Source organism: Paramormyrops kingsleyae, chromosome 17 (assembly GCF_048594095.1).
Source record: "Paramormyrops kingsleyae isolate MSU_618 chromosome 17, PKINGS_0.4, whole genome shotgun sequence".
NCBI lineage: Eukaryota > Metazoa > Chordata > Actinopteri > Osteoglossiformes > Mormyridae > Paramormyrops > Paramormyrops kingsleyae.
In genome coordinates, this window is record NC_132813.1 from 15,216,353 (window position 1) to 15,356,343 (window position 139,991).

A 139,991-nucleotide genomic window follows, 5' to 3' on the forward strand; every position below is an offset into this window, starting at 1 on the left:
CCTTCTGTGGGGGTCTCGCTCAGCGGATGTCTACCTGTCGTATCGATTGCTGTGCTGGGCAAATCCCTGCTGCCCCCCCGCCCCACACCACACCCAGGAGCATTGTGTCATTTGCACATCCCTTTCATGCCTGCAGCTGAGAGCCCGATTCCTGTGTGACCCTGGAGGGGCCCTCGTGGCGTTCCCTAAAGTACCCTGGACCCTGACCACCGCGTCCTCCCTTACAGAAGCCTATTTATTTATTCATGGTTGTGGTGGGGGGAGGGGGGATCTCCTCGGTCAGCCCCCACCAAGTGCCCACTGCCCCATTTGCGATTACCTCGCCAGCATTGTGCCTCATTAACTCACAATTCAATTGTGGGCTGCTGTTTTGGAGCCTCAGAAGATTATTATGACAGAAGGGAAATAACAGAGCTTGCTAGGTCGTCCCAAGTCTTCAGGTAGCGCTCTTCATTTAATTTCAGTCCTCTCCCCTTTTGATTTTCATTACAGGATAAATGTCTTCATCCTCCCCAACCAGCAGGCCCAAAGCTCCTGGAAGCCCAGTGTGGATCCATCTCATTACAAAATTAAAGTTAAAAAAAAAAGTGTATTTCTGTCCGTGACTGATTGTATTTGTTTACTAATTAGGTTTTATTTTCCATTATTAATGTTTTTAATAAGCTCAGAGTCAGGTGTAGTTGACAGTAATTAATGGGTTATTTTAGGCGATCGTTATTACAGCCATGCACTTCTCTAATAAGGCTGATAATTACTGAGCGCTTGCTCCCAGACACATAAAGAACCGCGCATTGACTTTTTGACAGGCCGTGATGCCGGCAGGAGCTAATGGGTTTTTAAATTGTACTTTTATACCCATCAGACCCAGTAGCAGCTAGTCATGTTTTCAATTAAGGGAGGGAATCCTGCGTTTTTACATGGGGGAAACTGCACCGCAAGTGCGCGCGCAAACACGCCTACGCGCACACACCCTCCCACGCACAGGGATACGGTGCGTTTCATTCATTTTAACCAAACCTTGCATTTAAATGTGCCAGCGCAAGCACAAGAAATCAATCCAAGTTCAGGCCCCCGTTCGCTAATTATTATGTATTTATTCCGCCGCTCCCCTAATTTGGGGGACGGCTCCGTTTCTTTATGTTAGAGATAAAGGGAATCTTCCGATTTTTTTTCTTTCTTTTTTTTCTAAGCCCGAGATAGCGAGGCCCTCCAAGCGAGACAGGAAATTACACAGTAAGTGCCTTTCACGGTGATAGCGAAATGAAGGCAGTCGCTGTAATTAAACGGCCGGCTTTGGCGCTGCGCTATCGGGCATCTCTCTGGGTAACAGCCTGGCACCGGCCGGCCGTGGGCGCGCACACGCCCCACGCATTCATCCTCATGTCCTTAACTGCTGACAAATTACCCTGCATTACCCAGCGACTTTATGTCGGCCAGATGTTTTGCTCGGGGAAATATCTTTAGTTAAAATAATTACAAATTTATAAAGGGTATTCCGTTTTATTAAAAGACTGTCTTTGTCTTTACTCTTTAAAACATTTGAATTACTCCACTATGTTACCATAACCATTGGATTTAAAGTGTAAGTTTAAATCGCAAAAGCGCTAATTCTGATCCGCTCCAAACTTTGACTCTTTTAGGTGATTAATGTTGCTTTCAGCAATCAATGCAACACGCCTACCCCCATTTCCTCTAAGCAAGTAAGAAAGCAAACGTGGTCGGTAAAAGTCTTTATTTTAAGAAGTAAATTAACAGTAGTAATGGCATTGCTAATTGCTGAATCGTTTTAACGGGAAGTGGAGAATAAACTGAGAAAGATGCTCATTACGCTGCTGTTTCCCATTTATTAGCGCTTTGTGACAGGCGAGCCGGGCGCCCGATTGCTGTCCCCGTCCCAAGTGACTGTAGCCATGGCGTAATCTGGTCATGTGATCAGCCGCATTAGGAAGCTCATTTTAAATGACTGACACTTTTATATATGCATGCCACTAATCTTCTGTAATTTGGTTGTTACTTAGAAAAAAAGAAACTGTAAATGTGTTGTTAGGAGTACAGAGACGGAAAGCGGACGGAGGTTGGAGGCTGACCGGAGCCGAATGGGCCACGTGGAGAGAGCGGCTCCCCTCGGGGGTGCAGCGTTAGTACGGTTTTCTTTGAAAACAGCACGGTATCTGGTGAAATCTGTAACTCGTATTTAACTTTTCATGCTGTATATTCATATAAATATTCTTGATTTTTGCTAGTCGTATTAATATTTGTATGCAGCTGGGCCTACATAATGATTTTGAACAAGTTGATTTTATGTCTAGCTTGTATTTAGGACTTTAGGATGGATAATCACATACAAGCTTTGCATATTATAACTGATAGGCCTACTGTAGAATTCATTTGGGGGCAGAGGACCAGAAGCAAAGAATGGCTGCGGTCACCATATTATTAACTGGCAATTTAGAATACGGAATGCATCTAGGGACAAACAGAACTGTAGCAAACTAATAGTCAATGTTGCTTTTATTAGTAAAACGTAATGGATAAACTTTTTGTCTGACTGCCTTCTTATCCAGGATGTAGAAGACCTCCACCACCCCCAACCTGGGCCATGACCAGGATAAGCGTGTGTTGGATTGATGGATGGATGGACTTTGTCAGAAAAGCCATTCACCAGGGCAGGTAGGATGAATCTGAAGGGTGCATGGGGGGCTGGGGTCCTGTGGGATTTATGCTTTCCCCTGTTTAATTTGGTGTATCATATCACAGATGATGTCACACCAGAGTAATCTGGAATCAGTGGGCAGCGACGTGGGCGTGTGTCTGATGTATTCATCTGCTATAAGGGGCCTGGTAATGAGAGAGGTATAATATTCTCAAGGTCTGGCTCCGGTAATTATTTTTGTGTATGAGGCTATATAAAAATTTTAATTGTGAACTGAGGCGGTCTGGAATTAATGTGGCTTTCAAGGAGTGGAGAAGCATAGAGCGTAATGAAATTACAGATTCTGCGCGGGGTAGGAAGCGCAGCGAGGGCACGGCTCCTGACAGGGGGACGGGGGGAGATGGCGGTGGCGGATCGCCCGTTTGCTGGCCACGCTGCCGCAGAACTCAAGTAATTTTAAGCCGATAACACTTTGTATCAATTGCAATATATTATCTTATTTATTTTATTCTTGGTATGTTTTATTTGAATAATTCTACTTAAGTACTTTGTTCAAAGTAAATCAGACAGGCTTCTCATGGGCTGCGTTACTGTTTTGCATTCGCATCTGCGGTCGTGTCTTTTCCCCGGTTTTCTGACCTGTTATTTCTGCCCGTCCTATAAATACACGTTTGCGTTTTAATTTTCTCCGGTGCTGCAGATTCTTCGCTTCCTAACTTTCCTACATATTTTGGTGCTATTTGGTGGGAGAAAGAAATTGCCGGTTGCACATTAGGCTCCGGGCTTGCGGCTGGCCGAGCGTTTGGGTGGGGGCCAGGGCCGGTGTCAACTGAACGTGGCAGGAAATTGCATTTCACAATTCGCGATTTTCACCTAAAGTTTTAGCGCAGCGAAATCGAGATCCCTAGATGGGTGGGTTTTAGGAACTATGAGTGCTCCGCCTGCCTTCGCGGTATCCAATCATTTTAATCACCTTCATTAAGCTTTTATTGCGGCGCTGCTATTATTTACAAAGTGTTAATTGTCGGAGCATGGCAAGCCACAAACGCGTTGCTAAAACGTATCTTTGTTGGATGTTACCTGAGTCTTTACATGGCGCAGGAGCCGGGCAAAGATTGCTTATAGACGCGCAAACTGTGCGTCAGCACTTACACGCAGCCATCGGCGATCCCCAGCTAACAGGCAACGTTCCCGGAACATCGAGCTAACGTTATATGAAGGCCTTCTCGAAGGTGAAAACGTTCTCACCCGTAACGTTGATGGAACGTTATTTCCCAGCTTTACATTTTAACAAAGGTTCATGACAGTAACATTATTACATGAACATCCTTTTAACAGTGTCTTAAAAATATTTTATAATAAAGTATTACTTTATATAAGTGCTATGTGTACTGCCAACGTGTCATCCAACCTTGAACATCAAATAAACTGCACACTTTGAACGTCTCCATACCTTAATCGCAAGGTTCGATAAACGTTCCTATAGAACAAAATAAATGAGCAGGTCCTGTTTTGCGGTTGCCTAGTGACGTTTTGAGCCATATCAGTATCATCTCCCTGAAATTATTAGCTTTAATTCGTAAAGCATCTCCCCAAAACTTGCATTACTTTTTGCATGGCTGTTATGTAAACACCCCGGGGGGGGGGAGTGGCGTTAAGCCTCACCTCTGATCAGATACGAAGGCCGGCCCTCACTGACAGAGGAGCAAGACCCAATTGGGGTCTGACCAAACAGCAGGGCATTGACCCTGTGTGGAGGTGGAAATTATTTTAATTTGCCACCCCACCCCCCCCAGGTATGGCGGGCCGTGCCGGCCTTGACCCACACCCCGGGTGCACGGATTAGTGTTCTGTAATGATTGCTGTGGCTATCACTGTGACGGGCATCATTAATTATCCTTATTGATTGTCGCTTTCAAAGATAAAACGTTCTGCTGACTAGAAAATACCCCCCATGCACAAGGTCAAGGCTAAAAAAGGGAAACTTAAGATAATCAGCACGGCTGACAATTGAAAATAAATATGGCCACCCATCCCCCCCCCCCTGCACTGTATCTCTCTGTCTCCTCCACTGTCCCTCTCTCTCCCTCCCTCTGTCTTCTCCATGTCTGTAAAAGCGTATCACTGTGATCCAGCTCTGCTGGCCCTGCCTGCTGTCGGGGCTCCGCGTCCAGCCAGACGATCCGCTTGCCTGGACATCTCTCATTGGATGGCGACATCTCTCATTGGATGGCGACATCTCTCATTGGATGGCGCATGGGCTGGTTGGCCCCGCCCACATATTTGCAGAGCCATCTGTCTCTGCTAAATAACATGATGAATGAAAGTCGAACCAGCCAGGAAGCAAAAATCCTGTGATTCCCTTCTGATCTGCTTACCATACAGTGAGAGGCAGTGGTTTGTCAGGTCAACTGTACCCCTCTGTGATTGCATTATAACTGTACAGTGAGAGCCAGTGATCTGAGAGATCCACTGTAAACTCTGTGCTGTCATTAGCTTACAGTCAGAAGCCCTCCCCCAATATGGCAGCCATCTGCTCTTCACTCCGCCATATGACAAAGTTTTAAAATTCACATGAAATATTTACCTGGACCCCCAGATTGCGGTGAGCTGTGTTTTCATCCAAGGGCGATGTTGCCATCAAAGTATTTCTGATCTGCCTCCATTTTCATATACAGATCTACAAGTGCCCCCCCCCTCCCCCCCCACGCCCCCCACGCACAACGGACCTCCAGTGCCGCCCCCCATGTCTATGTATGGATTCCACTTAGTCAGGGGAGGTGAGCACATTCAAGGCGCTGGCAGGGAATACAGAGCCAGACGAAAAGTAGGTTTGACATAAATGTATTCTCTTTTCAAATGGCCGTTTGTGGAGTTTGGCTGTGCGCGAGTCGTCGGAACCCGCGCCTCACATCCCGGGGTCAGTGATTGGCATGTTTTCATATGTGGATTGTGTTCCTGGATCTGCGCTGCTCCTTTGTACAGCCGCCGCGTGTCAAGCACACCGGATATATATAAATGTATACAGAAGGAGCCCTCACTCCCTCTGGGGGGGGAGCTGATCAGACGGCCTGGAGTGTGATGGGTGGGTGGGCAAACGGGGGAGAGGGGCACTGATTTTGGAGGAACACACACACACACTCGTTTCTTTTTTTTGCAAGCACTAACAACCTTGCCTGCCTTTCTTTATATACCTGATGGGTGTTTTGCATGAGGGAGATGAGGGAGGTGCTTTGGGGATGCCCAGGGTCGGGACCCCCCCCCGGATTGCTGTTGTATTCTACGGTTAAGGGAAGACAGACGTGGGGTACAGACAGGAAGAGGGAGCGAGGGAGAGACGGGAGAGAGATAAGAGAGCGATAAAGTATCTGCCTTTCTCTGCTGTATCTGACGCTATCAAAAAGAGCATTCCAAGGTCTGAAAATTCATTACGCTGAAGCGGCTTTGAGTCGGCCCATGTTTCCGCGAACCCCAGCTCTGCCCAGTATTCTGGGTGGGATTGTAAAGCAGTAGCCTGAGGCCAGGAGGAATTGGCTATAACCAGGTATGGGCAGCAGACTCTGCAGGCCGGCCGTCTCCTGCGGGAGATGTGAGCGGATGTGGGTGTGTGAGCCGGCCTGTGTGTGCCTGCGCGTGTGGGCGTGGCCGGGCAGTGTGCACATCCAAACACGTGTGTCCGTGTTGGAGGTACCAATTGGTCGTGGATGGAGTGTTACGTGTATATGTCTGTATTCCTGTTCAGAGGAATCGGATCTGATTGGTCGTGATGCATCGGGGTGGTCGTTTGATTGGCTGGATGATATGTTGAGGGTGTGTGTTGTTAAATTATGATGAAAGGCACCCAACAAAATGGAGAAATAGAATCAGTGCATTGAGGGAGGACGGGCAGAGCTGGAATGAGAGACGGAGGCCTCCGGAAAACATGGGGTAATCGGCCCTGAAGTTCCCTCTTAGCCCAACTTGACATACAGCCTGTTAGCTATAGAAAGTGTGAAGCCATGGTGTAATATTACAGAGTTCATTCTGTTGACCCCAGTGTAACAGTTACTTTTTTCCAAAACCATTTCACACATGGACATTTTACCTGGGACTTTTACTGCTGTTGAGGGGGGTGTAAGTTAGCTGATCCAGGGCTATTTGGATTGCTGAGGCCGTTTGAGGCCTCATTGGATGCTGGTTTTACTGCTGAGATCTGATTGGTTACCCCATTACCTTCCCTTGCCCCACTGGAACCCTAATCAGCCAATCGCAAGGCAGCATGTGGTTGTCGCTGTACTGGGGGGTAGTTAGTAGACATATAATGTCAAGTGTCAAAATAGCCGTGAAATTCCCTCTCTGTTGGCTTGTTTTCCTGCGTATTGATTTGATTGGCCGTGACCTCCTTGCTCTGACTCAGGCGTGGTTAGATCATGATCCTTTGTAGATAAAAGTCTTCATGTACATATTTACGACTCATATTTGAACCAAATGCCATCGATGGAACTCAAAATACTGCAAAATGCACCGGATGAGTCAGTTTTCTAAAAAAATATTTAAAGCCAATGTTTATTTTTGTTACTTTTCTTGTTTTAATTTGTGCTTCTGCCCCCATACTGTGGAAATTGAGACATGCTCATGTACCCATGTTTTCAGGGGGGGCCGTGGTCGGATTCCCATCTGTCTTTTTGACATCTCTTAACTCAATCCCCACTGGGATAACTGAATTCAATCATGAGCATTAGATAAGAACCCCCCCCCCCCGACCCCCCCCCCCCTCGCATGCGTGTTTTCAGTCCTGAGATGGACAGAAATTGTTTTAAGACCCAATGTGGCAGCCGGCTTATTCTTGGCGTGCAGGTCACATATGGGGGGGGGGGCGGGATGAGTGAGAGGGGCCAGGAAAAGGAAGATGTCTCATCTTGTGAGACAGGACAGCGACCCCCCCCCCCCCCCGCACGCCTCACTGTCGCCTCCTATCTGCCACTCTCCGCTAATTGTTTCGGGTTCCTCGTGCCTTTGTTCGTCGTATCGCTTTATGTTTCCATCAAATGCTGCATTAATCTTATCATTGTCCTGACAACTGCCTATTAGCCGGCGGGATGGGGGGGTAGGTTTGGGACACACGCGCTCCTGCCGTGACACTGTGACATTGCCAGGCGGCTCTGGGCTATCTGCTATGATAGCCACCACCAGTCGCCCCCCCCCGATCCCGCAGGCCATTCTAGGATGAACACAGCAGCAGTGTAGACCTGTCATCCACAGCAGGATCTGTCTGACATGCCTGATGCTGTGTGAGTGAGTATGTGGTTTAGCTATGGCACTTCCATCCAGATGGGTGTTGGTTTGAATCCCAGCAACACCAAAGCCATTGCAGTGACACACAGCCTGACTTTCTTTATTAATAGTGATTTGTAGGAGTCTGGGTTTATGCTGTAAGGCTGGCTCTGGGTCCCCAGCAGGTTCTGAGGCTGGTGCTCATTTCACTGACCCTCGTCCTGGTGGGCAGTCAGCAGCGGCCTCCTTCATGCCTTTGCTTGCTCATTCACTCCCTGGATGGAACAAAAACAGCCCTCCTTTGGGGGGGGGGAGAGACTGGGGGTTTGCTTTGCTTGTTAAATGTGTCTCTGTTGTGATGTGATGTGTAATGTTTAACATAAAACAATAAAAGTACACTGGACAGAAAACAGTCCTCTTTTAGGGCCTGTGTGTGTGTGTGTGTGTGTGTGTGCCTGCGCAGGCCAGGGCTACAAAGCCATGGAGATGCTTCAGCCCATGTTGGATTTTGAGTCGTGTGACCCCCCCCCCCCCGGACGGCTGCTGTGACACAGCCCAGGGACGCAGAGCTGCCAGCCACCCCCAGAGAAACTACCAAAGTCTCTTGATTTAGATCTTTAATAGGGAAGCAATGCAGTTCACTTCTGATTGGGAGCCTGAAAAGAGCCACTTATGTAAAAGAATGCATTGAAACCCAAACCTTCTCGCCCTGTTTTTAGCATTAATCATAGTCCTGTAATGACCTCATAATGCAGCGAGACTTGCAGTGAGTACAGTATACATTGGAAATTGGTAATATAATCAGTTATAAAAGCAAACAGAATCATCCATAATGTGTCCTAATGGTTGGGGCGCGTTGGCTCATGCATGATGGAGAGTCCGGGAAACACGGGTCTTTGGAGCAGTCCGCTCACGTACACCGAGCACAAAGCGTCAGTAACCAAGCCGCCGTGAGCTCCTGGTGGCCGGCAGCCGCTCCATCTGGCTTCCGGAAGCGTCTCTCTGTCTCCTCTCCCTGGCTTCTCCATTTCTTGCACGCGGTACGGTGGCTTTTTGGGGATGTGGGTAGCAGTGTGTATGTAGGCCGGGCTCATAATATCTAGCTGGCTGCAAAAAAACTGCTCATGCTTTATCTGAACGCGACCTGGGGGTCTCTCAGATATCACCTTTCCTGCGGAGTGACATTGCCACCAGACCCAGATTCAGGCCTGGACTCTGCAGGAGAGTCGCAGCAGGTGATTCCGTTTCCTTACATTTATTTTATTGTTTTATTATTAACTAGAATTTTAGCCATTCAGCAGATTGGACGTTCTCTGATTTTCCGTCCCCAGCTCGGATGGCATTCTGCCTCTCTCCCACTGCAGTGGAATCAGCTGGGAGGGGGGGGGGGCTGACATTCATGTCCCCCTCCATCGGACATCATTGGACCTCACAATAATTGTGGACTGCACAATTACATTTCAGCACTATTGATTTTTATTTAACGGTAAATGGCAGCGTAACAAACCGCCCACTCCAGCCATCTTGGTGTAAACATTTATCTGATAAGCACAGTTAAAGAAGTTCACCGACTTGATAGTTCCTTGGCCTGACGGCAGAAAAATCAATGCTAATTTGATGGGAGGCCACAAAAGGAATTTCGCCAGCACTGTTGCCGGGAAACTCAATTGGGCGACATATTTGTGAAAACCGCCCCGCAAACAACTTTTCTGCGAGGCCTCAGGGCTCAGGGTATCTGACCTGGTGCCAGAAGGGCCAGGTTTGACATTTCGGGTTCTGAATGTGGGACTGGGCTCCCGGTCCAACGAGGCAGTGGGTTGGGACCGTTCAGAGCCTCACAGCATAAAAGTTGCTGGTTCCAGAAGCCCCAGAAATGGCATTTCTGTTGTACCGTAGAGCCACATCCTGAACTTGAGTTTTTCTTGGGAAGATGGGTACCTGTGTAAAGGAGTCACTGAGGGTGAATTTGCCAGTTGATTTGGCAGTGGTGTCTTAATGGTTAGGGAAGCACACTTGTAATTGAAAGATTTCTGGTTCGAATCCCCGACCAGCAAGGCACCACTGAGGTACCCTGAGCAAGGTACCGCCCCCAAGCACTGCTCTCCAGGTGCTGAATTAGCTGCCCCCTGCTATGTCATGATATCACTTATGGGTTAAATGCAGAGGACACATTTCGTCGTTGTGCACCGTGTGCTGTGGTGTGTCAACGATGACCACTGATCACCAAATTCTAATTCTAGAAGTGATTGGTTATGGAGAAAATGGAAAGATGCTGGATGGACCTCATCTTCCTCTTCTAGTTCTGCTGGTGGTCCTGTGTCTGCAGTGAGTACGTCGCCAGCTTGGTTGAGGCCGGTTGTGGATTTGGGGCTGTGATTGGGCCGCCTGTCGTCATGGGGATGTTTGTTGATGAAATCGCCATGGGGCTGCAGTGAGGTTACTGAGGATGCAGCCTGAGTCCATGGGGCTGGTGTCTCTCCTGGTCTTGCTCTCATCCTCACATTCAAGGAGCAGCGTAGATCATTCAGGTGTGTGTGTGTATAATGGCCTTTGTGTGGGCGTGTGCCTCTGTTTGAAAGTGAAATCACCAGACTAACCTCATCTGGGGAGTCCCGTCCTGCCAAAAAGTGGAATTCGCCCCAGTCCGATAATCTATTATTAATTGGCCCAGAGTACGGTAGCTGTCCTACAGCCAGGATGTGGTGGGGGAGGGGGGGGGGGGGTTGGGGCTGAGGCGTTGATGGGGCTGGAGGCCGCAGGCCTGTCTGGCAGAGACCCAGCCAGGGAGAGGCAGGGGGGAGGGGGGGGATCACGGGAGGTTGGGGGGTGGTTGCTGGCAGGTATCGGAGATTCAGCAGCTGTTCCCACTCACACATCTGTGCTGTTCAGAGCCCAGGGGTGTGTCTGTGTTGGGGGGGGGGGTATATTTGTCCACAGTTCACCACATTAGGTTCACCTTTATCGTTCATGTATGAAGTGCTGAACACAGAAATCGTGTGAGTGGGAGACGTAGGTAACGGTGGGGGGGAGCAGCCGGTTGGGGGCGGGGCTACGACACCACAGCAGGCCACATGCCGCCGCTGGAGGGGCCCTTGGCGGCGGGACGCGCTCCACATGTGTGTCTGGTCCGGTCCGGCCGCTTGCTATCCGTACTGACTGCCGGCCCTCGTCCCCTCAAATTCCCGGGATTCGTGGCCAAGGGTGCAGATCCACCATCCTGCCTCGCACTGTGGGTCTGGAGCACATGGCATGCCGGCGCGGGAATACGCCATGGGAGAGCTTGCACCTGCCGGCCCCCCCGAGGGTTCCTGACCCCTGCTCTCTCGCTTCCACCTCTTTTCTCTCCTCTTCTCTGTTCCTTCTCTGCCCCTCTCATCCTCTCTCCCCCGTTCTCTATTTTCCTGCTCTTTTCTCCCTTTTTCATTCTCTCCTCTTCCCCTCTGTCCCACTCTCTGCTTCTCTTTTCTCTCTCTTTCATTCTCTCTCCTGTTCTTTTTCCTGCCCTTCTCTCTCTTTCATTCTCTCCCCACTTCCCTCCTGTTCTTTTCTCCCCCCCCCCCCCCTTCCCTTCTCTTCTCCCTCCCCCTCCCTCTACCCCCCCTGTGGAATCTGCCCCACCTCCATGGGCCCATGTAGGAAGGACACCGTATCCCGCTAAGGAATGTCCTGAATATTCAGGCTCGATTCCCTGGGGTTCTGACAGCCAGCAGCTGTTTCATTTTATTTGAAGGCGAAGTGAAATTGACAGCAGAATAACATTAAATAAATAGTAATTGTGACCCCCCCCCCCCCCCCCCCCTATCGGTCCTGGGCTTGAGATCCTGCATGGTCACCATGCTCACATTCATTTGCTGTGATGTTCAGCGTCCGAGTGAAACATAAACATGCTTAGCGCTTTGCTCACATTTGGCCCTCGTTAAGCTGCCGTTAGAACGGCGATCAGAGACTGGAAACCCGGACCGGGCTGTGATGAGTTTCGTGCCCATTAGCTGAAAACACACTTTGGCCAGATCTAGTTAGTTGGCTAGGTGTAAATGGCTGTTTATGGGAGTTTATAAAGTCAGCTGTAAAGCTGGTGTGATTTATGGTTCTTCCTCCATTCGGGGGAAAGCAGAATGGTCACTACCTGGGCTTATACCCATAGGTATGAATTGAGGGTCCCAAAAATGATATAGATACCTAATTTGTGTGTGTGGTATAAGCAGCATTCCAGTGCATCTGTCCTTGTGCAAATGGTGTGTCTCTCAGCACGGTGACAAGTGTCCTGCAGCTGTGCGAGACGTGTCCACGGGGTCTGAGAAAGACCAGTAAGACGCAAGTTCAGAGCCTTTGAGGTGCGTGGCTGTGATGGGTGTGGCTGTGGGGGGGAGGGGCTACAAGGGGTGTGGCTATAAGGGGGAGGGGTTACAAGGGGTATGGCTGCGATGGGTGCAGCTGCAAGGGGAGTGACTGTTGTACCTTAGAATGGGATATAGTTATAAATCAGATGTGTAAGTGGCTTTGCATGTGTACCCACAAGATCATTGGCAATGAGGGAGAATGGGTTTGAGCATGGCTACAGACTGGCATCCCCTGGCTGCAGACTGGCATCCTTATTCCAACGATGCCCAATGCCCCCCCCCCACCCCGCCTCCATATCCCTTGCTCTTTCACCTCTCTCTCTCCAGGCAGCAGGAGGAATGTGGATATGGTATGAATCAACTTTTTCCACATTCTTTTTTTCTTTTGCCCCAAACTTTTTCTCTCTCTCTCTCTCTCTCTCTCTCTCTCCTTTATGAGGAACAGATTTTCCGTGGAGGAAATTAAAATGTAAGGAGAAGAAAACATTTTCAGACGTTGTGGTGAAGCTGACAACAGCATTCCGCTGTCAGCCGGCAAGTGGTTTAACGATTTGGGTGTGGGGGGGGGGGCGAGGGGGGATTCAAAGGCAGGTCGGATTGCTTATGTGCTCCATGAATGTTTATAGCGGGGGTACAGTTGTAATAACGTTGGTTACAAAATGAAGACATGAAATGAGAGTGAATGTTTAATTTTTTGTGGGGGGGGTGAGGTGGGGGGTACATGATCCCTCGGAGCAAGAGAGAGGCTGCCATAAATGAAAATGTGGAGAGACAGGCTAAATTGGTCCAAGCCACAAAGGTTGTACACGAAGCAGCACGCTGGGCGGGGGGCGAATGGGCAGGGGGGGGGGGGGGTCACATAAACATTTTAACACTGATGATGTGAATGCCCTCGTTTAACCGCATTTCTCAATTTTCGCAGAAGATGTAAACACAGCCCGTTCCACCATGGGGGGGCGCTCTCTGCCCCAGTCCCTCGGCCCAGAACCCACACCCTCAGGCGATGATATTTTCATCCGAGCGATTTCTCTGGGAAGCGACGGACAGATCAGCACGATTCAAATTCATTTTACCCAGCGAAAACCTTAAAGGAATAATGTAACACAGCTATCAGAGCAGGTGAAAACAAAAAAGTCGGAAAGATGGGGATAGGAACGGAGAATTCTGAGGGCAATGTAAACTCCGAATTTGCGCTCAGCTGGGTGCAGATCTACCCTGGGCAAGCCGACCTTTCATAAGTCAGAAAAGATGTGTAAGTGTCGTTAGAGCTAAAATCAGGGGAGGTGGGTAGCAGAGTAAGATTCAGTGGATTTTTTTTTTGTCAGGCTCTGTGAAGGACGACTTCGGTGTCTCCACAGGAATGTTGGAGTTTTCCCGGAACCGCGGTCGCTCCTGTATCCGCGTGTGACAGAATCGTTTAACCGCCTCTCTCTGCCTCGGTCTCTTGCTCTGCTGCCAGCACCTGCGTGCGACACAAAGGGCCGGGAAACACGGGACGGGCGTGCCCCCCCCCCCCGCCCCCCCCCCCGCCTCCTTTCATGCTAAGTGCCTGTTGGAGACCTCCGCTTTCCTGTTTAGTCCAGAGCTCTGACAGTCGGATGATCGAATATGGAGGTAGAAACTCACTCGTTTGTTTTTAAGATGGATGAGCGCAGATCGGGAGGAGAACGCGTAGAGTGTTTAAAGGGCCCCAGCTGGGTAGAGTCCTCTGTGCTTTATCTCATATTTCTGTTTGATTTCCAAGTGGTTCCCAGTAATTAAAGCTTTGTGATGGCTTTATGATGTGGTTGCTGGTCTGTATGTATGTTCCCGATGAGGCTGGCCGCCACAGCGTTAGCTTTTAAGGGCTTCCCCGAGTTTGGGCGTCTTTTGGAAGCGGGCGGGATGCCTTCACGGATCCGGAACGCCACATGGGAGGCAAACCCCGGTGTCCTGCAGGATTGTGGGAAATGCAGACACAACAAGCAGCGGGGTCAGGATTTAGGGGAACGTCGCACAGATCACAGCGGGGGTGGGAGAGCATCCTGGCAAAGGTTGCCTTCCGCACGGCGGCACGGAAAACCGGACAAACACTGAACCACATTTCACGCCGATTCAAGGAGGAGAGGACCAGAGTCACACCGCAAAGATGAACTTTACAATATTTTTGCTCATTCAGATCCATCTAGAACCTCAGTGTCAGCAGCTGTCTGTGTCTATCTCCACACACGTCCAGAGCAGGGACATCAGACGATAAATTTGTTGAAACAGAACAGACTTTTACCAACAATAGTACTTCTATTGTGATGAAAATGCACATCTCAGGGAAACTGGACACAGTAAACAGAGCTGATTGTGCATCTGGGAGTAAAGTGCAATGCAGGCCGTTTTGGACAGAACAGGCGTGCTCAGATGTTGGAATTGCCATTAATATCCTGAGCACAGCCCCCTCAGTCAAACAGTCCATGCGACTCATGTATATTATTGTTATTATGGAAATCACATTTATACTGAGTTTTCCGCGGGACTGAGGCTCGTAACGTTGAGGCAGTGGGGGAAATGAACAGGATCAGGCTGTTCGTTTGCAGGTACCCGGGCTCACGCTGCCGCTGGCGTGCCGCTCTTTGGTCCACAGCCAACTTTTGGGGCGTGCCTCTCTCAGAAAGTCTTTGTGCTTTCGGATATTTTCAGGGCCCCGTTGCACCGCCAAATGTCAAACTAGCAGCGAGTGATTCCGGGCCGTGTTTATGCTAATTTGTGCAGGTTTAATACAGGAGTGATAGATGTGGGTTTTCTTTCGACTCGGCGGGGGGAACGAGGCGTGCGGGTGTGCCGGGGAGAGAGCGCGTAGCGTCTCAGAGTGTTGTGCCCGGGGGGGCCGCCGTGTGATGCAGAGAGTCGTTCCTGGAGAAAGAACACAGGTGAGCGCCTTTCCCCCCCCCCCACCCCTTCAGGATCACCTGATGCTCACTTAGGCTGTAATTAAGCTGTAATTACCCGCCGCCGTTAGGGTGGGGCGTCAGAGCGTGTTGTTCGCCGAAGAACGCAACTGATGTGTAGCAGGAGACGCGCCGCGTACGGCTGTGGGGGGGGGAGTCTCACCGAAGGCTGTGATTTCCACACCTCCGGGAGAAGTGTGTTATTTTTGTCTAGTTCCGATTATTTTTTGTTCACCTGCACGCCAGCCTTTGAATCGAACCTCTCGCTCCCATTAATTGTTACGGTACGAGCGGCGCACCAATAAACCATCAGGTGCAGGAAGGCAGGAAGAGCATCGCCGCCAAACTTCTTGCCTGTAAACTTTCCCTGTGCGGCACCGGCAGACGCCTTACGCTGCTATAATCACGGATAGCGATTCTCACATTTGAGAAGATCCAGTTTTTAGGTGGGCCGTCAACTTTTTTTTTTGTGTTTTTTCTGTCGCTTGGAAAATGCGTGGCTCGACCTCTGCCCTCGCGGGGGTGTCCTGTTCATGTAAACGCTGTGTGTTGATTGGATCTAGGACACAACCACAGCAAGTCCTGGGGGAATAGACCACCTGCGGTGGGGGTGGGGGGGGGGCAGTGGTTTGTGAGGTGAGGTCATCTGGGGTTAACAGGGGTCTCTGCTTGGCCATAAAGGAGTGTGCAGGGAGATGTGTGTATCATAAGTGTGTATCACCCTTCCTTCATGTCCCACAATCACCCTCATTCCCCCCCCCCCACTCACTCCTACATGCTTTTGCTGTTTGCCTCCTTAAGAAGCTCCTCTGTTAAGACCAGAGTCCCATCACGCTGATCCAGGTGCCCCCCCCCCCCCTAACCCCCACAGCCAGAATCTCCGCTTCCTCCCCTCAGCCCTTTATGCTTGCTATGGGCCAGGAGCTTCTGAATCACAGCTGGGCGACGCCATCTGCTGGCCACAACCGCAAAAAACCCACCTGTCTCCTCCGGTTTGCAGATTTCAAATTAAAATCTGCTGTCATCTAATAAAACTTTGTCGTAAGAATCCATCCAGGGATTTTTGTATTTGCTTCAAGTATGAATATATATGTTTATTTTAATCATTATGTTTCGTGTTGTATCCTCTTCTTTAATATGTCACAAATATTGACCCATTCCTTTCCCAAACTCGCTGTGTGACCGCTTATTGTTTTTTATTATTGTTATTATTATTATTTTTTAATTATTATTTAAACCACTTCAGACTGATACTTCAGCCCCTGGCGCATGGCACTAGCTGCAGGGTTTATTGACTTCGGAGCCGTTCGCTCGATCACTGCAGACAATAGCGGCCTGTTGTCTTTCAGGGTTGAATTAGAGCGAAGAAGCCGGTCGCAGCTGCTGGGGAGTCGTGAGAGTCACACGGGCCGGTGCTGGCTTGCCAAGCCTGATCAATACCCTAAATTAAAATAAATTAGAGCTACCTTCGGAGAATTGGCCACTGCTGTATTTTCGAACGAGGCAAATTCCAATTATTTATTTTTTTTTGGATGGGGTCCCATGGGGAGCGTCCGGGACGGGGCCCTGAGATGGCTTTCGCATGGATTGGGGTTTGACTGTTTTTATTGAGTTATCTCCTCCTATCTTGGGTGTCTCTGTCCGACAGAAAGCTTACATCATTATGTCACCGTTAGCGTCACCGGAGAGAGGGGCAGACCGGCGCTATTGTCACGTCTTGGAAAGCTGCGAGCAGGTTAATGAAGACGAAACAAACGAGCACGTTTCCCATGCCGGAGTCAGCGGTCACCGACAGCGAAGCGGGCTCTTCTGATTGCATAGTTTGGATCATATTTTTATTATTATTATTATTATTATTATTTTTTATTTTTTTAACCCTCCCATCTCTGTTTTTTATGAGATGGGACTTTTTTCTGGGTTTCGTAAAACCAGCAGAACCCTAAGCCATACGCCCGACCTCTCCCCTTCCTGCATTCGAGCGTTGCGGGATCCAGATTCCGAAGCGGAGCTCGGAGAGGTGAGGACAGCGGCCAGAACGTGTCTCGCTCCGATCCCGTACCGCTGGGGGACGCTCGTGGCCGCCCTCCCCCTCGCCGACTGCATCATCCCTAACTTAACAGCATCAAGGGCCTCTTCAGAGTAAACAAATCGATAGCACTCGTATGAAGGGCGAACAGAGAGATTACATTAGCATGAGTCAATTTCCCTGTTTCTCAGTAACAAAATGTTTTAGGCTTAAAAAAAGCTCCCCCCAGGGAGCCCCCATGACCTCCTTTACATAATGCACATGGTAAGTTATAAAAAGGGCCCATTTACCTCCCTCACCCTCTTTGGTGAACACGCTCCGCACGGCTGACGCAGGGTGGGGTCAGGGCGAACGGCCGCCATGTGGGATCCAAACCCACGGCCCCTCCAGTACCGGCTCTGCGGACCTAAACGCAGCATCCACACCACTGCCAGCGCTCAGTGGGTCACGGGAGTAAAGGGATCCTGTACGGACAGCCTTGGAAACGCTAACTTCCCATAATCCTCCATGCATTATTTAGCAACCAACCATTACTTTCCTCCTCGGATGGCGTTCCAGAGAGTTCCATTTTATGGGGGGGGGGGGGCATTAAAGGTTCTCGCTGGACCCACGGTATGTTCTGCCCCCCTGACTGGCCCAGTTCAAGATAGTAATAGGCCAGTGGGGGCTGTGAGTCCAGAGCATGACAGATGAAGGGTAACTTGCCTTCATTAACAATTCGTCTGGCATCTAAATAATAAATGGTTCTGTGATGTTGCCTCATTGGACTCGAGGTTCCAGCCTTTAAGTATCTAACACAGGTTCCGCCTGCTGTGAGCTGTAGGAATGTTACAGGGTACCTTTGATCTGCATTTAGGTGCAGGTTGGTAATCTTCCGGAGTGACGGTTGTTCGGTATTCCCCGGTTTGCTAAAACACCCAGCCGCTTATGTCATCGCCGCTGCCTGTGGAGAGGCTCCAGAAAGGGAAGCTTGTGATGACATCGCCACTAAATGATATTCATTATAGCCTGAATTAAAAATGAAAAGTTTTGTTTTTGCATCGGTTTTCGATTGTTTGAGTTTTGTTGTTTGTTGTTGCTGGGGTCACTAATCGACTGAGTCAGTGTCTACACATAAAAGAGTGCAAATGTGAGTGTGTGTGTGCTGGTGTGTCTTTGCTTCCGTGAGTGTGTGTGTGTGTGTGTGTGTGTGTGTGTGTGTGTGTGTGTGTGTGTGTGTGTGTGTGTGTGTGTGTGTGATGCCTGTGTGTCAAAAAATATCTCTTGGCCTCTGTTCAGTCCAGTTTAAGTTCAAAACAGTGCTCTGGGATTCTGGATCAGTGCAGATGGTTGTGGGTTCCAGGCCCAGCAGAATCGCCCTGTGGCATTCATGATATTGACTGAACGGGCTACGGTTGTGCCTGTTAGTTTGCATAGTCAGTGGAAGATTAAGTGCTGGCTGCCAGCCCTCCCACTATCGGGGGGTCAAGTTCAGCACTATTGAAAGGCCTCCATTTTAATTCCTGAATGCTCTTCATCTCCACCAACACCCACACTGCAGCCTCTAATTGCTTTATTTGTTCAGTATAAACTCCTCTATTTTCACCATTTATTTAATTTTCCACATTTTTTGACCGTGTTTCTCTCTGATTTTCAAATTCAAGTCATACTTTTCCTTTATTTAGGTTTTTATTTTAAAAACTCACAGCTCGCTCAGTTCAGCCGAGTTCAAATATCTGTTGTCTGACGTTTCCTTATTATATGAGCTGCTTGTCTTATTTTTCTACCGTCCTCACAAATAAATCTTAACAAGCATAAGGGCAGCTGCGTGAGAGAGGTGGGGGAGCGGGTGACAGGAGCAGGGATGGGCGAGTCTCTCACACGGTCCAGGAGACACACAGGAGCGCAGTGGCTGAATCTCAGAGCCCTGCCAGCCCTGACATTTACCGTCTCAGAAACGCAGCCACTCTGCGTCGAGGAGAAGATTGATCTTCCTGCTGCAGAGGTCCCAGCATGAAAGGTCATTCATTCCAGAAGAAAGTCTCCATATTAACTCCGGCTAGGACACCCCCCCCCCACAAACACACACACACTCCACTTCCTCGCTTTGTACCGCATGTCACCTGAATTTCCTGCGCCGCGGCTGTGCATGTCACACCCAGCTGTTAATTAACTCTCCCGGACTAAGCGCCCCCCCCCTCGGAATCGGTGGCTATGGCAGCAGCCAGCAGCTTTCCTGCCCCACCGCCTGGTCCCATCGTGTGCAAGAACGGAGTAGGTGGGTGTGGCGGGGCTTGTAATTAAATCAAAACAAGCATCCGTTTTCCTTCTCCAAACAGTACTATTAGTATTTAAGTCAAACTTCATGATTCATTAAGAAGAGGAAGTTGGGCAGAGTGGGCCACAGGTTTGGGGCAGCAGGAAGTGGAATGTACCAGTACCCTGGAGAGGTGGGGGAGTTGTGGGGGGTATTGATTGTGTTTAGAACAAAACATCAGCAGATATAGGGGGGGGGAACTCATGCTGGAACCCAAAACCCCAGCATGCCTGATTAATCATTTTTGGTATTATGTTGGTATGCTATTTAATTTTTTTTTAATTCTAGAATTTTTAGGATCTCCCATCGCCCCTCCCCCCCCGGTCAACACCACCTTATCTGGAATATTATTGTCTGGCCTTAAATTCACACGTGAGCCGCCTGGCCAAGGCGTCCGTTCCTCGCCTAACAGTTTGCAGGAACGCAGCGGCAGTTTGCCACTGCAAGCCACACGCGCTCGTTTGCAGAGAAGAATGCAGGTTATTTATCTCAGGAATGAAGCGGCCTTCGGGGGAATCGGCGGAAAACTTTGCCAGTGTTTTTTTTTTTTTTTTCCGGGGCTGAGCAGAGGCCTGCAGGAAAATGGGCGCGAGCAGCTTGTGTAATTGCAGCTGTGCTTCTGATCAAGGACACATTTCAGAAGCAAGTAAACATCTCCCACATCAAACCCACAGACACCCGCTTCGCTGGTACTGTTGTTGGGTTTTAATAGTCCAGCGTTACTCTTCCTAATTGTGTTTATGTTTCTGCGTGTGTTTATTTTGCTGGGGGGGCTGCCTGTCCTGGGCTCATGGAGGAGAAATCAGAAAATACAAGTTAATCATCACCCCCCCCTTGTCTTCCTGGACTTGAGGACGAGCTCCACACCAGGATTAGCATTGGTGTGTCTGCTGGAGAACTTCCTCCCGCTCCTTAGTGTCATGTTTTCTTTCGCCCTAATGAGTTCTAAGTGGCCAATACTTTCTTCTGCAGGAAGCCCGTGTCAAACTAATTAACTTTTAATGAGAGGAACCCAGCTGATTAGCGTGTTTTCCTTGGCACGCGGGCGGCTGGTTTGGCGTGAGGTCTGAGTGTGGTTACCCATGCTCAGGCACCCCGCTTTGGGCCATTCCTGAATGCCACTACCAGGCCAATCTTCTGGACTGGAACTGGCAGCTGCTGGCGTGGCGAGTGCCGCACCCAGGAGCCATGGGGTGGCGCTGTGGCTGCCCTTCATGCGGTGGTTTTGGACGTTGCGATGCGCAGGTACTTTACCATTTTTGTAGCCTGTCCCTGTATGCAGGTAGCAGGAGTGTCTATGATGCCGGGTGGATATAACAGGCACCGTGAGTCCGACTGGGCAGCCAGCAGGGGGCGCTGGACTACATTAAGACGTGTGGGCTTGGGGGCTTCCATTCGGAGAGGGGTAAGAAAGTGGGTGTAATCAAAGAGGAGGAAGCAGAGGAGGTGCTTGTCTAAGCAGGAATGTGCCGTCTGGGTCATCAAGAGCTTTCGAGACCTGGGTCAGCATCCACCTTGCATGTCCATCGCAGGACAGCCTCGTTAGTAACATTATTATTATTACTGTTGTTATGGGGGGGGGTCCCTGCCTGAAGGCACTGCTGAGGGCTGGTTCTGACTGGGTCTGGTGTGAGAAACATGTTCCCTCCTCGAGTGGGAGAGCGATAGATGAAGGGCCATGAAGCTGAGCCCCCCCTCCCCCCCCCACCACTCCCCCAGGGGTGGTGCGGGGAAAGAGATTTTACCAGGAGAGCGGCAAGTCGATTCGAGGGCCGCGGGTGCCTGCGTACCACAGCGTTACGTAATCGCCGATCGCGCTGTTATGCAACGGCCTCTCTAAAGCGGCTTCCACGTTCAGCGTGTGGCCGTTCAAAGCCTCCAGGGGGCAGAGATGAGCCGCTGTTTTCATAACTGGGAAGTTTGTTTGTTCCTCTTGTTACTATCAGGCTCTGTACACTGGTTATTGTTCTTTGAGGCTGTTTCCTAGTAACCCCTCCGGTCTGATCCCTGTAGAGGCGGCGGCGAGCCCCTTACTGATGTGGATCCTGGGCGGGTCAGAACGCAGCATCTTGCCTGGCACACACGCTCAAAATGAGCCACGCCGCGAGCCGGACGCTCGGTAAAGACCGCAGCTTCCCGGTGGAGGTGACGAGTGCCTCCTCCCTGCACCAAAGCAGTTAGGAATCATGACTTTACGGCGGGTCAGACAGTTGTGACGGCATCAAGGGCCGACACATGACAGATGAGTCGCGGTGCTCTGTCCATCCAGGAAAACGGCCAATCGGGTGTCAAAGCACAGCGGCAGAGTGTCACGTGACCCCGAAGACTGGCGGATGACCACAGGCTGTGATTTTGCGAGCAGCTCCGTGCCGCGAGTTTCCAGTTCAGCAAGCGTGTCATGGCCGCGCGCTTAGCCTCACTCACCTCGGCACCGTGCCGCGGCCTGATTAATATTCCCGTGCCAGTCAGGACACGCCGAGCCTGCAAACGTGTCCGTTTCATCCCTCAATTAGGGAATTAGTTGGAAGCAGTGCGTTCAGACTCTGTCCCTGGTAGCATGGCTCCGGTTTGTTGAAGTACCAGCGAGCAGAAAGAAGTCAAGTCGGCGGAGAACCTTTTCAAAGGAGCGCATCCCTTAAAGATGAAATCAATTTTGTTTCAAGTCTCTGCTCTCGCTTGATGTCGAAGGCTCTAGGGTTGGATTCTGCAGGAGAGACAGAGGAAAAAAATCTGTTTGATTTGTCAGAAGTTCTTTAGATTAATATACAGCTGTCACGTCGCGGAAGATCCGGACCTCATCGCTGCCTTTCATCTGCGCGGTTTCACCTGGGGGCGCCGCACACCTCTGCGGGAGTTGGCCGCTCATTAGAGTTGTGGGCGGGGTCTGGGAGGGGCAGGGCCTGTGTGCGCTGGGGGCGGAGCCTGGACGCATCCAGGAACCACTTCCGCCCTTCCATCTGTAAACACAAAGCATCGACATGGCCGGCTTTGTCTGGGGTGATGCGGGCGGCACTTAACAAGAAGGCTTCTGAAGAGATTCTGCGTTAGTCTTCTTGAGGCAGGTGTGGCAGATGGACGCTGTATGAGAGCCAGAATAGAGGCAATGGTGGTTCTAGACCATTTCAACTGGGGGGGGGGGGGCAGAGTGGGGCCAGTTGTTCTGTTAGGGGGCCAGATGCATTTGACCTTAATGTCCTCCAAGTATTACTTGACACAAGACTGCCAGCATTAAGAAGCAAAAGATTTATGCAACGCTTTGCAGTCACATTTTACAGTTTTTATAAATATGTAACTCGCTCTGATTTCGTTTGTACACTGTCCACCTTCCACAAGCTTCATTATTTCTTTCTGTCGCTAACTTCGCTTTTCACCAACTGAAGCAGCACAACCACCCGGTGTAAAGAGTCCGTCACGCTTACGTTTGCGTTTCACCTGTTCCCAGCGCACAAAATTTTACCACACATATATAAATGCAAATAATAATAATATAATAATACATTTATTTTTTTCACTTCATACAGCCCCTGTCCTCAGGACCTAAGCAAGAATGCCCTGTTGTGGCAGTGGATCAGCAGTGCAGTTAATTTAGAGCTATTGGTTAATTGGTGTGGATGCTTAATTGGAGAGGCTAATAAATGCTAACGTGCTATAAGCAGACCAACATGAATGTCTGGGGTAGGTACTATGGGCCTTGTTTTGCAGATAGGTACTTAAGCCCTCTTCCCAGTAAAGGAGCCAAATACATGTGTAGTATTAGCCTTTTACGATGCCACGGTTTGCCGTATTGAATATGGAGATTTCAGACGGCCTCTGGGTAAGGAGCATCGAGCTGGTTTGAGCTTTTCCTCTTGTTGTTGTTTGAATTTCACACTGACCTCGCTGCCCCGGCACATCAAAAGCTGCTTCTCGAAAAAGGTTTCCGCCGTGTCCGCGCGTCTTTGCTTGGACCCGCTACCCTGAGCGAGACAGAGTGGGGGTGGGGGTGTGGGGGGGGGGTGGTCGCTGCTGCTCGTAAGTGGGAAGCAAGCGAAGGCGATCTGAACGAAAGGCCGTCAGTTCGGGTCTCAAGATAGTCTCTGCTGTTGTACCACTGATCATTGTTTCATCAAATGCTTATATAAAGATTTTAAACTTGTCTGTGTCATTGCTAGTGAATGTTGCCCCTGAATAAATGTCTTTAGCTTTTATGAGGGCAGATTTTGTCTCTTTTACCCAGTTTATAAAGCCCCGTATTGGTACTGCATAACCTGTGGTTTTGTTACTTCCTGCATTCTCTCCCCAATCTTAACGGCCATGTGACCTGCTGCCCATTGGATTACTGTAGTAAAATGCCTGTCTGTACAGGGTTGGGGGGGCTTTCAGGAAGGACAGCCTGGTGCCCAAGGTTTTTTGTTTGTTTGTTTTTTTGCCCCTAATTAGCAGGATGTCCGATGCATTTTTCCTGGTCCAGCCCCCGCCCCACTGATTTTCTTGTCAAACCCCCTCCAAGAATGGCACTTTCTGTCTGTCATGTGACCCCCAGTACTGACCCCACCTCACCCCATATTTCCCATGATTCCAGACTCTGGCTCAGTGTAAATGCATGAAACATTCAACTCGGCATTAAACCTCCTGCCCCTAAATGTTACTAAGAGCTAACAGACCCTCATTCTGCATGCTGACAGCCCCCCCCCCCTCAAACATCAAGTGACGAGGAATGTTATTTTTTACTAGAAGGTTTTTTAATAGAAATGTTCCCTTTTATCTGCGTTATGCTACAAACTCCAGTTATTGCTTCTGACTACTAAAGTTTTGAATATTATTCCATAAAGACATTATTTATATAGCAGCCCATTTGCTTCCCTGCTTTCCTCATTACCTGCTCCATTTGTCATCTGATGGCTCTGCAGAGCAGCTTTTCAGATCTGTTCAACATGTGTAACAATAGACAAAATGCAATATCTGAAGTGTTTTAGGGTGTTTTTAAAAATTACTCTCCTGTGTTTGGGTGATGTATGAATATAAATTACAATTAAGGGACCCAACGTTTTAGTCAACCGAGTTAGGCTGCAAGCTGACAAAAAATCCTAATGCAGCCACACGAGGGCAGCATTGCTGACGCTTCGCCAGCGCAAGGCGTGTTCACAGAAGAAGAAGATTTAGATTTAGCTTGATTAAGAATCTTTCTTTTCTCACTCCTGTATGTTATTTCTGTCAGTACCGTAAATCGTTTTACTTTCTCAGTTGCTTTAATTTTTACGTTGTCAGGAGGGGTGCGTCGCGAGTCCCAAACTCCACTTTGTCATGCGGCTCTGTGACCCCCCCCCGACCCGTTCACCTTCGGACATGTGTTTCACGTCTCGCGTTCCTCTTCGAGATACAAAAGCAGCCATTCTTCCGCACGGCGCGGAGTGATGGGAACTCGGCGCGGGTCGACGCCCATCGGGACACACTCAGAGCGGGCTTCATCTCGGGGAGTGAAATATGGTATCAGGTGATGCCGCTGTCATGAAGCCCCCCCGGCCGCGTGTGAGCCGATCTCGCCGACGGCGTCCGCTGGTGAGGCCCTGGTGTCAGAGTCCGCATATTTCCAGAGTCATATATCCAGCATCAGCTTGTCTGGGGGGTCGGTCTGAGACACCCTCATGCACTGCCTCCCTCCCCCCCAGGACCAGACGGCCACGTTTGAGGTGAGTTATGTACCCCAGGTCGCAGTGTCACGCTGTAAATATTTTAGTTCTGTGTGTATTTTTTTCTTTTGCACGGCCCCTCAAAAGGAAATGAAACGAACAATATCTGACATGTGATGTGGAGCAGTCTTTGGGGGGGTACAGCTCAGTCCAGGGAGGTGAAGGTTGTTTGGGGGGGGGGGGGGTGGGGGGCAGGCTGTCAAGTTAGATGTGCTTTCTGTTATTCAAACAGACGTCCTTAACACAGAAAACACTTACTGGTAATAAGACCTTCTGTGGCCAGATCTAGCAGAGGCTGCGTGCATAAGCTGCTCCGTATGCGGCTGCATTAAAGGCGTGTGGAGGAAGGGTTAGGCGTCGAAAGTCAGGCACAGCAACGGGCGGCAGGGAAGGTCCCCTGCTGTGACAGGAGCAGAGGGTATTTCTCAGTACACGTACTTGTCTGTACTTGTGTTCTCGCGCACCTGTGTCACATCATCTTCCATGGCCGAAGACCAGTTCCAATAGTAAGCACAGAAGTAAGGAGGATGCTAAAAGTCCCCGGATGTCATTCTTGCTCCGCCCCAGATATCAAGGAGACATCGGATGCATCCTCACCAAACGAGACCAATCCCATGAATCATTGCACCCCAAGTTTGTTCCTGGGAGACGAGTTAGCAAGACTGGTCTTGCCAAGACCACAAGTACGTTCTTGACGTTCTTGATATTAGGAAACACCCAGTGCATGACAGAGGGGACCTGCACAACTTCTACGTGCGGCGTCGATGGAGGCCGGAGGCTCCTCTGTTAACATGCTGCTCAAAACTGGCTGACATCTGTTTTCCTCCCCGCTTGGTACGATGGCTCTTGCAGCTCACAGCGGCTGGTTTCACCAGGTCGGTCTTTGGTCGGTGGTTTGGTGCGCCGTGTGTGTGTCTCTGAGGGTCAGCTGGTGGCCTTCAGATATGATGGGGCCCTCACAACCTTCTTTACGGTCATGTTGTTTGACGTGGTTCATGTTGCAGCTCAGTCTGCGACCGTGGGTTCAGCCACTTGCGGCTGCTCGCAGGGACGGGGCGAGGGAGCATCGGAGTGTGTCGTGTTAACTGACACGTCGCATTTACTCACCACTGCCGCGGTAGCAGTGTCAGGTCATGTTGTCTAGTATCACAGCGGGCCAGTAACTTGACACTCGGTTGAGGTTAAGCGGTTCAGTGGTGAGTCGCGCTGTTGCGACGGGGGCTGGACCACATTTAGGACAAGAGAGTCTGCCCACACCTGCGTAATCCCAGCTTCTCCATCAGCACACATGTACGGATCTGCCTCCTGGGGCACGCTTAAATCTTTGTGGAAGGAGGCTTGAGGTGGGGGGGGGGAGTTTATGAAAAACACATTTCGCGGTGTCAGCGGATCTCTTGATATGAAACACCCACTTACACACGGCTGGCGTATGTTGTGAGGGTGTGACTGTGATGCTGAGCGCTGTCAGCGGTCCCCACCACAGCCGTTAAGGCGCGCACAGAGCAGGCCGCCGCATCCACAGCAGGCCGCCACATCCACAGCAGGCCGCCGCATCCACACATGGTGTGTTACGGACCATCTTCAGAGACATTCCATCCGGCAGGCAAGCAAAAGTGTCAAATTTACATTGTGCTATTTAACTTTTACACGATGTCCATTGATAAGCATTAAAAATAAACGTCTGAGCATCGACACAAACAGAATCTGTAGGTGCAAGAACAGTGACATTCGGCCATGTTTTCATACCGCTACATCATGTGCAAAAACTGAATTTTCATTAATTGCACACAGGTGTTCCAGACTGTACACAAAATACTCCTGAGCAGGGAAGCTTAACGCACCAGAGGGACCATCACACGTCCTGATGATGTGGACTGGAGTGCCCTAAATCCACTGTGGGGTTATAGAAGACGGTGCCATTCACTGAGTACAATCATATGACAGCAGGGCACTTCAGCAGGTAAATCGTCTTACGAGCTCAGTGAGTTGCTGCTTATATGCTAGATGCAAATTAATATCCCACTGTGTCAGAGTCATGGACATTTCCTTCAAAATCGTGAAGTGCATTCTGTGTGTGGTGTGTTGTCCAATGTCCCTGATATATGAAGACAGAACAACTTTTGTCCCATTGGTGGTTTCGTTGGCTAACTTTCAATACCAGTTTGTTCTTGGTACTTTGTCTCCACCTAGTGGACAAGTATCTTATATGCGCATTCGCCGTATAAGGTTCAAATGCGCGGTAATTACTTGTAACAAAATAAGTACGAATTTGCGTTGTTACTACACGAAATTGAACTCACGTAGCGTTTGACTAAAAATCATTAGTCTCGGGAGGCTTAGGCTTATGAGGCTGTGCTGTCATGGGAAATTCGGCGGTTCGAGTCCCGGATTGATGACTGATGTCACTGTTGGGCCCTTGACCATCAATTACTCCAGGGACTGGCTGGCCCTGCTTTTTCTATTGTACGTCGTTTTGGGGAAAAAAGTGCTAAATAAATTTAATTTAATGTCGTCTTTTGACTTCTTTGTCTTGAATAATACTGAATTCGTTATTCATCAATAACTATAAATTACACAACTTCAGACAAACCGAGTTCCATGCGCAAAAAAATTCCACGAAGCTTTTTTTTCCCTCAAAGCAGTTTACTGCGTCTGCCAGTATAGTAAAATGTTCATTGTATTATTATTTTTTAAGTCAAAACTTGAATAGCCTGCCTTTGTTCATTTCTGCGTGATGGGAATTGGGAATTGCGATAAAATATTAAAGATACTGAATAACATTTAATTCAGTTGTAGGTGTATAACGCTGGTGTACACTCACCTAAAGGATTATTAGGAACACCTGTTCAATTTCTCATTAATGCAATTATCTAATTAACCAATCACATGGCAGTTGCTTCAATGCATTTAGGGGTGTGGTCCTGGTCAAGACAATCTCCTGAACTCCAAACTGAATGTCAGAATGGGAAAGAAAGGTGATTTAAGCAATTTTGAGCGTGGCATGGTTGTTGGTGCCAGACGGGCCGGTCTGAGTATTTCACAATCTGCTCATTTACTGGGATTTTCACACACAACCATTTCTAGGGTTTACAAAGAATGGTGTGCAAAGGGAAAAACATCCAGTATGCGGCAGTCCTGTGGGCGAAAATGCCTTGTTGATGCTAGAGGTCAGAGGAGAATGGGCCGACTGATTCAAGCTGATAGAAGAGCAACTTTGACTGAAATAACCACTCGTTACAACCGAGGTAAGCAGCAAAGCATTTGTGAAGCCACAACACGCACAACCTTGAGGCGGATGGGCTACAACAGCAGAAGACCCCACCGGGTACCACTCATCTCCACAATAAATAGGAAAAAGAGGCTACAATTTGCACGAGCTCACCAAAATTGGACAGTTGAAGACTGGAAAAATGTTGCCTGGTCTGATGAGTCTCGATTTCTGTTGAGAAATTCAAATGGTAGTCAGAATTTGGCGTAAACAGAATGAGAACATGGATCCATCATGCCTTGTTACCACTGTGCAGGCTGGTGGTGGTGGTGTAATGGTGTGGGGGATGTTTTCTTGGCACACTTTAGGCCCCTTAGTGCCAATTGGGCATCGTTTAAATGCCACGGTCTACCTGAGCATTGTTTCTGACCATGTCCATCCCTTTATGACCACCATGTACCCATCCTCTGATGGCTACTTCCAGCAGGATAATGCACCATGTCACAAAGCTCGAATCATTTCAAATTGGTTTCTTGAACATGACAATGAGTTCACTGTACTAAAATGGCCCCCACAGTCACCAGATCTCAACCCAATTGAGCATCTTTGGGATGTGGTGGAACGGGAGCTTCGTGCCCTGGATGGGCATCGCACAAATCTCCATCAACTGCAAGATGCTATCCTATCAATATGGGCCAACATTTCTAAAGAATGCTTTCAGCACCTTGTTGAATCAATGCCACGTAGAATTAAGGCAGTTCTGAAAGTGAAAGGGGGTCAAACACCGTATTAGTATGGTGTTCCTAATAATCCTTTAGGTGAGTGTATTTTTCAAGCCAAAAATAAATATTTGGTTGCAATTCTGTAAAAGAGACACTGGAGGGAGCCAGAATATACGAAAAACCGTGTGCTTGGTTAAATGCAAGATTTGATCCACTTTTCTTTTACATAAGTTATATTTGTATTGATTCACTTTTATGATGTCCTTTAGTGGAATTACTGAATAAGAAAATCCATCCAGGTGATAATTATATTATGTGCGCGTCGTGTGTGTCTCATTAGAATGGCTACGGCGCTGACGCGGAAAGCCGGAGCGAGCATCATTATCCCCGGTGCGGGGCTCTGACGGTGGGGATCTGGAGTGAGGGAGTCGGCGCTCGGCTTGCATCTCCCTGGGCGATCCGACGCAATCAATCTGCCCAAAAACATCTGGACATGTTCACATGGCCCGGGCTGCTCCGGCGACGTGCTTTAAACAGAGAGCAATGGCGCAAAGCGTGAAACGTGCGATGGCTTTAGCGGGACGAAGCGCCGGCGCCGCAGTCCGACCCTGACGGGAAAATGTGGCATGTAATGCTTGAATTTAGTGAAATCCCCAGTGTGACAGTCACTGGCAGCCATTATATAATTTAAACCTAACACACAATCTTTTGTAATGCTTCTATCGTCACAATCATAGGCCTATCTATAAAGAAAAATTGAAAGTATCATTAACCGTTTCATCTTAATGCCCTTTCCGTTATCAGAAACGATTGGACCAAGTATCGTTATAAGGTACGTATTAAAAACTCACCGTCCTTCTAACAAAAAATCCATAGGTTAAACCTTTTCATCAGTCTGTAATGTAAGGATCGACAAACACAGAGATGCTTAATCTATGTACATCGCTTCTACAAAAGCAGAAATAATGCTATACGAGTAAAACTGAGTATAAAATTTGAAATGAAGTATATCAGATTTTAATGATCCTGTACTTTATTACATTTTTTTTTCAGATGGATGCCCGGGTTCATTCCATTAAATTCCGATACTTTTTTTTTTTTTGCCGCGGGGAGGCGCTATACGTAAAATAACCCGTATTTCTGTTTAATCGGATTTTGTGTATTTTATTCTGTCGTTAATTTTGCCCTTGTAATTATGCATGTTCCTTACTCATGTAAAATGCAACACGGGTTGTAAATATATGAATAAATGCTATATTTTAACAATTTCTACTTGCCACATACTTATTGAAATGTTTAAAAGTGAAAGTGCAACGTGTACGACAAAACGATTTCTGGTAAGAAGGGAAATTTATCAGGCGTGTGGCTTTTCTGGCCGGTTGATGAGCACCGATAGAGGGGCGTGCGGGCCGGAGCACTAGTTCCGCTTCCTCGGACTGCGCCGCTGTTAGGGGGTCAGCGACGGACACAGGAGCCGTTTGTGAGCGTCTGGGGACTGGGGAGGTGCAGATCAGGGGGGTCCGCGCACTTCCAGCGTTTTAATGCAGAGGGGAGAAAAAGGCAAGCGGGCTGAAAATCACAGGAAGGACAAAATCATTTTAAAAGCATTTTCCGAGACACTGAGTCGAGCGTACTGATGAAGAAATGGCAGCGGAATCCACGCGGAGATTCACGAAGAACCTGTTTAAGCCCGGGACGGCGGCTGAGATCCGGCAAACGGCGTCCAGCGCGATGAGGCACCCGGCGGTGGCGGTGAGTTGGCGATGGCGGACGCGGCTGACGGAAGCCCGGCGCCCCGGCGTTGCCATCACGGGCGTTTTGCTTGCTCGGCTCCGCTCGCCTCCAGCACTCAGCGCCTTTATCACAATCCCCCATTGATTGGAAATGGGATAGTAGCGGCATCACCGAGCCTCCCCCAGCCCCGCCGCACGAACTTAACGCCCATTCTTGTATTTTCTAAATAAATGACTCGCAAATGCACTGTGCAGTTTTGCGCCAATATACGCGTCAGTTTGTATCAACTTGCGCCACATGTAATTGCGTTTTCGGTAGGTTATACGGTGTGACAAACGGTAGCCCGTGTAGATCTTTTATGAGCATTTCTCTGTGGATTTATTTATGCGTATGAATTGACAATGATTATTTGGTAAAACGCATTTAAAGGAGCTGTGAGCCGGGAGATGGCCGATGGCCACGATAGGCGACATGCAGATGTGAAAACCCAGGGTCTTTCTGCGGGAAATGCCGCAAAGCTCGTAAAGGGGATGCTGTGTGATCTAAGCCTGAGTGTACCGTTGTGATCTGACAAGGCGTGAAGTTTGGGGAGGCCCGTTTTACTGGAAGCCCAACTGTTATCTGCACTCGCTTTTTTTTTAGTTAGTTGGAATAACATTCTCAGTTCCCTTTCACCACCAGTTATTCCTTCCTGTACTAAATGTTCTTCAACGGTAAATTCTGTTGTACCTTTAGACTTTTGACAAGCAGTGCGGTGTTTTGTTTGTCTTCAGTTGCTTATAACGCCAACATTGAAGGGCGGGGGGATGATTGAAAGGTTGTTTTTAATAATTCATAATGATAGTATTTGTCCAGTCGAACCACCTGCTAGTGCTGCTGAAATGGATTGTAAAGATGCACCTTACAGTGTAATGAGGTGTGGAGGTGCCGTGGGAGGTGCATGGTGCCGTGGGAGGTGCATGGTGCCGTGGGAGGTGCATGGTGCCGTGGGAGGTGCATGGTGTTGAGTCTAATCACGAACAGAACAGTTAAGAGCTTCTCTTGCCATTTTTCTTGGCTTTCTTACTCTTTTTAATGTGTTTATCATGTGGGATTTGCACCCACAATGTCGTGGCACAGATATGGTTTTGGGTCTCTGCTCAACCCCCTGTCCTTCCACAGAAAACTGGTCACACTGGTGGGTTCTGAAATGCTGATCTTTTTTCGCTGGAGGCAGCTGTGAAACAGTCTCGCCTAGATTGTGGTGCTGCACCTAGTCTATCGCGAGTCTCTTCCTGAAGCACCGGCTGTTTGTAGGTCACAGCCCCAAAGGTGCTCACAGAAAGGCCTGTTTTTTTTACTTTTTTGTTTATTTTTTTTAACTTGACTAACTTCCCACAGTGATTATCACAAGAGGGAAATCGATGTACACATACACACACACACACACACACACACACACACACACACACACACACACTTACCAAAAGGACATTATTGCATATCCCCCACCCCCCCACTTAAGAACTCAAACCTTGAGTTTGGTGCATATCTTCATGCCGGAGCTGCTGTTGTGTCTGTCACACCTTCCTCAGAAGGTCCTGATCCTGATTCTCTTTCACAGTTAAATGACGATCAAATGTTAGACTGGCTTTAGCTTAGTTAATGTTTTTAACCAGTTGGGTAGTTTCACTGAAGCAGCTCAGTAATATTGGTGTGGTGGCCTGCAGACAAGCCAAGCCCAGGTTTTGGACCAACAACCTTCAGCTTACAAGTCTGTGTCTTCACTAGGTCATCTTTGTTTGTGAGTGAAATGCTTGTTTGATTCTCTAGCTCTGATCTGTGGTCACTGTTGGAGCTCTCCCTGTGTGCTTCCGCTCTTGTTCAGAGCTGTGCATTTCAGGGGGGGGGGGGGGGGTCCATTTTAGTGGGCTCTCACTATCTCCCCCCCCCTGCCCCAACCCTGCCAGAATGGCTCCAGAGCTGCCTGAGTGAGCCCAGTCACACTGAAGGTTTGGTTATGTGCCTGGTTCTGCTCAGGCTGCCCCCCCCAATTTGCCTGCCTGGCTCGGGTCTGTCAAGGCTCAGCAAGGTGGTGGGGTGGGAATGAGTTCCACACCCACAGGAGTCTCCCAGCTGCCGCAACCAGCTCCACGTAGCTTCTATCTGGGGTCCTGACGAGGTTGGAAGGTTCGGCTGCTGGGCAGGTACTCAGTATGCCCCCCAGCCGTGCAGCAGATGTCCCCTGCATGCCAGTAACACCCCCTGGGACCCTAATGAGCCTCTCCAGCCCCCACCATGATGGCTCTTGGCTCTGGGTCTCGCCCTCTCCCCGGGGGCCCTGCTTCCCGCATGTCTGGTGGCCGTCTATCAGTCATGATCGTTTGGTTTCCCGGATGTCTGGTGCTGTCCCGGTCTGTTTGCTGCCTCTCGCTCCTGGGCGCCATGAGATTTGTGCACAAAATGAATGCCCAGGAGAAATCGCTTAATCAAAAGGAGCCAGGAAGGGCCAGAGTGACAGGCGAGTGATGTCATCGGCATCGTCACTCTGCTGCTTGTGACGGTTATTAGTCACGTGTGACGCATAATATATGCAAAAGGTATTGAAATCCCTCATGGGACTGTCCTGAAAGTTAATGGATTTAAATCAGTCAAGTGTCACAAGTCAGTTCAAATAAAAAACAGATCCTGGCAGGACTGGGACGCTCACGCGGCACACGGGGGCGTTATGAAGACCTCGCCAGGTAGGGGGCGACGTGGAGGCTGATGCCAGCGGCCCTCGTTAGGTGCAGAATCTAAGCCGAAAGCTGGTGGATGGCGGAACAGGGTGCGGGGAACATATGGTAGGAAGAGGGCGGAGCCAAGGCAGGCCACGCCCCAGAACCCCGCTGTGGGCCGGTGGGAGCCCCCGCAGATACCGGGCTTCTGTAGTCGCACAGTCAGCGGCTGGCTACCAAATGCCTGAGCCTGTGCTGCCGATCACGTGGATCGAGCACCGGCTATCCACGGTTAAACAAAATGAAAATACAGGCAGAGAACGTGCACAGCCATGGCAGCCTGGAGGGGAGGTAAGGATGGGGGAGGGGGGCAGTGACTGGGGAGAGGGGCCTTCCAGATGCGGGCCGTTCTCTGTGAACCGTCAGCAGAGCGCAAACTCGGTTCCTGTGCTGTGGAGGGAATCAGGTCAGCGGAACCGGCCCAGTGGAGCATAAGCCCCCCCCCCCACTCACCCCGTCATTCTCCCCCACTCTCTTATGCTCTCTGTCTTTCCATCCCTCTCTTTCACCGTCCCCCTCTTTCTTTCCCTCTCTCTGTCTCGCTCTCCCCTTTCTCTCTCTCACACTCTTTCCCTCCCTCTCTTTCATTCTTCCCTCTTTCTTTCCCTCTTCCCCTCTCGGTCCCTCTCTCTTTCTCCCCCTGCACATCCTGAATAGAGTACCCTCCCCAGTGCTCTCCCTCCCTCTCCTCCACGAGGCACATTCCTCTTCTCGCTCCTCCTCTTTTTGCCCATCTCTCTCTCTCTCTCTCTCTCTCTCTCTCTCTCTCTCTCTCTCTCTCTCGTTTTCTTGCCTTCATATTCCACAGTAACGCCAGAGAGCAGATCGTTGCTGCCGTGGACCCAGGCAGGATCCCCCCCCCCCCACCCCCACCCCCCTTCTGTGTCTCAGACCCCGATTTCTGAATCCATTCCTTTGCTGGCATGATGTACGTTCATGTTGCCAAAACTCCATAACAAACATTTCACATTAGACAGGACTGAATCCCCGTGGATGAGGGAACGCCCCATTGTCCCTTCAGAGCTACCCAGTTGCCCCATGCTGCCCCGTGTCGCCCCACACCGCCGGCTGCCCCTTTCACTCATCCTCCCATCTCTGACCTTCTCTCCTGTCTTCTGGCACTTGCTGTATGGCGGCCTCCCCCAGTCCGTTACGATCTGGCAGGCCTGCATGGGAAAGGAGGCCCGATTACAGCCCAGTGTGAGTGTTGGACCGGGGGCCAGGCAGGAAGTCAGGACTGTCTTCGAAAATATGCATATATATAAAAGGAGAAGTTACATAATTTCAAAGGTCAAACTACTGGTCCCATCTGCTCCAATGTTACATCGACGGACCCGCCTTCACCCCCCCCCCCCCCCCCCCCGTATGTGAATGCGATTTCTGACCTCGCATGTCACGTGAGTGCCCCCCCATCTGCAGGCATCCCGCCGATGAAAGGCTCTTTGTGACATGGGAGTGACGGGTGGCCAGGACCATGTGAAAATGCCCCCCCCCCTCCCAGCTGGGACAGGAAGCGAGGAATGCAGGCCTCCACAACATCTGCCGCCTCTGTCAGGCTCTTCTGAGTGTGGGCGGGGTCCAGGCTGTCCCCGGGCCGGTTTGGGGGGGTGTGATGGCACTGACTGCTTGTGCCTCCTTTCGCCTGTTCATGTAGCGACCAAGAGGAGGCGCCCTTAAGGTTGGGTCTGTATTATCAGCCATGTGGCTTAGAGGAACCTGTGGTGTTTGGAGCACAACCCCAGTCAGGTACAGCCATGTTTACAGAGTAGGGTCTCGACAGGAGACATGGTGGAGCACTGATGTGGAAATTTTGGCCGATACTGGAAACTGATACATGTTTTAGTCTAATATTACCAATAATGCCAATAACCAGCTACCTCTGAGCTCCACCAAGCTGTAGTGAAACTGATGTCAGAGACGTTACTTCTCAGGATCTCTTACATGTGCGTAGCAACCACATGATGTGTCTCAGACTGTGAGACATCCACCGTGAACCGGCGAAATCCCTCGTCCTGCTCTATGGTGAACGGCTGATCGGCCAGTACGGTTATCGCCATTATTTGGCAGTTATGTCCATAATCTGCTGCTGCTAATTTTGAATATTAAAATCAAAATATCGGCTGTTGATATCAGCTGAGGCACGTTGGACTGAAGCCGCGTCTTGATTTTTAATGAACGTCGGCCATCACCGATTCGTTAACTGCTATATCGCGCATCTAGGATGACGTAGTTATTCGTGTGCGGGCAAGCAAGCGGCAGTCAAAAGGGTTGTTATTACCCAGTTAACATCCCATAATGTGCCATAAATTACATAGCAACCCGTGCTTGTCCTGGCATTGTGCTCTGTTGTGCTCTTTGAGCGGTTCTCCTTTAGCTCGATGGGAGGATCCAAATCCGTTTAATAGGGAAAGCCAATGATCGCTGGCTGTTTTGGCCGTTTTGCGTAACCGTGTGGCATATTTCGGGGAAATAACCTCCATTTATTAGGTCCCCGTCTTTGCTTGGCGTCTCTCTCTCTCCGTCTATCTCTCGTTCTCACTCTCCTTTCCACCCGCAGTAACCATCGCTGTCGCCTCAGCCTTACAGGAAGTCAGCCTGTGTCGCACCTCTCTGCTTCCTGCTGCATGAGGACTGCGTCTCTCAGGGGACGTGCTTCTCAGTTTCTGCAGCTGTTTGATTTCTGCAGTGGGTGCCGGCATATTAGCGTCTCGGGTGCGATTCCTGGCACTTTGCGCATGAATGGCACTGTTGGGTCCTGTGACGGACAGACGGCGGCTCTTTCCCGGGTCCGCGGATGCCTCCGGACAGAACCCGGGCTTCCGGGCCGCTGCGGCGGACTCCTGTCCGTCTTCTGACGTGTCTTTTAATCCCATGTGATGTGTGACCCACCTGCAGCGGGTGTGTCACACCCCCCCACGAATTATTGCTGATATGATGGGGAGTCAGTGGAGGAATTGTAACCTGGGGGGGGGGGCAGAATGCTAATTGGATCAGGCATCAAACGTTGTTGTCTGTTCCTGGCACCAGCTTCCGGAAGGATGACTGTAATCTCACCGCAGTTCCTCCCACCCCCAGGGAGATAATCCCAAGGTTTCCACGCTGGAGAGATGGTATCCTAACGAGCTGCCTGCCTGTCTGTGTGTGCGTGCGACTCGCCCCCTCCCTGTGAAACCTGCTCTCTGCGTGTCCCAGGCGTCACCGTTTTCCCACACGGCGCCGAAGCCGGTCCCTCTGTCCATCGTCAGCTGTGACTTGTGCCGTCCCACTGTGGCGGAAGGGCTGAGGTCACCTTGTCGATTTGCCTCTGTTTACGGTCTGTCTCTAGCCATGTAGGCCTTGGGGAGGGGGGAGGGGGGAGGAGGGAGGTGCACAACCTGGGCTTCTCAGTCACCTACACCCGTTACAGACAGGGTGTAACCCAATTAGAGGATTAAGGAACAGCACGGAAAGTGAGAGGCAATCCGGTTCCCAGGAAACTCTGTGTGTGTGTGTGTGTGTGGGATGGGGTGGGCGTGGTCAAGCAGAGATGGGGCGAGGCCAAGGCGTGATGGACACCTGATAGGCTGGATGCCTGCTCAGACAACTCTGCTGGCCTTTCTGCTGGCTGTGTGAGCCGCCCCGCCCTGTACCCTCTGCCTCCATTCTACCTTCACACACCCAGGCTGGGTTCCCTCCCTGGCGTCTTCGCTCTTCGCTTCATCCGTCTCTCTGACTGTCTACAGGCCCTTGAAGGTTATGGAAGTTCTGAAATCCGGTCGAACCCGCTGCCTGTGAAAAGTGCTGCAGGAGTTGGAACAGGCATAAATATTCGATCCCCAAGTTGTGAGTTTTTAAGCTGTTAAATGCTGCAGTATCAGCCTGTTTGTATTTTGGTTTCCTGGACAATGCCCCTGCAATTAATAACGTGCCTGCTGCCCCTCCCTGCCCTGAATCATAAAACTGGTTGCATCATCCATGCAGCGGCATTAATATTTTAGTATATTAATTGATATTCTCGGTTTGTTGATGTGATGCCGGTGCCTTTTCAGGGGGATCGTTTCAGACAGGCTTGTGCCCTGGACGGCCTGTCCTGACGCCCCGTGCCCAGGCCCCCGGCCCCTCCTTGGCTGCGACCTCTCTGGGGTTGCCGGTGACCTTGCTGGTGACGCCGTATCGCTTGTCGCTGCAGGCCGAGCAGCTTCAGGGAGAACGTTCTGGAAAGCTGTCCCAATAAACAGACAAACAATTGGTACAGAGCCAGGGCTTGCTGTCCTTTTAGCCGCCTGTAGGGACCGTTAGCGAGAAACGGGCCCCCTGAGCCGGTGTTATGGCTGTTCCCCCCCCCCCCCCCAGGCGTTCCAAGCCGTTGTGCTAGGTGAAGAGGGGGCTATCAGGCTGCCTGTCCAAAGGGTGTGGGGGACAAGAGGACGGTTTGTGGCTTCAATAGCAGCAGCCCCCCCCCCCCTCCTCAGCCTCCGGCCTCCCTGAATTTACCAGTGTTGGCTCTCTGTGTGATCTCAGCTTCAGATGGGGGGGTGGGCTCTGGTCATGTGTCTGCATCGCGATGATGTCAGTGCCCTCCACAGCCTGTCAGCATCAGAGGACTGTCAGCTGGCAGAAGGGGGGGTGCATTCTTCGGCGTGGCTCAGCCTTCGGAGGTGGAGAAGGAGCGCGTTCCGTCCCTTCTGAAGACGGCCGGCCCGGCGGACGCCCGCGTTCGTTTGTGAAAGTGATCATTATCCGGAATGCAAACAGAGAGCTGGTCTTGTGTTGGGAGCTGGGCACAGTGTTGGGGGCGGGGGGGGGGGGGTTCGGGGGGGTCCCGTGCCTACATTTAGCAGCGGAAGTTTGCTTCGCTTGGCCTGTGTTATCTTAGGTGCTGCGTGACCCCGCTTTGGGAACGGAATCTGACCCCAGTTCAGTAGCAGCCCCCCTCCCACTTCCTGAAAGCTGTGGCTTTTTTGGCAGAGAGCCGCTGGGCCACAGGGTGGCGCTCTCCCGCGATTGTGGGCACCATTCAGGCAGTCGTGGGAAGGCTAGCTTCCTGTACAGCATTCCTGAGGGCTGATCACAGCCCCCCGAGGTCCAATCAGAGATTTGTGTCCTTTGATAGGCAGCAAGCTGCACCTGCACACACTTGATAAAGGATTATCCAATCAGGCGATCAATTGATCGATTTATGAACGCCAATTGGACAAGATCGGGGCCCCATGTTCCGGTTTCTGTCCCATCGCCTGGTTTTGTTGGTGCAGAGCTTTAGGTTAAGAAACCTTAATTAATGGTACAATAGCTTCTCTTTTTTTAGACAAGGTTACTAGGTCAAAAGCCACCGGCGGGAGCGAAGCTGGGACCAGACGGGCATCCCGGGATTAACTGGGAACACGTGCTTTACACGGCCCGATGCCCTCAGCGCGCCCGCCGGGGTTTGAGACGGGCCGCAGTCACGGCGCCATCTGGCTGCTGGCAGCTTTATCGTGCGGGGAGGGACAGGCTGTCTGGGAGCCCCCCCCCCACACAGTGGTGGTAAGGCACTGAGGACTAGGGGAATGCCCCCCCCAGCTCCGGACTATGCCCCCTCCACGTCCAGCTGACAGGCAGAGGAATGCGGGGAGTCGATAAAGACCCCAGGGGAGCAGCATTCCCCCCCCCCCCCCCTGCCGGAAAAGAGGACAGTTCCCGAGAACGCTCTGGGAAAAAACAGAGGGAAGTGAGACTATTAAACAACAAAAAAAAAAAAAAGAGGAGGAAAAATCGTCTCTGTCAGGGGCGGGGGGGGGGGGGGGGGGTGCGTGGGATTCCAGAAGAGTCCTTGCGCTTGTGGCGTTCCCAGCCTCGGGAGAGCATTCCGGCGCCATTTAAGTGGACATTAGGTGTGCCCCCCCCCCAGCAGCATTTCTCATCTGTCTGAATGATTCTTTTACTTCAGAGATTAAGGTCAGGAACTGCTGAGTGCAGAGGGAGGGATATCAAAAGAGGTGACCGGGCAGGAGGACAGTCAGCACCGGGGGGGGGGACGCGGGGGCCGGCCAGAGCCCACCTCCATGGACGTGTGGCCCGCGGCGGCCTGCTCCCAGTTAGCGCTGCGTCATGGCTGCCGCTAATGTACGCCGACATCAGGGGACAGACCCCCCCAGGAGGCAGAGCGACCGGCGAGGGTCCCGGGGCCTGGCCGTGGGGGGGGGGGCAGTGGCTGCTGATGATGTGGGCTGATGATTTAATGAGAAGTGGTGCTAAAACAGAGCCTTTTGTGTGTTGTTGTCCCCCCCCCCCCCCCAGTCACCCACAGCTCCACATCTGAGCTGCTGATTTCATTTTCCTTTGATCCCTCCAGAGTCGCTAAATTTCTTACGTAAACATGAGAGCCAGATAGTCCCCATGGGCCCCCTGGCTGCAGACTCGGGCCCCCAGGGATCACAGCAGTGCCGTGAGTTTCTGTTCTTACTTCCTGGCCGCCTTTAGTGCTCACTCACTGGCTCATGATCGGTGCCTATAAGCATGTGCAGTGTGAGGCTGTTGGATATACGTGCCATAATCGGGGGGGGGGGGCTGGGCTTGTCAGAGCATCAACGGGAAACTCAGCATCCTCTCTGGTCAGATTTACACCCCTAGTCAGTCCCTCTTAATGCCCCCCTGTTTCTTCTATAAACAGATTTCGATGACCCAACTTAACATGGGTTTAGGGCGCCACCTGGAGGCCAATCCCCTAGGTAGCCATCACCATGCATGCTGCTTTGAACTAGATGGCAATGAAGGAACAGCTTAGATATGTGACATAGACAGACAGAGCAATTTGTAATAGTATATTTAAATTTGAGAAGCACTTTCAATTTAATGGCAGCAATTGTTGCAAGTGTTGCGTTAGCAAACTACTGATAGGAACAAATGAGCCACCAAGAGAAGGTGTTCATTTCGCAGAATCCTGTCCTTGTGGTTTTTCTGTTGAAACTTTAGATGCTATCAAAGACTGTTCTTTTCTGCATTTTCTACACAAACAACCCCCCTCCCCCCAGTGACAATTGTTAGCGTGACGTAAGTTTTACGAATGTTTCAGGGTCAGGGGGCTTGGGGAACTGGGTAAGCCTCAAAAGCCTTCAGCTGGTAAAGGCAGTGACAGAGTAATGCGGACAATCCCGCTTGACCTTTCACTGTCGCCTAGGCAACAGCCAAGGGTGAATTCCGACCTGCGGTCGAAGGCCTTGTCCCTCCACCTCTCCAAGGTCCCTTCCCACCCCCTCTGTGGGCTAAAAACGATGAGTTTGGTCATTATGTCAAGATGGATATATTTGAGGAAGAGTGCTCAGCGAGCTGATCTAGAGCAGGACACAACAGTTTATATCTGACTGCCCTTGAGGATAAAGAATTCAAACACAGTCTGTTCCTGGGTGTAGTTCTTCTCTCTCTTCTTCCGCCATGCTGATGCGTGATCTTCTTGCGCCAAGGAGGGATTGCGTTTTGTCACAGTGCCAGATGTAGCAGCTGTAGAGCATTAAATCTGCGCTGAAGGCCTCCTCTGGCTCTGTGCGTTTCTGAGGTAATCCTGCTCTGCTCTGTAGGCCCAGTCAAGAGACTCTACTTTTATTTTTGTCCGTACAGAGCTGGCTTTTATACTCTGCTGTGTTCAGTGGAAAGTGTGTAGGGCCAGCTGGCCATGAGAGAGAGAGATGAAAAGGCAAAATGAGAGGAAATGGGTGGTGAACGTGAGAGGGCAGGGTGGGGTCCCATCCCATCTCTGCAGCTCACTGAAGTATGCTCTTTGTCCATTAGGGGGCGCCCTGGGCTTCTCCGCTGGCTTGAGAACCTGACCTGACTCTGCCTTGAACTTAAAGCGTGTTGTGTTTCAGTGCGTCATTCAGCCGCTGACCCTGTCCCGGGAGACGGATGTGAGCTCGCTTTCTGGATCGCTGTCTTCAGCCACATGTTTTGATCATGTTGAGGCACAGGAATCTGTAAATTCTGCCTGCCTATATGGTCGTCTTCTGTCCTGAATGTCATGCCTGTGATTACCGTAAGGGTTTCTCCTGCTGGGTGGTGCCAAGGCATCCGTAGGGCAGCCAGGCTCTCTGCTAAAAGGGGCAAGTTTTGAATTCACAGCCTTAATTTCAAGGAAGTAATGTCTTCTGTCTGTGTGTGTGTGTGTGTGTGTCTGTATAATCTGAGTGTCTGTTATGTCTCAGGGGAGGGTTAATCTATCCTTGTGTTTCGGGGTGGGGGCTGCATTTTGGCCTTTCATGGTGCAGCCTTTAGGGGAAGAGGTCCGGAAACGTTTTCGATTCTGCTTTTCCGAGTGGGACGGCAGAGTGTTGACGTGCTCAGAGAGAAAGTGAAAGTGAGAAAGGAGGTTTCTGAGGTGCAAACGAGAGCGTTTGAACGGAGGAAGGTGAACGGGCTCCACAAAGCCTTTACTTTTTCCAGAAGCGTCTGGTTTACTTGCAGTAACACATTTCCAGAGGCTTTCTGGGATTAGGCTGCACCCAGCATCTCCTGGGTTATGAACCCATATTCTACTGGTTATGATATTAACATATCTGGTCCAGTGATGACCAAGTAGATTCGGACCTCGCTGAAAGGCTTTCCCATGGCTTTCAGTTCCAGTTGGGCGGGTCCAGCTGGACAGTCTCTCCGCACATCTGCATCTGTGGCAGCCTCTGTATCCAGCTGCACCAGATTGGGCGAGTCGGCAGGCCGGTTCACGCGAGCCGCTTCCTGTCTGCCTTTTTACTGTGCTGTACTGGGGCTCATATACTCAGCAACAGTGGCAGAAATTGTACTTTGAGCTGGGTCCTGATTGGCTCGTAAAGCTGTGAGAAGGCGGGCCTTTGATCCAGCAGGTGGTCAGTCTGTGTGTCTGTTTTGATGGCCCCCCCAAGTTTCTCTTAACCCCCCCCCCCCCCCCGTGGGACCCCTTGTCCCAGGAATGACTGATCGTGGCTTTGAGTTAGTGCAGTTTATGGAGCAGAGACGGTGTGGGGATTCTACACCATATCTGTTAGTAGGCTTTTCCTTTCTAGAACAGTCTCTAACTTAAGTCCCCTCCTTTTTGGAACAGTTTACTGTTCAGTCCTGTTGAAGTCAGAAGGGAGAGAGAGAGGGAGAGAGGGGGAGAGGGAGAGAGAGAGAGGGTAGGCTTAATGACACCACCCAGTATGGGGGGGAACAGCTACTGGGACTGGCAGAGGGAACAGGAGGACTTCCTGCTGGCTACACGCATCCTACTGGTCAGAAACACTTCGATTTTCCGAAAGCCGAATCACTGTTTATAGTCGTATGACTTTGTGCCAAAATGAGGATGGGAGGGAGAGTGTGTGTGGGTCTGTGTGTTTTTGTTTTTTTTTTCCTTTTTTTTTTTTTTTGCTGTCAGCTGACGCCAAACGTGGACTCTGATTGGAGGACGCAGCTGTGTGCAGCTGCACTTTAGGCAGAATCGTGTGAGACAAGGATCCCAGTGTCGACAGAGCAGCGGCAGCGGTGATAGCGGAGCTTAGCCTAGCCTAGCCTAGCCAGGCGGGCAGTGAGCGAGAAAGGCGGGGGGGGGGGGTGGAGCTGGCCGCAGGGGAGGAGAGGGGGCAGGGGGGCTGCGCGTGGGTCGAGGACCATGGGCTGCACCACCAGCATCGTGCTCCTGCGGGCCCTGCGCTCCGTGGTGGGGAGGAACTGCGTCCACATCTGCCCCCGCCGGCAGGAGCGACTGTCCCAGGAGGCTGTGCAGCTGGAGGAGGAAGGGAGCCCGTCTGTGGTGCCCCGCACCGTCATCCTCACGGTAAAGCGGGGGCTTGGCCCGGCTGGCCTGGGGGCTCCTGTCTGCCATGTCTGCATGTTCATATAAACCAATGAGAATAAGTAGCAATCACAGGATAAATGTGGGGCGTTAGCTGGGGGGGGGGTCGGGCTCCTGGCAAGAAGCTGCAAGCCTGTCCTGGCTGGGGGGGGGTGGCTGAGGGCGAGCTGGGTGGGGTGGGGGGTTGTAATTTAGCCTGTGTGGGAAAAGGACGCTGTTTGTCCTGACTGGCCCGCTGGGAGTGTGTGTGTGAGGGGGGGAATACGTCAGCTTTGTCTGGTTACTTTGTCGCCCCCCCCCCAGGTTGATGTGAGCTGCGCACACACCTCAGCAGGTATGCTGTGCTCTGGGGGCGTGTGTGGGCTGGGACCAAAGACAGGGTTAGGAACCCGTCCGAACTTAATCTGACTGTTACTGTAAACTGGGCTGTGGGCTGATTCCCCCAGAAGGCTGATGCAGGCTGTGTGGGGCCCGGCCTGCAGAGCACAGACACCCTTTCCGAGTCTCTTTCTCGGTCGTGCACAGAAGCCAGAGGACGGGACGGGGGTCTCATGCTGCCCCAGACAGCCAGCTGTCTCACTGCCGGGGGGTTTGAAATTATGCCCGTCTTATTACCCGAGCAGCGCACCTGTGTGCCAGTCCCCACCCCCCCTTCTCCTGATCCCCCTCCCCCGTGTGTGTGGCGCAGGCTTGGGTCCGCTTGGCTCAGAGCCCTGGAAGCGCCCCGCCTCCTTCAGGTGCGAGGTGGACATGGCAGCGGGCAGCCCCTGTGGGAAGCTCTGATCTTGGCACACTCCTCCTCTAGTGCCCGTCCTACCCTTCACCTCTCTTTTCTCCTTCACTCTTTCCTCATTTCCCTTTTCCTTTCGCCCCCTCACTCATTCTCTCCCTCTCTCCTTTCTTCCCATTCCTCACTCCGTTTCATTCTTTCTTTCTTTTCCTCCCCTCCCTGCTGCCCTTAAACATGTTTACCACTTTTCTCGTGATTTATCCTGCTCCTGGTTCGGCTGAGTCCAGGGTAAAAGGCTCCTCTGTTTCCCAGTCGCTAACGTGCTACCACTCTGCTTTTTGTCCGCTCGCTTCCGCCGCAGCCGTGACAGGACAGCGAGAGCCCGGAATCCCCCCGATCCACGTCCTCCTGGCCTTCGTCCCTCTGCCTGACAAACCTGCACCACCCCTGGGGTTTTTTCTGGAATCTCCCCCAGCCAAACGGTGACTGGGTCCATCTTTTTTTTTTGGGCAACTCTCATTAGACACGTCACTGAAACATTTGGCTTGCCAGCATCACCCTGTCATCATTTCCTGTCCTAGACGGCTGCCAGTTGCTTTTTTTTTCCTTGTGTGTTTCTAATAATAAAAAAATTAACCGTCCCATATCTGGATGGTTTTCTGACAGGACCATAGCTGCCTCTCAGTTTGAGTGGAAAAAGCAGTAAGCATTGATTTCTGGGCTAGAAGTGCCACCCCTGGGGGTGAAGCTGCAAATGTTTTAGAGCAGGGGTGTCAAACTCCAGTCCTGGGGGGCCGGAGCCCTGTCTAACTTAGTTCTTTCCCTGTTCCATCACAAATGATTCAGCTCAAGAGCTGTGTGGTAATTAGCACAAGGAGTTGAATCAGGTGTGTTAAATGAGGGAAAACCCAAAAATGTGCAGGGCTCCGGCCCCCCAGGACTGGAGTTTGACACCCCTGTTTTAGAGTGAAAATATAGCCTGGCCTGTCCCAGTGAGGCTCTTTTTTTCAGAGCTGTGATGCTGCTGGCTTCCCAGTCAACGTGCCACAAATACCCAGGCAGCTGTTCCTGGTAATCAGGGTTGAGGCTGTGCGATTAATCGCTTTTAATCGCGATCTCGATTCATAGCCTTGTATCAACAAATGATGGATCTGCCTTACACAGCGTGGCAGGAAGAGGGCAGAAAAGCTGCTGTTGTAATAAAGAGCAGGCAAGGTTTGAGTTTGTTTAGCATTTCTGAATTATGCTAATTGGGAAATTAGTTATTTTTTAAAAACCAACAGTGTGTCCTTTCTGTATTGCCAAGCTGATGTTACAGGCCCGTTTCTGTATAAATCGTATGTTAGTACAGTAGTTCACCGATGTGTAAATATTGACCGATATGTTTTTGCATGTTTTATGCATGAGGTGCATTTCTGGTGGAAACACTAGTGGACACAGATGAGCGGAATGACATTACTTTTCTTTTTAATATTCTGTGGCAAATGATCTTTGAGCCAGATTCAATAATAAAGTTGTCTTCGGCGTCTCTCATACGTGCTGAATGAGCCGACAAAATCCCCCGTCCCCACTACGGAAAATGGCTGATTGTCCAGTGCAATCGTCTCCGTTATTTCTGTAGTTATGTCTTTAGGTCTCGTGCTGCTGACTTTGAATATTGATAAAGTTTAAATATTGGGCTGCAGTTTTGGCCAAAATTGACACATCGGACTGATGCCAAAGTCATGATTTTTAACGATATTTAAATCAATATATTATGCATCTCTATCCAGAATCCTTCAGCCCTACTCAAGGGTGGCACTGGCATTCTGTTGCCCCTCCCCCCCCCCATAATTACAGAAGGCCCACCCTAACACCCCCCCTCCCCCCATTTCGCTGTCTTAGCTGTTCTCTGCCTCCCATTTTAATCCAAGCCATTACTAATTAGTGGCCGTCCTGCCAATACTGACTCGGCACCGCTGTGGGCAGACGCCAGGCCAGCAGTGCCGGGGGGGGGGGGGGTTTGTGACACATGGGGTGTGTTAATTGGGAAGGAGGGCAGATGATGGAGGTAGTGCGCTGGTCAACAGGAGGAAGCCAATCTAGGTAGAGGCCGAACGCTCACAGATCTGTAGGTGTGAAACGTAAGTCACTAAGCAGATATGAGCAAAATCCTGTGATAAGCATTTTAATAGGTGACTGTCAAAACAACATTAACAGACAGAATCACTGTGTGTAGAAAAGGGAAAGGAATTCTTAATGATTATGTTTTTAACAACATTGAGGGATTTCACTGGTTCACACAGTGGGACAGCACCGAGACACAGCATCCAAGAGAGACTTGGGCTTGAGGAGAGACTGTCCCCCCCCCCTTCCAGAGTGCTGACAGCAGCGCTGACCTGTTAGAATTCTGTCGGGGGGTGAGAGTGAGACGCGGCCTCAGATTAAGACTGACGATCCTCGGTTTCCTATGCGATAGACAATCCGTAGGCGAGCCTGAAAATTCTCCAGTATTACTTTAATTATCTGTTCTTTGATGTCCAATTTCCCCCCAATCATCTACTAGCCACAGAGGGTGTTCTGAGCTTGTGTCTCTTAGATTGTTCTGACCACACTGTGGGGGTGTCACTGTGGCGGTTCAGTGACAGTTAGGAGATTCCTAGCAGCGCTGGAAGAGAAACATGTGAATCTCAGCACCAGATACACCCTGTCCAGTTTCTGCCATCCCAGCAAATTAAGACTGAAACTCAGAGTAAGGGAGCACTGTGATTGGTTAGATGAAGGGAGCACTGTGATTGGTTAGATGAAGGGAGCACTGTGATTGGTTAGATGAAGGGAGCACTGTGATTGGTTAGATGAAGAGCTACTCTTATTGTCCAGAGGGACAAAACACCTGAGCAGCCATGTCTGTTAACATGGAGGTCACAGTGACACCATATGACCGTCATGCTGAGAGAAGGTGCAGATCCCCATCCCCTCTCCATCACCATCTCCTGTGAGCGCCAGTTCAAAGTCCTCTGTCAGGAGCTTGTTCCGAGAAGACGTCTGGGGCAAGGTGGAGGACATAGTGTATCATCCATGGAGGCTACAGGAGGTGCAGTCAGTTTTAAGGATTGGGGGTCATAGGTCAAAATGATTCCATGAGTCACTGAGCTGAATTAATGGGACTCCAGTGCTCCAGATGGATGAATCTGGAATGGAAAAGTCCAGTAGGGTTAAAATTAATACTTGTATAACCAGGAAAAGGCCATTTAAACCCTGTCAGCTTCTATGGGGATTAGTGCTTGTCCTGTACCAAATTCTGCCTTTGGTTCACTGGTTCATTCCTTGTGTAACTGCTGCTGGGATTTAAAACGACAGTGGGAGTTGATATACTGAAGCTGTTGTGTCCCCCACTGTCGTCGTGGTTCAGAGAGGCAAGTATGTGCCTCTCCACAGCCTGAATTAGACATTCTCAAGGGGGGGCGTCGGTGTGGAGTCGCTGTCCTGTTGGCAAGTTACCGGTGTTCCATCCTTTGTCTTCACCATTCGGGGTGTAAGGAATTTGGGTAAATGAGAAGAGCGATGTTCATTAGCTTAATTAGCAGCAGTAATAGCAGGCTGGGATGGGGAGCACATCTTAACTACTATGTACTTTTTCTCTTCTGTGAGACTTCTGCACTCCTGGGGGGGGGGTGAATCAGACAGGTCTTAATCAGCCGTAACTCAACACGCTGCCTCTTGTGCCTCATCTGGAGAATGTTGAGTTGTGTCATTGGGTTTCCCTGTATCCCCCTTCTAGAGATGGTTCAGAACACTGTACAGCAGCTGGGTTTTGGTTCAGGGCTCAGCTGACATGGGGGGCTTTGACATCTGTCAGGCAGGAAGTGTGGGGGGGGGGGTGGATCTGTATGTTTGCGACACCACAATGTATGACCACACACTCAGATGGGCTGCTGTAAATGTATCATCTCTTATTTTGAGATTGAGTATTTATACCCCACATTGTGAGACGGTGGGTCAACTGACATGTATAATTACAGTTAAAAACAGGATTTATTTAATTAGCCAGTCCCTCTAGTGGAGAAATTCAGGGAACAGACTTGACTGGACTGCGCAAGCATGGACTGGGCTGAGTCGGGCCCTGTGGCGGAGCAGTGGAGAGGCGTAGGGGTAGTGGTTGAGGTTTGGGGAGCAAGGTGGAGAAGGTAATGACGCGGAAGGAGAGGATCGAGTGTAAAAAGCGAGTTCGACCACAAGCCAGCGCACTCCGACTGCGCTTACCATGCACTTCCTGTGTCAGTTTTACAGAAGTTAGGTAGCAGCAGGTGATGGGGGGGGGGGGGCATGTCTGCCTGCCGTTCCTGCTTCTCCCTGTGCAAATAAAAGCATGAATAAATCAACCTGTGGGGGTGGCGGGAGTGGGGGGGCTGTGGAGAGCAGCAGAAAGAGGGGGCTTGGAGTCAGGCTGGTTTTGACTGCCCCTCCCCCCCCCCTGCGGTGACATCAGCTCCCTGTCAGAGGACTTCCTCTTTGCCGCCTCTGGTGCTAAGTCACATGGAACTTCTGCGTGCCGTCGCCGAGGCAGGTCGCGCTCTCTGTCCGTCCGTCGTCCGTCTGTCAGTCCGTGACCTTGGTGGCCAGCATGAGCTTCAGGAGCAAGATCACTTTTCGCAAGAAGACCAAGGGCAAACGCACGCGAGCCAACTTCAGCCGACTGAGCTGCGTACGTACCCGGCGCCCACTCTGCCTCCGTGCACCTCGCCGGCTCCTGGCTCTCGTCCTCCACGGCTCCCTCTCTCTCTCCTCCTCCCTCCTCTTTCTGTCCCTCGCTTCAGCTCTCCTACCCATCCATCTGCCGCCTCGCCCTCCCCCCGTGTGTGCCTGGCAACGCCGAAACGCTGTTACGGTTTAGAGGCGCTCGCCAGACGGGCTGGGGGTGCACAGTAACGCCGTCCGGTCAGGTGCAGTTTGTGAGAACCTGCATGACAGTGGCTAATCGGCACTAATTCAGGTCTGTTAGCACCGGGAACCAGCAGCGGTTCATTTCAGATGGTCGGACTCGCACAGACTTTTTAGCTGGTTAATGTTTCCTGGCTGCAGGACTGTTTGTCCCCCGCGCTGTGTGTCAGTGGCGTTTCCTCCTCGCCGCCCGCTGCTGTTGGTGCGTGTTCCTATGCCTGCCGCCGGCAGGGCGGACGAACAAAACCGTTCAGTGCGCTCGCATTGAAACTTCCTGCAGCAGAAAATAGCAGCGGCCATGACCTCATCTAAGAGTCGCTAAGAGTAGCGGGCCACCAAACCGAAGCCGTGATGGCCCAGGATGGTCTGCTTGGCATCTGGAAGAATATAGTACCCATTTTGGGTAGCGGCATGGCGTATTTACCAGGGGGAGAATGTCGGGCAGTGCCGGCTTGGCGCTGAAGAGGGAGGTTCTGAGGGCGGAGAAGCCGAAGTGAGACCCCATGGTGTCGCAGTCCCGTAGCAACTGCATTCTCCTATGGGGGGCTTCATTAAGGGCCGTTACTGTAACGCTTTGGGGGGAGTGGTCCATCAATACGAGGCGTTACTGTTATGTGGGGGGATGACCCTCATTAAGGGCCATTTCTGTAACACTGTTGTGGGGGGGCTAACTTGATTAAGTACTGTTACTGTAACACTGTGGGGTGTGTCCGTCATTAAGAGCCTTTGCTGTTATGTTGTGGGGTTTGTCCCTCTTTAAGGGTTGTTCCTGTAACACTATGTCCTTCACTGAGCATATTTGCAGTTAAGCTGTGGGGGGTGTCCCCCTTATCGGAGGTAATTGCAGTTGCGTTGTGGGAGGGGTTTCCCGCATAAACCACTGCTAGTCGAGTGCAGTGACCGTGGTTCACATCCTGACCTGGAGCGCGTCGCCTGCGATCATGTGCTCTGGCCAACGTGTGAGTGTCAGCCCTGAATATTAATCTCCATTGTCCATTGACGCCCCCCCCCCCCGCACCCCCATGAGCACAGGCAGCCCAAGCAGGCGTGTCTTGGCGTGTGCGCTCACAGCGGCCTCAGAGGTTTCCACTCCCGTCCCCATGGAAAGTACCAACAGACCCCGAAGCAGGATGACACTGCTGGGCGGTGCTGCGGTTTCTGCTGTCTTCGTTATCGTCATCTCTGTGGGGGGGGGGTCCTTCTTAAGACTAGCAGGGGGTGGGGGTCTTGCGGAACTACAGTTTGGGGCAGCAATGATGGCCCCGGGGAAACCCCCCTCCTCCCATGAGAAGCCCCCCCATCCCCCTCCCACACGATTCAAGACAGAGCTGTTGGAAAGGTGCCTCTGTAGAGCCTGTGACTGGCAGCCCAAGGTGACCTTTGATCCCTGAGGTTTATAGCATCTTCCTGCCCTGTCCAGTGAGCTTCGTGCCAAACATTTACTCAAACTGTCTCATGTTCTGTGCGCCTGTCTGTTTCGGTGTCATTCGCCGTGTTTAAACTGTCCTAATTTACATGAGTGGCAGACATTTCCTGTTATTAAGGTCTAATATGATTATCCCATGTAACTGCAAGCTGTAAATTCTCTGCACATTTTAATGGCGTGATATTTTCCTCCTGCGAGCAAACAGCCACCAGCTATGATGATGGCAGCGGCATAAGGCGGGACTGAGCACAGAGCTGCAGCAGGCAGCGTTCAGGCGCCCCGTTCAGCCACGCACCCCGACACGCAGGGTTGAAGGCAGTGGGAAGCAGTCGTTTGATGGGGTTTTCGCATCTGTTTTTTCTGCAGCAGGAGAAGGCGAAGCAGATCGAGCCTCTGGATTACGAGGCTGTCATCTCCGAGCTGGACGCCGGGCTGAAGCAGGACTCTCTGGGAGACCTTATTCTCTTCCCCGATGATGACTTCACGGTGCGTGTGTATGCATGTGTGAGTGTGTGTGCGCGTGTGTGCGCGCGTGTGTCATTGGCTGCTTCTCCAGACCACCTGACCTGCCATTCTGTTTGCTTTTTTGTCTGAATCTTTTCTCTCTCTCTCTCTGTTTTTAACTGTCCCTTTCATCAGTACACGGTTGAGACAGGAAGGCCTTTGCAGTGGTACAGCTGGGTTTTTAGGTACAACACAAATTTCCCCACCGGGATCCAAACGCCCTGCAGTTTGTACCCATATCCAGTCAGACCAGCCCTGGGGTCGCGTGGGGGCTTGTGCCAGAGCTGGGGAGTCTCTCCCATTCTCTGGTCAGACTTACTTCTGTAAATCAGACAAAGGCGACTGTGTGGCTGCAGTTGATGGGTAGGGGCTGCAAAATGCTCTTCGCTGTAATTAAAACATCGGATGACTTTTTGGGCTCTTGTCTGCGAGTTTGCATGAACTCACCAGCTCTGTGCGTTCAGGGTCACAGTGACAGGTCACGGTCACAATCTATCCCTACACACGCACGCACACTCGCACACACTCAGGCACGCTTCACAAGCTGCCTGAAACACGCCTCTGCACCGCGGCGGCCGCATCGCTCCGGGGCGGGGGTCGGAGGTGGAAGTGAGAGTCAGCTCGGATGTTGACGGCCTGGGCAGAAATAGGATGTGGCCCACAGAGTCGTACAGCTCTCTGAAGGGGAAGAGCCGCGCAGAGGAAGCCGGCATACGCAGCAGCTGGACCTGCCGTCTCCCATTGTGGGACCCCATGCAGAACCCAGCAGCTATTCCACCAGCAGAAGCGGGGCTCTCTGCACCAGGCCGGCAGTAAATCCTTCTGGGCCGCGGGGTCCGGCTCCGACACGCTCCGTAACGCAGACCGCGCGTCGGATGCTTCCATTCGTCGAGACCGTTTCCATGACGCCCAGTTACTGTGCCGAGCCATGATGCCGGGCCCTGCCCGTGCATCTGAGCAACATTCGGTGGACCCAAAAGGCTCAGAGCGAGGCGCGGAAGCGGAGCCGGCGTGAGCAGCAGGAACAGGAAGCGGCCCTTTGGAAATGAACTTCACTCCCCTATAAGAAACACAAGCGCCTTTGCAGGTCTTTCACCCCCCGGCCTCTGTGTTTGTTAGCAAACTAGGACAATGAAAAGTAATTTGACATTTTCACATGTTCCCTTTTCAATTCCCGAGTGACCCATCTCCCAAATCCGACGCCGGCTACTTAATTAGTGAGTTAAGTTGTATGTTAAAGCGCAGATGACCTTAAGTGGGGATGCATGAAGCAGTGATCCTGCACCAGACCATGACCCTCAGAGGGCTCGCTCAGTAATGCAATTTGCTTGAGGTATTTTTAATGCTCTCTGAGTGCCCCGCCGCAGGGGGTATAAATCAGATCGAGAGGCATATCGGGTGCCCTTTAATGCCAGCGGCCTCTTCCATCCCCTCCTGCTTACGGGGCTTTAACGTTGTTAAAGAGTCTTTTATGCTCCTTATGCTAAAATGTCTTATTTTTCATCGCTGTGTCAGATTCCCGAAAGTGAGCCGTATGCGTTCTAGGAAGCTGGATGCTGTTATTGAGAGAGAGCTGAAGTCACGTCTTGCTGGTGTGAATGGGGGGGGGGGGGGCGTGCAGCGTACGCAGTGTGTGAAAATGGCACCCGGCCTTCATGAGTGTCCTGCTTACACTTTCCCCTCTCCACCCCACCAGGTGTCCACGGTGCCCCTGGAGAGCCAGACATCACACTCCACCGTGCCCGCAGGGGCAGAGAAGGCGGCCAGTCTGCTGGTCAGACAGGTGGGTGCATGGGGGGGGGGGGGGCTGACACATTTAATTTCCACTGGGAGACCCAGTAGGTGTTGGGAGCTGCCGGGTTGATGGGTATCTGGGGCGCTGGGAGCTGCCGAGTTGATGGGTATCTGGGGCGCTGGGAGCTACCGGGTTGATGGGTATCTGGGGCACTGGGAGCTGCCGGGTTGATGGGTATCTGGGGCGCTGGGAGTCTGTAAGTCGATCTTGATCAGGGGACTCAGTCCACTATTGACAAGGGGGTGGAGGTGGGGGGCTGAACCACTGAGATACCCTGTACGCTCTGCAAAGCCTGTTCATAGGTCACTATGTCGACCCCTGGGCCCCCCATGGGTCATGTGATCCCGGGGCAGGATCGATACCCTATACAGGGTATCGGATGGGGGAGGGACTTCCAGATCTCCCTTCCCCCTGAGTACAGTTATAAAACAGTAACAGGACTTGCTTATCTCACCACGCCCCAGGCCTGTTCCTCTTTCTCTGCTAATTAATCCCTTTCCAGTTCTGTCTCCCTCCCTGGCCACCTCTGCGTGTAATTACATGTTATCACACCTCAGTGACAGGGCTGCCCTGTCCAGCGTGGGCCCCGAGTACACACGCCGGCTATATATAGCGTGCCTGGTGAGGAAGGGTGGGGGGGCTTTGTGAAATGCGGTGACCTCACCTGCTTTTTTAGAGGGAGTATAGGTGTCAGAAAATAACGGCTGAAGGATGACTGGGTGTTTTTTCTGTGGGCAGTGCAGGGTAACAATAACTCCTGATGCTGCAGTCCTGGGGAGCTTTAATGACTGTAGTCCCACTTCCTCTTGTAGGCGTGCAGCTACTACAACTCCCCTCTCCACGTGGTCAGCTACACGTCCGAGGTCTACGGGGGGGACTATCGACAGCTGTCCAAGTAAGTACCGAATGGGGCCGGCCCCCGAGGGCGAACATCCGCCAAGGGACCTGAGGTTCACCCCTCCGGACCGGGAAGCGCGTTGTCCGGTCTCCATTCAGCTTTCAGTCAGAGATAAACGGATGTCAGGGGACATCTGGAGGAACCTCCGCCATGGGCGAGGCGAGGCGAGGCCCCGGTGCGTGCCTCTGAGTGCTGGGGCCACCGTCCCCTGCATGTCACCCTCAGGCCCGTGATGGCCGTACGGCCTGAGGGCCCTTGGGCTGCAGTGGCAAACAACCCTCTTTGGTGATTCTTTATACTCAATTGGTTGGTTGAAACAAAATCTTGGTCTGAAATTGTACTTTCTGAACCCGAACCTTCCACCTCTGATAGGTGATACTGTCACCCACTGGCTCACAGGTTAACTTCCTGAAAGCGGCTTGTAGAAGGGTCCTTATCCCTAACTGGTCCAGCACAGCTCCACAGGGGGGAGGGATGCCCTCGCCATCCATCCAATTTGCCCCCCCCCACCAAAACATGTCACAAGAGGCGCCGTAGGTGTCGGCCAGCCTCGTAAAAGCCGACCAGGCGTGGGATCCCTCCTGAAAGCCTGGCAAGGCCCAAGCAGACCAGCCATCGTGCAATTGGCAGACAATGGGGGTGTAGTGATCTCGGGGGCGGGGCTTTGGGGAACCCAGGAGATGCGATGACAGCGTGATATACCATCGGCCAAATGACCGGCTACAGACAAACAACTACAAACACAACACGGGTCAGCACACACCAGCCGGGGGGGGGGGGGTTGCGTGGCGGTTCCTCAGATGAGACAGCCCCCCATCCCGATGGAGCCCAGCTATGTAGCGTGACTGTACCCCTACTCCCCCCCTCCCCACAGGAAGCTGCTGAAGTCTGAGAAGCTGCCGAGTCATTCCTTCGAGATCGACCACGAGGAGGTGGACAAGGACGAGGTCAGGGTGGAGCCTTGGTGCCCCACAGCGCCCCCTTCAGTTTGGCTTCTGTGATGAATCCTGCCGCCAGCGGAACCATTCTGAATAAATGAATTGACTGTTAAAATGTTTTTGACATTTCACATGAGGAATGCCCAGCCTCTGCAGGGAGCCTCACCACCTTTATCTCCCCCCCCAGGACACCACATCCCTCTCATCGTCCAAAGGGGGTGGGGGAGGTGGTGGCGGGAGCGGCGGGGGGGGTGGAGTCTTCAAGTCTGGTTGGCTATACAAGGGGAACTTCAACAGCACAGTCAACAACAGCATCACCGTGCGGGTAAGGAGCCCCCCCCCCCCGCACCCACCCCCCTCCGGCCATGTTGTCCGGCTCTCTAACACCATTCCTGCCCCTGCTTCAGAGCTCCTTGCTGGCTTTAGGATGGGGGTCAGGTGGCTTGTGCATGTTTTGAACAGAGATGTATTAATAAACCCAACATTCTAGCATCCTCCACTGATTGGCCCTGATTTATCTGTGACCTTCCCAATGAGTTTTATACTGAGGACCAAGTCACTGTTCCCTGCGCTCTCTCCCGCTCTGAGCTCTGTCTCTGCTAACGCCCACGCAATCAAGGCCGTCCCACTTCCTCCCGAGAAACCAACCAGTGCCGGTTCCACGGTCAAAAATGTCAAGTGGTCCGCTGGTTGCCACACACTGCACAAGGCATTTTCTGTGGTCAACAGGTTCATCACAGTAATGATCCGTTTTCTTTGCGCAGTCTTTCAAAAGGCGGTTCTTCCAGCTGACGCAGTTGACGGACAACTCCTACATCATGAACTTTTATAAGGACGAGAAGATCTCCAAAGAACCTAAAGGCTGCATCTTCCTCGACTCCTGTACGGGCGTGGTCCCGGTGCGTAGGCCGTCACGCACTCGTGCGGAAATTACCTTGTGGGGGAAAAAAACCCAAACGCAGAACTGAAACAAGTACGCACACGGTCATCACCTAGGCAGTAGGCTGGAAACACAGCTAGCAGGGTTAGCGAAGTTAGCGGCCCTTGAGAGACATAAATAATACTGGGCTTTGAAAGCTGCGGGCTGTAACTCTTAGCTTTTATTACCGCTGCAGAGGACTGCGAGGAGCATGTGCCGGAAAGCAGCATGTCTCATATAGACATGCGCTGAGGTGGCCTGAAAATTGCAGCTAAGTTCACGTTCTTGTTTCAGTTCAGCGGTTTCCCATCCTGCCGGGGCAGCACCATGCTAACAGTATTAGCTCTCGGCAAGGAGGCTCAGGTCTTCCTGTTACCATGTTAGCCAATGCTAAAAGCCGCACACTTTGGCCCACCTCTCCCCCCCCCCCCCCCACCCCACAGAATCATCGGCTGCGGAAGCACGCCTTCGAGCTGAAGATGAACGAGGTGACGTACTTCGTGTTGGCTGCCGAGAGCGAGCAGGACATGGAGGACTGGATCGGAACCCTGAACCGGATCCTGCAGATCAGCCCTCCTGAGGGCCCTGCCCTGGACCGCAAGAGCATCGACCTGTCTGATGCCAGACAGGGTGAGAGAGCGCAAAGCAAATGATGAATGTCTCCTATGGGTTCTCTGTTAAAAGCACAGCATATCCACAACTGGAAACCACCCAGTGATGAAACTGCAGTTCAGATTGTAATCTTCTGTAAAGCCAAAGTGAAATCAGTGGTATTGTTTTTGGTATTGGTACGTAAGGAGACCTATTTGTATATGTAGGCTCTCTGGAAAGTTCTTTGAATTGATTCTTGCAGCAGATGTGGCAGAGCTGAGCGACGTGAGCATTCTGGAGAATGACGAGGCCTCGGAAGACATGATGAACCCCGAACTGGCCAAAGTGGGTACTGCGCACACGGTCTGGAACAGAATATTGTGGAATAAGAGCATGTTTGCTGCTCCTGTTTCTCCTAGTCTGCAGAGGGCTTGTTCCCGGCCTTTGCTCCTGTTCCGGGAGCTCAGCTCCTTGCCTCCCTGTGTGTAGCGTGTGTGTCTGTGGTGTGAGCTGGGACTCCTGTGCTCTGTGCCGCCAGTACATCTCAGAGACGGAGGAGCAGGTGCAGGACGCTCGGGCGGACGGGCGGCTCAACCTGTTCATGCTGGACCCCGACATGCCTGTGAGAACCTGGGGCAGCTTTTGGGGGGGGGGGGGGCCCTGTTCGGGAGGCTGGGCTCTACTGACGATGTTTGTTGCCCTTCCCCTGGCAGGTGCTGCGTAGCCCCCGGGGGGAGGGGCAGGCCGGCGAAGCGGTCGCGGTCCGGCCCTTTGAGGAGAAGCTGGGCCGGAGGCTGATGATTCGCTGCCACAGCCTGACTCTGACACTGCAGGGTTGCGTTAGCGACACTGAGAACGGGCTCTCAACCAACGTGAGTCCCCACCGCCCGCCCGGCTCACTAGCCAATAATGCGCACGGTTCTGGTCAACAGCCAATCACTGCTTCATTTAATCTGACATAGTAGCCAGTGGGACGTGAGCTGACATGGCAGGATAACGGCGCCCACCCTGGGTTGAGCAGCCTTATGCTTCCCACCATTTCCCAGCATGCTGCAGCACAGGGAGGAATGCAGCGTGTTTTCTGCCATCTTTGACCCTCTCTCCTTCCGCACCCCCCACAGATCGAGCCATTCTTTGTGACGGTGGCTCTCCTCGACGTGCGCGAGGGCCGCAAGGTGTCAGCCGACTTCCACGTGGACATGAACCACGAGGCCGTGCGGCAGATGCTGGTCGGCTCTGGGAGCTCCGGGGTCCCGGGGAACCCCGGCGCCGCGCAGGAGAACGGCCTGGGCTCGCCCACGGACACCAGGCCCAGCGCCTATCAGCTGACTCCGGATCTGGACAGTTGGCTGTGCTACCCCAAGCAGGTACGGAAGCCTGAGAGGGACAGCTGGCCTCTGGGCCTGCGAGGTGGTATCCTCAGCAGTAGGGAGGGGGCGTCTTATCATTTACACTATTTCTGGGGGTGTCTGTTCCTGTCGGTTTGTGTCTCTGTATCTGTATAGATCTATGGGTCTATCATTTGTACATCTGTCTTGACCCTGTATCAGTCTGTCTGTACGTACGTGCGTCTGTGCACTTGAGTGTGCCCGACTGCGCAGCTGCGTGCGTTTATGTATGCACGCGTGTGCCCATTCTCACGCATGCATGTGAATCAGGCCATCTTCTCGGTGACGAATCCCCACACTGACATCGTGCTGCTGGCCCGGGTGGAGAAGGTGCTGATGGGAAACATCACCAGTGGGGCGGAGCCTTACATAAAGAGCACAGACTCCAGCAAGGTGATGTGCAGCACTGAACATGAACACATCCGCCATCACGCAGTTTCTCAAGCAACTGTTTTCTAAGCAACGTCCAGCTGTTTTGTGTAATATGTCTGCTATGCAAATACAGCTACATGAATACATTTACATGTCAAAATGACACCTTTCTCTTGCACATTTTCAGTATTTTATCATGTGGAAAAAGGTAGAAAAAATTTTTCTGCAGATGTAAATTGGATTTATTTAAACAAATTTTTGATACGGAAATGCACTGGTATGCCAAGCAGAAATTCCTGAGCTTAAATAGCTTGAATCCTCAGTAATTCTGAATCCAGATGGTTTTCTAATCAATTTTTTCAAAAAGAGCAGAATTTCCCCCCTCCCCCACCATGGAATTCATAAACTTGGCCGTCGTTCCCGAGCTTAACTTAGTGAACAGACGGCATCAGACAGTCTCTGGCAGCCTTACCGCCGGGCCCGATTCGAGCTCCGGCGCCGGGCCCGCTTCCGCCAATGCTGGGCCTGTAAGCCTGAGTGCGTTCGCCGTAGCGTAGTAACACGCTGCTCATTTCCCATTTTGTCTCCAAATATCTGCACAGACCGTTCAGAAAATGCTGAAATCCAACAAGCAGTTCTGTAGTAAACTTGGAAAATACAGGATGCCCTTCGGCTGGTCAGTGAGGTAAGTGTGATTGGAAGGAGACCTTTTTATGACTGTGTTTAACACGACCGGAAAGCCTTGCAGCAGTTCAGGCAGGTTTATGAGACACCTTAACTGTAGACAAAAGCTCCTGAGTAAGTTTTAAGTTGAATGACAACACCTGGCAAACCAGACACAGAAACTAAAAATATGGTGGAAATAAGATGACATTTTACAACTTGTTTTGGATTTGATTAAAATAAAAGATATTTTTAAAAAGGCATCATTGTGGCACTGGTTTACTTCACAGTCCTTAATGTACCATAGTGGCTGGGAATATTTCTGATGTGTGCGGAGTGTTTCCTGTCAGATGACAGCATATGGTAGAGGATGTCCCCTGGGTCTTAGAGTCTTAGGATTTCGCTCCCATCCTAGGCCTGCGTTCAAAGACAATCATGGCACTGTGGACAGGGAATCCCGCTTCTCCCCACTCTTCAAGCAGGAGAGCAACAAGATCTCCACAGATGACCTGATCAAGCTCATCTCCGAGTACAGGAGGTATGGCACGAAAAGCCTTTTCGCATGGAGATCTGGGAGTCATCAATTCATCTGCTTTAGAGTTGGTTCAGTGCTCCTAGATTCACTGAATGGCATCTCCATAGGGCAGAGAAGACCAGCAAGCTGCAAACCATCCCAGGAACCCTCAACATCGATGTGGACTGTGTACCCATGGAACATCCCAGTGAGTCTCCATCTCTCTCCCTCTGCATCTGTCCCCTGAATCTGGGCATCTTCCTGATGGTTTATGGGGGTCTTTGTGCATGTGACAAGTGTCCTCTACCTATTCAGACAGTGTTTGGTCACTGGGGAGTCCTGTGTCTGCCCAGGCACACTGTCCTCCGTAGTACAAGAATGGCTCCTCTGTCTTTTCCAAAGCAGTGGGTGTATAGAAAATGACCCATCATTGGGAAAGATCACCCAAAGGAAGGAAGGCATTAAGATAATTGTGCTTTCGAGCTGGAGAGTGATGGAGGGATAATGAAAGCAAATGGTGCAGCAAGGAAAGTATGCGAGCGAAAGAGGAGAGATCAGTACCCCGATAGGCTGCTAATGAAAAGGATGAGGAAGCTCATTGGCCGCTTGCGGTAATGCTAATTGCAGCCCTTTTAGCTGGCATGGAGTCTTGTGCTTGTCTCACAGGCATTGTAAGAGTGTGGCTACTTGTTCATTGGCTGCTGCCTATTCTGACACCTGGTTTGCATCTCCAGGACATTTGAATGTGGCATCGCGACACTGTTGCTAATTATAATGTCATTATAACGTTAAATATAATAGGTGCTCTGGTATCTGTGCTAGCATGCGACGACAGGCCAGCTGTCAGACGCTGTCCCAAGTCCCAAAATAGCAAAGGCTACGCCAGGCTCAGATGGGGTATTATTGTTGGGGTTTGCTGGTGTTCAGTGCAGCGAGACCCAATGCAGACTCCTGTCACTCTGGTTTGTGTCGCCTCTCACTCGGGTTTCCACGATGGGTTTTGGCCAGTATGTCTTGGCCGATCTTTCAAAGGCCTGCAGGTTGCGGTGTGCCAGCGGTAAGAGGCTGACCAGGGCTTTGCTTTGGTTCAGCGTGACCTGCATGCAGTGAGGGGCAGTGAGGGGCAGTGAGGGACAGGGACCCTGGCAGAGAACCAAGTCTCTGCTTTCGGGCCTCTGGGGCAGCAATAGGCTGCATTGCAGAGTTGGGAACTGGGGCTGCCACTAATGACTGTTTTTCTATAGGTTAATCTATCAAATATTTTAGGCCATGGGGATGAAAGTTATAGATTTGCGTCCAGGCAATGCAAAAAAGTGATGCGGCTTTTTTTCATTATTCATTATTTTAGAGTTTTCATTATTTTACTTAGAATTTAGATTTTACCTTGTTTTGCCCCCTTGTGTACTGGTATCATAAAATCTTATGTAAAATAGAAAAAAATAAAGAACTATGAACCACAGATATTCACATATTGTTCATATGTGAATTCAACAATAATACCCACATATTGTTCATCACTTTTATTAAGTGTTTGTTTTCATTTCAGTTTTAGTTTACGATAACAACACTGGGTCCAGCAAGTCCAACATGCACAAACACACACAGCAGCACCGTCAATCAACATAGAAAAAGCCCAGATTTTAACCTTAACATTTTCATTAACACTTATTCAATGAAGATTCTAATGTAGCAGGCAGGCAACTTTATGGCTTTAATAATGAGTGTACTTAACTTTTGTCCTTGTAGCTGCTATTAACAAGCTCTCTATTCCAATGCTAATTTAATAAACATGAATAGACAACACTTAAGGTGGTTTTGCCTACTCGGACGGTCCATCGTCTGGAATAGCTCCTGTGCGTTTCCTCTTCAGGTGCTCATGCATAGCGCTAGTGCCGCTGTGGTTTGCCATCACACTTTGCACAGTGTAAAACCACATTTTCTTTTATCATTTGATCTACTCCTATGATAACATTCAAAGCATTTTAGAGATCATAACAGTAATTTTATAAAAATTAAAAAAAAAAAAAGATGTCGATTTCAAATATTGATGTCGACACATATTCAGCAGCCCTAGTGGGAACAAGTCATTGACTCTCTCAAGTAACAAGTGAGTCTCAAGTGTTACCGCTCAAGTTCCCAGTCAACTCCCAATTCAAAACAAGTCTCGAGTCAAGTCCTGAGTCTCTCTCTCACACACACACACAGGCAGAGTGCTGACTCTAAAATGATTATATTCAGACTGGTTTAGGACTTGTAGCTTAGGACTATAGACTTAACTGGAGACTTTGGTTTGTTGACTTGGGACTTGACTTGGCGTAACGCTATCCTGACATAAAATGTACACATTTTTACTCGGTACTTGACTTGGAACTTGAGTGATAAGACTTTACTTGAAAGTCAATGACTTGTTCCCACTTCTACTGCAATGCATTCAACTGAGTCTGATGTCTTGTTGGAAACGTTCACTGTTCTGTAGACTGCATGACATCCTCGTACATCCCAGTGAAGCCCATTGAGGACTGTGAGAAGCACCCACCCACAGTGGAGGTGGAAGAGTTTGTCCAGGAGTCAGGCAGATTCTCTCAGCCCTACAGAGTCTACAAGAACCACATCTACGTCTATCCAAGACACCTCAAGTATGACAGCCAGAAGAGCTTTGCCAAGGTACCCCAAACTCGCAACATCCCAAAGGAAAGTGAAGGAGCACCTGCTCTCATGAGGATAAAGTGTCCATAAAGACAATGCTCATGTTCTGTTGCCGATCTCATTGACAGGCACGAAATATTGCAGTGTATGTCGAGTTCCGCACCTCTGATGAAGAGCATTCCAAACCCCTACAGGTTGTATTCCTACTTTTACACAAAATCTACTCAACCAAATTCTTGAAGCATGAGAATGAAGGCATCAACCCCTGCTGCTCACCCCTTGATATACCTCAGCATGTTGACCTTTCCGCTTGATGTCACAGTGTATATACGGAAAGCCAGGAGGTCCAGTCTTCACAACTGCTGCTTGCTGCACTGTCCTCCACCACTCGCAGAATCCGGACTTCTATGACGAGGTCAGTCTTACTTGAAGGGAATGGAATTTAATCTGAAAGAGGCGTCAAGAGCTGGGACTTGCAGGTCACTGAGGTTCACGTTTGTGGTGATGAGGGATGCGGTGGTGTTTTCCTGAATGCTGATTACCAGGGGGCTTTGCTTGTCCTGCAGATAAAGATCGAGCTGCCCACCCAACTCCACAGCAAACACCACCTGCTCTTCTCCTTCTATCATGTGACGTGTGATATTAACGCCAAGACCAACGCCAAGAAAAAGGAGGCCTTAGAAACCCCAGGTGAAAAACTAAAATAATCTCACTTCAAATTGCAGTTCGTATACCTCTACACTGCAAATTCTGATTGTGACAGAAAACCTCTTCTATGATCATCTCAAAACTTTACTTTTACACTAAAAAAGACACTTAACTCCGACTCGGCACAGACTTGCTCCTCTGATGTATATAGTTTCTATTTCTCTCCCTAAAGGAGGGTCAGTGCCAGACACCTAGAACTTCTATCGTGTGTTTAGTGATGTGTGTTGAGGTCTTCCGTGTTTGGCCGTAGTGGGGTACGCATGGCTGCCCATCCTGAAGGAAGGCCGCCCGACTTCCCAGGAGCACAACATCCCAGTGTCCTGCACCCTGCCCCAGGGGTACCTGAACACCAAAGGAAAAGTGAGTGGGGTTTGGTTGGGGAGGCAGTAGGACCGGCCTTGCAGCTCCCATGGCATTCGCTTCGTTAAACGCTATGCTGGTGGCTTCACACTCTGCATGGTGTCCTCCTCCGTGTGTCCACAGCCAAATGGGCCTGAGATCAAGTGGGTAGATGGAGGGAAGCCAATATTCAAGGTCTGCACCCACGTGCTGTCCACGGTCTACACTCAGGTGAGTGTGAGGTGGGCACTACCCCCCGGACCCCTCCCCAGACTTATCTCCTCAGCCCATCCTCATACTCATTGGTTTTGCAGGACCCCCACCTGCACCGATTCTTCCAGGAGTGCCAAAATCGAGAGACGGACCTCTCTCAGCCCCCTACCTCGAATTTTATCAGCTCCTTGAAGGTAAGAGGGGCTAAAATATAGGGATGCCAGCTCTCATGCATCTGGCGTGACCTCCTGCTTTCAGACTCATGCTCACGCAAGAAATCTAACAGCAAATCTATATTATTCCATCAGTAACCTAAAATCACCTACATTAAAAATGTTGGGGTATATTGCAAAGCCTACAGACTGTTTACAAGATGATGTTTACAAGACTTGTCTCAAATTGAAAATCCCAGCATACACTGGGGTTGTGGGAATGGAACAGTGTCTCCCCTGGAATTGTGCCATATGTTAGTTTGGATATTAAATTGGTCTTCTGATAAACTTTTCTCCCGAAGGCACTGCCCCTTGACATTTGGTTATGTGTTCTCGCTTGTAATTTGTAAATGTTTCACAGAACTGCAGCTCAGAAATATGCATGAGTCATTGCATAACCTAAAAATCTCCCTTATTGGCCAATCACTTTGCTCCCAAGCTTTCGAGGGGTGTCCTGCTGTCCAGGCCTTCTCATAATGCCCTGTTGTGCACTCCGTCTGATCCTACAGGGCCTGCTGAGCATGGAGCACATCCATGTAATCATTCGCTTCCTGCCCGTACTCTTCAACCAGCTGTTCAAGGTCCTGGTCCAGAACGATGATGACGAGGTCACTTGCGCCACCAGCAGGTCGGTAGCCGGCACCATACAGCCGCGTCACTAAGTATCGTTTCTGTAGTAACTCTCGTAGTGACACAGGAATCCACTGATCCGGGACCGAAACCCTTTAAGCCAGAACTAGAGACGAACTTAAAACAAATCCAGACTCCCTTGAAAACTGACTTTAATATAAACACATGCGGGAGTGACTGCAGAAGCGAGACGAAAATCGAACGCAACTCCACAGCAGGCCAGCCTTTCTCCGCAGCCCAGCAATCCCCTAATCACTGCAGCCTCGCTGTTGTCACCCTCTGTCTCGCCGAGACTCCCTTCTCAGATCTCTGCCCGCATGAGTCGCCTGACCCCAAGCTGGGGGGGGGGGGGGGGGGGCAGGGCTCACAGTTTGAGCCGCTCACCGTTACACACTTGCATGCGGCAGAATGCGTTGAGGTTAAAACCTCTAGACTGTGACTTCTCAAGAAAACTGCCGTGAAGAGAATTGGCAGCCTGTTACCGTCACCACCTCTGACTCTCATGCATCACTGACCGTTGGCCATGTCAGAGACCAGGGTCTACATGTCCTGATATGCTGATGCATGTCACAAGAAGTAGCTGAAAACATCTGATCAGCCGTCATTGTTCTTGCTGTGGTCTTTGCAGAGTTCTGATGCACATTGTCGCTAAGTGCCATGAAGATAACCTGAACCACTACCTGCACTCCTACATCAAGGTTGTATTTTTGCACTTGTCTCTACCTTTTGAATAGCTCTCCTGTTAGGTTCTCGCAGTGCTCTGTTCTACACTGCACAGCTCTCACTCTGACGCTGACTTGCACTTGTTAATAGTCATTCACTGGAAGCTTGGCCTATAGCTGCACTTGTACGTACGTTGGCTCCTTGATGACGTTATGCTTACCGTATGCCATCAGCTTCGCTTGTATGTTGCTTTGAACAGAGATATCTATTGAGTAAATGAATGTAGGTCTTTGAGGTAGGGTGTTTACACCAATCTCTCGTAAAAAACGTTTTTTTTTTTTACTGTTTAGAATATTTGTTTCAAACACAGAATGCACTGCTTTGTTAATGAATGGCTTTCTGTTAGCCTTCTCTGATGGTGTGCAAATAACAATAACCAAAGGAAGTCTAAAGCAGGTCAGTCTGACATGCATGAGACTAAGGAAGTCGCACACCAAGCTCTCCGCTGCACGTGCACGCTCCGAGTGCTCGTGGTGTTTCTGTGTCACGCCACATGGCCATGCAGTTTCTGCTGAGCCGCCGCATGCAGGTCGGCAGCATCATGCAGTCGGCTTCGATCGCGCCCGTGTCGCATTCGGCGGTTAATGCGGCAGGGTGCTTGGGGACGGCTACTCTGTGATGGCGTGGAAGTCCGCCGGGTTGGCAAAGAGCAGACGCCTCAGCTTCTCCTCACATCTAGAGAGGAATAGTGAAGCCCACCGCATGAAAACATGCAGTTAACTGAGAGAAACAGGCTCCATGTAACACTTGGGAAGGAGTGTGTCTGTGGAGAATGGCTGTGTGCCTTGGTAAACGGGGCTTTGGCGGAAAGAAAAGGCACGACGAGGACTGTAGCATAGATCCTGGGTCAGCCTGCCTGTAAGAAGAGAGGCCTGTTTGGGGAACGTGGCCGCTCTGTGTAGAGGGGGTGCCCGGGGAGGGGCTGAGCATCGCAGAGAGCTGCTCTGACAGAGATGGGGTTGTCATGGAAACTGATTGGCAGGGCATTTTGGCCTGTTCAGCAGTCAGCAGTGTGAGCCAGCACTGTGTGTGTGTGTGTGTGTGTGTGTGTGTGTGTGTGTGTGTTTTTACTAGCTCAGCTCTCACCTTGCAAATGTGTATGTGTGGTGCTGACTGCAAATGTATGTCTGTGAGTTTACAAGCTTGGCATTCCCCCTGTGAGTGTGTGTGCGCGTGCACGTTTTTATAATTATTATATTGTGGGAACAAAATTTCCCCACAGTGTGATAAAACCATGTAACTTTTAAACCTCAGTTTTATAAAAATCTGTGGTTGCAGTCAGAACACTAAAAATGCAGAAAGTCTTGTATTTTGTTTGGTTACTTATGGTTAGGATTAGGGCTGGGTAGGGATTAAGGTTGTCATTGCTGGGAATAGAGTTATGCCCATAGAAATTAATAGAGTCCCCATAAAGATATTAAGATGTGGACTGTGTGTGTGCGTGTGTGGCTGTGTGCTCATGCCTGGCAACGGGGTTTACCAGTATGTCTTGGTGACTGTGGTTTCTGTTACTATGGAATGAGTTCAAAACATCAGTAATCCTGTAAAGGAGGCACGGGGGGGCATGAGGGGGGTTGTCCTCGCACAGATGTCTGCTGAGTGTCAGCATATCATTCATCATCATTCATGGGCTCTTGCCCTTTTTCTGTAAACACTTTGTCCCGTTAAATCAGCCGGTCTGCCAGTAAGGCAATATCTGCAAATATAATGTGATTAAAGTTTGTTTCAGAGAGATGAGCAGGGCAGTCAACCTGTTTGAGGCCTCAATATTATGAAAAACAAAAACAGGTTACAACCGCCACATCCTGTTGGTCTGAGAGGCACGACTGCATGTATTTCCGTGTTCACTGAGTGATGTCAGGGCATGCAATCTGTTTTTTTTCTGAATTTTAGACAGACACGTGATTAACAAAGTGTCCAAATATACCAGAAATTGCACAAGCAGCCCAAGGCAGCCGAGACCAGTCGATACTCTGAAATCTGGTATAAACCTGTGGCTTATCTGACATGCTGTGCTTTGCAGTTTGTGTTCCAGACCGAGTTTCATGATTCCCGGACGGTGCACGAGGAATTGGCCATGGTCATGAACTCTGACCTGAAGAGTAACGAGCAAGCAGTCGTCAAGAACGTCTTGAAGGTATACCTGATGGGCAGGGCTTCTGTTTCGGCCCCCACTCCCCATGGCATTGTGGGTCAGGTGATGGGCCTGTTGTAAGATTCTCTACAGTCTACACCATGTATGTTTGCCGTATCTCTCCAGTATTCCTGGTTCTTCTTCAACCTCATTGTGAAGTCCATGGCCCAGCACCTGGTGGATGTGGAGAAGGTGAAGGTAAAGGATTCAACAGACAACCTGAAAAAAGCTGGGATTCAGGAATTTCGGATAATATGTTAATTGACCTAATTATCGCTGTAATATTGAACACCCATGCACACATACAGCACTTTGTAAGCCATGCATTAAGATAAGCTAGGCTAAGCTAAGCCAGGCCAGCTTCATGACCCTGACACGGTTGCCCTCTGCTCTATCAGCTGCCCCGGCCACAACGGTTCCCCAAATCGTATCTCGGCAACCTGGAGAACCTCATTATGAACGTGTCGGACCACATCTTCTGGAAGAATAGAGACCTGCCCGAGGAGACTCGCAGCGCCAATTTGGCCATAGCTAACTTCGTCAAGGTGAGCCAGAGGAGACAGTCACTCCGGCTGCCAGCTTCTCCTCTACAGATGGGGATAGTGTTTATTCATTAGTGAAGCAGAAACAGGGATCATCGATATGATCAGCCTAAGCAAGATATAGGACTGGGAGAAGATTAGTGACTAGCTTCAGCAATATGCGGGTACAGGGAGACTAGGAAAGACCGGCTTAAGCTCATGATAAGTGTGCTTGAAATCTGAACCTAGTCGTTTTCTCTTAAAGCGTTGCTTCACCTTCATGGATCGAGGATTCACCTTCAAGCTCATCAGCAGCTATATAAATGGAATTAGAGTCAACGAGAGCAAGGTGAACACATTCCTCTGGAGAACCTGTTCACTTGTCCTCATAGACCTTTCTCATTTGCTCCTGGCTCCTCTCCCTGATTACGGGGACCATTTCCACTGCTCTGTTTACCCACAATGCCCCTGTTATTGCTTCAGGGCCTGGTGGAGTTAAAGTTTGAATTCTTGCGGGAGGTGTGTAACCACGAGCATTACATCCCCCTCAGCCTGCCCATTCCTTCGGCCCAGATCACAGGTAGGAGGCCGTGTGGCTTTTGTTTGGCCATTTTTAATCATTGTTCTTCTGGTTGTCCAGCATTCATTCCATATTGCGTTACTCTCTACCAGCTTGCGAAGCTTAATGTTTTTATGAAAACATGTCTGAAGCTAAGGGTACAGGAGACTTCCTGAGAATTAATGGCCGGTGTCAGACTCTCAAGCTTGTGTTCCGTGTTGCCCATCTGTGCTGGTTTAAGGTTCTCCTCTCTTCATCCTTTCTTCCTCAGACCTTGGCTCCCCCTCAGAATCGCAAAGCACTCTGGGTAATTCTTTATTTTCTGCATTATCCCTCTATGCTTATTACAGGCTGCTGCCGCCCTTCATAACACATTACTGGACCACATAGCGACTTAATGAGTTTGTGTGCCCCCCCCCCCGCCCAACTCTCTGCTGCACTCCAGTGGATATTCCCGAGTACAGCCTGACGGAGGAGTTCTGCAGGAAGCACTTCCTGACGGGGATGCTGCTTCGGGAACTGGGCCTGGCGCTACAGGGCGAGCAGGACCTGCGCCACCTTGCCCTCGCCAGCCTGAAGAATCTGATGGCCAAGCATTCTGTGGACGGGCGTTACAGCAGCCGGGTATTCACACTCGGCTCTGATGTTCACCTCATAGTGAAAGGCCTCGAGGCATGAAGTATTACATATCAGATATTCCAATAACCAAGTGAAGCATTCAACATATCAAAACTTTCTCAGATTTTAGACTCTTCAAAACAGCCCCCTTTTGCTCCAATGACAGCGTTGCAGACTCTTGGCATCCTTTCAGTCAGCTTCCAGATGTAGCCACCTGGAATGCTTCTCCAGTCCTGCAGGAGTTTCCACAAGTTCTGGGCACAAGTTGACTGCCGTGCTCTTAATGTTCAATCCAGCTCATCCCAAAGCAGCTCTGTAGGGCTTAGGTCGGGGGGGGTCATATACATGCTGTGAGCTTAGGGTTCTCATCTCGTTGAAAAACAAATGAAATTCAGTAGCTGTGTCCTGACCTTTGACTGCTCCTGCCGTGTGTTTTCTGCTGTTGGAGTTCCCCTCCTGGGCCCGTCTCCCCCCTCCTCCTTATCTTTCATCACTTCCCATACCTCCCTCCACTATGAGAAGGACACTTGCTAATGCAGAGGAAGTTATGAAAGAGCCGGAAACTCTTAAACACCGTTGCCCCCAGCTCCCCCGCTGCCCTGACTTGACACGCTCCTTCCGAGTGGGACAGCAGGCCTGTGCAGTCGCCAGATTGCACCGCGATTATGGGTCTGGCCCACTGAGCTCAGACTCTCACATGATTTTAGTGCGAAGCAACCCTGTCTGGCTCCACATCACAGGCTGCCCCTCCACCCCCCTCTCTGTCTCACACACATTTCATCCTCTTTCCTCAAAGCTCCTCACTCTTCCAGCCTGGCTTTCACTCTCTGGCATCCGTTTTGGCACCAATAAGGGGGAAACGTTTCAGCTAAACATTTGCATAACGTTTATCACAGCTACCACTGACCAGCTGCCATGTTCCAGGGGGCCATGTGGGAAATGGCACTCCGACACCCCAAGGAGCTCCACGGGGAGGCTCTTATTCTTTCTCGCCTCCCTTTGCTCCTCCAGGACAGGCAGGCAAGGATCGCATCGCTCTACCTGCCCGTCTACGGCCTCATCCTGGATAACATGCCGCGCTTCTTCCTGCGGGACCTGTTTCCCATCAGCTTCGCACCCAGCGACCAGGTAGGCGCCCGTCCCGTCCCACACTTAAGCTGAAACGGAGAATCGCACCTGAGATGTGAGCGTGGATTCCTGAACCCGCCCCCCCCAGGGTTCCCGGGACGACCTGAGTGTGGCCGGGGGTCTGCAGGGCCCCATGACGCATGCCCTGAAACATGGCAGCTCCATAGACGCCTCCTTCTCCAAAGAGGTCCTGAACTCCATCACAGGTAGACACCGTCATAGTCGCCAGTATGTTCAGTTGTCAGCATGAGGAGCAGTCGGGTATCGCCTTAGTGTCATTGTACCTCATCCCCACCTGACCTCTGACCCCAATCCTCGGCCCTCCCCCAGCCTTTTCTTCCCTAGCTGTATCCGTTGGCAACCACGCTGGCTCCCGCGGCTCCCTCATCAGCATCGAGTCCAACCCCAGCAATAGCGACAAGAACAGCGAGAAGACCGAGGGTTTAGAGAAGGTGAGCGTGTCTGTCGTCTCCCAGCAAACCCCACCAACCCCCCCCCAGCCACGGATGAAACCAAAATGCGACTCACAGGGGTGTCCCACCCTAACCCGTGTCTCGTTCCAGGTGGCACGCCCTCAGTCTCTCATCGGGTACATGTCGCGCTTCGACAAGCTGGACCAGGCCGAAACTCGCAGCCTGCTCATGTGCTTCCTGCACATCATGAAGACCGTGTCCGAGGGTGAGCGCCCCTGCCCCCCCCCCCCCCCCCCCCCGTGTCCACGTGGCATGTGCTGCAGCCCCCACCTGTAAAAATAAATAAATAATAATGGGGGGGGAAACATGGAGGACCTGCCATCACAGATGTTCTTGTCATACTTGACAGATGTCCTGGTCTCCTACTGGCACCGGGCAGTACATCAGGAAATCTCTGACTTCTTCAACTTATTAGAGTGAGTATCCTGTGGTAGAGCGTCTGGGAGCGTCCAGTCGCATGTGAATCACCCCATCCTGCCAGTACCCCCCGTAACATGGACAAGGAGATAGTCAATCGCCTTTAATGTCTGAATAACTGCAGACCAAACTTGCTGATAGATAGAATGCGACTGCATGTAAAGAGAGATCACTGGAAATGTTTAGCTTTCTTCTATGTTCACTTTTGTTTCTGTTTAAGTGTCTTCAAGTGCTGTTAGTGGTAAATCCTTACCATTATTTGTATTATTGTCTGTATCATTGTTAGAGGGCTTGAGAAACATTCACAGAGTAAGAGCAGCTGTTGATGAGCCCGTCCTAACAGCTGACGGGCTGCGTGGATGTTGCCCCTGACCCAGTGTCCCGTTCTGTCCCCATGCAGGCTCTGCCTTCAGCACTTCAGGTTTCTGGGAAAGAGGCACATCGCCAGGTGAGGGGGAGGGGGGGGGTGGGGGCTCCAGGTCCGCGATTGACAGCGAGAGGCTGGGGGGGCTGTGTTATGTCCTCCGGACATGGTCGCATGGAACAGGCATGCACAGAAATAATGTCTGGGAGGGTGTGGTTCATAAAATCATGCTGCGTAATACTGTTAGAAGGTACAAACAGTACAGAGCTCCGCCCCCCCCCTTTGCTCACTCTCTGTCTTTGAGTGAGGGTACATCCCCTGCCAAGGTGAAATATTTCACTCCCTCCCGCTGGAGAGGGGACTGAGCATGGGCTGGTTCTTATTGGTGGCCAGAGTCTCTGAGACCTTGACAGGGCTGCTCAGAGATTCCCTCCATCCTGGTCAAGCTGGCTTTAGTGATCAGAGCCTTCTCAGAACCAGAACCCTAGACAGCTCAGGCTGCTGCCAGTCCAGACCAGGGCTGGGCTGTGGGTTGTAAAGACCCGCCATGTTCTGTTAGAGCCTGCAAACGGATCCTTTCTTTCTTTTATTAAACAGAAACAGGCATGAGTGTGTGTGTGTGTGGATTTCTGGTCCTTCCCCTTAATTAAATGATTCCACACATCCCTCAATTTGAGTAACTGTACATCATCCTTTGTTACACTAACGAAGCCCCTGGATTCAGACACCAGAGGTAAACAGATCTATTCCCCTAGCAGACGCGGCGGCGGCTGGGATGTAACCCGCATCTGTAATGAGAGGCTCTGGGTTTGCGTGCCATGTTTGCTGCTGTGTGGTCTTGGCCCTGTGGTCCATGCTGAAACGACGGCTTGCTCTTATTCCAGGGTCACGGGCAATTAGCCATTTATTTCATTTACTCAGAGAAGCACAAATTTGATGGACGTCTAAATAGTTGAAAGTTGCCTCTTCGCTGTTTGATGTTGTCACCGTTCCTGCTCATGTCCTTCCATTTATGTGCCCCCCCCCCCGCCTTGGGTCACATGACAGGGGCTGTCGTGCGTGTGCACTTCGTGAGGTGGCTGTGGGAGCGCAGTTAGCAGTGTGCAGGGCTGCTACTCGTTAACCATGAATTGTTTTGTTTGTTCCATTAATGGTGAATAAATTGGCTCTAACTCATACAACTAACCTGGCCGCCGTGACCCGCACGGACACGCACACACGTGCACAGACACGCACAGACACGCTGGCCCTCGCTGACACGTCTGTCCTTGGCTTGTGAACAGGAAGCTCGCCGCGGCGGTGAAGCTGGCGCAGGCTACCCAGAACAATGGCACCCTGAAGGGCTCTAGCAATTCCACTCAATCCACTGGCCTTCTCCCACAATGGTAAACACTCGCCACCGGGGGGCGCCGCTGCGCCCGAGCCGCAGACAAACAGGCCAAAATAGTTGTGGTTTATTTAAGCCGAATTATAACTGTGAGCACGAAGCTAAAGAATGAGGGAGGCTGATCCTGAAGGTGCTTTAGTGTTTAAACCCCATGACAGGTTTAATCATTTTGCTGAAAAAGGCTCAATTTCCAGATCATCCACCTTCAGTCCAGTTTCTCTCAGCCTCATTAGATGCACCTTTTGCCTGACATGAGTGTAATAATCACTGTTGTTAGTGTCATACTCTCACGCCCAGTAAAGTCTGTGGCAAGTGATCATTCTTGCCCCTGTCCCTTTGCCCCTGCCATCTTTAATGTCACCGTATGAAATGCTGTACAGAAGATCTGTGTGACCCTCCTTCCAGCGACACAGTCACACACACACACACACACACACACACCCTGCCCCATGTGGTTCTGGCCTGATTAACAATGAAGTAACTCCCTAAATCAATAACTTTCACTTTTAAGTTGTCTTCACCAAAGATACCGCTGATGTTCACAAAAGTATTGTGTGTCCAAGAAGCACACATCCCCCACTGCAGTCTCCCTAACCCCCAACCCCTCCCCCCCCCCCCCCCACTCCCTTTCCCAGGATGCACTCGGGCCAGGATGGGCACCGGCACGCCCGCTCCCAGACCATGCCCATCATCCGTGGCAAGAACGCCCTGGCCAACCCCAAACTCCTGCAGATGATGGAGAACGCCACCAGCTCCAGTACGAGCCACCCGCCGTCCTACAGGAGCCACACTGTGTTTTTATACTTTGTTTTGTATGATGGATACCAATCCATCTGTCCGTCCATCCATCCATCCATGCAGCCTTCCGTACGTCTTTTGACATTCCTATGGGCATTGTTTTAAAGTGCAGTCGACCCTTCCACGTCGCAGGGGTCTGGGACGCAGGCTCCTCGCAGTCTGGAAAAGCCACATCCAATTTGGTGGAACCCTTGGGGAGCAAAGCAAGCATGTGATCAGAGTGAAGAGAAAAGATACGAAAAATGCGAGATACAAAGATCACTGGGAGACATCACATGAGAGGCTGCCGTAAAGAAGCGTCCTCCACAATGGGCACAAATATTTTACGTATTTAGGAGTTGATCATTTTTTGCGCGCCGTCTGTTGGCCTTCATGTGTCGTCCGCGGCTTTCGCAGACCTCCGAAAAATTCCCTAAAACTTATTTTTAAAACTTAAATTTATGTCAAGCCCATGATCCATCAAAACCATGATGGGGGGGAAGTTGCGATGCAGAAAGGTCGACTGTATTGCTTCACCCCGCTGGTTAGTAACCACGACAGTTGACGTTTGGCTGATGTTAAGGCAGCCTTTCCTGAGACGGCTCCCTGTCTGTCTTTGCAGACGGCAACGCTGGAGACGGCGATACTGTGAGCCCCACGGACATCGAAGCCAGCTTGTCGACGGAGGTGGGGCTCACCGTGCTGGACGTGCTGGGCCTCTTCGTCCAGCACCACAAGGTCAGCGAAATGGCTGCGTGGAGACGGCCATCTTCCTCAGTGGGGCACCGAGCTCATTGTTAGCCGTCCCCATCGCTGAGGGTACAGGCAGCTTGCTTAGCATCTCCTGAGCACTGGCTCTGCATTAATCACCCCTCAGCTGCGAGACACTGCAGTGTAGTAAGACAGTGATACATTGTGAGGGAAGCTGCCCCTGGACTCTGCTGCCACCTACTGGTGTCACGCATTCTATGCTACCATAGTGTCAGCAACTATTCTCAATATCAGCACAAGGCAAGGTGCCCAGGATTTAATCAGCGCCGTATTTTTGGGCACCATAAATCCGTCATCCACCATAAAACAGTCAAAGACCCAAAGCAGAAACAACATCCCGACTGTTATTGATGCACTTTTCAGATTCATGGCAGGGATCGGAGCTCTGTGTTCAGTTGGCCATATTGTGCCCCCCCCCCCCAACAGAAACAGCTGCAGCATGAGGACGGCCAGAACTCCCTGATGAAGAAGGTCTTCGACACGTACTTGCTCTTCTTCCAGATCAACCAGTCCACCACCACACTGCGACATGTCTTCGCTGCCCTCCGCCTCTTCATCGACAAGGTTGGTCTGGGCATGCGGATTATCTGGTGCCCCCTACACTCTGAGGGATGTCCCCTAGTCCAGCCTGCCCTTCACAGACCGTCACTCACTGAGCAGGGCAGTTAATTCCTTTAATGCGATTTTTTTTAATGCAAGTAGCAGTGACCTAATGAAACCCCACTAAATCTGTATAATGAGTACTTGAATACTCACTTTGAGTACTGTATGATGGTTACCCTTAAAACAGACTATTTAGTTCTCTTAGCTTCGTGAAGCTCTTTGGCCTTGATTGAAACCCTTGGGTCATTAGTACAGCTGAGCGCCCCCCCCCCCCCCCCCCCAGTTCCCCTCGGCGTTCTTCCAGGGCCGAGCTGACATGTGCAGCCAGCTGTGCTACGAGATCCTGAAGTGCTGCAACCACCGCTCCAGTTCAACGCAGGTGGAGGCCTCGGCCCTGCTCTACTTCTTCATGCGCAAGAACTTCGACTTCACTAAGGGGAAGTCCATCGTGCGCTCGCACCTGCAGGTGGGCTCCTCTAGGGGGCATCAGGCCTGTTGCGAAAGACTCTTTCCTACTGCTCTTCATCTGGACATAGCCTAGAGGCAGATAAGCTCATCACTGAAAACATTGGTAGCCGTCCACCACATCATATGGTCACATGACTCATGCCTTGTCCGTTTCCTGTGCCTCGCTGTTGTCTGTAGCTCATCAAGGCTGTGAGTCAGCTGATCGCCGACGCCGGGATTGGAGGCTCCCGCTTCCAGCAGTCCCTTGCCATCATCAACAATTTTGCCAACGGGGACTCGCCCCTGAAAGTGAGCGCCCGCCTCACATGGTGCGGCTTAATGTGGCTGCTTGGTTTCTGTACATGGGCTGAATGTGAAGGTCACCATGTGACCAGCCGGCTGATGTCATGCCGTGTCCCTACTGTCCAGAGCACGGCGTTCCCGGCGGAGGTGAAGGACCTGACCAAGCGCATCCGGACAGTCCTCATGGCCACGTCACAGATGAAGGAGCACGAGAAGGACCCAGAGATGCTGGTAGACCTGCAGTATAGCCTGGCCAACTCCTACGCTAGCACGCCGGAGCTGCGGAGAACTTGGCTGGAGAGCATGGCCAAGATCCACGTCCGTAACAGGGACCTCTCTGAGGTGGGTGCCGAATGAGTGCAAACTTGGGGATTAGTGGGGCCCCACACGGAAACTTACACTGGACACTGTGGTATCGGAATTGTGGATGGTTATGGAGAGTCTGTGAAATGCAGTGATTATCCCCAAGAATATATACTATGTGATCAGTCTCTCAGGGACAGCTCCAAAGAAGGTCTATGCAATGGCATTTCTGTACTCTCACTGGGTTGGGGATAATCTCCAGGGCCCCGTGTCGTGTCGTTGGTCAGTGGGGATAATATCGCGTAGTAACTCTTCTTTCTGTCCTTCCCTCTGCCTCGGCCGTTCCACAGGCTGCCATGTGCTACATCCACATCGCTGCTCTGATCGCGGAGTACCTGAAGAGGAGGGGTGAGTGCTTCTCCGCATCCTGAGACCCACAGGAGCCTCCATGCCTGCCAGCTCACTGTGGGTAGTGGGAGGGGGCGTGGCCTTCATGGCTGAGCATCTGGGCCTGGTGAGCCCATTGGCTGACACTCTCCTGCCTTCTCTGATAGTAACAGCAAGTCACACAGGGCTCTGTGTGGGGGGGGGGGGGGGCCTTGTCCCACATGCCCCTGTGCAGGGGGTTCCCAACACACCGGGGGAGTCCCCCTCACACAGACACCCTCCTGCACCCATTTCACAGCTGGAGGTTGATCCTGTCACCTGAGCTCTATGCAGCACCCTTGCATGTGCTTACTGTTGTAAGTTGGGCTGGCTGCCTGGCGCACCGCTGTTGCCGTCGTCTCTGTGGAGCATGCTGGGAGCTGATTGGCTGCTTCGCGAAGCAGACTGCGTTTAAGCACGCGGGTTTACATTGTTGCACTCCCTGCCTCGACACAGGTTACTGGAAGGCAGACAGGACCAGGGGATCCAGTGTGTTCACAGAGGATGCAAATGTTATTAACTGTAGCCCCTTACTAACATCCCGAGAAGGAGAAAGTGAGTTCCCTCATCAGTCGCCTTCATGCAGACACCGGCTCAGGGTTCAAGGAGTGGGGCAGCTGTGGGGACGACCCGGCTTGTACATCAGCACTGCATAGTGTACTCTGGCCAGCAGGGGGCACTGTCACAGAGAGAATGCATTTGTAACGCAATATTTGCTGGTTGTTTTGTTCGGTCTTGTTGTACCCTTGAGCCAAATTCTTCACCTCATTTGCCAGGAGTAAAAGCGAATCGGTTTGTGGGAAGGCACATCCTCCAGTGGTGATGTCATAGATGATGTGGTGCTGTTGTGATGCAGCATATTTTTTTAACAGTGCAGCCCGCTGTCTGCTGTATGTATGTGAAACCATTGCAGTGGAGTTGTTATTGTGGTAAACACATCACCATGCAGGTGTGTGTGTGTGTGTGTGTGTGTGTGTGTGTGTGTGTGTGCGTGCAAGGATGTACGTTTGCGTCTATCCTGTAATCCCATAACATTTGCACATTCAGACCAAACAGCTGGCGCTTTAGGTCAGTGTTTCCCACACTGACCATGAGCTGGGGGGGGAGCAAAACATGGACCATCTGGGGGTCTCCGAGGATTGGGTTGAGAAACACTGCCTTAGGGGGCCCTGAGCAGGGGGGGATCGCGACCTGGGGTAGGATAGAGACAGATCTTCACATTCTTGTGGCTTAAAGACCCCATTGCGATCTCTGCCCTGACCTCTGACCTGCTTCCTGCCTCAGCATCGTTCTCCATGGGCTGGGCGGCCTTCATGTGCATCACGCCCAACGTGCAGGAGGAGGGTGCCATGAAGGAAGACACGGGGACGCAGGACACGCCCTACAGTGAGGTACCGCACACGCCCTGGGGGGCTGGGTTGGGAGGGGGCAGCAACCTGCATGTCAAAGGAGAAGCTTGAAGACTTGTTAAAAGGGATTCAGTAACTTATATTTAACAGAAAATTCACTCTATGGCTGCCCCCCCACCCCCCCACCCCACCCCACCCCACCCCAATGCACACACTCACACCCAGGACACACTGGTGGAACAGCTGGTGATGTGTGTGGATTACCTGTGGAAGTCTGAGAGGCACGAACTCATCGCTGCCGTCCACAAACCCATGATTGCCGTCTTCGAGAAGAGGAGGGACTTCAAGGTACCATCGATCTCTGAAAAACAATAAACCAAGTAAAACACATAAAATACCTGTATAACTCTCCCGGAGTGTTAAACACATGATTCTTAGGTACCTCTTAGTTGATCCGTAATGGTCGTGCTTTAAGGTACAGTCCTTACCGGACAGCTATTTACTGAGATACATACGCGGGGGTGCGTGTGCTGAGCTCCTCTCCCGTTTGCCTGCCCCGCAGCGGCTCTCGGAGCTGTACTACGACATCCACCGCTCCTACCAGAAAGTCACGGAGGTGGTGAACTCGGAGAAGCGCCTCTTCGGGCGGTACTACCGCGTGGCTTTCTACGGCCAGGTGAGCGCTTAACCCTGATCACGACCTGAAATCACGACAAAACCCTGTTAATGTCGGCTACACTTTGCTTGAATAGAGGCACATCCTTTGCATTTGCTGTTTGTGGGAATTAAGCAGGCATTTCTCCGTAATGAAAGCGTTCGGAGGTTCATTAGTCACGTGCAGTAATAAATTGAAGTTACTTGCAAACTCGATTGTGTGGAAGGTAATGTGATAATGTTTAACGCTGAGAAATCGCAGGTAAAGGCAACGGTAACGTGTCATTAGGACAAAGCAGAAGACCTGATGCATGTTCACTTTGCGGAAAAATCTGGTTATGTTTTATTTAATAACCGTAGTACTTAACATTTGACAGGGAAATGTTGCCGTCTTAAAAAGGATAAGGTTTGTGCGTGTGTGTTCGTCCTCTGTGGGTGGATGGTAGACTACATACCCCTCCTAAGAGTTTGTGAATCTCATCTATATCAAGGCTGGGGAACTTGATTTATTTTCATGATGTATGTGGAAAATATTAAATATGTGCATTCGGGATTTTCCTTTATTTCCTGAATCACAAAGGAAAGATTTCTGGTAACCTAAATACATGGCTTTCGCAATCATTCCGAGACGATTCCGTTTTGTGGCTGCTTCTGGGCCAATTGAGGTCTAGTGTAGAAGCTCGGATTGGAGGTCTCTGAAGGCTTCATTTCCACCGTCCATCCACGGTGGAAACACTCAGTCCACCGTTTCATCGTCTTAGAAATAATCTGCTTTCCTTCGGTTGCATAATTTCTGCCGGTGAGCCAGCTACCCGAAGCAGAAACTGACTGTGGTGACACATTAACATTCCGTAAATTATGCTGTCTTATCTCCTCTTGAACCAGCTGCCTTTCCTCAGGGAAGTGTCTTTCAGTGCATCAAAGTGAAGCAATTGTATTTATTGGGGAAATCCGTTTCCCAGCTAGAAAAGCAGTGTATTCGTGTCGAAAATGTGTTGAGTATGCGTAGCCATTCGAGATACCATCAATGTAAGTATATTGACAGTGATTCTGTAATATATCTCCTTAACTTGATCATTTGTAATCTGTAAATGCCAAGTTTGCCTAAACAAAGAAAACAGTGAGCTATCATGAGCTGGGTCAGTGCTTCTGTACCAGGGTCCCTCTTATGATCCACTTCGTTAATTCGGTTATCTGTCATCTTCTCTTTCTTTTGTCCGTCTGTATCAAGGCTGCGGTAAGTTTTTTCCTTTCTGTATTTTTCATTTTTGCCTCTCTGCACTCTCGCTGCTCTTTCTGCTATCGTACCTCCCCTAACTTACGATGTGAGTTAGTGTTTTTCGTCCGCCAGTCTGTCTGTGTGCGTGCGTGTATACATATATATGCGGCATTAGTGTATAATATGTATACTGCCAAACACCTCCATACTGCTTTGCCCCCGAAAGAGCCCTGCGTTTAATCCACAGCTTTCTAAAGACTCAATTAAATATTTTTATTCTGTCAACACAAATCGGTGTCCTAATTAGACTGACAGTTATTATTACCAACATTCAAAGCGTCTGCTTCTTTATTAACATAACTTCTCTACTGAGCCCTTAACTATTTTTCGGCACAGTGCATTTCTAACACGCTGAATCGCGGTATCTTTACTTAGGTAACACTTTCACTGCAAAAAAGCACATATGATGTGCCGCATATGTGCATTCAAGTGCAGGCTCTGGAAGTTAAATTGAAATAGATACAGGAGCATACATCGCCCCCACCAGGGACACGCTAACCCCCTGGACTGGAAGCAGGCGTGTTTTAGCGACATGGGCGTTGATGATGGCTGCATTTGGGCTGGAAAAACTCCTCAGCGTTGTAGGAGAAAAAAAACGGTGGTCTGGCTGCTCTTCCCGGATCGATAGCCAGCTTTAAACTGGATCCCGCGGAGCCCAACCTCTGTTATTGCGCCAGTCTCCTGTTTCTTGCTTAGTGTCCGTCCCACATTAAGCAGCACAAAGGCGTACAGTGTGTGTTTGTTTTTAGAGAGAGGTCGAGCAGTTAATTCCCATTACTTACACTCAGTTATGCATAGGAGCGCCGTGGCCTCATGAACGTGGTCTGCGTTTATCCTGGAGTCTGTGCTTCGGCTTTGTATAAATCATTCGCGCTGTTTATGGGCAGTGATTGCTGACTAAATGAATTTTATCGTTCTGACAAAGAGCTGCTGTGAGCAGTGTTTGGCTGTGGGATGTATAACAATACAATAGTAATAGTATACGCATAAGTATTATACGTTGTATAAAGAACGTTAATAAATGCTTCTGTTAAAATTGTTCCGCTGCACTTCGTTATGCTTTAAGCTTTTACATTTACGGTTAAGCAGACTTTGCGATTTGTCGTCTTCGTGCGAAGTTCATCCCGATTTTTTGAAGTTCGTCGTTGTCGAACCTTTAATAGACCTTTAAAAAGCAACTTCTTTAGATGCCGCTGGGTGGCAGTATTTTTACATTTAATTAGTGTATTTCACTGCGTTCTTTAAATGCAGGGAAAACATATATCCACGTATCTTAGGGTGACCAGATAGTCCATGTCAGGGAGGACACTTTGAGCTACTTCGGGTTTTACAAACTACTTTCAAATTGAAAGGCTCCTGTGCTCGGCTAAATAGTTCAGCTCTTCTTGTGCTTTGACTGGTTTGTTTCCTTGACTGAAAGACTCATCCAGCTGTTTCACATTAGCATTAGTGACACATGCATGATTATAGGAGACTGACCAATCAGCACACAGCAAGAACTCATTGCTCAAGTGAAATTCGGGTCCTTTTAATTTAAATGGTAGTTTACAATTCCTGTCCTAGCTCAGAGTGTCCTCCCTGACATGGATTATCTGGTCACCCTAACGTATCTTTTCCTCACATTGTATTTCTTTGGAATGACTGTACTGTTTGTCACACGTGTCAGAGGGGTGCCTTCTCATAGACAGGACGTTACGCAATGCCCTGCAGATGCCTGAAGTAACAGACAATACCCGCTCTCCTCCAGGGCTTCTTTGAAGAAGAGGATAAACAAGAGTTCATTTACAAGGAGCCCAAGCTGACGGCACTGTCAGAGATCTCGCAGAGACTGCTGAAGCTTTACTCTGACAAGTTTGGGGCCGACAACGTGAAGATGATACAGGACTCCAATAAGGTAGGTGCAAGTGCCCTGGTGAACGGCTTGTGTGCTTATTCTCCGTCTTCCTTTGAAATAAGTGTGACTTGTCCATTTGTGAGGAATACAAAGCAGAAGTATTAATGACATTTTGCATGCCCCAGGTGAACCCCAAAGATCTGGACCCGAAGTACGCATACATCCAGGTGACCTACGTCACGCCGTACTTCGATGAGAAGGAGCTGCAGGAGAAGAAGACTGACTTTGAGCGGCACCACAACATCAAGCGCTTTGTGTTTGAGACGCCCTTCACGTTGTCGGGGAAGAAGCACGGCGAAGTGGAGGAACAGTGCAAGAGGCGGACCATACTGACCAGTGAGTCGCTCCACGCTACCCTCTGCTAATGCTATGTTATGCCAGCTGCTTTCAATAGTGCAGGACCATACTGACCAGTGAAGTGTGCCATGCTACCCTCCGCTAATGCTATGCTATGCCAGCTGCTTTCAATAGTGCAGGACCATACTGACCAGTGAGGTGTGCCATGCTACCCTCCGCTAATGCTATGCTATGCCAGCTGCTTTCAATAGTGCAGGACCATACTGACCAGTGAGGTGTGCCATGCTACCCTCCGCTAATGCTATGCTATGCCAGCTGCTTTCAATAGTGCAGGACCATACTGACCAGTGAAGTGTGCCATGCTACCCTCCGCTAATGCTATGCTATGCCAGCTGCTTTCAATAGTGCAGGACCATACTGACCAGTGAGGTGTGCCATGCATGCTAATGCTATGCTACTTACCCTGGCAGGGTTATAAATTTAGCTCCGTTTCTCCCCTCTTCTTCTTTTCCACCCCCCCCAGCCAGGGCTGCCTTCCCCTACCTGAAGAAGCGCATCCAGGTGATGGAGCAGCAGAGCACAGAGCTGAACCCCATCGAGGTGGCCATCGACGAGATGTCCCGCAAGGTGTCTGAGCTGAACCAGTTGTGCGCCATGGACGAGGTGGACATGATCCGGCTGCAGCTGAAGCTGCAGGGTAGCGTCAGCGTCAAGGCGAGTGCGAGATGCTCCTACCTCCAAAAGGGGAGAGGAGCCTCTGTCTGTCTGACCCGGCCGTTTAAATGGCATCTGTCAATATCACGAAAATGACTGATTCCCTGCGCACAAGCCCGACACTTCAACTCACAAATACCAGTGTAACCTTAAAATAATGCAGTGTTTTTAATATGTTTAACACATTTATAACACTAGCTGTTTCATTTTGTAAAAATTAAAAATTATTCTGCCTGTTTAAAAAAGGTTTTTGGCTTCCACTTAAATGTCAGGATCAGGAAGAGTTCTGTCTTTTTCCCTCATTCTGAGTCTACTGGCTTTGTGTTTTGCAAGCCTGCATAATTTTGTCGGCCTCTTGTCCAACATTATATATTTTGTCACCGGCAAACACCAGGTTAATGCTGGACCTATGGCTTACGCACGCGCCTTTCTGGAAGAGGGGAATGCCAAGAAATACCCTGACAACCAGGTCAAACTTCTCAAGGTGATTTTCAGGTACTTAATTTTTGGTGATATATATATATATATTTTTTTTTTTTCTACTAAGATTATATTTATTTTTGGATTTAAGGTATGAGAGCACATGTAATCAACACGTAACATCTGGCATGGGAGTAAGTGCACTCACAGCGGACAAATTGCTGCTCTCTGCCTCCCCCTGCAGGCAGTTTGCGGAAGCGTGCGGACAGGCTTTGGACGTGAATGAGAAGCTGATTAAGGAGGACCAGCTGGAGTACCAGGAGGAGATGAAGGCCCATTATAGGGACATGCTGAGCGAGCTGTCGGACGTCATGAACGAGCAGGTCTCTAAGCCCAGTCGCCTGGCTTTATACACGTGCTTTTTAAATAACCAAATAGGGATTAAGGAGGGACTTACTACGTTAATCTCCTTCCTAACACAGCCCATACTGACAGGGAGTCTTTTTGCAGTTACTGTGGCTATATCCCTTTAAGTGATATTTTTTCCCCTCCTACACATTTCCCAAATGCCCGCTCCTGCATAACCATGGCAATGAGCATAACCCGCCTCTCTCCCTCTCTTCCTTTTGAATTTTTTCAGTTTTCTCTCCTTTCTCTATGGCTTGGCACCTTTTAAAATTCCCCGTTTGAGTTCTGTAAGTGACCGTACCCTCTCTCCCCCTGGACTGTTATTTCTTTAACCCCCCCCCCCACCCCCACCTTGAACAGCCCTCTCCCCCAGTTGTTAGTGATGCCCTGGGGGCTGTCTCATGACTGACCCAGGTAGCACTGACACTCTTGCCCCCCCCCCCCCCCCTCCCCACTCCCCCTCACCCCACCCTTGTCTCTCCTCTCAGCTGCACAGTGGCATCCTGCCCCTCCGCCTCTGCCTCCCTCTCTCTAACACCTCCCTTCCTCTGGCTCCCAGAATCGGTACGTCACCCCCCCCCCCCCCATCACTCTTCTCCAATCTTAATAGCAATGCCCCCTGCAGGAAGGGAGCGGTTCTGCGGTCCACCAGCTGATTTGTGGAGCGTTTCCTCCTTTCTTATTCTGTTTTTCCCCATTTTCTTGTCTTACATCATTCCTGGGAAACAGTGTTTTTCTCTAAAGCTTTTATAAAATCCAAAAGGACAGATTTATGATTAGCTTGAGGAGAGCTGACTGCATTACAGGTTGGAGACTGTCAGGAATATTTGGCTGCTATTCACAGATGATGACAGGCTGAGATGTAGGGTTATGTATTTGTCATACAACTGCTCAAAATGTTTTAAAATGTCACATGGGCTGAAGAGGGTTTTGGGGCATCATGCGAAGGGATCCCTGACGATGTCATTAATGCTCATGTCTCTTGCCGTCTGTTTTTGGCCAACGTGGAGTAGATTGTGTACCCAAAGCAGCAAGGAACGGACCGGCTTCACACCCTCTGATCAGCTTGTGAGACGAACCAGGGATGAACCAGGAGGAGTTTAATGCTGGCAGGAAGCAGAGACCCCAGAATCCCCACCCAGTATTACTGACCAGATCTGACACAGGGACGCAAAAGCTGTGACATTTTACGAACTGGAAATAAGGAATGGAATGGGACTACTGCGATTTCCTTAATCTTATTTTGTAAGCGCATTCTTCGCGTCAAAGGCTATGAGCTAAAGTGCAGGCTGCTTATCTCTCTCTCTCTCTCTTTCCACACCTCGCAAAATGACCCCCGTACCGCCCTGGGCAGCCATTAGCTTAAAGCAGGAGGGCGGGGACTTGAAAAGGCCACATGTGGGGAGTGTGGCTTCCGCCGAGCGTGTCACACTGTAAATGCCCCGCCCCCCCAGAGTGGCCCCAGGATCTGACGTCTTTGTGAATGTAGGTGCGATCGCGCTTTTTTTACCCGACCCGAGCTAACGTCCTGGAATTCCCCGCTGGCAGATTTTCTGAATGCGAAAAGTTAATGTTTTATAACATTTTTATTATCGTTAATGTTGTTCTTATGTACTGTTTTAAATTGTAAATAAGAATAATTAATATTTAAAAGGTTTCTTTTTATACAAAAAATGAACTTTTGTTTGGATAAATTAAAAAAAAAAAAAAAAGATTGAAGAAACTAAAGTTTTATGTATAACATTTAAATAAATTTTGTTAATATCTGTAACCTACTCTGAGGATGCGGTGTTGGGCCTGTAAGTCATTGAGTGTTGTGCTGGTGTGTCACAGATAGGTGGAGCTGCTGCGCACTGTGCTAATGAAGACATTCACACATACATACAGCTGAGGCCGAAGCTTGGGGCCTGAGCCCAGGGTCACGCCATTTATCTGACACCCCTGGAGCATTTTGGGGGATTAAGGGCCTTGCCCAAGGGCCCACCGAAGATGGGACTGTTCTGCCGAGGATGGGACCTAAATTGGTGTTCCTCTGTGCAAATCCACTCAGCCACACTCTGCCCACAGGGTTCTGTCCACAATCCAAAGGGGTCTATGTGACCTGTCTGTGTGACCTGTCTGTCTGCCTGACTGGCTGTCTGTCTATCTATGTGACTTTTCTGGTGTCTGGCGTCCTGCACGTGCGTGACCTCCATCTGCGTCCTGTGCGTGCGTGACCTCCGTCTGCATCCTGCGCGTGCTTTACCTCCGTCTGCGTCCTGCGCGGGCGTGACCTCCGTCTGCATCCTGCGCGGGCGTGACCTCCGTCTGCGTCCTGCGCGTGCTTTACTTCCGTCTGCGTCCTGCTCGTGCGTGACCTCCGTCTGCGTCCTGCGCGTGCGTGACCTCCGTCTGCATCCTGCGCGTGCTTTACCTCCGTCTGCATCCTGCGCGGGCGTGACCTCCGTCTGCGTCCTGCGCATGTGTGTGCCCGGTGATGCCTCCTCCGCCTCGTTTGCCAACGTAGGCCCCAGGCTCAGTGTGAGCCTTCGCTGCATGTGTAGAATGACATGAAGCCCCAAGGACACACACACAGACAGACACACGCTAAAGCAACCATGTGACCCCACACCAAACGCACGTCTACATTCACATATTCCACGGGCCGTTTCTCCAACTACAGGCGGCACCTGGCCATAATTACAGATAATTGCCGGCCCCTTGGCCCCCGCCACGCCCGTGATCTCTCTGAAGTGGAAACATGAGCTGGGAGCCACTCTTTACAGGGCCTGTCAGAACCTGGGTGAAGCCTGACAACAAAAGGATGCTTTTAAACACCCCCCCCCCCCCCGTGTGTCCTGCTGGCAGTGGAACAAACCCCCTCCCCCCCATGTTTTTATTATCTTTGAAGAATACTGTCTGGAAACCTCTAGGGGGGTGCGTGTCTGTGTGTTTGTGCTGGTGAAGTAACAGCTCCTATTACATGTAATGAAGACATTGATTCAATTTCCCAAGCTTGATTTATAAATTTATACAGTGCAGGCTACAGGCTGGCCTTGATTAGCAGTTTGTCATTAATCAAGAACAATACCTACATATATTTGTGTACATCGTGCCCCTTTCTAACACTGCTTGCCTTATGCAGGTGACTTTTTAAATCCATGTGTATTGGCACATGGGACTGATAACTGATAATCTTTTTATCAGCAAACAGGATGTGGGGGTCGGGGGGGGAATTATATGGGATGTATGACGTTTCCTTGATTCAAATGTTGGATATCTTTCACATTTGGCGAAAGTTTTTTGCAGTGAAATCTCTCAGCTGCCCACTGCTTTGGGCCGGATTATGGAGAGAAATTGTGGCTTCAGAGCTTGTTCGACCAAAATGAACAGAAATGCTGAAATGTTTGTTGGTTCTAAGCACTTAATATCCGGAGAGTTCTCCTGGTATTTCTGGTCATTTAGAGGCATCACGGTGAGTCAGTGAGGTGGTTGCAGGTTCAGATCCCACCTGCAGTGTGAGGGGTTTTTGTGTGTGGATCCAGCCCTGTCAGCCTTCCACAGTGTCGTGAATTATTTGAAACGCACCTTTGTGATGTCACACAGTCTGCGGGACACTTGACCAGACACTAATCTGTGGGGTCCAGCAACCCAATGTGGTGTTTAAGCAGAGACAGCCTGGTAGCGGGTCACTGCGTGATCGTGGGCATCGTTAGACCCCTTTTACTGCGGCATGTGCCCCAGTAAAATCTCAAGTTCAGCATTCAACAGCAAAATAATTTGCCAGTGCATTCACTTAGACTGATAATACTGCGAAAAGAATGGATGTTTTTTCTACTCCAAAGTGTATCAATGTGGTTTTAACCACAAATAAAGGCAAAGCGCCCATGTTCTGTGTGCATGTCAGCATGCATGTCCTGCAGGTAAGCTGTAACACGCATGCATGGGGGTGATGGAGAGTGGGGGGCCTTCATGTCGAGCGACGCCCCTGCCCAGGACCCTGGCCCAGCACCAGCATGCACCTCTCCACTGGTCACTAATCACTGCCGGCGGGGAGGACAGACAAGACGCCCCTTTTTCATTAATTCATGCTAATCCACATGCCAGGACCCAACACATGAAGACAGGTAACGGGTTTGCTGCCCGTAAACATGGAGGCACCGTCTGCAGAGGGTGAAATGACACCAGTAATGACACTGTCAATATTTTCAGTTTTACAGGTTACAAAAACGGATGGGGGGGGGCATGAACACCTTGTGCCAGTGAATCCAGGCCAAGGTGTGACTTTTGGTTAAGGGGAGGGGTACATTTTTGGTTTTTCTGCCCTCACTGAAGGGTAAGTGCAGAAAACCTGGAATCTGTGGCCCCCTCCTTTGAAGAGGTCAGGTCTCCACCTCTCCCTTTTTATTTCATATGCGAGGATGGATGGATGTACTTGCTTTATGCTTTATTTTAGCATTTTTAATTCGTTTTTTTATAGAATTTCTTCCTTTCTTTCTGAATTCATTTTATATGAACTAAGACCAGCAAAAGCATGCAGATGTAGGTCTGTAAGAGTCCCTGAGCGGCCGTTTGGCGTGACTTACCTGCAGCGACAGTGCAGCAGTTTATAGCCGCCTCTGATGTCCGGTGAGCAGAGACTTTCCAGGCTAGTTTTCTTCACCACAGGATCTAAAGAGGTCAGATAGCCTAGAGATAGACACACGATGACATTTAAACCTGAGCAGGTAGGGTCTTGTGTGCGGGCACATAAAGTTTTTAAAGTTCTCCTGATCTGAGAAAATCGCCTGAAAATAAATACGACTTTGTGTAAAAGATTCAGGGGTCTCTCATGATGTATTTGGCATGTCAAACACAGATAGATTTCATGAGTAATGTTAATATAGAACTACAGATGTCTTGCTCCTTCATTCCGCTGGTCATGGCAATCAATTTTTTATTTTGTTTTTGGGATTTTTTTTTTTATGTGTAATTATTTAGAAGAGTCAAAATATTTACAGGTATTTAAGTATTGCTATAGTTCTGTGACGCCAGCGTCTTCACCTGCAAGAACTTCATATCATGTAAATAGTAATTTATGGCAAAGCACATATATGTTCTGTGAAATGAACACGACAGCATATCTGCGTTTCCGACGCTGGATTCAGACATTTTAGTTGAAGCTGAGATGTTGTTATAGGCTGTGATTTTTAAAAAATGTGGATCAATGGAAACATTTTAAGCTTTTCTGCTAAGAATCTAGTTTTAATTCGCTTTGTGTGCATGTACAATCATAATTATGAAATGAAAGACAAACGCAAGTAAACTTTACTTTTAAATGGTAGCTAGGCAAAGGGAAGATTATATAGACCCAGCGGCTAAGCAGCTGGACTATTTTAATTAAACAAAAATAATTGAAACCGTTAAACAAAAAACAGGGCAAACAAGTTAGTTTTTTCATGAAAAAGATGAACTGCTCTTGTAATTTCTGTGGCGCTTTATCCCATTGAATTGATTAACATGAAAAATCGCAGGCCTTTTCGCTGCTTCGGGTAAAACTAAGTAAAGCATTTTATTATGAAGTAGATGTGACACGCTTGATGGTTTGCTTTTAGGAAATGTAACCTTATAGTTTGACTTTGTTGGCATAGCATTGTGGGCGCTCGGTAGTTTGTGATAATGTGTTTCTAACACAATGAACAACCTTGGCAACACTCCATTTCGTGTCTTGCTTAACTGTCGCTTTACGTTGACTGAGGCATAAATTTTTAACACGCCGCGGGTGGGACAGAGATACACATCAACCGAGCAGAGAAGTGAACATGAAACTCACCTTGGCTCCCTAATCCGAGATACTCGGAACTTCAATGAAAACTTAAATCTCATTTTGCCGCCAAAGTTAAAATAAAGGCAACGCTACACTTCTATCTCCTTTTTAAGTACATTTCATTTAAGTGATGTGATGCATGTTGTGCACGATACCGTGATAAAACTGTGATAAAAAGAAATTCTGCAATACGACACTTCTGGGGATTAATAAAACATCAGTGGTGGCTTCTTGGCCGATCACCTGATCCAGTTTCAGCTGTATAAGTGCTGAAAGGCACATAATTTCTTTGTGCATGCCCTGGCTTTGATTGAAACGGAGAAAAGGAGTGGAGGAAGGCAGTATGTGAAAACCGCAGAAAGGCGGACTGCCACCGCAGCGCACAGCGGGCGGATGGACGCGGCGCCCCGGGACGGACAGCCTGTAAGCACCATGGACAGCGCTCCGGGTCTCGCCCGGGTGATCATTGAAATGCGTAACGAAATCCAGAAACTGGAGTCTGAGAACAGGGCACTGCGGGGGAAGCTGGATCAAAGGCCGGCCGAAGTAAACTCGGGGCCGCATGCATGCCAGCACAGGATGGCAACGATAGACAGGGCGTCCCAAGCCAGCTTAAGGCGAAATGCGTCCGCCCCCGCACTGGAGGGACAGTATCAGGATGCAAATGGTATTATTCAATTATAACTTTCTGACGTTCTATATAAATTTATACAGATATTTTCCCGAATTGCAGTCAGGTAAATGAGTTGTCTTCTATCTCACAATTCTTTACCTGTTTAATTGTCAGATAACATTATAATGACAGTGCGAAGATATTCCATCTCGACCGATATTCGTAACGCCTCCCGAAGGGCTGACAGCAAAGGGACGGCGCACCGGGACACGGAGTCCCTGCACCCGGACAGGCTCCGGGAAGGAGTCCGCGGGAAGGCGCCGGCGGTGACTCTTAACCTGCCGCGGGACGAGAGCAGCAGCTTAACCAGAGAGGAGCTGAACAACAAGCGCTCTCTGCACGACTACGTCCACAAAAACAGGTTGGTCGCACTCGGCATGTTTACTTTATAACTTAATATTCTGATTCTGGTTTTTTGTCATCTTCCGGATAATTTTTAAAACACCATTAAGATGGATATCAGAAGGTTTGCATCTGTCACAGAAGTCACTAATAAATGTGTTTTTTATTCTTGATATTTAATTGCAATATAACACACTATAAATCGATGTACTGGTTCATAGCAGTTTCTCAACCCGTCCTGCAGACAGTCCGTATTTTTTCTCCCTCCCAGCTGCATTATCTCTGCAGGCATTCAGTGTTCTTGATTTAATGGTTCAGCTGTGCTGGGAGCTGGGAGGGAGCTAAAATGTGGACTGTCTGGAGGTCCCTGAGGACTGGATTGAGAAACACCGATTTACAGTGTTCTTTGTCTTATAATATTATCTACAAAGGAAATACTTGCCATATTATTCTTTCTCTGGTATTTATAGAACAAAAGTCAAAACTGTCACGTTCCTTCTGCCTGTGGAAGACATTTACACAGCCCAACCAGTCTTAAACAGCCACTTAAGCAACCGGACATCGTACAACGTAACTCTGGAAAAAGACTCATGAAGTTAAAGCATAAGGTGAGAGAGCTCTGAGTGTGGCCAAAAAGAGCGGGAGGGTGAATTCGTGGGGGTAGCGTGCACAATTCAGGCGCGGCGCTGGTTACTTTGTTTTAGGTTATCCAGGCAATCGATTGTATCTCAGCTGACTTGGTAACTGATATGTGTCCGACAGCCATCCGCCCAGAGCAGTCTATTTTCCCCCACAAACCCGCCTCCTCCCCGCTGGGGTTGGGTGTCGTGTCAGTCCAATCTGGGTCAGGAGGAGATGGTGGGCAATCGCTCTCAGAGACACTTTGACTTGGGTTTCCCGCCGTGCGGCACCAACCAAATCTGCGGCATTACTTATTTAAGTTGGTCCTCCAAACACATGATAATGAAACAGAATTTATTTTTTTGTGTCTGAATAAAAGTGTATAAGCAGAGACACGTTTCAGTGTGTGTAACGTAAGAACTGTCCACTTCCTTAATCCTTGGGGAATCAAAAACGGCAGTTTAGTGCCAAACAATGTCAGTTACATATCTACAATTTCTAATCATTAATACATGATCACTGAGTTTTGAATTTCTTATTGCACTGTTTTGTACAAATATGTTTTTAAAATGCCTTTAAAAATACATTTTTAAAAATACCTGTCACATTTCATTTTAAAACACCTACTCAACAGATAATACTGTAATTATTCCTATAAATATTACCAAACACATATGGCTTCCTTGGCACATCAAACTGTAGACAGTAGTGCTGTCTGCCATGTTCAGTAAAGCTTGACCCTGTGACCCTGACTACTGGGAGACTTAGCAGGCACCTTTACTGACTGTGACTCAGTGGAGGACAGAGACCTGTCATGTCACCCCACCCCACCGTGTTCACCATGTCCCCGAACAGGCAGTACTGCGGCATCTTTTCTCCCACCATGTCCCCTAACACCGGCCCGCTGTGGACACCCACAGGGATCTGCGGGCCAGGGAGAGGCAGGGAGTGGACGTGAAAAGCCGCACGGGTGCATTATGGGAAATTAGCTCCTCTCTCTCTCTGATCACCCTGCGTACGGAACAGCTGTACACTCCCGTCTGCATCTTTGCTTCATTCCTGAGCTGTGTTCATATCATGCTTTTCACATGGATGGTTAACAAGCACGGCCATTACCAGATCTATTGGTTTGTGTGTGGGGGGTTGGGGGGAGATTTCATTAATTCAATTATAATTCATCCAGTTACAATACAGTACCAAGTACATTGACTTTAGCAATACCATTGTTTGTTGGTTAATCTATGGGAGAGGAGTGCTGTTGAGTAACTGAGATGAGCTGGGTCTGATTGGATTTAAGGATGTGATGGTGAGCGTACTCACATCACTGAGCATGTTACACCAAGAGCATGTTGTTATAGTAACCCAGACAGAAGATAACCCCCCCCCGTGATGGGGTTGGTGACGTCCTGGGCAGCGATGACCATACCCAAGGCTGCCCCACCCACAACCATGTTGGCATCACCAATTGTCACCACCTAGAAAACTGGCATGAGGAGAACGTTGAATCCATCCATCTACTTTCTGTCCCACTTCTCCAGTTTAGATTTGTAATACTTCCAACCCCATTTCTACCCCCCTCCGCCCCCCACCCCAGACCCGTGTCTTCACCTGTGTTCCCTTGATTAAGCTTCTCCTGGATTACTGATCCATTTCCCATTCACAGCCAGAAGGGCTGTATGAATGACCTGTATCGTACTTCGCTGTGCTGATACGCTGTGGACACACAGTGAAAGAAAACACCTCCAGCACCTTGTAGTCATCGTACACGGTGGTCAGCCTGTCAAGCTTCAGGGACATGGAGTTGAGCATGATGACTATCTGGATGGGTTTCCACGCAGAGCGGATGCTGGTGAAGGTCATCACGGCGCTGAAGAGGATGGTCCACTCCTTAAATTCACCTGGAGGGAGAACAATGTAAGAGCATCAGGAACATGCATGCTCACACAAACAAAAGTGAGACGGTAATCATCACAGTGGATTTCCCTCACCTGCCTCCACTCTCTTGCCCTCCTTCAGCTGATTGGCCACGTGTTTGGGCAGCATGGCATACAGCTGGGCCTCTGTCTTATTCCCCTCCTCCTCCAGGTGGCGGTAGAGCCGGCAAAGCTCCTCTTTTGCGCTCCAGTTGGCTGGAGAGCTCAGTCTCGGCCAGGTGCTAGTGGATGAGCAGGATGAGGTCGTGCATGGCTTTGTGCGGCGCGATGTCCGAGGTGTGCATGCGGCACTCCTGCGGCTCCTGGGGGCTGCGGAGCAGTGTGGGAAGCCTGATACTGCACGCACTGCAGTGGCTCCATCCACATCATCCACATCATCAGCAGGCAGTGGTGGCTTAATGGTTAAGGGAAGTGCACTAATAATTGAAAGGTTGCTGGTTCGAATCCCCAACCAGCAAGGCACCACTGAGGTACCATGAGCAAGGTACCGTCCCCAAGCACTGCTCCCCGGGCGCTGAATTAGCTGCCCATTGCTATGTCACGATGTCACATATGGGTTAAATGCAGAGGACACATTTCGTCGTTGTGCACTGTGTGCTGTGGTGTGTCAACAATGACAATTAATCACTAAATTATAAGTGATGGGGGGGTGCAGGGCGTGTAAAGAGAAAAATATACGTTACGAAAACCTGACTACATTGCCCGAGGCACTTTCTGTCCCCTCTGCTCTCCCAGCGATGGACGGGTTGGACGAGTCAGGGATTGTCAGCCCTAATGAAAGCCAATGAAGTGACATAGTGTAAAGCAGACAGCAGCCGACAGGACATGTTAATCCCTCCCCAAGGTATCTCGAATGAGCAAAGGAATTGCAGCAGCCACAGGAATCCCCTAAATCAAATTCTGTGATTGGTTGCCTTACGCTGGGCCTCAAACACCAGTATAAACTGGCTATTTAACCGAAGGCAGGCAACCCTGCTCAAAGGTACAACTGAAATTAACATTTTGGTGCTGCCCATTGTCTTATATTGACTTGTGCTCGTAAATCTTAGCCTGCTGCTGAAGTCTATTGGGTGGCTGGTTATCCAGATCAGCAAACAGCGGCAGGTAAAATAAAATCTCTCCCTCTCCTCCTGTCTGTGCAACCCCCCGTCTCTCTTTCTCGCAGTCTTCACACATGGTCTCTCTCCATCTGCCTGTCTTTCCCTCCTTCACCCCCCCCCCCCCCTCTTCCCTGCCCTCCCATGCTCCCTGACTCCGCACCCCCCCCCCTCCGCCGGTGCTACTCCGGAGTTCCAGTGTGGGTCCGCCTCTCCACGACTATGGTATCATCTCCTGCTGGGCCTGCAGCATGAAGTGGCTGTTGATGAACTTCCTGATGCCGCAGACCGGATGCAGAAGCACTGGTCCAGCTGGATCTGCATGCTCTGCAGCCCGGGGACGATCCTCTGGATGTTCACTCCTGCCTGCTTCACACGGAGCTGAAGTTTTGTAATGAAAGTGTTGTAAATGCTTTGTTTTTTTAACCAATACTCTATAAATGATAGTATTGCACTTGCATAGTGAGTCAGGAATATCACATTTCTATTGCTATATAGTTAATGGACAAAGTACTTAATCTGAACAACTGCAGTGAAATACCCAGCTGTATAACAAATAAAAAATGTGTTTTTTTGATGAAAGCATCAGCTATGACAGTATATATAAATGTAGCGCCTTTCAGCAGGGCCTTATGTGTGTCTGTGTTGCATCTCTTGTGCTTAACTGACGATGTAGACTCTCCCTCTTTGTTAAACACGATGTGGAAGGGAAAGGCATTGGGAAAAGTGTTCAGATCGATGCAGAGAGTCTTGGGATAGACTGGCTGAAACCCCCTCAGCAGCTTGCCTGGCACAAAACAAAAAGCCCATGTAGCAATTTAAACATGCATCTACACTGCAGAAAACTGTTTTTGTCCATGACTCCTGAAGCTGACACGTTAAATTATGACAGCGGGATAAATGAATAATAATGACAAAATAATGACAATGACGCCCCCTGCTGGAGGGCCGATATGTAACTTTCTATCTAAAAAATAATAAATATTTTTGGTTTTGTAGAGAAAAATATAAATAAAACACCTAAATTTAATTCACCTAGGATTTTTGTTTCATATTGGATAATTGATCCATCATATTTTCCCCCGCCTCGATGATATTAGTATCAGATAAAAACGGCGGGTAAATATCGACATATGAACCATATTAGTCAGACAATGAGTTAACTGCAAATTTTTCCATATATGACACAGTACATTGTAAACGAAATTGCGGATAAAATTGGTTTCGTAACACTGTGACTTTACGTAGGCTGGCAAGTCGGCGCCCTAGGCGTTTGCCTGTATTTGTGACCTGTGTTTCACAACCTGTATATATATTCCGGAAGCCCTGATTTATGTGCCGAAACATGCCTTTATAAAATCATGAAGTGCATGGTTAGGTTCGCCGGAAAAGCCCTCAAACGATATGCAGACGCAACAACAGTAGGCCTAAATGGAAATGTTTGTGAGCCCGTACTACTGTTATATATATTATTTTTCACGTGTTCATAATCTAATAAGATTTAGGCCTAGTATGATTATTATATTTAATAAGCATCAAAGAATTGCAAAATGACTAAATCCATACATCTTCCGACCGCTTATTCTGGTCAGGGTCGTGTGCTAATAGTAAAACAATACAACAATAGCGAAAAGTATTATTGTAATAGTGAAAATAGTACATTCAAATATTTAGCAGATATTTTTTGTCCAAAGTGGCGTACATTCGAGACAAATAACACAATGCAAATATTCAGGTCCAATTGTAAGCAGTCTTGGAGCAGGAGATAACAAACAGCTACACAACTACACATATAACTATAAACAAAGTAAGAACCTAATAAAACTACTTAAAGGATACTAAGTGTAACACAGGAGCATTCAAAGAACAGTCAATAGACAACGTTTTGGGTTTGTTACACCCAAAACGAGCTTATGTACTTCCTGGTAGATCTTTTTTTAGTAAATTCTCTTTTTAAATTTGCCATATATTTGTTTTTCATCAGTTGACATTAGTTTAAATGAGTTGCGTAAAAGTAGCAAATCAGTTCCATCGGCTCTGTTGTAATTCCGTTTTCAGACTTAATTTGCACGTCTGTAATCTATAATGTCGCGTGATTTTCTACTGTCGCACATGCGTACTGGGCGCTCGGTCGGCCGCCATCACTGTGCATAGACATCCAGGGTAGGTGGAAGGGAGCTGAGAACGACAATAGCAGCCTGCGCCCAGGGATTCAGCCCCGCGAGTGTCGTCGAGGGGGGTTCAGCGGCACAGACAGCCTGACGCCATCCGCAGTTTTAATGTAAATACCAGAAGCGCCAAACATGTCCAACCTCAGCAAAGGCGGAACCAAAAAGGACACCAAGATGAGGATACGGGCCTTTCCTGTGAGTACTGTCCGGGGACGCGGCGCTAGCGCTCGTGCGCCAGCGTCTACCAGTGCCGAGGACTGGAGTGGGCCCGTCCCATTGAGGCCTTTTGTCCAGTAAACATTAGTCTTTTTATGTCGGGGGAGTTTGGTTGGCCCCCGGCTCCTGGGCGCCTGAGTTCTGGTTGTTTGTAGTTCAGTTCCCCGTCATAGCAGCTCCCTGTGTTTGCTGTCTAGCCGGAGAGCTGACTGTCACTTGTTGGCTGCCTCAACCTGGTTGTTCCGTCGTTCGTCACCTTATTTTGATCTGTCTCCGAGCCATAAAGCCTGGTTAGCGGACCGACTACTGGTTGTGAATGGTCTCGCTCACTTGTCTCTCCACCACCGTCCCGGAGGTTTATGACCTGTTCATACACGCGAGTCCATTATTTGGGGTTAGGGCTGAATACGATTTATCCTTGAATGAAAATTTATTTAGTTATGGATAGATGAGGCCAGGGGTTTCGAGAGGACCTTGAGCTGTTGCCCAGGAATGTCGAACCAGTATTTCAGACGGAAGTCCTCCAGCTGGTGGTGCAGACAGATCCAGTAATCTGCAAGCGACATTGTTCATTTCCATTTGGAAAAAACAAGGAAGTGTTCAGACTGCGCCACCTTTCTCCAGTAATTAGAAATCAGTACTTAAATGATCCTGCACCACCTACAGTAAAGCAGTGTGGTAATCCGTTTTGTGCAGATTCTATTTTGCTATATCATTCTGAAGTCCTCCCAGACAAATCTGTCTGACAGATTGTACCATGTAACATCACTACTACAAGTATTTCAGATGTAAGCATGTGCTTTTTTTTTTTTTTTTACTGTAATATATCATTTAAATCGTGAACGATGAATCTTTAATCTGCAGTTTGCTGGTTTTTTTTCCATGGTTCGATTCATTCATTGGCCTGTCAGATTCCATCAGAAGTGGTGCTTCACTCAGAGAGCGGCCCTTTTGTAGTCCTGCAAATTCTTTATATACCACACTCCAAACACAGCTCCTCGAAACCCAAATAAACATGACAATAGCACAGCAGGGAAATATCATAGTATTTCACACACCGCACACATTCAGTCACGCTTATGCTGGAGACTTTCATAATTATGCCGTCACTGCTGTCTGATATTTCAGTTACTTTGTTTTCAGGCTCTAGCGGATGACATGTTTTTGTAACCTAGGTTAATGCAGTTATATGCTTCCTTGTCAGTTAAGTATGACTTTATCAAAAAGCCTGTTTTATCAATGGCAACCTATTATTTTTTATTGCAAGTTGTGTTCTCATCCATCATAGTGAAGCTGAGACCCACAAAGTTTTTCCTAGTAATTACGTTTGTCAGAATACTTGTTCTCTTCTGTTCTTCATCTCCTGCTTTGAATACAGCTGTGTTATTGGTTGTAAGCTGATTTTGATGGAAGTATTGGTGGGTCAGCAGAATAAAAAACGTACTAGAATGTTATCCATTATTATTCCAGCCCAATGCCGGTGGCTCGCTCTGACTGTACATGCTGCATGTCCAGCTGATACGCCCCCTACAGGCCTTTATTCTTCAGCAGAGAAGCTGCTCACTCGTCTGCCTGCTTGTCAGAATATTTACTCCCAGTCTGTGCTTTTTGTCATCGAGGTACAAAGGCTGTTTACTAAAAGGCTTCATCTATACCTTCCTATTTTGGTGGTCTACTAACTCCTGTTTCTAAATACAACAGATTTCTAAGCAAAGGGTGTCATCGTTTAGACTTGGATTTTCTGATCTAGTAAGGTAGATTTTAGCAGTCCTTTGGTCCTCCCAACTGCAGGCAAGGAAATCTAAATTTCATGCTGTAATGGGAGGAGTTTAAAAGGCAGTAGCTTCCTTTGCTCCCTCCCCCCTCAAGCCCTAACGCTAACCCTAAGCGTAACACCTGTGTCCCATGGTTTTGGTACATTTTGTTTGAAGACCTCGTCCTGTTTGCAGAGACGCACCTTTCCCTCAGTACAGTCTTCTCTATCTCATTGTTTCTGTCTCTGTTTAGTTCACTTAGATCAATATGCAAATTTTTGTCCCTGTTAGTAAAAGACCTTCTGTTGTAAGACATTCGGGCTGCATGATATCACATCTCGTTATAATGACAAATATACGGCGCATGCTCCCTAATCACCAGGCTTTATAGTATTATATGAACGTTTAATTACACCCACAGTTTGGTGTGTATTTTGTGCTTACATCATCTCTGGTTCTCTGTGATGTCACTGCTCATTTGACTTTCATTTTACTGGGCAGAGCCAGGCTGTTTGGCCTTATAAAACAAATACGTCTGAGGAATAGGTGCCACCCAGTAGGCAGTAAATAATCCTACTCTGCAAAGTGCTGTGATGTCGTAGTGGACGCCTTGGAAGGCTTGGTCTCTTGAACCATATTGCTTCAATAACAGCCACGCCTGATATTGTTTTCGCCTTGATACAATAATCTGTATCTTTTCTGTAATTGAGACACGCTGTACGTGTCTCTGGTTGTGAGTTCAGAAGTTAAGAACATAGGGAAAGGTCACAGATTTTTTTTAATTAAGTAAATGTATGTAAAAATAAATTATGGACAGCTGTATGTCTGGCAGCGCTATGCTACCTAGCGTGCATTGTGCACTGTCCAAGTTGCCTTGGGAAAGTACTGTACCATATGACAGCATGATCCTTCCAGCCTCTCACGCATCTCCCAATTTTATCATCACACCTAAAAGTTGGTGCATTTGTCCTTTCCTGACGTGTCCATTTTGACGTACAGCCTATCTTTTGGAACAGAACTCAGTCCTACGTCAGGGACAGTCTGTACTGTTTGGATATTTCCACTGACCAGCACTGCAATAGACTCTTTATTCATATCACAGGACTCTACAGTCACTTCAGTGAATCTTTACCTGTAGCCAAGCAGTGGGATTGATGTTTCACGTTTATCATCTTGTTTATCAACACCAGTTACCAATGAGAATCAATAGAAGGGCAACTTGGTTGTAGTCAGAATATTGTGAGGGACCTTTGAACGCTTAATTCATATCTGTATTTTTTGAGACCTTCAGGTATATGGATAATGTGCAAAATATCTGACATTTTGCGTATAAATATTCAAGAAATGTGCAAAAAATGATGTTGCCTTTCCTAATCCAGATGACGATGGATGAAAAATATGTCAACAACATCTGGGACCTTCTGAAGAACGCCATTCAGGAGATCCAGCGGAAGAACAACAGCGGCCTGAGCTTTGAGGAGCTGTACAGGAACGCCTACACCATGGTGCTCCACAAGCATGGCGAGAAGCTCTACACAGGTCTCCGAGAAGTCGTCACGGAGCACCTCATCCACAAAGTAGGGAGATGTTGCCTCATGGTCGTAGACACAAGCCCCGTGGGGGGCACCGTGGTGAAGACTATAGATTTTGCCTTCCGACTTTTACTTGTGAGCATATTGTGTTCTGCGAGTTTGGAGCATATGGCTAAAGTACCTGCGGGCAGGTTCATACCTTTACCCTTAAGTCTTTAAATTGCTCCACCGAATTCAACTAAAACCTTCACCACCTGTCTTGCACCTTCACGCCCACCGGTCTTTCAGACCAGGTTCCCAGTTTCCCCAGCAGTAATGAAGAAGCTGTCTGTTGGTACAGCATCTCTCTTCTGAGAAATCTTACTGCCTCTTGACTCTTCTTTCCCTGTGTTGGCAGATCTATCAGTAAATGCGACATAGAAAACGGTACAAGCATAAAAAAACTCTATCTGCTCCCCCTCCTTACAGGTCCGGGATGACGTCTTAAATTCACTGAACAACAACTTCTTGCAAACATTGAACCAAGCCTGGAATGACCACCAGACAGCGATGGTAATGATTAGGGACATACTGATGTACATGGTGAGTGCTGTCCTTTGATTGTTTCACACACACCCCCCCCCCCATATGACATATAAAACAGCTTTCTTCTGAAGGCATTGCGAGTCTCTGCCCTTTGTACTGTGCCACCCTGTTTCTTTTTCGTTACTGGGGTTTACAGGATACTCAGGCAGATTAGGATAACACCATCAAGTTACTTTTTTTTTTTTATAGTGTCCAGATACCTATCTTTCTACGCATAGTGTAAGAACTGATTATGCACCCTGTCATGGTGGTTTTCTTTGGTAGTGTTGGTGGGGTGAGGAGGGGGTTTATTTATGTTTTTGAGAAAATGTTTCTCCCTGGGGGACTATGGCACAATACTCCCACCACCAGAGTTCTGTTCCATGGTGTTCTAGAAACCATATCAAAGACCCACTGTTGCCTTCTGTGGTTGGGTTTGGCAGCCGGCAACCAGGGGAGGCCCCCAGTGGGAAGGGACACGGGAACTAGCAAAAGAACCTCCGTTTTGGGCATTTTAACTGCGAAGGTGCCGTTTACCTTAATGAATGAGCGAACGGTGGAAACACAGTCGCCACATTAGCTGTCACGTCACCTTCTACCAGCCGTTAATGCTTCTCTTTTAGTGGAGCAAGTACGTTATCCAATGGCCCAACTGCCGGACACCATGCAAAGATGCAAAGTTATGACTTTGCTTGTAAGTGTCACTGTGCACATTACTTTGATGACGATGATTTACTGTGGTGGAGGAGTCCTGTGGATTTAATGACCTCAGACTTGCCAATGGTCCCCCCCCCCCCCCCCCCCCCTTCAGGACCGTGTGTACGTGCAGCAGAACAACGTGGAGAATGTCTACAACCTGGGCCTCATCATCTTCCGGGACCAGGTAGTACGCTATGGCTGCATCCGAGACCACCTGCGGCAAAGCCTGCTGGAGATGATCGCCCGAGAGAGGCGGGGCGAGGTGGTGGACAGGTACGGCTGGCTGGTGAGCTCAGCCTAGGGCGGGGAACGCGATGAGCTGGCAAGGCAGTCCTGCCGCATGTCGTCATTCTCAGTGATGTCATATGCCAGGTATCAAAGGCAGATAAGGGAATATAGCAGGAACAATGGGGACAGGGTTGGTTTGCCAAACATACTATAGACAGTCATCTAGTCTGTCCCTCTTGCTGTCCCACTTATTCATTCTGCCCTTTGTCCTGCACTCTAATATTAGTCATGCTACCTGATTGTCCACTCAGAGACGTTTTAGGGCGCTTCTTATAAATTGTCTGTCTGTAGCATTTATCCAAGAAACATTTTGGGCTACCAGGCATATTCTGGCTTGGTCATATTTCCTCCACTAATAAAAATAGTCTGCAATTTTCGTAAGAGTCTATGAGTAATCAGGTGTTTTGACAGATGATCTGTTTTTTTGCCTTGTCTTTAGGGGAGCGATTCGTAATGCTTGCCAGATGTTGATGATTTTGGGCCTTGAAGGGAGATCTGTTTATGAAGAGGACTTTGAGACCCCATTTTTAGAAATGTCTGCCGAATTCTTCCAGGTAGGTGTGGCTAAAGCGGGGATGTGAGATATAAAGCTTGCATGGAAGTTACTCCGTTGCTTGTAGTCACAGAAGCGCGTTCGACAGGCAGCTTTTTACTGCGGTGATATTTCAGTGCGTTATGGGCCGTCTTGAAGCTCTCCTTTCCATTCAGATGGAGAGCCAGAAGTTCCTGGCTGAGAACAGTGCCAGCGTGTACATAAAGAAGGTGGAAGCCCGGATCATGGAGGAGATGGAACGTGTGATGCACTGCCTGGACAAGACGACGGAGGAGCCCATCGTGAAGGTGGTGGAGCGGGAGCTCATCTCCAAGCACATGAAGACCATCGTGGAGATGGAGAACTCCGGCCTCGTGCATATGTTGAGGAGCAGCAAGACGGAAGGTGTGCATCCTCCACCCCAGCTCCCCCACCCTGTTGCTATGAGAGCCCCAGCTGTTGCTGAGAGACGGGTGCTCTGAGATAACATCAGGAAAATAAGCCCTTTTCATTTTCCATAACATTTCCTGCTCCACAGGTCTTGATTTGAGGGGTGGTTTTGCTTTGCTTTTTGAGTTATTGAGTGTGTTTTCCCGTCCTCACATGTGTACGCCTGCAGACCTGGCCTGTATGTATAAGCTCTTCAGCAGAGTGCCCAATGGCATGAAGACCATGTGTGAGTGCATGAGCTCCTACCTGCGGGAGCAGGGCAAGGCACTAGTGTCCGAGGAGGGCGAAGGGAAGACCCCCGTGGACTACATCCAGGTAGCGCTCTTCGTGTTGCCGTTTTGAGTTTTATGATCATGTACGGTCTCCGTCGGGATTATGAATCTTCCACAACTGGTGATGGTTCTGCAATAATTTGTATCCACTTAGTCGGGGAGCTTAAAATTGAAGTGAATGGTGTGAAACTCACTTTTTAATTTGGGAAATGTTCTTAAAGTAACCAGCCACGTTTACCTCGGTTTTTAAGGGTCTTCTGGACTTGAAGAGTCGCTTTGACAGGTTCCTCCAGGAGTCTTTCAACAATGACCGGCTCTTCAAACAGACCATCGCTGGAGACTTTGAGTACTTCCTTAACCTCAACTCCCGCTCTCCTGAATACCTCTCGCTATTTATTGATGATAAGCTGAAAAAGGGAGTGAAAGGAGTGAGTGAACCGTCCCCGGTGTGTCCCTTCCATTGCACTTTCCCTCCACGGCCTTTGAGGCAGCTGCGTCTGCACAGGGCTGAGTCTTGGAGAAGCTTGCTGGCTGCTGTGCTAATGCTCACTGCTCGCTGACTCCGCAGCTCACAGAGCAGGAGGTGGAGTGCATCCTGGACAAAGCCATGGTCCTCTTCAGGTTCATGCAGGAGAAGGATGTGTTTGAGAGGTACTACAAGCAGCACCTGGCCAGGAGACTCCTCACCAACAAGAGCGTTTCCGACGACTCCGAGAAGAACATGATCTCCAAACTGAAGGTTAGTAGGAACAGTCCAGAAGTTTGATTTGTGACTTATACGTGCAAAACCAAGAGTTACGCTTGGTTCTTTTTAGGAATGTAATTTATGCTGCTTTAGATTTTCATGGGTTGGGAAAAGACTGTAAATGTGATGCTGGTCACCACTTATTTTGGTCTCTCTTTGATTCCAACTCCCACAAACAGACAGAGTGCGGCTGCCAGTTCACGTCGAAACTGGAAGGCATGTTCAGGGATATGAGCATCTCAAACACAACCATGGACGAATTCCGGCAGCACTTGCAGACAACGGGGGTGAGAGAAGTGCCACAGTGCTGAAAAACCTGAGACGCACCTTCCAAACATGCAGGAGTCTCCACTGACTAGCGGAAATGTAAGACCACGTCTGTCTTCTCAGGTGTCCTTGGGTGGTGTTGACCTCACAGTAAGAGTCCTCACGACTGGCTACTGGCCCACACAGTCAGCAACTCCCAAATGCAACATCCCTCCATCTCCTCGGCATGCGTTTGAAGTCTTCAGAAGGTAGGTTCTCCTGCAGGTTTCCATTTTCAGCTCCCTCCTATCCTGCATGGGTGTCCGACTTGCAGTTATTAGATCATGAGCGATTAAAATCTCGCTCTCTCTCGCTCGCTCTCCTATATATATATATCAAAAACTGGTAACACTTTACATTAACTATTAACTGCACCTTTATAATGCATTCATAGAACATTCATAAGCATAAGTACACCTTAACATCCTAACATCCATTAACAGCTTTAATATACATTAATAGCAAACATTACATGATTATATAATTATAATGTTTGTTATTAATGTATAATACAGCTGTTAAGGGATGTTGGGATGTTAAGGTATACGTACATGATGTTTATGAATACTTAATGAATACATTATGAAGGTGTACTGAATGTTTTATGAATGCAATATAAAAGCATTATGAAGGTGCAGTTAATGTAAAGCATTACCAAAAATTTAAATCCTCTCTACAATCTGCCTTTACGGAGAGATTATTAGTAACGTCCTACAGTGCACATTCTATCAGTTGGAGTTTGCAGCTCATACACGCATCTAAAGTTCTCTTGTCATCCAAATCCATTTCAACACACCAATAAACCAGTAATAGCAGACATTAGGTAGTGCCTTGGATTTCTTCCTCTCTCCCAGTCACGTTCTCATCCCAACATGCATTGGGCAACATGACCCCATTGGAGGAGCTGGTCCCTAATTAGGGGAATTAGTTTGGTTCTACTTTTAAGTAATTTACAAGCGAACATGAAAAAGATTCATGATGAGATCGTGGATCGTGATCCTGCCTGAAAAAAATTTGATGTTTTTGTTGCCCGTGTTGCCCACCCCTGTTGGAAAGTGTGCCATCCTGTCTTTCTGTTCACTCCTGTTATTGGCTGCCTTGCCATTACGCTCCATCTCTGTTGGCATGCCCAGGTTCTACTTGGCCAAACACAGCGGGCGACAGCTGACCCTACAGCACCACATGGGCTCGGCAGACTTGAATGCCACGTTCTACGGGCCCGTCAAGAAGGTGAGCTCCTGTCGCTTCTGCTTTGATAGGCGTGTTTGCTGGTCCCTTTACTGATTTCTTATAAATCAAGTTACTGGTTGAGAAGCTGTCATTCGGTTCCTCATGATGGGAGCCACTGAATAAGGACTTAACTTGACAGTGCAGTTCCACCCGACAAGTTCATACTTTTCCCTTTAACACCTTAGATCAAAATAATTTTCTCTTAATCTCTCTCCAGGAGGATGGATCTGAGGTGGGTGTAGGAGGTGCCCAGGTAACAGGCTCCAACACCCGGAAGCACATACTGCAGGTCTCCACCTTCCAGATGACAATACTCATGCTCTTCAACAACAGGGAAAAGTTTACGTTTGAGGTGTGTTGCAGCTGTGACCCAGCCAATAGTCCAGAACACTTTTATAGTTAAAACTGGATCGAGTATCAAATCTCATCCTTGAACGTCCCAAAGACTTCCTGCAGTTGCAACGCAACTCCTTGGTTCCCCCTCCAGGAGATCCAGCAGGAGACTGACATTCCCGAGCGGGAGCTGGTGCGGGCGTTGCAGTCCCTGGCCTGTGGGAAGCCCACGCAGCGCGTCCTCACCAAGGAGCCCAAGTCCAAGGAGATCGAGAACGGCCATGTGTTCAACGTCAATGACCAGTTCACCTCCAAGCTGCACAGAGTGAAGATTCAAACAGGTGCCACGCCGTGTGTCCGTGGGGCCCAGGAGAGCCAAGAACAGCGAGCATGCTTAGCTGACATTATCCAAAGCAGCCTTAATCTTTGTGCAGCTGAATTTTTACCAGAGTACATTGGTAGTACATCAGTGCCCTTCTAAGGGTCTGCAGCAGCAAGTGTCCCCAGCTTTTGAAAGTGGACCCCATAATTAATGTTTGTGTGGCCTGGGGCAGAATCCAAAGCTGACCCCCCCCTTCCCCTGTGTCTTCCCTCCAGTTGTTGCCAAGCAGGGGGAGTCGGACCCTGAGAGGAAGGAGACGCGCCAGAAGGTGGACGACGATCGGAAGCACGAGATCGAGGCCGCCATCGTCCGCATCATGAAGTCGAGAAAGAAGATGCAACACAACGTTCTGGTGGCAGAGGTGAGGGTTAGGAAGGACTTGGAAAGAGGGGGGACATGGCGGGGGGGGGGGACAGCTACACAGGAAAGCGATTGGGATGTTCCTGCATTCTGTGAGGTGGTGCTTTGCAGCCTCCATGAAAATGTCCCAAAGCAGTCTGCTGCGTGCATCCTGGCACGTGGGCATGACCATCTCTGGAGCTCATTATTTTTGTGCCGAAGCCTTGTAGTGCAGATTTCACTGACTTTCAGATGCTCGTGTCCCCTGTCTGGACGGTCGTCCCCTCAGTGCTCCATCTTATCGCGTGTTCTCCCCTCTCTGCCTCCCCCAGGTTACCCAGCAGCTGCGAGCTCGTTTCCTCCCCAGTCCCGTCGTCATTAAGAAGCGAATCGAAGGACTTATTGAGAGAGAGTACTTGGCACGGACCCCTGAGGACCGAAAAGTGTACACTTACGTAGCGTGAGGGACAGTGCCGGACACACTGCCCAAGGAGACCTGCAGAGTTCCTCCGTCCTCCTTGACACTGACCTTTCCCCCCAGTAATGGATGACTTCCTAATTAAGAGAAAATACAAACTGTCTAGTGCAGAATAGCAGTGTAAAAGAGCTCAGCTTCTGCCTGACCTGCCACCATTTTAGATGGTAGGACCCCCCCTATCTCCAGATACATTTTGGTGCAAGATGTGATCGCACAAAGTTTTCTTTCGTTTACCTTGGGTCGGTCGGGGAAGGGGACTAAAAATTGAATAAACGGTGAGTTTCTGTTTAAAGCGAAAAATACTATTTAGACCTTTCTCCCCGATTTTTAGACTTGATGTAAATGTTTCGTGTCAATCAGTAGACGCGGTTTTCGTTGTCGTTTGCAGGGAATGACAGCAGGACGATCTAGCCAACGGACTAAGTCCACTTTTTCTTTTTGGGGCGAATTGTAAATTGTTTTTCTTTTTGGGGGGTGGCGTAGGCTGGAGAAGCAGCGTGCGTATAAATTCTTTTTGATACTGGGTTCTTTTGAGTACAGTTTCCATTTGGTTTATTGTTCTCATTTTCGAAAGGACCGGATAGGAAGGAACCGCGTTTTATTGTGTACAAATTGTAACATAGTTATTGTACTCACTGCTGCAGTGGACTGTACAGGGCCTCGTTTTCATCTTATTAAATGTAGAAAATAGAAAATAAAATGAATTAACCGTGATTTTGTTTTATTGTGCGCCTGTCTACGCTGGAAGCCACGGTAAGTACTTAATCTATAAAGACGGTTTAATTAGACATAATGAAAGCTTAATGTACTGGTAAACGCCAGCGGGGGCCAGGGATGAGCTACGGAGCCCCAATCCGCGGTGGCTCCACGCTACGTTGCGTCTTCCCTAAAACTTGTGCTCCAAATCCCGCAATATGCCTCCGCTGCCCGCCTGGTTTCCATATCTCCGGGGAGGTTAATGCTTCACGTCTGGCATTTGGTTGGGTTCATTGGTTGGCCAGCGGCCGCCGCTGGAGCTGTAAGGGCTGCGGCCGGCGGTCGCTCCAGTCTGTCCGCCAACGGGAGTCCTTACATGCGCCCTGCGGGTCAAGCTTTTTACCATCTTTAGGAGTAAGTAAGCGTTAACACTTTGCTGTACTGCGTGTGACGCTTCGCGATGCTATGAATGCATAAAATACGCTTAAACATGTTCCATGCATGTGTCTCGGGTTTCCTTTAAAAACCGCTTTTTCGATACGCAGGCGTGTTCTTAATTAGTGAGAGTATCACTTTTGTGTGTGTGGAGATTGGCCTGTATGGGATTTGTGTTTTTTCTTAACTCAGTCCAGTGCAATTTTGCTTTGCATGCTTATTTGTAATGCTGTAACTTCACCATGGTCCGGACGAATCGTATCGTGCCAGACTGCCTCTCAGTGCCCGAACCACCTATTAACCCCTTCTGAACTCGGAAAGCATGATGAAACCCGTCTGCTGCATCTAATCCCCTTTGTCCGTGCTAATGTGAAACGACTGCCATCTACTGCTGGTAATTTGCGGGCAAAAGCTCAATTTCTGCAGCACAATGGAGACCTGGTTTCGGCTCTTGTGGGGGAAAGACGCTATATGGCTTCGCAAGCAGGCGTTCCATTGTTGATAAGTTTTTTTCCCCCACCATGCTGGTGTGCTTCCCGTCGGGTAAGATCCATGTACCATAACGATGTGTTGGTTTGGTTTTTCACGCGACTGAAAGGGGAAAGCTGTAAATTTCAACTGGGTGCCTGACGTCAGGCTGCGAGCCGGTTAAAAGGAGTCTTGGAGCCGCCGATCAGCACAGCCCAGCCCAGAGCTGGCAGGGGAAACGCAGCCATGCACTGTGGCCGGTAAAGGTTGGAGGAGCCTGCGCAAACACAGCCTACTGGATGTGCTCGAAAGATGCTTCGCAGAGCCGGCCGAATAAGCAGTGGGACGGAGGATGATAACGCCGATTCGGGAGCAGAAAGTGCCGAGTAAGTTGCTTCGCCCATGGGCTGTCCGCGTCAAGTTTATGGTTCCCAGGCAGGACTTCGTTGGATATTCCTGGTTCCGTCTGTCTTTTTGTGTGCATGAATTTTCAATACAGCCTTAGCGAGAAAACAGGCGCCTGTTGCTTTGTATGGAGATTGTTGCCGGCAATAAGTTTAATTAGAGGGGGGTTCAAGTCTGTTTTTTGCGGATTATTTTTTTATAAGTTCTGCTACATCACAAACGTTTATTAGAAAGTGATTTGGGAGAAATTAAGCTTATAACTAGGTGGACCGTTCATAAATGCAAGTACCCCATTCGTCTCTTGGCCATTACTCAAACATGGCATGAGATCTATAATACAGGGTTATCCCCCCCCAACCTGGTATCTGAATGTGGTGTAAGAATCAATCGGTGACCTCCGCCCATCCTAAAAAATGTCCAATCTCAGTTGTTTCCTGTGATTAAACCCGTTACATCCCGTTTGTTTGATTAAAAGGCTACTACGCCCCGTTTCTGAAACAACTAAATTGATGAGTTACAGTGCGAGCAGGACACTAGGCGGCTGCAGCGAGCGCCTTCTCTATGTAAAAGTGTCTTTTTCAGCCTACCTATATTTTCCAAGTGTTTGCATGCACTTTAAATTCAAACACCTAATCTCGGCGTCGCTTGGCATACGTTTTCTTCTATATAACCCCCGCTTTGTAACCCAGCTATGCGCGCTGGCTGCCAAAAACTTGAGGCGTTAAAAAAGGGGGACTGTTGTCCTGGCAACAAGTAAGCAGTGAGCCGCGCCGTGGGGGACACGCTGCGGCGTCATCCGCCGCTTATTTAATGGTCACTTTGTTAATCGGCGCATTTTTCCCAGCCCTAGACGCCCTGAAATCGTTACTAAAATATTGCGTTTTATCGTGTAGGATCGTGAAGGAAGAGCCATCGTGAAGGAAGAGCGGCCGATGTGTGTTCTGCTTTTAGTTTTATGTACCTTTTTCGTTAAATAATTTACACGTCGTCATCGGACACCATAAGGTCCGCACACGGAATGACTTGTGTCCATTAGTGTGTCTGAGGACTGTGAGGAAACGGAAGTTATTTCCACGTGATTTTTGGTTATGCTGTCCAAGAAGTACTTTTTAAACCCATAGCTTTTTCACGGATAACATGTGCTGTCAAAATACATACATATGCTCAGGTTTGCCCACTCTCACGCTTATGCAAGAAATCTTACGGCAAATCTATATTATTCCTCTATAAACCTAAGATAAGCTATATCGAAAGCGTTGGGGTAGTTTGCAGACCCTACTGACTATTTACGGGGTAATAAAACTCTTACATATAAATGCGTGTGCAGACTTGTCTTGGATTGAAAATCTCAAGCCAGCCGGCTGACCAAAGTTGGCAACTCTGTATATACTGATGATTTGTGATTGAAACCTGCCTTGGATTGGGGGGGAAAACTCCCAGCCTATAGTAGTTCTTGGGTCAGTGCAATTGGGGGTTGAGGGGGGCAATTATATATTTTTGGATGCTTTGCTCTGAAGTTTACTTAATCAAAACCGTTATTCCCAGTTCTTTGATGTTTGGCTGTTACTGTTGGCTTTTAAAAAGGGAATTATACAGTTTTTTCTTTTGTATTGTAGGTCTGACTGCAGTAAAATGTCTTCAGTCGGCAGTAAGTGTTTTACCTTATCAGCATCTACAAGTTGTCCATCAATCATCATCTTTTACTGATTATAGATAATCATTGAAATGAACTTGTGTAAATTATAAGGTTCCTGGTTGGTTTTTCCCGCTGATCTCCCTTGCTTTCCCCCCTCCCTCCCACATTGTGCCCAGGTGACATGCTGCCTGAACCAGACGGGGACCCCCCCCTTATGGCCATGCACATTTTGGCCAACCCTGGGGACTCCCTGCTCCTTCAGCACACCCTGGACAGGCTGCTTGGGTGGCTGAGTCCCAGCTCCCGCTTCTTCCACGTGTCAGAGCGAGCCTGCCCCCTCCGCGACCCCCCCGGCCCGGCGGCGGGCTGGCCCTCGCTGGCCGTCACCCTCTTCCTCCACGAGTCTCACGGGGAACAACGCATCCTGAGGGTCCTGGACTTCCTGCAGCGGCCGCCGTGGCGGTACCACCACACTGAGGGCTGCCGCGGTCAGGGCGCCACCACGCGGCCCTACCTCCTGCCCAGCCGTGACTTCTACAGCCTGGGCCCCGGCATGCCGGTGTGGGCAGTGCGCCCGGTGCACTGCGGTAGCGAGGCGCTACGTGTGACTCTCCACTGCGGCCATGCCGACTTCGAGGACGCTGTGCGGTTCTACGAGATGGTCCTGCGGCGGCGTGCCGAGGAGCCCAAACCCGGCTTCTGCTGGTTCTCCCTGCGCCTGCGGCCTGGCCTCCAGCTCCAGCTCGCCCTCAAGCAGCTGGCGCTCAGTGCGCGGCCGGAGCTCTGCCATTCGGCCGTGCTGCAGTTCCAGGTGGACGAGATCGGCCAGCTCGTCCCCCTACTGCCCAACCCCTGCACTCCCATCAGCATCACCCGCTGGCAGACTGAGGACCTTGACGGCAACAAGATCCTCTTCCAAGTACGGCATCTTGTTCTAGGGTGCAGTGTTAGACTGTCTCTGCTTTTTGATCCTCTGTGTTGAATGGGAATTTCTTCTGCTCCCTTGTTTTTCTTAGATCAAAAACTCTTGTGCGAGTTTTACTTACACACGTGTTTTTAGGGCAGGACGAAACATGATTGGTTCAGAGAGACAACCAATCAGATGGTAGAGGAGGTGGGTCCAAGCAACTAGAGGAGTTGGCACCAAGACATCTGTTTGGTTTGTCTTGCCTCCTAGTTGCTTGGACCCACGTCCTCTATAATCTAATTGGATATTTTTCTGAACCAGTCATGTTTCATTCTGCCCTCAGAACATTTTTGTGTAAATAAAACTCCCATGAGAGAGAACTCTGGGTATTATTGACGAGTGTGTCCCTCAGTGAGAGAAATATGCAGCCTGGTTTTGATTGCATGTCCTGTTGCCCTCTGACCCAGACACACCACCTGGGATGGTCTTTATTGCTAAGCGTCTTCGGGGGGGGGGGCGGCTTCCAGGCTGCTTGCTGAATTCCTGTGTTCACTTTGTAGATGCATTGGATTTGGACATTTTTAGGAATGGAGTGTATAGGCGTGGTAAACCGACCTGCCCCCATAAGGGCCAGTAAATGGGCACAGCCTCAGTAATAATGGGGAGCTTCTCGCACCCCGTGAGGAATGTCATAGTAACTGACACCTAGTGTGTAATTGTGAAATGTGGTGGTATACAATACTTTGTGGAAAAACAAACAAAAAATAATAATCCCGATGGCTAATTATACCTTTTTTTATGGGTAAGTACCACCTCTGTCCAGTAGGGGGTGTCCTCCCCCAACATGAGCAGTGGCCTGTGAATATTCCTGTTAAGTATAGCTGGGTAAATTATCCTTGCTGTCTGTTTATGTAGTAATCTGAGGAGTATGGAAAATGGAAAGTATTTGAGTAGGCCTGTTTGAAAGTGCGCGGGAGGTGGGTGACCTCACCCTGTGAGGGCAGCCGTGTGCAGCTAAGTGGGCTTTGTGGGGGTGTTTTTGTGGAGCTGTGTAGAGCAGACTCTCCCTCTGCTACTCGGGAACGGCCCACTGACTCCTGGAATCCCCGAGCCTCGAACTTTATGGCTGACATCTTTTCTTCCTCTCTGTGACCGAGGCCTCTGTCTTACTCCCGCAGGTGAAGGGGAATTTCCACGCGGCCGCCTCTACCCCAGTCTTCAGGGCTCTGCAGCATAGCGCTGGCCTGCCCTGCCTTCAGGCCCGCTCCCCGTCCACCCTGGACGCCCGGCTGAAGGAGCAGGGGCCCGGCCGCCCCATGGGGGGCACGGGGCGGGACAGCTGCTGCAGCACCCCAGCCAGCAGCTCCTGTTACTCCTCCCAGCGCAGCAGCCCCACGGCCCCGCCAGGCCTCCTGCTTGAGGAGACTGATGTGGACACGGGCTGCTCTGTAGCGCCCCCTATAGGTGGCGTCCTGGATACCTTTGGCAGGGAGCTGTGTGTGTATCTGCCGCCTGGCAAGGCCTCGTCTCTGAGCTCCCCGGGGCCCAGGAGCACCGGACTGCACTCTGGCCCCACCGGCTCCCCTCCCAGCCTGACTGTCCCTGGACGAGAGTCGCCAGCAGCTCTGGACCAGGCCCTGGCCTGTGGACACAAGCCTCAGGAGGAGGAGTTTTTCATCTGACGGGAACCCCACGATCTGCTGTGGCCTGCTGATTGGACTTAGGACTTTATCCTATTTTTTTAATTGTCTATACAGGTTGTTGACTTTGATTGTTCTGAGAATATGTGGCCGTGACTGCAGTGTCTGGCCGTGTGAGTGTATGACAGTTTCTGCTCCTGAAGAAGATTGTGATAAAAAGTTAAACACCAAATAATATGAGTTGATGAGAGGGTATACTATGCATTTCATAGTTAGAGCTGGCCAGTTGATGACCTGTACAGCATCTTCTGTAACTGGTCCAGGGTCTATCCTGTAGGCCTCTGTGTGACTGAGGCCCCTCTCTCACTCCCGCAGATGAAGGGGCATTTACCCCAAGAGCGAGTGAGCTGTTAGTCACCCTGCCTTGTGTAGTCACCTGCTCATTTTGGTTCGTTTCTAATTATAGCCAGAAATAACTTTATTTTACACCCAAATCATTGCGATGGTGCCAGAAATTTAGGAATGAGCAGAAATAAATGAGGCAGATGCTGGCAGTGGCCGAGTTTTATTTGCAGTTAGACGTGCGTCCCTCATCCACATGAGCAGAAATGTGGAAATTCTACACAACAAAATATTGGCTATAGCTTTCGTGACCTTTCAGCTAGGGTGTGCAGCATCTCTGGGGAACCACCCCCAGATCAGATATGTCAGGGCTCCAGCACGGCATGTGGGTGCCACAATATGGACTTTTCCCGCTACACCGGCAGTCTAAGCTGAGTAACTGCCTGCTGACCGACCCGGCTGGACCTGCACCACCCTGCTTCAGAACATGCCCCTGTACTTCAGCCTGTCTTCCTCCTGCTTCTCCTCCATCCGCATGTTCAGCACCGCCATCTCCATCTTCACCGTCTTCTTCATGCCGGGGTCCAGCTCCAGCACCTTCTGGAAGTCCTGCCTGGCCTCGTCCTCGTCCCACACCTGGACGTGAGCCTTGGCACGCAGGAAGTAAGCCTTAGTGACCCCTGCAGGAGAGAGGGGCCCAGTCAGGGTTTGCGAACAGGGGGATGGAGGGATTGTGGTGGTAGTGGGGGCTCAGCCAAATGGACTGCTTCCTTTAATCCTGCGTTTCTGAATCCAATGTTCTCAGACCCCCAGAAAGTCCATGTTTTTGGGATGTGGGAGGCAACAAAAACATGGACAGTCTGGGTCTCCCAGAGGACAGGACTGAGAAACACTGCTGTGAAGCATTTCAGACAAGTGTACATATATACGTGATATAGCCTTGAAAGCAAGAGATGAGCAGTAATCTGCTGGTGTGTGACACTTCAGAGGATGCAGAACACAGTTGTTATTCAGCGTGTGCAGTGAGGCAGCCTCGCACCCGGGCAGGCGGGGGCAGGGGGGGACAACGGCTGAATGCTGATGAAAAAGCTAGAAGTGGAGGAGCGGCAGCTTCTGGAAGATTCTGCCAGAGTAACCAAGGGGGGAGCAGTAGAGCTGTCTGCATTCAAAGGTGCGAAAGTGTTAACGACATCATGCACAGTGCCCAGAAAGAGGAAGAGACCTGGGTGCTGGCTGATGATGTCACTGCTGTGCTCGATGACCTCGTAGTACTCCTCCATGCGGAGCAGACATTGGCAGTAGTTGAGGGTCAGGGTGTGGGCCATCTTCTCCATCTTCAGCCAGGGGGCCTCCCATGCTTTTTGCTGGGGGGATAGAAGAGCTTAGTCACAGTGAGGAGGCTTGATCCCCCCCCCCCCGGCGTGTAGATACCTTGGTCTGGACGTTCTTGATGCAAATGAGGGCTTCCTTGTACTTGAGCGTGGCCTCCTGGTAGCGGCCCTGCTTGTAGAGCATGTTCCCCTGGCCGTGGAGCAGCGGCACGGCCTTCAGCCGCTCCTCATCGCTCAGCGCCCACGACTCGCGCTGGTACTCGCTTGGCTGCTCCACCTGGGGGAGCCGTTGGGGTCAGCAGGGGCTCTGCGGTGGGAGTCTGCTCTACAATTGTGTGCTGCACCATGCTACAGCCACAGCTGGACGAGGGACTTTGTTTATGCAAATACTGGGAAAAGGAGCAGCCTCTGTTTGTGTCTGTATGTGAGTGGTATACATTACATCGTGGGGACCAAATGTCTCAGGCTCTTAACCACTGTGGGGTACAGATCCGTGTGCTGGGGGGGGTCCAGTTTTGATGTTGTGTGGGGGGGGGATTCAATTTGACTGCAATTAATGAACTAAAAATGTCTTCTAAGTGTTGTATTTTGTTTGGTTACTGGCTGGGTAGGGCTTGGGGTCGTCATGGCTGGGATTAGGGTTTTGCCCATAGGAATGAATGGAGAGTCCCCACAAAGATATGAATATAAACATGTGTCTCTGTGTCTCTCTCTCTGGGCCAGAGGTCAGGGGTCACACACCTTCAGCAGCTCCAGCATAAAGCAGAGCGGCTTCGGCTCCTTCTGCAGCTGGTCCAGGTCGGCGTAGCCCAGCGTGTGGTAGGCGAAGACGTTGGCCATGCCGCAGGTGTGGATATGCCAGTCCACAGGGTCCTTCCCCTCTGCGATGCGTCTCAGGCTCTTAGCCACGATGGGGTACAGTCCCGTGTGCTGGGGGGGGGGGGGGTCCATCCACACATGGTACAGAGTGAGGGCGACCGGTTTAGAAGCACATTGCTAAGGAGCTGTGTAATCCTAGCAGGTGACCCACACAGCAGCACTGTACAGCGCCTCCTGCAGGAATAACATCTTCCACTACAGCGATTCAGAGCGGTGAGAAGAACCTTCTAGCACCACCTGTGAACACAAAGGCCTGCTCTGTGTTCCCCAAGGCCTGCAATCTGAGGGGGTGGGGATATGGTGACGCAATGTGGAGGTGATTAGGAAGCCTGGAGTTCCTCAGATTAATGTTCTGCTAGAAGCTGTGGACTGTGACACCACACAGAATGGGAGGAGAGTTGGGAGGTGATTAAGGAGTAACCATTTGCATCAATACATGGCCTTGTCTGTAGCATTGTGGGTCTGGACCCCAGTCCCTGCTGGCCACGGCTTCGAATGGTTCAAGTCCTCTTTAAACCCTGAGGGAGAATCAGGACGCGCCCAGAACCCCCTGGGCAGATCAGGTACTCACGATGACGTCGCACCAGAACTCGGCCACCTCCCCGACCCGCATGGAGCCGAGTAGCGTCTCCCAGATCTCCATCTTAAACATGTTCCCCATCACTATTTCCATGGGTACTCCCACCTTCCTGCTGTCATCCAGCACAGTGCGCTCATCGTCACACAGCTGCGTGCGGAAGTGGAAGGTCACCTGTCCGAGAGAAAGGGGCAGGGTTTATGGTCTCTGCCACCTGATTGGCTGCGTCTCCTCCATGTCTGTTTTGCCAAAGTCAAGAAAGTTAAATTACTAACAGGGTGTGTCACATTATTGTCTGTCATGTGACTAGTATTTGCCATTTTTTGTCCTGCGAAATTAAGTGCCGCCTTTGAAACTTTTCATGAGTTAGTAGCTCTAGATGAGCTGTGTTTTCCAACCCAGTCCTCAGGGACCCACAGACAGTCCCATGTTTTTGCAAAAATGTGCGCTGTTTGGGAGGGAACTGGGAGGGAGCAAAAACTTGGACGGGGTTGGGAAACACTGCTCTAGAAGAACTGAGTATTCTAGTGAAATATGGGAGGGTTTCAATTGGTTTTTATTTAAGTGTTTACATTAATAATATTTCAGTTTGCATATTCTAGATGCACAACATCTAGGCCATCGAAAACAGCACAATTTTCACCCATTCAGGGCTGCTTACGTGGGACCGCTGTGGCATTCATTTGGTGACAAGCGTCAAGAAATGTCCCAACGCTTACCACACCATTGCTACACCATAACCACAACCACAGGCCGAGCTGCACACGGACAAGGTGGGACTCGAAGCGTGACATCATACAGTTTAGTGAAATGAAATGATTCAATGCCCATTATACAAAGAGGGGTACAGGTGCAGTCTCCGCTCACCCCAAGCTTGCGGGGGGGGGGGGGGGGGTCACAGCACAGGGTCAGCCAGTATGCAGCCCCCTGTGGGCTCAAGGGCCCACAGACGTGAAACGATTCTGCTGAGGCTGGGGCTCAAACCGGCGACCTTCTGATCACAGGCTTAGCCTACTGGGCCAGTGGTTTGTAAAGGAAAATCAGAACGATCGTATGGGAAGTAGAGTGACACTGAGCCTAGGCAACGGTTTGCGTGTCTCATTTTACTGAGGTATTTTTATCTTTGAAGCAGGAGATGAAACAGATCAGACAGTGAACTAACTTTCATTAAATGCTGAGAAACAAACTCATCACGATCTACATTCACTTGTGAACGCTGTTCGATTCAGCATGTCTTGTAAAAGCATTTTCCAATGAAAAACAGCTGCTCAAGTCAACCTCATTTTGCCAAGAGATTTGTCGCAGTCACCTGCGGGGGTGCGGGGCGGGGCGGGGGGGGGGCCTACCTTTGTGCCGGTGACAAATCGAGGTAGTTCTGAGGATCCCCCGTGCAGGATGGTCTTCTTCACGCCAAGCATCAGGGTCTGCTCCATGCCCACACCTGGCTGCGTCTGTCCCCAGTGACGGGTGCGTAGCCTTTAGTGGTTTTGGTGGGATTACAAACAGGCTGAGATAATAGGATTAGAATCATGGCCCCACCCCCAGCTTGTCAAGAAACCCCAGAAAAAATCTGTGCCAGTTAATCTATCAACAGGACGACACTGGAAGCCTCTGGAAGGGACAGGAACCAAGCTGTCGCCCAAAGCCACACGAGTGTGTTCTTATGCTCAGAGTGCTCAAAGGCACACGCTGATTCAGCAGGTCACTGCTTTGGGTGGGGAGGGCCCACGAACCCTGACAGATTCAGGCTCCCCCCCATGTCATTGTTTTCCAAGCACCAGAGAGACTAAGGCGCACAGAGGGATGACAGGACAGAGCCGCTGAGGATGGACAGGCAGTTCTCAAGCACCAACAGGCCCTCCAGCACCAACAGGCCCTCCAGCACCAACAGGCCCTCCAGCACCAACAGGCCCTCCAGCACCAACAGGCCCTCCGAATGCCTCCTCCCGGCAGCCCGATGGCCAAGACACCCAGATACACACGACCAGTCAAACGTTTTTTCACACCACAGGTTTTTACCACTTTCTTATTCCATAAGCTACAGATGTTTAAGATCTTGTTAAACACTGGAAAGTCGCCTGCATAACAATAAATGAAAGTATAAGTCAAATAAAACAAGTTTCCTTTATAACATGGAAAGAGTACGTAACAGTGCATGTCTGACATCCTATTAACTGGTTGTGTGGTGATGGCGGAGTCAGATTCTAGGCTGCCCTTTAATTTTAAATGCACTAGTTAATTATTTCATCCCATGAAACAGAGCAGTATTTAATGTCCCTTGTAGATAGAATGCCTTGAATTGCTCTGCTGCTATAGGAGGTTACTTTGATGAATCAAAGACATTTTCTTTTTTTGCTAACAAAGGTACTCAAATGGTGAATAAACTGTAAAATTCATGTTTAGCAAAGAATATTGCGTGTATTTTTAGTCAATGTTAAGTAACATGCACATAGAAAATTTTATAAAAACTTTTGACTGGTAGTGTAGATATGATATAGATGACAAAATGCTCTGCACAATTTACAAACGAATAAGAAACAACTGAAACAGGACCGAAATTAGGTTCATATAGTCCGACATGTCAGGGATAGATCCCGTTTTATAACACGGCAAGCTTTAGGCGTCCAGCCAGCAGAAAAGCTCAATGGACCGACCCGGGGTCAAGGTCAGATTTACTCACGTAACACTGGTCAAGATGCCTGGATTATCCTGACACTCCAGTGCAAGGTCCTTCATGGCTGATTGCTCATCGCCCTCTGGTGGCAGTGATGCAAAATCACAAGTATGGGGGGCCTCACTTTCTTTGGTTGGGTAGTAATTAAATCAGTTACAGGATATTTATATACGTGGATAATTGACAAGGCTAAGATTTGTTAATATGTCGCTTGCATTTGATAATGTCCATGTTCATCATTTCATTTCACTCCACTTTCTTTTGTGCAACTTGGAGGATCAACCATTGAAGGGCCAGAGGCTGAAGCAATATTGCTTCAGATGTTCAGCTGTGTTGCCAGGGTAACGGATGTTACCTCAAGGCTACGTCACGATGCGGGATCGAATGCTAGAGATCCGTTAGCTGGGGGGGGGGGGGGGGGATCAGCCTACGTAACAGAGAGCCTCCCGTTTGTGGCAGACCTGGCTCCGCCCCAGATGACGCACGCCAACCATAACCTTGTGTGTTCCCGACTCACCAGGCCCAGTAAGAGGGACATGGCCACCCGACAAGGGGACTGAACCTCGTGCTTTTTCCAGGGTGACTCAGAATAAATGCATCAGTCAGCCCACAAGCCGGGGGGGGGGGGCTCTGTGGATGCCTCCAGAAATAGAGATTTGCTCATGATCCCCGAGGGGCTTCCCCCCCCCCCCAGCAATGGATTATGGGTCACCAAGGTGGAGCCTTCTAGTGTGCAGCAGGCATGTCAGGCAAGGAATCCCCCCCCCCACCCCGCCTGGAGATGTGGGAGACGCTGGGGAGTGAGAAGCGATCCTTAAGGAGCTGGGGGAGGGCATGCCTGTGGGCGTCTGAACTCCCCCACTATTCTCTGGTCGAGTCACTTCCTGGAATACAGACCTACCATTTATTCATGAATTTAACTAGCACCACCCCCACACCACGAACATAAGGGTCAACACAGCAACCATGCAATTTGGCTGCTGTCTATGCCCCACCCCCCCCAAATATCCATAAAAAGGGGTGCCTCCCCCATCCTGGCCCCCACGCTCACCTCACGGCTGTCTGACACCGCTCAGGGCTCTCAGGACATCCAGTACCTGCATATAAATTCCACCCTCTCTCATGCTCCGCTCCCGCAAACCTTATTTCACAAGCGCCGGTGCCGCTAACCACCCCCCCCCCCCCCCGCCGCCGACCCTGAGGGAGAACGGTGACGCGATCGAGCCGACAGGCTGTCGGGAGGCGTCCGAGTGGCACCTCCCGCATTCTTCAGAGGAGCTCTACTGAGCCACTGTGGAACCAGCAGACGCAGAACCGCGGCCTTCAGAATCGGGGGGGGACGGGGACGTAATACGCAGGAGTGACGTGTGTGGGCGTGTCACACAAGGGAGGGGGGCATATCCTGGCCAGGTCAGTGTTCAGCCCATATGGAAAAAGCAGCCCACGTCATATGGGGGTGTAACTCGAAGCAGCCGCTCCAGCCCACAGCCCGTCTGAGGGGCTCCAGCTCCCTGGTCCGGTTCTGAGGCACCCACTGTGCCGCCCTCTGGGCTTCAGGCACATGGGCGGCCAGAACACTGCTGCTGGGACCTGGGAGTCCCTCCCTCGCCTTTAGTTACCTCTGCTCACATCGGGGGGGGGGGGGCTACCTTAATCAGGAAGGCGAGCTGATAGACATGGTACTAGCCCCCCTCCCCAGCATCTACCTGCTGTCTCAGCAACCAGGGAAGGGGACTGCCAGCAATCCCATGATGCTCTGCATTTGTCTGGAGAACCAAACTGTGCACTGCTGTTAATGGAAACCACTCACAGTACAAAAACGAAATTCTGTCACAGGCACGAATGTCTGCTGGGTCACTGCAGCAAGCCAGTTGTGAAACGCCGTACATGGGAACAGCGGAAGTGCTGCCTCTGGGACTGGATCCAACAGCCTTCTGACCACGAGATGAATTCCTAAGATGCTAGCAGCCGGTGCCGCAGATAAACATCAAGATGCGATTGTGCGATATCTCCGCCATCGTGAACAGAGAGGTCGCAGTGACTCACGATGATGCCACTGTCCCTCGGACACCCACCGCAGGCAGATCGTGACGAATGGCACACGGCCTCTTCATATGGCCTATAGCAGAGGAGTGAATCAGTCTTAGCTGTGGGAGGCACGGCAGTTATGGTTCCAGTATTGTATAATGGTTAAGCCCCCCCCCACCCCGCCACTTCATGCTGGCTGAGCACATTTCTTTTTTTTTTAGATGCAAGACTGTCTACCACTCGCCTGCACCAGCCTGGGCTCGTCTCCCACACTTCCACTGAGTTTGCCCTTCCCAGAATCGAAAACCTGGCCGAAAATCCTGCTCTCACTCTCACCTCTGCCATCGCACTGGAGGAGAAAGACGGCCTTCATTCTTTGGAAAGGGTGTCAACACCCAGTACCTGGCTGCAACCAGCAGGGGGAAACAGGGAGCTGGGCAGGACCTGCGCCAACAAGCTGCCTGGGCTTGCAGTCACACCTCTGGCTTATGTTCTGATCATCCGACCAGGAATGCTGCATGGCTAAACTGCAGGAAGCTCTAGTCAGACCGCGAGAGGCCGAGACACGGGACAGGTTGTCCATCAAGGGGGAATCCCCAGGATTAAAGTGTATCGGAGAGCCTGCTGCTATAGTTCCACCGCATGTGTGTGGGTTCAAAGCCCGGCCATCATTCTGCCTGGGGCGGGGGGGGGGGGGGGGTGACACCTGTGACAGCATGAGTGCTAGGGCCCCATACCGAGGTACCCGGTGGGCCGCCCACTGGGCCGCCCACTGGGCCTCAGGGACATGGCCGGCCAGGACACTGCCTGCTGGAAAATTGTAGTCCCGCCTCGACCTTTAGTTACATACCTTTGCACATAGCAAGCAGTACAAAGGCCAGAGGCACGGCACACTGCTGACTCAGCCACACTCACGGACGCATCAGCAGTCGCCCCGGAAGAGCAGCTACCCAGAATATTCCAGGCTGGCAAAAAAATAAACGCACAGCAGCACAGAGCCGAGAGGGTGGGCCGTGGCCCGCATAGGGAGGCCGGCCTTGAGGGTGGAGCGGGCAGGTCTGCACTCATCAGCTGACAAAGTGCACCGACATCCCAGGGGCCAGCAGTGAACTGAGGCACCTCCCCCCCCCTCGGCCACCACCTCTTCGCCACACAACCCCTGAGAGACAGAGGTGAGATGACAGCCCCCACAGTGGAAAGTTACAGTGAAGCATTCCTGCACTGGGGCGTTCCTGCACTGGAGACAAAGCGAGCCGCACCGCAGGCCACACCCTGCAGTGAGAGCCGTCCACGCAGAAAGGGGAAGCGGGACTGACGCACACACTCACGGCGGCCGGCCAGGCGAACTGGGATGCAGCAGCGCATCGTGGGTCACAGAGGACAAACCAATTAGAGGGGTGAATTAATAGGCCATAATACAAAACTGCTCCCTAGAGCTCCATACCTCAGACGTCCTCTTGACAGAGGGGCCAGGGCGGCTCAGGCCTCCTGATCACTCAAGGTCCTCCTAAACATTCTGCAACCAAGGCAGGCGTAGGTATAAGTCCAGCCCATAATAATCATCGTATGCTATCCCTGTGGATTAGTGACCGATCCCTGGACAGTGACCATGTGTGACTGTGGCCCCAAGCAGCAGAGCAGCCGTACGCCTGCTTGCCCCCCCCCCCCCCCGTCATAGGTATCACATGCCCTGAGGGCACCACAGCAGCGCAAACCGCCCCCCCCCTCCCCCACAAAGGCCTGATATGCACACAGGCATGAACTGGAAAACCAAACAATCCTGGGCCCCCCACATGTAGCCATAAGGCACTCAGCTGCATTGCCCCCCATGCCTCCCCCCCCCCCACCTGAGAGTTATAAAGCGGAATCCTTTTCCCAGGCAGTAAGCTACACGCTGCAGTGTTTGCTAGCCAGGCTCTCCCAGGCTCAGCACTTAGCTGCTATCTGGCAGGGAGTCATTCAGCACGACACTCTGATAGCCAAGAGGCAGCTGGGCAGGCAGGAAGGGGCAGAAACGAGAGCCGGCTCCCCCCGTGGTACCTGCAGGCGCAGCTACAGATTTTGGGCCCAATGACAACAAATCATAATCAGCCCCCCAACCCAGACTGATCCAAGTGCAGACGTGCATCACTTACCATTCAGATTACGATCCGCCCAAAAGTACTGTACTCTAGTCGCTTTCTTCCCCCTTTATAGCACACCCCCGACTTGATAAAACTGCGGGGTGGGGGGGGGGGGGGGGGACCTGGCTTCAGGCAGCCGGGCTGGGTCACAGATACCCAGACGACATGAGTGACGTAGACTCACCTGGACAGCTATTTGCGAGCTCGTGGCGGCGATGTGTACACGGCCTGCAGCTGGACAGCCATTTGCGAGCTCGTGGCGGCGATGTGTACACGGCCTGCAGCTGGACAGCCATTTGCGAGCTCGTGGCGGCGATGTGTACACGGCCTGCAGCTGGACAGCCATTTGCGAGCTCGTGGCGGCGATGTGTACACGGCCTCTAGCTGGACAGCCATTTGCGAGCTCGTGGCGGCGATGTGTACACGGCCTGCAGCTGGACAGCCATTTGCGAGCTCGTGGCGGCAATGTGTACACAGCCTGCAGCCGGACAGCCATTTGCGAGCTCGTGGCGGCGATGTGTACACAGCCTGCAGCTCGGCCGATGCCGCCAACATTACAGAGTCAGCACTGTGGGCAGGACTCCATCAGCAGAAGAGGCACGGACTGTCGGTGCTGATGTGGTTGTGCCCAGGGCCATGAGCGTTGACCTGAGGGACAGCAGCCAAAGGGCCGAGCTGTGGTGCGTCTCAGCAAGAGCAGGTGGCATGGATCTCGTGTCAGGGTTAGCAGATCAGATCCCTGCAGTTGCACCCATGAGGACTTACCCTAAATTCCAACAGTGAAACATTGAGCTATAAAAGAATAACCATATTAAATCTGTCAGGAGTATGGGGGGGGGGGGGGGCAGGTAGAGCACCTCTGTACAGTTTTCCTCCTCCATGCACACATTATCCTGGCCAGCACCATTCTCTTCACACCAAAGTGGGGGGGTCGTCTTTGAGGTCATTGTACCTAAAAGCTTCACAAGAGCATACCGTCCTTCCCAGAGAGAACCTTCGCAGGTTTTAGCCCTCCGGTGGTCAGGCTGCGAGGCCCAGGTGCCCCCCAGCACGGTTCCGGAACACCACGAGAGACTGACGGGGCATCGGTCGGCCAGGAAGCAGGGCAGCATCTGCTGGGTGTCTGGGGTTTCAGAAACACAGGAGCCTCCAAGCAAGTGAAAACGTTCCCAAGACCATCTGCAGTGGGCACAAGAGGAACCCAAACCTGCCCACATTCCACCCCCCAACCCCCCAGCCAGCTGGCTCCAACTTCAGCAGACTTACCTGGGATCTTTCCAGCCGCAAAAGCAAGCAGGTTGAGAACCAGACACTTGGTCTTTGAACCCTGGGGGCCAGTGATGATGAGGCACCAAGGACCCCCCCCCAAAAAAAAAAAAAAAAACCAGCTCCCCCATTACCATCTAACACCGACTGACATACATGCCGTTTCCATAGTACTTGCTGTATTAAAGCGATACAGTACATCGCTGAAGGGAACAGCGACTCTCCTAGGAAGTACCCCAAGCTCCCCCCTCGTCCGACTGACAGGGGGGGACGGGTCGAGGGCGGCAAAGGCTAGGGGACAGGAGTGGTACACAGGCCATACTACAGAGCTACACAAGGACTGGACACGGCTACACCCAGTTCCCCGACCAGCGGGCGATCTCCCCCACAACCGCAAACCTGCCAAAACCACAGGTAAGCCTTCTCAGATTCCCTGAAGCAGCAACACTAATCCTTACCCATTCAAGTGACCCACAGCCAATCAGGATGAGGCACCAGGACAGCTCGTGGGCGTGGCCACTTCAAGGCACGAGAACATTCTCCGCCATCACTCAATCATAATGTAGCACTGGGAGCGTTACCCGCAAGCTCAACGCTCACACCGAACAACCTAAAAACCTCATTTAGAACACTGAAAGAAAGGAGGCAGCAGACCAGCAGGGGATGTGGATGTAGAGTTTATTGGCACTATTTGGAAAGACAAGAAATATCAGCAGGTCAGGCTGGAGAGCAGTGCGCTGGACCAGTGTCCCAAATCAAGTTCCTCTGTGAGACTTGTCGAGTGGACCTCCCACCAGTAAGGGACACACTTTTACCCAAGGATAGGATAGGAGTGGGACCCCTTTCCAGAGAAGCCGCCACCCCCACCCCCCATAAACCTCATTGACAGGCTCCTCCTCTTGACAGGCGCAGGGAGGAGCCAATCACAACAGTTCTTCAGCGGGCAGCTTTAGCAGTTATACATGGACATAAAGCTCGCCAGTGAAGAACTGCCGCGACTCGGCCAAGACGTGTGTACATGCACGCACACGCGCGCGCACGCGCACACACACGCCGTCTGCGCCTCCCACTCACCGGCTGCGCAGGACCTGATGGAGAGAGAGAACAGAAGGAGCATTTAGAACAGAGAGGGAGCCTCGCTCGCATCCGGGGAGGCTCACGCGGCGCCCCAGAGACCAGAGGAGCGATACGGGAGAAATGGGGCCATTTTCATGACGAAACCCATGAGAATGGTGCCCAGCCATGGGCGGGGGGGGGGCACGTCGCAGCACCACAAGCTCCCGTTCCGAAAGCCTCACCCAACCCTGACGGGCACCTCCCAGCACCGGCCAGAATCCGGAAGAAGCCCTGCACCGAACACCGGCCCGCAAGCTCGCCGACCTGGGGGAGGGGCTTCTGGGCCAGGCAGGCCTCACACTGCAGCCTTGTCACAAGCCAGCCAGCTCCAGCTGGGAGAGGCTGTGGAAACACGGGGTGTACTGGGAGAGAGACACTCCACTCAGCACAATCGTTTATTTAAAATTAACCCAACCCAACCCCCCCCCCACAGTGACTGAAGCATTTTATCCAGGCTGCAGGGTGGATCAATGCACCCCCCCCAGAATCGCCACACAGACGGCCCATTTTTATCCTACACTTTCCTTCCTGGCACTGCCATGAGCCCCCCCAAAAGCATCCATCATACAGGACGCTGTGTTCCAGGGAGGGATTCATCATACACCAGTAGATGCTTCCCAGATCAATTACAGTAGACAGCAGCGACAGGGTGGGGTGGCCGACTCAGCACCCCCAATCCGACGATCCCTGCCCCCTCCCCCCAGTGCAGTAGCTCACATCCCTCCGTCCCCATCCTGCCCCCCAGAGCTGCGCTCACTCCGCAAATTAAGCCATTAATCACCGTGGCTCCTTGTCTCCGGCACTTTCATACATCAGCACACCCCCCCCCCCCCACAGTTGTCCACTGCCATGGATGCAGTTGCCGGGGCGATGACGAGCCCTGGGACCATATGTGAGTGGCCCATGAGGACAACCCCTGCAGAAGGCAGGTGGCACCGTAACCATGTCACGAATGGGGGGGGGGTTCAATGCATTTGTGATAGAATGAACATCCTCAGAGGGAAACTACCACAAACTGGGGGCCACAAATGCAGAGGGAGACAAAAGATAGTGACCACACCCCCCCCCCCCCCCCCCCCGCCACAACGTCCCCCACCTCACCCCCACTGTGTTCCTGCCATACCAAGTGATCTGAGGCATTCCCACCAGACTGCAGCAAGCTGGCCCTGAAGGCTGCAAAACTGCTGGGGAGTGGAGAAGGGCAGGAGGGGGGGGGGTCCATTTCTATTAAGGGCTGTCATGGGAGGAAACCAGTAAGATGGAAGTTCAGTACAAGGCCCCCCCAAGCAAAACGGCATCTTTAAAAGCAATCCAGGATAGAAGAGGGAGGGCGGAGCCAAAGTAAGACCCTGACAGAACAGGGGGGGGGGGGGGGGCAGCACTAAGCTTCCCCAAATTGAGGGCAGGAGGCAGAGCAGCTGAGGGCAGCCTCACTGGGCCTTTGAAGGCAGAGAGTTGGCTAAACCGCTATGCTGACCATCCCATGTGATTCAGGCCTTCAGATAAAGACGAAGGAGGCCAGACGCGGCACCGACGTCATAAAAGAAGAGTCTGCGTCAGCCAAAGATGGCAGGTGATGATCAGGAGAGTGAACAGGATGGGGAGCTGGTTCTCATCCGGAGGACAGACGTCAGCGAGGCATCCTGTCACGTGGCATAGGGCAGCCCCACCCCCCCACCAGGGGCAATGATGTAAGCAGCTCTTCCTGGACAGCCACAGACCCACAACCTAACACTTCAGGGTGCCGTTTCAGAGGGGGGGGGGGGGCTTCAAAGGCGGGAACCCCCACACACAGGCCAAACACAAACCAGGCCTCTTTCCAAGCATTTCACTGCACGATGTTAAGACGTTAAAAAAGGGAAGCAGTGTTTTCACAGCGTGTCAGGGGGTGACGCCTTTGAAGCAGTGATTTATGATCTCTTGCCACCTTCCGCCATCACCATGACTGGCCTGCATGCACACGCCAGCCGTTGTGGCAGGGAGCTGCAGGCCGACACAGAGTCCAGCTTCCAGTGCGCGCGCACACACACACACACACACACACACACACACACACACACACACACACACACACACACACACACACACACACACACACACACACACACCACAGCATCCCCCTCTCCGCTGCCGGCCTGAGTGAAACTCCTCCAGCAGCGTTCAAACAGCCGGCATGCAAACAAAACAGTTTGATAGAATAAGGAAATTCCAGGCCCGTTATACAATGGAAAGGGCCGCGGGGCACAGCGCAGAAGCAGCGGAGTCATCTCAGGAATTCTGATCGTCCGCAGCGAATATCCGAGCCATTCCCAACATCCTGGGGCTGGGGGGGGGGGAAATCCCCCCCGCCATAAATCCACTCTGGGCCATTTGAGGGACTGGAAAGTACTGAAACCACGGAGAGGCAGAACAGCCTTGTGCATGGACAGCATGAACTCAGTGACCGGAGACCGAGAGGGCGGGCAGGTTCGCTCTGTCTGTCTGTCGCGCTCTCTCTCTCTCGCACACACACACACACACACACACACACACACACACACACACACACACACACACACACACACACACACACACACACACACACACACACACACACACACACACCGCCGTGGGGAGAGAGGGCAGCGGTATGCAGACACACAGCTGTACTGCGGCGGAATGCAGATGTGATGCAGGAAGCAGAACTGAGAACTGAGTGACCCGGGAGAAAAGGGGACAAGACAAAATTTCAGGGCTGCAGCTCCAAGTAAACGGGGTGGAAGCAACAACAAAACATGGGGGGGGGGGGGGGTGGACAGGAACATTTGGGCTCAATTAAACCCCACCCCCCATATGCCTGAGAGACTGAGACCATCTTCTGGGTCATGAACTCCCCGTGCTAGAGAGCAGACCATCTCCAGGGCACCATCTGGCACGACCTGCCACAGCGAACGTGCTGCAGGTCTCCCTTAAAGGCTGCGCCCCCCCGACCCCCCCCCCCCGGGACGGCCAGGTGTGACTGTGCCAACTGCACCGCAACTCCAAGACAACGTTATGCACACTCAGGTCTTCGGACCTACATCCACGGGGGGGGGGGTTATATCACATAGGCTGCGACACAAATTACCTAAAGACCCCCCCCCACCACACTTTACCGACTCCAGAAGCAATCAAGCTGCATTTGCTTGTGGCTACAAATTCCAGGATTTCAGACACTATGCCTGCCCCCCTCCCCAAGGGCTGAGGGATTCTCACACAGCATGCAGCTGAGAGCCAGATGTGAAACACCCCCCCCATCCCCATCACCACCATCACCATTTTAAGTATGTGTCTGTACAATAACGGCAGATGGTACCCATCCCAGCACCACCAGTGGACTGGGGGGGGGAGAAGATCAAGGCTGCACCAGAACCAGACCGGGACGCCCCCCCAGACCCACCGCTGCCTCCCGGGCCGCGATCCATTTCCTCTGCCCTCCCAGTACCTTTGCCGCATTCCGCAAATGTCTGGTACATATGGTACAAATTCCAACCGGTCTGCTGTGGGCCTCCGTTCCCTCTGAACTGGGCCCCACCCCCTCTACAAAAGCGCTGTGCATGCCAGAGCTGCCTCCCAGCACGGCCCAGCATTGGAGGAAGCAAACGCTGGACATGGGGGGGGGGCTTCATTCAGGCAGGTGCAGCAGGGGAGAGGGGAGGTGCCGTTTCCAGGGAGTATGCAGGCTCACGCATGCTCTAACTGGGTCACACATACACCAGTGAGGGCTGCGACCCGCTTAATCACAGACCACGGGACCTGGGGGGGGAGGGGTCACCCCAGAAATGAGCGTGCAGTCATTCCCAAGGTCCTAAGCGGCTGGGGGGGGGGGAGACGACACCGGAGATCACACACTGTGAAAGTCGAGGCTCGTCAGTGCGGGGGACAGACCCATCTGGAAGAGATGCTACAGCCACCATCTATTTCCCGTAAGCTGGGACCACACAGGGGTGCGTGTGCGCATGCGTGTGCGCATACAGAGAGCCTCGCGGAACCGCAAGCCAAGGCCAGACATGGACAGCACCATCTCAGCCTTTTGAAAACGGGTTAATTAAGTGAACCACAGCAGGGAGCTAGCCATTACAACACACCAGGTCAGCGGCAAAGGAGGAGGGGTTGGGGGGCAGCGAAAACCAAGATGGAAGGAGGGGTGGAGGCTAGTTCAGCCACAGAAGTCAGTATTTTTTTCCCCCCCCCGTCTAGAACCTGCCACTGACGCTCAAGGCCGCGGCATTTCACCGCACACGCATGCAGCCGTACTGCACCATAAACGGAACCGGCCTTAACCTGGGACTCGGCCTCGTGGGGACTCCCCGGCCTACCAACGCCGGCGCGCCCTGCGGAGCGTGACGAGGCACGCCTCTCGCTGACGGGGCCCGGTGACGATGACATTAATCTCTCCAGCCATGCAGAGATAACAGCAAGGCCTCTCTCCCTGGGCCAATTCAACACAAGGACACGACCCAATAATTAGGCCCACAGGACAGGCGCGTATCCAGGGCACCTCAAATATTTAGCTTTTAGCACCTATCCGCTCCCCTCCCCACCGTGTCATCTTGCCCACGACAGCAGAAAATGAGAAGAGCGTTTCAATAACCTACTCTCCAAAAATTGTGGTGTGACAGTGACAGGCGTTAATTTTTTAAAAATTAAAACAGCTTAGCAGTGTCACCCCGGCCGGAAATCAGCCAGGATAAACCGTAAATGAAGTTCACTTTTTAAAAACTCAATTAACATTTTGGAGGCAATTCCACCTGCACAACCAGCCACAAACAGAGACCAGTAACAGTGCCCAGTCACACGTCAGATCCAATAGCACAAGAGTACCGCGTTTCCACCAGCCGGACACCCCCCTTACCGAAGGCCTGCTGTCTGGTGACACGAGGGTACAGCCAGTCGAGAAAATGACGAACGAAAATTTGCCAGGAACAATGTGACAAGCAAATCATCATCTTCCACACCAGCAGAGGGACGAGATGCTTAACAGCAAGGGTCTCAACGAACACGGCAGCCTCTTTACATACAGTACAGGAGCTAAAATATAACGGCCCAGGGACTAAAGATTCAACCCCCCCCGATTCTGGCTTAACTGGGCCACATTACGCAGCTTTTCATTGGGATCTATCAGGTCAAAGCGATCTCATTACAAGCCTGGCGCGATCACTGCCGGGCCGAAGTGGCAGCCGGACGGGCAGCCAGCTTCTGGGTGACAGCAAGGGCCCTGGCAGCAGTCAGACAGGAAAGCACATCCTGAACCACAGGACAGACGCCCAGCCCTGCAGGGCTCCACACTGTCAGAGACAAACATGGCGGCCGCACAGGCCAGCCAGTGCTGACCCGACCCAACCCAACAGTCCGCAAGGCTGGAAGATAATCCTCTCGGTTCCCGGCTGTAATCCACGGTGAATTAGCCTCCAGACGCGCAGTTTAACCCAGCAGTCCGACGGCAGGAACAGTCTGGCAAAATCTCTCAAGACAGCAATCATTTCTAAACGTGCAGCTGTTTGGCCTCAGCAAGTCAGTAGGGTTAAAAACAAGGCAAGAGGTGATATACTTCCATTAAAGTTGTGTGATTAAACTAAGATAATCACCATTCACAATTAAAGAGATTAAAAAATTAAATCTGCAGTTTCTAGGGGTCAAATTCAAGTGAAACAGGAGCGCATTTTTGCAGCATATCTATCCTAATGCACCGAGCATTCATTAACAGCCTTCTCAGGCAGAGTGACTACATGAAATACTATTCAGATGCCACAGCGCTTCCTTTAATGGTTTAATAAACCCGTCACTTCGTCACGATGCATACGTACATGTAGCGTCACGTTAACACGCAGTATCTGCGCATCTCTGACGGAGGAACCACAGTATGCGACCCCCGGTCTGCGATCGTGGGTTTCTTCGGCTCAAGAAACGTGCCTAGGAGGTGCAGGGGGCCACGAAACGGAAGGTTAATCGGGGAAAACCGATTTACCTTGATCCGCAGGAGCGACATTGAAAGGCTAACAGCGGGTCCTCCAGGATAGGTGCGGCGGGTTTTCGTTAAAATCGTTTAATCGTCGTTTGTATTTTAAAAGGGGTTTTGGAGATAACATCTAAGTGGAAAAAAAACCATAGACCAAAAAAAAGAGAAACGGAAACGAGAAACTTCTTGAAAAAAAGGAAAGGGGGTGCTTCGGGTAGATCGCATTAAACAGGGTGTGGCCTTATGGAATTCGCCTGGCTGTCCCTACACGCGGATCGCCTTACTCCGCTAACTAGTTACTTAGTTACCCAAACCGGAACAGCTTCCACCATCAACGAGTCGCAAGCGGACGCCTTCATTACTCTAAATTCACTGACCGCAAACGCTGTAGGCTAAGTAGAGGATTTAAGAAAGTGAGCAATCATGCGGTGACAACCGCACGGTGCGAGCGGAGATATACACTTGACCATGCAATGCAATCAAATACTATAACACACATGCAGTGAAGTACGAATTATATGGTGTCATGCAGCGCGCATACATGTATAAAAAGAAGCTGTTAACTGACGAATGGAGGACGCCGGCTACATTGACAAGCAGGCCGAGGACTGAAACCCTCTTACCTGATTCATTTAAAAAAGCAAGGCAGCCGAGCTGTCACGAATAGCAGCCATGAGAAGCACCAGTTTTCCAGAAGTCTCCATAATCGCCAGTGACAAAGTGAGCGTTGTTGGATTCGTGCTGAAGTTGGTGCCATACTGACAGGTACGGGCAGCGGAGCAGCACCGCCCACTACCGGCGGCTCTCTGCGCCGAGGGTGTTTCCCCGCTAGATCAGGAATCGGCATTCATCTGAGGCTCATTGGCAAAAGAACAGGGAAGGAAACTAAGACGCTTTTATTGCGCTGGCTACATTTTGTTCTTGACGCGTTTTCTGGACGCGTCAAGACCGCCGCCTGCCGATAATGGCCGGCCGGGCGCACAATGCAACTTAAACCCGAGCCGATCGCAGAGCCCTCGGCTACGAGCGCCGATACCGATAGCTGCTTGCTTTTCAGCCGTGATACACGCAACCCTCAAACCAACAAGTGTCCAGCCCCACCGTTCGTGCCAACTTACTTTGCAGGAAAAAGTCCCAGAAAAAAAAAGCTATCTGGTGGTTCTGTGCGGGGGTTCAAGTTTTGTGCGGACGCTGCATTAAAAGGTCCTGCGTTATTTAAGTATTATATAGGCTATATACACCGACATTTATCTACGCAGCTGGGGGGGTGGAAGGCGGTGGTTCTCCTGACAGCAAAAATGGCACTTTCTCCATAGTCAGCTTTATGTAATCTTCCAGGCGTGCCGGATCGCCCCAACTCCACTCAAAAAAGAATTTAGTTCTAGTTACCTAGTATACCTAGGAGTCAATAATGTATCCGTTTTACTATCCGATGAGACATTAAATGAGTAGCCATGGTTAAATAAAACAAGAAAGCGTCTAGTCTGCAGCAAAGCAGGCAAGGCTGGTTAAATATTGAGTAATCAGACCTTTTGTTTCGTAATTTCAATACGCCAGTTAACGATAAGAAAACGGTCGGCACAACATAAGATTTTACTTACTGCCAGATATCTGGACTTACTAGAAACCCGACGAGTCTGCAGTCCACAATATCCTTCTTAGGGACGCCCCACCTTAAACCTCAGTAAACTCATAGTTCAGCCCAATTCTGGGTTAAAAACCTCGCCTTAACTCGCACGCTTCCTACAAAACGGCGCTCGTGCAGTTTTTATGGCTAACACAGATCATTTGAGCTACTCTATACTATCAGACACTTCGGCCGTATGAATTGGGGGAGGCACAAGCCTCGCCCGGCGTTCCGATCTCGCACGTTCCCTGGTCCGCTCGCCGTCTCGCAAGCCTCTAGTCCAACTCCCCTCGAACCGGCTTCTCCACTCCGATCAGCTGGCAGCGCGATGACGCAATCGGAAACAGCTGGCCAATCAAAGTCTAACGTAAAAGTGCAGCTATGACGCCCACTTCGCAAAGCCAATGATTGTCAGCCTTTCTAGCCAATGCCGGAGTTCGGAATCGAGGCGACTTCAAGAGAGTGAAAGCCATCAGCACCAACAATTAAAAGATACATCTACAATGACGTTTCATTCGCCAACCAATAAAATTGCATGCGGTCGGTCAAGTCGTGATGAATGCGGATTGAGGCGAGGGCTATAGCTTTAACCAATTAAAGTTATCCGTAAGTAAGTTATCCGAACTGGGGTAATGTGGTACTTGGTACTGTAGCCACGATCCCGTTCAAGTCTTAGTACCTTTACATGAGTTGGCAGTTTTACTGGGGGGTAGTGTTGACATAGCCTCTGTACCTCGGTTGATGAAGCTATAAAAAATCACCAATTGAGTTTATCAGTCCACATAATCAAGTCAATATTATGACAGAACTATTTTGATATAGTCATTTTCAGCATACACGAATAAATTACTCTAAAAAAGAACCCGCTAAGTTGTCTTCGTTGCTTAGTAAATATAGTTATGGCACAGCTTCCTGTAAGATGTCCGCTGTACAAATTCACGTTGGCAAAAGGAGCAGTATTTCAAGGGGAAACAGTTGATGCATGAAAAGCACTTGTGATATACTTTGGAACTGAAAAGACCAACCGCGACTTAACTTTTCGTACATACTCCAGTTATTTGGCAAAACATATCTCTCTCTAATCTACACTATTTATCGGTAGCTATTTATTTAGGCTGTACAGCATTGTCATAAAATACGAATTAAGTATTGACTCATTCTACAACTTCGCACAGTTAATAGAAAATGTGAAGAATGACGATAGAAAGACTAAGTGTTGTCTAAAATGACTTTTGCCCATACCTTCCGAAAATCGCTCCCGGAGTTGTGACAGACGCATGGTAATGACCTGACGACCACTGCAGCCCCGGGGCCCGATAGGGTGCAGTCAGGCTCCTCTTACTTGGTGACATGGTCACCTTCGTTTAAGCTTGACGCTGCAGTGTTTCTTAAGGAGAAAACGACGGTCCCCCCTACCCACTAGTTTTGATAATGTATAATAAACCCACAGAATGTTAAATGCCCACAGTCAAGCGGTCTAGCGGGATGTACGAAACTACAAAACCAGGGCAGTATTTCTGCAGGACATAAACTGCACGATAAGCTTTTTAAGGGGGAGACTACCTTAATTTAGGGCATATTAAATACCGTGCCACTGTAGTGACGTGGGATAAACTGTTCCTATTTATACGATAGATTATTTTTGGACATGACCATAAAGTGTTGCACAAAAACAATAAATTAGTTATTTGAGCATATCGAAAATGAATCTAATCGAATTCAAATTAAACGTCGATGAATGGGCAATGAACAAGGATCTAAAGTGTATAAGTATGCACCCAGTGACTCAAAATAATATTACATAGGCAGATTTGCACAAACTGGTCGGAGAGGTCATTTGTAAATCACAAATAACTTCTCCTCAAGCTGATTAGCCGACAAAAAGGCTTTGAGTAGTCCCCTATTAATTCCTCAGCGTCTCTCTGTATCAAGCGTTGCTTGTCACGCTACTTTAACCTGCTGTCATGTTATTAAAGTGTGAGCCGCATCATCTTTTCCCCCAGCGATGCGGGAGCTTCCTAAAACAAATACACCGTAACTCCGACCAGTGTGGTTTCTTCCGTCAGCACGTTGCATAGACTTCGTCACGCGGCTGATGATCACTGGGGGAAAGCGATCCCACCCCAATACCACCATCATCCCAGAGGAAGTTTCCTCTATTTACTGCCTATGCGATCACCCTTCTGCTCCACCGGATCTGCTCCCCCGCTTCTCTGCAAATTCGCAATGCCGACCCCAGCTTCCCTTCTACGGACGCCCTACCGCCCAGTTCATTTGAAATGTATCATCTCCCTAATCACCACCCATAGACAAGATTATTCCACAAAGATGGTGCATCATAGCACCCCATAAATGTTTAAGTTTAACTTAAATTATGGAGAATGTAAGAATGCGTTTAAACCCGAGCCCAACGCCCTCCCTGTTAGAAATGAAGTAAGGCGCATGTTCCCCAGAAACTAAGAGCAGATATAGTTTGAGTCCAGACCTTTTCTGCATGCGAGATGTATGTTGAGCTTAGCGACACAAGGCAGCCTTTGGCTCAAGCTGGTCATTACAGCTCACACTGGTCTGTGTGGTGTCTGATTGACGTCTCTCAGACCTCACTGTGCCTGTTTCCCATCTACTCCTGTCAGTAGCTGAACAGGGCGCATGGCGCACAGCAGCCCTGATTTAGTATATCCAGTTTGCAGATGGAGCAGCCCTCTCCCAGGACACATTAATCCTGCTCTTAAATGGATTCCGGGAATCAAATACCCCCCTGCCCCCCCACCCATGCCAGGCAAGTAAGCTCCTGGATGGGATTCAGCACAACCTGTCCCTTTGCTGAAGGAGGTTTTGCTGCTCCAAGGTGCACCATTTGACCAGGGGGGAGATTCTGGCCTCCCCCCCACCCCCAAGGAAAAAAAATTAAATAGGGCCCCAGCAGAAAGACAAGGCCTGATCCACAAGTGTTTCGGGTGGCACCAGTGCAGCGAGTGATTCAGCGTCACACTGTGCAGTGACAGTGACAACATCTAGAGCGTGACACATTGTAACAGAAGATGTGAGGTAACCCACCCCCCCCCCCCCACCCAGCCCTACCCCCCACCATCACGGCGTTGAAAGGTCGCACCTTCAGTGAGAGTCTGAGGTTAGAGGTAGCTCTCTGATGGCTTATGAGTCACCTGGTTAGTCCTACTAACCTGGGGTGTTAGAAGGGCAGCCAGGATCAGCAGCAGGGGGGCTGTGTGTGTGTGTGTGTGTGTGTGGGGGGGGGGGGGGGGGGTTGGGAGCAGTGCACCTCATTTCCATAGTGCGCTAACTGGCAAACATTCTCAAACGCTAAATGTTTTCATGATTTTTATTTAATATGCATTGATATCTTTCCAGGAAGGAGAAACAGTAACTCTGACGTTCCTCCCAGACTGGTGGTTAGGGATGTATCCCCCAGCTTCTCAGCAAGGCCTGCTTTGACTTTAAGGGCGGTCTCCTGCTGAACAGAGCCGATCAGTGGAGCTGGCAGCCAACCAGAAGAGTCGCTGCACAGACCCCGTAGCCAATGGGAGCTCCTGCTGGGCGGAGCTTACAAAACCAGACTGAACCCAATGACTCAGCAAAGGCTGGTGCGTGCGAGATGACACTTAACTGCAATTTAAAGAGGCAGCGCTCAGCACGCAAAGTTACAGGAGGGGGGCTGCTTCTGCACACCCACTGGTGGCTTTCTCTCCTTCCGCTGGGTTTACGGTCCAGGAAGAAACATTATTAAATCGTCTTTAAGGGATGCCGGGCCATTTTAAAGGGGCCTTGTTTGACGGACGGAAATTGAGCAGAGATCCTCTGTGAGTGTGAAGTATATGACCCCCACCCCCCGGCTAGATGCCTTAGCGTGTCGCTGTAGCAGCATGAAAACTATGGCTTCATGCAGATGGACAAACAGCAGTGACATCTACATTAAAATGCATCACTATTATCACATATCTGCACATAGAAGGGCTGTTATGGCAGGATAGGAATTTTGGGCATAGTTGTGGCGTCTCTGGCATGTGAGCGAGGTCAGAGCCTTCTTGTGTTGTGGGCTCTCACTGAAGAGCCATCGCTGCAAGGCCGAATTTCTGGATCACGGGTGACCGACAGCACAGCGGAAGAGGCTGGACTTCTGGACTTCCTCCAGGCCACGACATTGTGGTGTGGGATGGGGGGGGGGAGTATCACTAAGGCTGACTGTTTACAGCATATCTTCGGTTTTTAAAAATTTCTTTTCCGTGTCTGTGAGCAGTATTGTTTTACGGCAGTTAATTGAGCCTGTGACTATGGAAAGTTCCAGAAGCATTGTTCCACGCAGAGCTGCAGGCGTCAGCATAGCAAGCTGGGCCCCAGCTATATATACATCACACCCTGAACCCGAAGAGAGCTGCCTGCTCACAGAAGCTCATTTGGACCCTGTATCACGGGCCGTCTCGTGTCTTTGCAGGGCGAAGGCACCAGAATGTTCTCTGTTCTGATATGCTTTAAAACACGCTGCTTGTTTCCGGAATCAGGCCGGAGGCCAGACGAAATGCTGGCCTTGTTACTTTAAAAAAAAAAAAAAAGCTGCCATCAGACCCACATTTCCTTAATCTCTGCACCTAGCAGAATAGATAAGCCCTCCGCACAGCCAGCCGACACACACTAGGGGGCGGCGCTGAGGCACATATCCGCTCTGACCTGCGAATGCGCTGCATACGCCGAGGCTTTCCGTTCACAGCTGTCTGTCATTTTCTGCCTTCCTATTTTTAAAGACAAACCAATCTTGTACATGAGAAGTTCTTTTAGTGATATTTGTGCTTGATGACTGGCACGGTGCCTAAACTGCATGCAAAACTCATCAGGAGAAAGTCGCACTAATAAGCTCGGGAAATGAACGACAGACCATCCAAGTTAATTAATCCCGTTCAGATATAGGTAAGAGTCTGGCAAAGACACTTATACCATGAGCTGTGAATCTGCAGGGTCCCGGGGGCCCCTCTCCCCCCACCGGGGTGACCCACCACCACTACCTGCTGCAGGGAGTTGGTGTCCCTGGCCCGACTGCCCCACAGTCATTCCAGAGCGCTTTCTCTGCACGCTGCTTAAACAAAATGGAGGGCCTGGGCCTGTTCTGGCCCAGGGAAGAGAGCCAGCTGCATTCCTGGCACGAATATTGACACCGCAGCTTTGCAAGGGTAGGGTGGGGTGCAGTGGGGGGGCTATGGGGTGGGGGGGGCACAAGGCTTGACATGTAAAGCAAGCCTGGAAAACAGCCATATGTCATAGCAGAATGGCGGGGGGGGGGGGGGGGGGCTTCTGAGACGTTCAGATTCAAACAGAGACATTCCCAAGATGCTTTTCTTCTCCACATGACCCGCCGAGGTGGGGGGAGGTGCTGTTACAGAGACGTGAGAGTCTAGCAGGCCGAATCCCCAGCCTGCACACAGGCCCACCCCTGTAAAGTTGGGGCCCTGAGTCACACTCACACGAGGGGCCGCACACTCTGCAATCAATAACATGTTACGTAACATCCCTCTTTGCTAGAAGCCTCGTCCCCGGAGTGACTGTCATGCCTGGGTCAGTGTCCGGTGGTTTCCGTCGGCTGGTTGACCGCCGTCTATCTGGGGGGGTGTGTGAGCGTCTGTAGCATGTCCTGATGCACTGGGGGCAGGGCCAAAAGTATGATGATTCATCGGCAGCTGGCTCACGAGCCCCCCCTGCCAGCACACCATCATTCACATTACACAGACGCCGGCTCCCCCCCCCCCCCCCATCTAGGTCAGTGCCACGTGCCATCATAGACCTGCAGGGGGCGATGGCAACCAAGGTGCTTCACCTCAGGTCTGTCTGACATGTTTCTCATGGCTGATGCTCTTAGAGACTCACGTGGTCACAGGAGAATCAATGCGCGTGAAAAACAGCAGCCCTGAATACCAAACTGACTCAGGATCAGTCAGCCCTACGGAATAGCTTGCTCAATCTTTCTGGTAGGTTAAAAAAAGACGCTGAAACATGGCTCCAGGGCCTCCGGATTTTCAGCCTGCCTGCTAGAACTTTCAGTCACTTTCAGCATGAAACTTGTTACACTAGACAGAATGCAAGCCCTGCATGTGTGTGTGCGTGTTTGTATGTGTGTGTGTGTGTGTGCGCATGTGTGGGCGTGCGTGTCTGTCTCGTGTTCCCATTTAAAAGCCAACCCGTTGCCTTACATAATGGATGAAAACACCTGAATGAACCAGTTGCTCTGCCCTAAGCGTGTATGGACTCCCGCGTGGCCATCTGTGACGTGAATACCCCCCCCCCCCCCCACCCCCATTGTGCACTAAGACACACAGACGAGCAGCACCATTTTCATCCCAGATCAGCACACAGTCTTGCAGTGGAGATGTTGCACAACTGCAGTGAGATATGGACAGTACAGTTTGGCAGGATGGTGATTTGACAGCAGCCTCTGACAGGGGAGAATGGATTGTGGATAGGTGTGGTCATATAACCAGCCTGGATCTGCTCCGTATTTACCCCCCCCCCCCCCCACACACACACACACCACCACTTGAGCCATGATTGGAGGGACCGTTTATACGGGGACCCTGGCATTATCTCCCAAGCCAGGTTAAAGACGCGTAAGACCGCAGACTGCAGCAGCGCATAAATCATCTGTTACTCACCCAAATCCCACCCATCACCCATCTGCCTCTATCTCCGAGCAAGGGAGTCGACCCGTAATCTTTCTCCTCTCCTTCAGTCTACAGCGCTGTTCCGGAGCACGGCGATCAGAGGCTTTCCCCAGGGGAACCTCGCCCGACGCGTTTGCATTCGCTCCCCTTCTCAGGAATGCACCCCGGGCTACGGGACGTCTTTCGCAGGAACTGTCGAGCTCCACGCGGGGCGCTCTATGCGCGTTCCCGACGCCTTCCTTCGTGTGCGAGCTCTCGCCCTGCTGGTGCGCTGTGCTGAGCGCTGCTACGTCATAGCCGGTTTTCGCTTCTGGCCGACAGGGCATTTGGCGGCATCGAGATAAATTTTTCAGACAGAACAACAGTGGCTGTGAGATTAATGTTCTCGGCATTTCTTCTGTCTGATGTTTTCCCTTTAATTCGGGACCTGCACGCACGAGGTCCGCTGTGGAAACCTTATAGGAAATCTGACACACCATGCCTCGCCTAGACATGTACCTTTTTGAACGGCCTCTGGAAATGCCACTAACACGTTTATGTGTCTAAACATATATAGCAGAAATAAACTAATTATGTTGAAAGTTGCCTCTGTTATGTGATAGTTTACTGTTTATACGTAGATTACATAGTGCGGAGCAGTGTCTGTTTCCTACGTCGTATATCATGTACGTATACGAACATGGTAGCGCTCTTCTGCTGGCATTTCTCCTATCCGACTGCGTTTTCTTCGGTCTCACTGCCGGTGTTTGCCCATATTTTTAGGGCTGCGTTGCGCATTAAAGGAAACTGATTCGAGCTCCGGCCGGCTGTGTCCGCGCAGCTAAATATAATCTTAGCGTGTGAGCGAGCCAAACGGAGAGGTAACTGCATCATTAGGTCTGTCACTTCAACATGATATATATACATACTGGCCCCATATGGGGGCGCCGCCAGTATTGCCACCTACTAACTATTGAGGGTGCGGAGGCAGTTTCCATGACAACGGATGCTGCCACGCTTCATCGGGTGGACAGGCCAGCAGATCGCCTGGCTGATTCATCAGGACTGAAGTTGGGCGATATGCCGATGCTTTTCAAGAATCACTATGGCGTCAGTATTAGCTAATAAAGCCGCCTCTGATTATCCAGATGTGTGACAGGGTATACAGTACCTGTCTACACATGTATGTCTACATATGCTGAACAAGTTCGGAATAACCTGCTCATGTGCCTCGACTAATATCATGAGTGTGACACCATGGGCAACAAAAAACTTTAGAGAATATCCACCGCAAAAAGAAAATGTCGCTTAATGGACTTAATTGAATTGGACATTTAAATACTCACATATAGCAACGTTTGACATTTGAAAGATATCATCATCAAAATCAGCTTTTAACGTACGTGTCCAGGAAAGAGTCCGTGAACGTGTCCATGCATAGATGTAACCCTTACTCGTTGATACAGATGAATAACCACTGAATAAATGCATCAATTTTTGGGTGGGTTGAACATTAATTAACTGAATGCAAAGTCTAATTATACGGCAGTAAAAACCTATGCATAGTTAATATCTAAGGACACATTTCTTTATTTAAATTAACTGTATTTTCGACATTATCCACTAGATGGCGTTCCACATCCGCGAAGCAGAATTATTAACTAGGTATGCCTACGCGCAATGCACGCGAAAAACAAGAAGCCTGCTGTGGCAGAAGTTGTGTCCTGGATGGGATGCCAGTCCATCGCAAGGGCTCACATACACTTGGCGATATGG

At 50.3% G+C, this 139,991-nt stretch overlaps 6 protein-coding genes and 2 long non-coding RNA genes across 17 annotated transcripts; 5 read left to right on the plus strand and 3 right to left on the minus strand.

The window, feature by feature from the left end:
• Positions 1–1,002: 1,002 nt before the first annotated feature.
• LOC111847128 (uncharacterized) lies at positions 1,003–2,659 on the plus strand. The gene is made up of 3 exons (XR_002839030.1): positions 1,003–1,233; positions 2,048–2,137; positions 2,565–2,659. It is a non-coding gene; the product is annotated as an uncharacterized lncRNA (long non-coding RNA).
• Positions 2,660–30,292: 27,633 nt separating this feature from the next.
• dock10 (dedicator of cytokinesis 10) lies at positions 30,293–84,479 on the plus strand. 9 transcript variants are annotated; one of them, XM_072701751.1, is made up of 56 exons: positions 30,293–30,837; positions 50,772–50,891; positions 52,606–52,692; positions 53,517–53,599; positions 54,477–54,549; positions 54,728–54,865; positions 55,305–55,439; positions 55,903–56,089; positions 56,313–56,395; positions 56,589–56,672; positions 56,764–56,922; positions 57,172–57,417; positions 57,709–57,831; positions 58,413–58,495; positions 58,889–59,011; positions 59,116–59,195; positions 61,464–61,651; positions 61,762–61,827; positions 61,956–62,048; positions 62,200–62,323; positions 62,592–62,701; positions 62,825–62,911; positions 62,995–63,087; positions 63,615–63,733; positions 64,364–64,433; positions 66,482–66,595; positions 66,719–66,790; positions 66,991–67,137; positions 67,379–67,462; positions 67,597–67,693; positions 67,944–67,979; positions 68,118–68,296; positions 69,302–69,418; positions 69,507–69,624; positions 69,749–69,870; positions 69,982–70,096; positions 70,241–70,307; positions 70,709–70,756; positions 71,956–72,057; positions 72,695–72,816; positions 73,459–73,574; positions 74,034–74,171; positions 74,494–74,676; positions 74,856–74,966; positions 75,087–75,302; positions 75,614–75,671; positions 76,146–76,244; positions 76,974–77,080; positions 77,264–77,386; positions 77,601–77,714; positions 80,719–80,865; positions 80,991–81,201; positions 81,686–81,876; positions 82,271–82,371; positions 82,541–82,679; positions 83,193–83,710. In XM_072701751.1, exons 1-56 carry the CDS (start codon positions 30,730–30,732, stop codon positions 83,358–83,360), a joined length of 6,624 nt encoding a protein of 2,207 aa, XP_072557852.1. In that variant the 5' UTR covers positions 30,293–30,729; the 3' UTR covers positions 83,361–83,710. The 9 variants fall into 9 exon arrangements, 7 of the variants coding, with proteins under 7 accessions (XP_072557852.1, XP_072557853.1, XP_072557856.1 ...); XM_072701752.1 differs by having other exon boundaries at positions 56,316–56,395; XR_011983385.1 differs by lacking the exons at positions 30,293–30,837; positions 83,193–83,710 and adding exons at positions 43,118–43,311; positions 83,718–84,479 and having other exon boundaries at positions 82,271–82,360.
• A 4,374-nt stretch (positions 84,480–88,853) lies between these two features.
• On the plus strand, positions 88,854–90,180 carry LOC111847149 (putative coiled-coil domain-containing protein 195). Its single transcript, XM_023818076.2, has 3 exons — positions 88,854–89,156; positions 89,277–89,523; positions 89,975–90,180. Exons 1-3 carry the CDS (start codon positions 88,883–88,885, stop codon positions 90,096–90,098), a joined length of 645 nt encoding a protein of 214 aa, XP_023673844.2. The 5' UTR covers positions 88,854–88,882; the 3' UTR covers positions 90,099–90,180.
• A 1,546-nt stretch (positions 90,181–91,726) lies between these two features.
• LOC111847150 (guanylate cyclase soluble subunit beta-2-like) lies at positions 91,727–95,194 on the minus strand. The gene is made up of 3 exons (XM_023818077.2): positions 94,996–95,194; positions 92,114–92,453; positions 91,727–92,023 (listed from the first exon to the last, which is right to left on the minus strand). Exons 2-3 carry the CDS (start codon positions 92,166–92,168, stop codon positions 91,764–91,766), a joined length of 315 nt encoding a protein of 104 aa, XP_023673845.1. The 5' UTR covers positions 92,169–92,453; positions 94,996–95,194; the 3' UTR covers positions 91,727–91,763.
• Positions 95,195–95,292: 98 nt separating this feature from the next.
• Positions 95,293–106,161, plus strand: LOC111847146 (cullin-3-like). 2 transcript variants are annotated; one of them, XM_023818072.2, is made up of 16 exons: positions 95,293–95,522; positions 98,677–98,874; positions 99,298–99,411; positions 100,205–100,365; positions 100,820–100,934; positions 101,089–101,317; positions 101,532–101,677; positions 101,886–102,062; positions 102,203–102,373; positions 102,559–102,666; positions 102,770–102,894; positions 103,819–103,915; positions 104,133–104,267; positions 104,403–104,589; positions 104,846–104,991; positions 105,302–106,161. In XM_023818072.2, exons 1-16 carry the CDS (start codon positions 95,460–95,462, stop codon positions 105,431–105,433), a joined length of 2,304 nt encoding a protein of 767 aa, XP_023673840.1. In that variant the 5' UTR covers positions 95,293–95,459; the 3' UTR covers positions 105,434–106,161. The 2 variants fall into 2 exon arrangements, with proteins under 2 accessions (XP_023673840.1, XP_023673841.1); XM_023818073.2 differs by lacking the exons at positions 95,293–95,522; positions 98,677–98,874; positions 99,298–99,411 and adding an exon at positions 99,421–100,087.
• A 60-nt stretch (positions 106,162–106,221) lies between these two features.
• fam124b (family with sequence similarity 124B) lies at positions 106,222–111,915 on the plus strand. Its single transcript, XM_023818074.1, has 5 exons — positions 106,222–106,557; positions 107,177–107,432; positions 109,068–109,099; positions 109,264–110,006; positions 111,173–111,915. Exons 2-5 carry the CDS (start codon positions 107,359–107,361, stop codon positions 111,674–111,676), a joined length of 1,353 nt encoding a protein of 450 aa, XP_023673842.1. The 5' UTR covers positions 106,222–106,557; positions 107,177–107,358; the 3' UTR covers positions 111,677–111,915.
• Positions 111,916–112,180: 265 nt separating this feature from the next.
• aipl1 (aryl hydrocarbon receptor interacting protein-like 1) lies at positions 112,181–121,128 on the minus strand. Its single transcript, XM_023818075.2, has 6 exons — positions 116,110–121,128; positions 114,758–114,937; positions 114,049–114,237; positions 113,408–113,584; positions 113,199–113,340; positions 112,181–112,656 (listed from the first exon to the last, which is right to left on the minus strand). The coding sequence occupies exons 1-6, from the start codon at positions 116,194–116,196 to the stop codon at positions 112,457–112,459; spliced, it is 975 nt and encodes a 324-aa protein (XP_023673843.1). The 5' UTR covers positions 116,197–121,128; the 3' UTR covers positions 112,181–112,456.
• Positions 121,129–123,515: 2,387 nt separating this feature from the next.
• Positions 123,516–132,640, minus strand: LOC111847108 (uncharacterized). Its single transcript, XR_002839024.2, has 2 exons — positions 129,796–132,640; positions 123,516–123,942 (listed from the first exon to the last, which is right to left on the minus strand). It is a non-coding gene; the product is annotated as an uncharacterized lncRNA (long non-coding RNA).
• Positions 132,641–139,991: the final 7,351 nt, after the last annotated feature.

What these genes read in the sequence shown, in the direction of transcription:
- LOC111847150 (XM_023818077.2), bottom strand. Translation starts at nt 92,168, where the DNA reads ATGCTGCCCAAACACGTGGCCAATCAGCTGAAGGAGGGCAAGAGAGTG. An exon ending in GGGCAAGAGAGTGGAGGCAG is followed by an intron (nt 92,024 to 92,113) that starts GTGAGGGAAATC and finishes TTCTCCCTCCAG; the next exon opens with GTGAATTTAAGGAGTGGACC.
- LOC111847149 (XM_023818076.2), top strand. Translation starts at nt 88,883, where the DNA reads ATGGACGCGGCGCCCCGGGACGGACAGCCTGTAAGCACCATGGACAGC. An exon ending in ACAGTATCAGGATGCAAATG is followed by an intron (nt 89,157 to 89,276) that starts GTATTATTCAAT and finishes TTTAATTGTCAG; the next exon opens with ATAACATTATAATGACAGTG. An exon ending in GACTACGTCCACAAAAACAG is followed by an intron (nt 89,524 to 89,974) that starts GTTGGTCGCACT and finishes TGGTATTTATAG; the next exon opens with AACAAAAGTCAAAACTGTCA.
- dock10 (XM_072701749.1), top strand. Translation starts at nt 43,147, where the DNA reads ATGGGCTGCACCACCAGCATCGTGCTCCTGCGGGCCCTGCGCTCCGTG. An exon ending in ACGGGGACTCGCCCCTGAAA is followed by an intron (nt 74,967 to 75,086) that starts GTGAGCGCCCGC and finishes CCTACTGTCCAG; the next exon opens with AGCACGGCGTTCCCGGCGGA. An exon ending in AGGGTAGCGTCAGCGTCAAG is followed by an intron (nt 81,877 to 82,270) that starts GCGAGTGCGAGA and finishes GGCAAACACCAG; the next exon opens with GTTAATGCTGGACCTATGGC.
- fam124b (XM_023818074.1), top strand. Translation starts at nt 107,359, where the DNA reads ATGCTTCGCAGAGCCGGCCGAATAAGCAGTGGGACGGAGGATGATAAC. An exon ending in TCGGGAGCAGAAAGTGCCGA is followed by an intron (nt 107,433 to 109,067) that starts GTAAGTTGCTTC and finishes TTTGTATTGTAG; the next exon opens with GTCTGACTGCAGTAAAATGT. An exon ending in TAAAATGTCTTCAGTCGGCA is followed by an intron (nt 109,100 to 109,263) that starts GTAAGTGTTTTA and finishes CATTGTGCCCAG; the next exon opens with GTGACATGCTGCCTGAACCA.
- LOC111847146 (XM_023818072.2), top strand. Translation starts at nt 95,460, where the DNA reads ATGTCCAACCTCAGCAAAGGCGGAACCAAAAAGGACACCAAGATGAGG. An exon ending in TGAAAAAGGGAGTGAAAGGA is followed by an intron (nt 102,063 to 102,202) that starts GTGAGTGAACCG and finishes CTGACTCCGCAG; the next exon opens with CTCACAGAGCAGGAGGTGGA. An exon ending in AGCACTTGCAGACAACGGGG is followed by an intron (nt 102,667 to 102,769) that starts GTGAGAGAAGTG and finishes CTGTCTTCTCAG; the next exon opens with GTGTCCTTGGGTGGTGTTGA.
- aipl1 (XM_023818075.2), bottom strand. Translation starts at nt 116,196, where the DNA reads ATGGAGCAGACCCTGATGCTTGGCGTGAAGAAGACCATCCTGCACGGG. An exon ending in TCAAGAACGTCCAGACCAAG is followed by an intron (nt 113,341 to 113,407) that starts GTATCTACACGC and finishes CTATCCCCCCAG; the next exon opens with CAAAAAGCATGGGAGGCCCC. An exon ending in CATCATCAGCCAGCACCCAG is followed by an intron (nt 112,657 to 113,198) that starts GTCTCTTCCTCT and finishes TCTCTCCTGCAG; the next exon opens with GGGTCACTAAGGCTTACTTC.